The sequence below is a fragment of the Lycorma delicatula genome, chromosome 10 (assembly GCF_047948215.1).
Source record: "Lycorma delicatula isolate Av1 chromosome 10, ASM4794821v1, whole genome shotgun sequence".
Classification (NCBI taxonomy): Eukaryota; Metazoa; Arthropoda; class Insecta; order Hemiptera; family Fulgoridae; genus Lycorma; species Lycorma delicatula.
This window is the reverse complement of record NC_134464.1, coordinates 23,524,159-23,644,170: the sequence shown is the minus strand read 5'-3', so window position 1 is coordinate 23,644,170 and position 120,012 is coordinate 23,524,159. Positions and strand designations below refer to the sequence as shown.

The 120,012-nt window shown below is 31.3% G+C and overlaps 1 long non-coding RNA gene across 1 annotated transcript; it reads right to left on the bottom strand.

Annotated features, from left to right (window-relative positions):
* Positions 1-39,071: 39,071 nt before the first annotated feature.
* On the bottom strand, positions 39,072-109,321 carry LOC142331719 (uncharacterized). The gene is made up of 3 exons (XR_012758067.1): positions 108,610-109,321; positions 40,745-40,927; positions 39,072-39,209 (listed from the first exon to the last, which is right to left on the bottom strand). It is a non-coding gene; the product is annotated as an uncharacterized LOC142331719 (long non-coding RNA).
* Between the last annotated feature and the right edge of the window lie 10,691 nt (positions 109,322-120,012).

Genomic DNA, 120,012 nt, shown 5'->3' with positions numbered 1-120,012 from the left:
TACAGTTTTCCCATAACAGTAATGCTATTCATAACAGATTTAAGTCTCCAGATGTTCAGAACTAATTTGAATAAACAACTGCATAATACTCACAAAGATGTGGGTATTAAAAATATTCACCAAGGTGTTGTGACTAATTCTTAGAGAGCCGTTGCTTATTTTCTCTGAGAATCTGATATTATCCAATTCATTACGTAATGGCCTCCTACAATTCTCAACAGAAGTTGGCAAAATAAAAGGTCCAGCCAATAATATTGGTTTAGTTATATATTGCAGGTAAGTAACACAGAGAACAGAAAAAACATACGTGAAAAGAATAATCTAATTTTTTCTAATTGAGAAAAATAACATTTTCTAATTGGTCTCAATTTTTTAATAAAATACCTCAAAATTCAATACGTGGTTCAGCTATAATTACATTAGTCAGCACAAAATTTATATCTAACATGTTACAATACTTTACTCACTGTAATTTGGGTGCTGATTTCAAATATGCTATTGAGGTTGTGTTATCACAAAAAGATTTCATGTAAATCATAAATTTGTAAAGTTTTTTATAATAAATTAATTTTGATCAACTACTGGTTACAATATATTTTGTATTTTTATTTTTAAACAATATGCATATCAGTCTAATAAAGAAAAAAAATATATATATACACTGTAGATCATGAGAAGTAGACACGTACAAACATGTCTGTATGATGACATCATATAGACATCTATCGTTACCAACTATAGAGTTTAAAACCTTATTCAGTCTAGCTTCACTTGTCTATACTTTGTGTTGTGTTACATGCAGTTATTAAAAATTAAAATTTTAGAAACTGTTGTTTTAAAATTGAGTTAATATATTTCAATTTATCTGTGTTTGAATAAATAAAAATTTGTTTGCTTTAAAAAAATTTTAGATGAATATTCATAAATAATAATTTATTCAAAATACTGATTTCACCAATAAATATTATGTATTTATTGGTAAATAAATCATATGTATCTAAAAAAGTGACATATTACACAAATTCTGATAACAGTTTTGAATTCAGCACCCCAAAATTAGTTCAAATCACCATGTACAATTTCAGATACACAAATAATTTTTATTTTTTTATTTTTGTTGACTAGTGTTATTATTTAACATCAACGATTAAAAAATATGAGACAATAATAATACAATCCACATCAAATACAAATACATAAGAGATAATTATCTCTACTGATATTCATATAACTATTTAACTTTATTCTATTCAACTCAGTGAAATTTGGTAATAAATGAAACAGAGGCAACTTTATAAGTTAAAAAAAAAGTCAAGTCAAAATAAGCTATATTATATAACAAATAAATAAATAAATATTTTTTTCTAATCAGTGCACAATAAAACATTATATAATTTTATTTATACTATGTTAGGAATCAGTAGATTTATCACTTTATGGATTTAAAGAAAAGGAACTGCTCCAGAATTGACCTGAATGGATCAAGTAAAACATTGATCGGAGTGCATAAAAAAATACACAATTATAAAATAAAAATACATTTGATGAAAGTTCATAATTATTATTTAAAATGTAAACACACAAAATAATGTTAAGATAAATACATAAAGATACCAATTATAAAAAATAATTCTGGATTGTGAATTGTGATGTAATGGAAATTACTTGAAAAAACAGACAGAATGCAGAAAATTCAAAAATGGTTTAAATGTTTAATTAGCATTATTCAAAAATTCATTGACTGAATAATATTGTTTCTGGAAGAAAAAATCTTTTAGCTGTATTTTAAATACACTTATGGGTAAATTTTTTAAATGGTTCATAATTCATTAAAAATGGCAATGAAGCAAAACAAGTCTGTTATTGTAAGCCAAAGTGTCGTGTTGGATTATACAGAAACAACTCTTAAGGTCTGGTAAAAGTAGATATTGTTTTTATTTTTTAAGAGTAAATGAGTATTCTTTTAACAAAGATTGAATGTTCATAAACATAAACACATGAATAAGTTAACATTTTTAATTTTCTAAACAGATGTCAACATGATTCATATTTGTTAAGTGCTATACAATGATCTGTCACATGATCTTTATACCTTGAAACTCATTGTAACTTTTTGTGGGAGACCCAAGAGATGATATATGTCAGATGGGAGTATATGTAAACACAATAAATAAATTAATGACGATGACAAACTTACTGTATTGTTAAGAAGCTTCAAAATAATCAACATTAGTGAACATCTGATGTATTATGGCTATAATCTTTCTTAATAATTACAGTCCTAATGACCATATGGATTTCCATTGAAATAAAAGTTATAAATAAACAAACAATTTAAAGTAAACATAACTAGCCATACATGATTACAAAATGGTAAAAAATCAAACTTGTAAATTTCTACAAGATTTTTCGCTTGAATAGACAGACGTTCTAAAATTGTTTTATATTATATTTTATCTAACTTTAATATTTTTTTATTTTATCAATTTATCAATTTTTGAATTTCATCTTTTTTCTTTTTTACTGCAGTTCATGCAATTCAGAAACACTAACACTTATTCATATACAATCTACAATAAATTATATAATTAAAAAACTATGAAGCTAATGTTTTCTATCAATTTTTACCTAATTACATTCACTCAATGTAATTCTTTACATTGTGGTATATGTTAGTCAAATGATTATACTTTATAGAGTACCTTAACAGCATTATCAATAGCAAATTGTTATCTCTAAATCACAGAAAATTTTAATTTTCACAAGCATTTTCCCAAGTTTTACAACAGAAACTAATTAAAGCAATAAATAAATGATTCATTAAAACTATTAAAAAGTAAAATTAAATATTATGGGTTATATAATATTAAGTAATTTTTTAAATTCAGTATACTGTTTTGTTATTTTTTTAAAAACCAACTGAAGGCTAACAATACAATTACAGAAACCTATGAAAAGTGAAGTTTGAAGCACATAAAAAATGCCAGGCCCAACCAGAATTTGAATCCAGAAGTTTCTCAATGAAACGCGTTGATAATACCGTCACCATGTACTTCGGCATGAAAATAATATTAAAGATACTAGTTTAATAAAATGTATTAGGATTAACAAAAATACTTTATATTAAATTAAATTCTATAAATTATGCTTTTAAACAGATACATTTTCATTAAAGTTATGTATTTCAATCATGCACGAAAAGTACAGTAAAACAAACACAATCAGCTGACAAATGATGAGAATGGTATAGTAAAATGAGCTTGGACTGGGTTTGTTTGAAGCAGTGCAAGCAAAAACTGTTAAACTGATTACAGGTGACCTAGAAATTGAGTGTTAAAGAAGGTTTATCAATGCAAAGAAGAATAAACATGAAAAAATGATCAAGTGATGTTTCTGAAAATAGGAGAAAATATCATGTAATAAACAATTTAATATTACTGAAATGTAGCAAACAAAAATTCTTTAGGAGTTCAACGTGAGAAATCTTGTACTGGTGTTGTCAATATAAAGAATATTTCTAATTTTCTGACAGTTGGTTTGTTGTTCAGGTCATTTCTTAAGAGGGCATTGGGTTTAAAAATTTAATAAAATTAAAATATTCTTTTATTTGAAATTTAAACTTTTGTATGGACACACCAAATTGTTTAAAACTTCTACAAACACTTAGTTTTTGCAACCATCCTCAGCAACTGGTGCTGCTATTTTCAAGTGAACATCAGCTGATATTACTGCTGGCAGTTTATTTGGATTACTCTGACAAATATTTAGAATGTGATCGAAAAGAGAGGACAATTTGGATTTTGTCTGTTCCTTTAGTATATTATTGCTTGTTCTTATATGTTTATTTATTAATGGTGGTTTATGTTTAATTGTGTAAAGATGCAACCCATTTTGTGTATGTGTAGAATACCAAGGTTGTTATCAAAGTTGATGGATTTGTAATTTGTGTCTACGAAGTGAGGCAGAGCGATTTTATGAAAATAGATGCTTTCACCAGGATGTCAATTACAGGTTACATCTTGCTAGTAATTCAATCCTTGGTTGTTTGTTATGATAATAGCCTTAATATAATACCTTATCTCTAAATCTTTGTAGTAAGCAAATTTTAACATTTTGATAACTTCTCATCTGTCTACTGGTAAATTCAGTAAAATCCAATTTGATTTTTTGAAGAGCTAAGAAGAGGTTTCACTTTATTTTATTACAGACCGCTTCCAATAATACTATTATAAGATAAAATATCCTATCAATTCTATAATTAAAAAGGAAACTTATATCTAGATTTTAAAGAATAATTTGAATAAAATGTTCGAATAATGAATTGCATTATACTGACTACAGTATGACTTGACCTATAACATTAACTAAGAATCATTAAAAAATATAATTAATTAATAATTATATTCTTAAATTTAAATTTTAGTATTATAAAATACTACAGTATTTATATATTCTACACCTACAGATGTTGACTCACTGTGATGTGTGACTCATTGTATGGGTTATAGTAATTTTTAAACTTATTTAAATTCACTATAAAAAAATTAGCACCCAAATAAATTAGCCGATCTTTGAATTATAGTAAGTTATGTTGTAGCTATAATTGTTTTTGTAATACAGAATGGAAATTATTCAAGAGTTTTCTAGCATTCGGTTGAGGAATGATAATGAAATATTATGTAATAAATTCTGATAAGATATAAAATTAATAATTTTGTAATGAAAAATTTCAGATATTACGTTTCTCCTATTTTGTAACATTAGAAAAAGGGAATTTCTCATGAAGTTTGCTGTAATTGAAATATTGTGATGGAATGTACACTTGATTCTTGTAATTTATAAGTTGTTCTTATTCTTAAAAACCTATTTTGAATAGTCTAGAGTCTTTAAACATTATAGATGGGTAGGAAAACTTCCAAAAGCTACCAGCTGCTTCTAGTTATTCTATGCCAAGTTTATTAAGGAAGAAGACTGAAGTAATTCAGTTGCCTTTTTCGGTGAGTTGATTATATTGTTGCATATCAGCATGCTAAGCCAATATTCAAAAGAAATGCAAGCAATATTCAGGCTTACAAGGGCCACTACGTTCATCCCATAGGATTTGGAAACATCATTACTGTAAGAGAAAGTATCTGTGATACCTGTTACTTCCACTTTAGGTTCTTTTCATGTCATAAATCATTAGAAATACTCAAGCAAAATTCTGTAAAGCAACAAATAAATTACCTTTCTATGGGGAACAATATACACTGTCTTTACTTAAGGTAGAGGTAGTTTAGATTGAAAATACTTACAAATTAAAAATTAGCGCACAACTCTTAATGTTTTGTGTTTCTAATTAGATACAAAAAAAAACTTCTTACAAGCCTTACATACAATAAATGAAACATGTGCGGAAAATTGTCTCAGTTTACATTAAGGAATTAAAGAAATGCTTTACAATATTTGCTTTATAATAATAATAATAGTGTTTATTTATAACTAAAAAAATACATTCAATTTAAAAAAAGGAGCACAACATAATACATGTACTACTATAATATTCATGAGTAATAATATATGAGTAACATAATACTCATTACTAATAACAACAATAAAAAAACTGAAAACATTTTCTTCCACACGTGGACATGACCATAAGGTAAACTATCCGGTTGGAAACGAAATTAGTTATTACTAAATTACTCATTATTATTTATTATAGAATTATTTATAGTTTGTATTTTTTTACAAACAACACAAAATAAAAGGAACCCCTCCTTTTCCCCCCCTCATCTTCAACCATTTTATGCAATATTCATACAATGGGCATTCAGTGGTAATAGAAGAAAAAAAAAATAATTTTACAAAAAATTAGTTAAAAGTTGAATTAAGTTATTAAACTTTTCCTACCCTTTCCCTCTAGTCATAATTTTCTGATTTCTAATAAAATAGGGCAGTTACCTACGAAATGAACATTTTCCTAATCAGTGGGATTACATAATGAGCATATCCTGTCATTCAATTCCCTACTGGAATTAGAATTGAGAGGAGGAATACCAGTTCTTACTTTAAAAATGATACATATTTGCTTTATACAGACCATATATAAGCCTGTCACAGAGTAAAGTTATAATGTAAATTACACATTCAAATATTGTTGTGTTACATTAAAAACAAGCGGTAATAATAAACAAATATTTTATTCAGATTGGTACATAATTTAGATTGTTCAGATATGGTGTGTATACAGTTAAAAAAAAATCCTGCGCAGCTTTATCCAAGAAGATCAACTTTTCATTAATTTGCTTCAATATTGCTAGCAATAGATACAACAGATAAAGAAATGTCAAGTTGCAGCATCAAAACGAACCATGATTCTAATTTGCCCCTCTCAAATTTTTTTGACCTTAAATTGAGCGTAACTTCAAATACTCAACCAATCTTCCTCAGATTTTACACGCACAACTTCAGATACACTACTACAGCCTATCTAAATTTCAATTAAATTGATGTAGTATTTTTGAGATTTTCAAGCTACATAATTGTGTACATAAACATAAAGAAGATCCCCTAAATCCACAAATCCCACTCTAAATCCGTAGTTTTTTTGTATATATAACAGGAAACCAAAATTTAAGTGAATAGCATTTTAATTTTACTCCTCATACTTCAAAGCCTAAAGAAGATTCATTTTCACTTACCTCTCCCAAATTTTTTTACTAACCCACAGCGGTAATAAAAATATACTACCCTAGAATTTCCAGCGAATAAGGAAAACCATAGAAAGCCTTGATGGGTAATGTCACAAAATAAACAATTAATTACAAAACAAACTAGAAAAAGTAAAAGTTTACTGCAATGTATAAGAATAATTATATAAAAGTAAAGAAAGTATTACAGGAAGATTTTAAATAAATTAATTAATTTAGAAAAACTCATTAGTCAAAGAAGAAAAATTCAGTATTTTTTCGTAATTAATTAGTATTAATTAATAACTCATCAACGAAGTAACATAATGACTGTATTTAATAATGACATCATTAGTATATATTTACTAACATATTTCAGTAGAAGTAAAAAAAGATTAACTTCTTAATAAAATTTGTTGATATTATTATTGTATTATATTTCTATAATAATTATAATACAAGTTACCCCAAAATTTATACGCCGTACGCAAGCGCGGAAAAACGAAGGCACTAAACGACTCGTGGAACAGGCAGTGTGTAGCCTAAAGTATCACGAAGTCGATGATAGATTTGTTCGGGATTTATTAATTGCGTAACTACGTCAGTGTAGTCCGAAGACGAGGTAGAAATGAACTCACATAACAAGGGAGTCACATTACACAATTTTAGCGACACGCGTACATCAAAATCGAAACTTTAAGAGATGGTACATTATAATCTATCAATCGTAAAAGGAAGTGAGTGGAGATATTATAGATCGCTGCACGGTATAGCGTTGTCATAAAAAGCTTAGAAAGGGCAGAATCAGTACAGCAGATGAGGCAAGACTGGACGACCGTCTATTGCTATTGTTGCCTTGGTGATAGCCACTAAGACCGTCGCATGACAGTGAGAGAAATCGAAAATGAAACTGAAATACCAAAATTTTAAAGAAAAATTTGCATAAAAGATCGCAGCGTGATGGGTCCACCAACTGAGCCAGCAGCATAAAGCGACGGGTCTCAAAATTCCACGAGAACTGCTTACTTGTTATGGAACGGAAGGTGAGCAGTTCCTGAATCAATAGTAAAATATAGATTCGTGATTTAGAACTTGAACTGAAGTCACAAAGTATTCTTGGAAGTTGCTGTTTAGTAACCACATTAGGCAAGTAGCGGCGTACGCCGTCTCTATGATGCACAAGTATAAGAGGATTGCTCGGAAGGATTACGGGCTGTCGGGCCGTCATTTGTACATGGTGTACCGAGGTGTCTTCGAGAGTATGGCATCTTATGCTGCGTCCTTTTGGGCGCATAGGTTGGACAGAAATAGAGCATTAAGAGAATTTAAGAGGTGCCCAGCGCAGAGCCTTAATAGTATGCACTGGTGTTTTTAAAACAATCTCCTACGAGGCTACCATCGTATTGGGAAAGGCTCTCCCAGTCGATTTAGTAGTGAAAGTTCGGGCGGCCATGTGGAAGTTGTGAGGAGATAGGGAGGCCGAGGTATTTGGGATGCGGATTCGAGTCGAGCCCGTACCGGAGCGGAACGATGATCTCAATGCACCGATTCCAAATTTCCAACGGTTGCCCATTTCCCGCCTGCAGAGGCTTTACAGCCTCGCGAAGGAAGCATGCCAGCAAGAATGGCACGCCACGACTAAGGGAAGGTCCTTCCACAGATTTATACAGGATCTGGGGGGACGGTACGCCTCTCCTTCGTTTTTAAGGGCAACGGAAGGCAGACTGCTCTCCAACCTTGTAAATTTAAAACCAATATTTGTTTCGGTTCCGTCTAGCAGCTGATGAGCTGTGCGCATGCAAGGTTGTTCCAGTCGAACGAACATATGATGTTTGACTGCCAAGCTCTTGGGAAGGCCAGAACTCAGGCTACCCTGGAACTTAGAGGTCAAGGGGAAAATTGGCCACTCATAAGCGGCGAGTCAATGTAGCGTGAGCCGTACTGCCGGACCGTGTGGGTGTTTCTTGATTCCGTTGCTTTGTTCAACCGGCGTCAGTAATTATTTAAGGGAAAGACTCCTACCTCGCTACTGTGAGAAGCTACCCGAGAGTTATAGCTGGCTATCAGCCGATTAAAGCTCCAAGCGTTTTAATGTTAGTGGACAGGTACTTGCTGGCATTCAGTGAACTAGGGGTGGCAGCGAATTACTGTCTTGACGAGATAAATTTAATTTATTGAATGTCATATATATTTCAGTAGTTTACGGGGTGCTCCTACCCATTTTAGAATATATGACAAGTGAGCGGTGGGACACGAAGCAAGCGATGTGTGGCACCACGATTAGTTTGCTCACGCAATTAGGTTAGCTCTAGGAAATAGTTAGGACACTAATCGCTAAACTGATTCGAGGCTCAGTAGCCGTTTGTGGCACAGACATTTGGTCTTATGCTTTAAGCTGACCGAATGGGATGGTGGCGGAGAAATGCCAAGAAAACCAAACTACGCTGTTTTCAAGTTTGCTGCTGAGGGTAGGTTATTTCTGGATTTTTCTTCTTGTAGAATCCAGGAGTACACAGATGTTCAGAGATGTTTTATGTGTGGTAGAAATTTGATCATAGGGTTAAATTCTATCAGGATGCTTCACACTGTGTGCATTGTGGTGACGGGGGTCACAAGCGTGAAGTATGTTCTAAAATGCTCCTACTTGTAAATTGCAGAAGGTTGCGCAAGGATTGCAAGCACTCGGTCAATAGTAAGGACCGTGGTTGTTACTTGGGAGCTGTTGAGTTGTAATTTAATTCATTGCATATTTAATCTTGACAGATAAATTCTGATGATCTCATTTGTTTTTAACTTCAAAACCGAATAATTTATTAAACCTAAAAAAAATTAGGTTTAATAAAATAACCTAAGTAACCTAAAAACCTAAAAAACCCGGAACTCTATTTTCCGTAGTTTTCATGATACGTTTCCATTTTCGTCAGAATGGTACTCTTCCCAGCACCCATGTTTGATCTGAACGTCAACCGGTACTTAGTGAAAGGAAAACATTCTTCAGGTGGTACAGCTTAGTTCTGCAACGAGAACGCGACGAATTTTTACACGATCAACAACCCACAAAGTTCCGTATGGAGGACATTAGATGCTCAATGATTGCGTTCTTAACATGTTCAGAAAGTTCAACACTTCCAGCATGGTGACCTTGCCATACGATTGCAGTTTTGTCAATGGGTTATCAATTTATTACCAATTAATTTAATTATTATTCCTTCAATTACCTCTTAATTCCGTTCAGACTATTTTCAGACTTAATTATTTTTACCCATTATGACATAACACGTGGAAATTACATCGATGCTCTGAAGAAAACCCGCATTCTGTAATTGAATCAGATTTCCAGCAACGATTTTCGGAGAACGTTTAGTGTGGTATGATCGACAACCAATTAATAGGCTCTTTCATGTTAGAACAATGTGTCACGGGGAGAAATTACCTTGATTTTAAACAATAAATGTCTTACAGTGCTTGAAGATTTCTCACTGACGAAACGAATTGAAATGAATTATCAAACTGATTGTGCACCAACACATTTCACGAATGAAAGAAGACAATTAATTCTTAGTTGAAAAATGTACTGGTAAATGGATTGGACGTAGAGGGCCGGTAAACTAGTCACCTAGATCATAGCACCTTACTCCCTTAGATTACTGTTTCTGAGGATGGATGAAATGCAGGGTATACAAGTTTAAATCTGTTAACAATTAGAAAACACGACTGCCGAAAAAAAAAAAGAAAAAATAGAGTTCACCACCCAGCGGTCAAAATCGGAAACTTCTGGGCACGGTTTTATACATTCGTATTTGATTTTTAAGTGAGCGCATTCTGAGTGCAGCATTAGGCGTGCGGGTAACAAACATTCCTCTTTAATATAGAATTATTAAAGAGCGTGTGGGTGAAATATTGTATATAATTTTTTCAAATTTATTTACACACACACAACCTGTGACATTCCCGGTAACGTAAGGATTCAAACACCGGGTCATACATCTTAATCGGTTCAACCGTTGAGGTGCTAGGCTGGAACAAACATACATATACCCTAAATACATTACATTGCCCTTTTTCGGTGTGTAAAATTTAGACACACGTGATGGACTGATCGCTCGCATTCTCAATGCTGCTGCCTTCATCAAGGAACGCGAAAATATCAATAAGTTGGCGACAGAAAATGTAAGGAAACGAGTTGAAAAGTGCATCGATGTCAACGGTGAAATTTTTTAGCAATTATTGTAAATAAATTCAGAATAAATCACAGTAAGTGTTTTTTAAGTAAATTAAAAGTATTTTAATTTTTCAAAAGTATAAAATTATTATTCTAAACAGCTGATTTTAATTTCTACAAATTCATTACATTTTTCTGTTCTGTCTGTTTGTTTTTAATAATAAACGTTAACGGTTTGTTTTTCGTACACTTTATTACAGCAACTGTCTCAGAATTAAATTCTCTACTGGTTTTTATTAATAAAACTTACGCATTTAATGCCATTTAACAATGTTATTTTACTACAAACCTAAAAAAATGTGTTTTTGGTAAACCTAAAAAAATGTGTTTTTGGTCACTGAATTTTTCTGTTTTACTGTGGAAACGTATAAAGAAAACTACGGAAGATAAGAGATCTAGGACCCTTTTAATTCGTTTTTTAGGTTAAAAAACAAAACAAAACCATCAAGTTTACCCCCTATATAACGCCTTAAAAATTTCATGACATTTCACTGGGCTGCTGTATTCCGGGCGAAATTTTCGCTAGCCATAATTTTATAATAAAGCGTTTTCGGACTATTATGTCCGAAAACTAGTTGCTGCATTATTATATGCAGCAACTACATCTATTCTGTTATCCGATCGACTGTGTGGTTTGTTATAATGGTTTATTCAGGGTTGACACATATTCTACTGATCCATCCTGGTAGATGCCTGGGCAGTTCCTTTTTATTTCTATAGAGTAGAAAATTCATTTTCTTCATAAAACAAGGTGGAGAGCAGTAGCAGTGACAGGACCTGCCCTAATGTCAGAACAGTACGGTTGAATGATGAAAGTATAAATTCGTACCGCCATGTCTTTCTATACTATTTGTGTAAAATATTTTACCAATGTCATGCTGCTGATCAATTTACATAAAAGGCTTTAATACCGATTTATGCGGTGACGTATTTTGTCCCGAAAGAAATGAATATATGAAAATATCAATTATTAAAATGCTAGTTATATAAAATAAACTAAAAACTGTTTGAATATGTATTAACAAATACATTCACCAAAATAAAAAATTTTAGGTAAAATTATCTTTTCAAAATTAGAACGGGTTTGAAAAAGAGTGATGGACTTTCCACTATACTCTTTAATTTACTGTTAGATAAAATAACGAATATATTTTGAAATGTTAACAAAACTGCTTTTGGAATCGAGCAGGGAAAGGAAAAATAATAGTAAATTGTTTAACTTAAGCAGATTATATGGCTTTACTGACTAATTCAGAAAAAGGGTCAATTTTTGAATTTGGGGATTTGAAAATAATTGCTGAAAATCTAGTTTACAAATTTCGAGAAAAACGAAAGACGGGTGTAAAATTAAGTCAAATAAAAAATTTAATAAATTTAAAAAAAAAGTTCAGTAACCAAAATCTGAAAATAAAGACTTTATTTCGTGGAATATATGACTCGAATGAATTGAGATAGATTGCACAAAACTTTTGATAAATTTTGGAAATATAAACTCCACCCACATACATAAAACAAACAAAAGAACGTCTAAATAAAGCAAATATAGAAATAATATTCTGTAAAGAAAGCAGAAAATTTAGAGAAAAAAATCCGACGAATAGAGGTTCTCTATTCGTCAAAAGAAAAAAGAAAATAGAGCGCATGTGTTGAAAAGAACGGAAAACGCAGCATAGTGATGGAATGAAAGAATACTGGAAGAAAAAGAAGGAAAATCAGAACAAAAAGAATTTTAAACGAAAATCCCAGTTCATAAATAGGATGAGATAAATTAAAAACAATTCGTTTCAAGAATCACTGAATAGTTCGACGCTACTAAAGTAATCTTTACAATCATCTGAAATCCTATTAAAAGGCGCAACCCGATGTGAAAATGCATTACATGGTAGAATGAGAAATTTAATTTCATATGGTTCAGGAAACTATAAAAATAAATGTAAAAAAAGCGATAAAGAGACAAAACTATTTCCCTTTACTCTAAGAGATTTAAAAGAAATGATGTTTTTTTCACTAATTAGCAAATATCTTCAATAAAACATTGAATTTGATACTAAATGTGTTAACCGATTGTTCATAAGCCAACCTTAAAATATTATTTTTGTAACGAGGTAATTGTCAGACTTTCTAAACAAAAAAATTAATTTTGCATGTTCCTATTACAGATATTTTTTGTTCGCATGAAACACATAAATAAATAGAATGTATTGTATTAACACTAGTAATACATTTCTTAGTCATCTAGATCTTTACGTAAATGAAAACTTAGGAATAAATATCATTCATGATGGGGCCTCATGTGTTATAAAAACATTTGTACACTAGTAAAATCCGTTAACCTCTTCTATACGTACACAAATAACTCCTGGAAAACAATCTAAGGCTTACCAACAGTGAATTGTTATTCAAAATGAAATCTGTATTTAAAAAAAAAAATTGTAAGAGATATTTAAGATAATACTACTACATTTATAAACCGGTTATGATTTTATGGTTAGTAAAAGAATTTTGAAAAAATGAAATCGCAGAATAATTACGAAGTATTTTACACTCTTAATATAAGCAAATTAATTTTCATAATTTACTATAACTCAGTTTCCTTAAAGAAATCCTGAATTAGCTTTAACGAATGATTCTTTATGTCCGTAGTATTCCCAGTTTTACATTGTTTTTAGTGAACATACTTCTAAGGGCCGAAGGTATTCGGATAAAAAAGCAAACGAAATGTCAAACGAATCCTTTACTTTAGCCAAGGTTATGAGATTATAAAGATAGAAGAGAAAAAACTCGCTGGGTATTTTCAGTATAATATCGATTGAATTCACTAGCATTAAATATTAAACTGTTTTTCGTGAATCGTTAAGCGATTCCATTTTTATTCTTTTTTCAAAAGATCCCTTTTTATCCACATGTTTATTCAAGGAGTAATAAAAATTTTAGTTATACTACTATTCAAGCAATGAAGGAACTCACACAAAGAAAATAGATTTTTTTAGATGATATATATATATATATACCGGTATGTATATACTTTTTTCGATCGAACTGTTGTGCATTCAAGACATAAACTAATTCTAATACCTATCCCTATCCCAGTAGTTTTTTTTTAAAGGTACAAGATAAATGTTTAAGATATATTCACGGATTATTACAACTTAGAACCTAAAGCTGCAGTTACCAAATTTACACATGCAAAATTGTCATAAGATTAACGGTAAATGTTAATCAATTATAATCGATAACTTTTCAAAAACGAGAAAAAGAGAATTTTTACAGGTAAATTTTTTGTCGCTATTTATATTATATTTTAATAAAAATATTTTATAGTCATCCTGTACACCTGTAAGTTTCTTTTCGAAATCTGGGTAGCTTTCAACTTTCAGAGTATGTAAAAGGTGTTCTTCATTGACTCCTAAAAATTAAAACATTGTAAAATTAAAAGCATCTCCATTAAAAAGTGAAGTTTTAGATTATAATCAGATTAATTTAAAACAGATTATAATCTACGGATGATAATTACGGAATGAAATTATCTTTTTTATTGCAGTGTCATTATATCATACATTATGTATATATATATATATATATATATATATGTGTATAAAACATAGAAATTGCACCAAATTGGAAAAGTCAATACACAAAAATAAAACCATTGTAAATTTCATGGAATGTTTAGGGCAGAAATAGTAATTTCTTATTTCACTTTTTATGGTTTTTATTTTTTCTGTTAAATCTTTCATTTAAAAAAAGTAATTTGATGTACGCAGTAATTCTGTTTCCTATAAATACCTTAAAAATATTTAATACTGTATGATAATTTCTCTTTAATACTCAATTAAACAGAAGATTATTAGAATGTATTTAAAACTCCTACTAACGAATTCGGGACAAGAAATTCAAGTTATAAAATACATTTTTTTATAAAATAACAATAGTATTATATAATAATTTATTAATCTGAAGTAATTCAGGCAATCAAATACTATCAAAATCGACGCCATTAAAAAATGTAGACCAAGAAAAAATTTGCGGATAAAAATTACCCGACAGACATATAATATACCGGTGTTCTTTGGTGGTTGGGTTTCAATTAACCACACATCTCAGGAATGGTCGAACTGAGAATGTACAAGACTACACTTCATTTATACTCATACATATCATCCTCTCATTCATCCTCTGAAGTATTATTTGAACGGTAGTTACCGGAAGATAACTATGTGAGAACACGTACAAAGAAAGCGAGTGGGTGCATTTTTCCATATTGTTACTTGTAGTTAGTCAGTCTCAACTGGAGAGGTTCCAGCAGACCTTTCCGCCTCCTCGCGTCGTATTGAAAATGAAAATGAAGACTAATTGTTGTAAAAATAGATTTTGTGTTGTTTTAAATAAATTATAAAAACTGCGCCACGCTTTTATTTAACTAAATATTTTAATTGTTTTTAATTTTAAAATTTAATAATTATTACATTTATTTATTGGTTATTTATATAATTTATTTTTTAATTTTCAGTGCATTTTTGTATTTGTTAATATATTATACTTTTTCGTTTAAAATTCTCAATTTGATTTAATTCTTATTTTTTACTTTTTAGAGGGTTTTTCTAATTTGTTTCCTTTTTTTATTAATGTTAATATTAATATTCGTTAAATAAAAGCTTTTATAAAAAATAATTTTTTATATGTAATCAAATATATTTTTATAATTTTTTGTGTATTTTTTTATTTTTATTTTAATTTTGGAAGTTCACTTAATTAATGACATTCGAAGCAAAGTATCACCAGAATTTGTTTATAACAAAACAATCATATAAAATGGTTCTATTCCATGTGAAAATTTTAAAAAAATTGGCTATTCTATATCTAGTCGGTAATAGGGTTCACGCATTAAAGAAGATGTGATCTTAAATTGTATTTCAATAGCTTAGACATTATGTTAATACAGTTTAAACATCGAGGCAGTTCTCAATAGAACGAATATACACCCTTGAAATTTATAAACAAACTCATTTATCTCGCTTCCAGTATTGTTCTAGATAATTATATTTACAGAAGTACTAAGTATCTTATGAAAGGAAGGTGAGTCTCAAAGCTCTTATAAGTACGCAAACACGCAAATACATTGGAAAGTATCCGGTAAAATGTTACTAATAATTACATTATGATCTCATCAGGATGAGTAGGAAGGAAAGCAATTTTCTATTCTATTGAAATATAACTGTCCTGTCCCAGCATCTACCAGGATGGATCAGTAGAAAACGTGTCAACCCTGAATAAACCATATAACAAACCACACAGACGATCAGATAACAAAATAGATGTAGTTGCTGCAATATTAGTTTATTAAGAGTTACAATGCAGAGTACTATTTCTCGAAGTAGAAATAGGTATTTTTTAAGTGCGTGAATAAAAATTGTTAATAATAACAATAAGTAGCACAATGAGTTACTATGAAGCGGGTAAAGGTAAAACGCATAATCAAACAGATAAGTGCTCTTTTGAAAAGCACAGCACGATAAGTGAAACATATTGTATTGTATGAAACCGTAGGATATTTTTAATGTTAGATATATCCGAGATTATACATGGAAGAAACTTTGGTCTCCTTACTATTTAACAACGCTTTTTTCGCACTTTTTAATGAATGGTAAGGATATCGCTAGGACTTGTCTTGAAAGTTAAAGGGGGATACTAAATAAGAGAAACATTTTTCTTTTTGACAGCCTGATCAATCGTTTAACTTCAAATGTAAAGTAAGTGGAAAAAACTAGAAATTAATTTTTTATTATTACTTTCTTTTATATTTCAGGTAAAGAAATACACACAAAATTACTATGGCGGAAATTAATTTAATAAAGCGTGTCTTATATTTATTTGGATTTAAAGAAGAAAAGACTTGTTCCAGAACAATAATTTTCAAATTAACCTCAACAATAATGATTTGTGGAACGATAATGAACATTTATAACTCGTGGAATGTTAATCTAATCAAACGATTTACTGCGATAAAAGATTTAGATTTAGTCGTAACATGCTTTATGATATATGTGGAAATGATATTAAAACCTCAAAACATGTGGTCAGTCATGAAAATAGTCGATAAAGATTTTTATAAAACAGAAATCATTTATAATAAATTAAAAATGAATTTGTCAAATGAAAAAATTAATATAATAACAGATAACAAAAACTTACAAAATTTTTATTTGAAAATTATATCATACACAGTGATATCGATTGCAATCCTGTCAATAACTCTACCGCTCTTTATAATTATTTATTTATGTTTTACAAAAAGCGATGGAGATTACATAAACTATCAAGAAATACCGTTACCGATTGAGTTTTGGATTCCGGAAAACTTCAGTCATTCCACAATTATATTTCTTACAATCCATTTTTTCACCTCATTACATTTTATATCATCTATTTGTTATGCTTTTTATTGTATTGGTGGCTTTACTGCAATGCTGCAATCAGTTATTATTGATTTAAAATTATATCACGTTGCACTAAAAGAAATTAATAAGTATTGTATGTATAACCATTTTAATAATGACAGATTTAATAGTAATGAAAATATCGTTTCGAATAATAGTGTAAGATCGCCTTATTTTAAATTAAATTTTGTTAAACGTAAGACTGATCCAAGAAAATTAAAATTATACATTAAATACTTAATAATTCAACATGACGAAATCTGCAGGTAAGTGAAATTTTTATTATAAAATTTAATTAATAGCTCCGAATTAATAACATGACCAAAGACATCCGCTAACTTGTTCTGACAATAAGAATCGAATAATTAAATACAATAAATAACTGAAGTCATTATAAGAAAATTCAATCTTTTAACAGATCAGCTTGCTTTATTATTTTTAATATTCGCATAATATCACGTATCAGGTGAATATCACATTTTTTATCTTTGATGTCTTGGAATAGGGACTTCCATTAAAATTATGTATAGTGTGTATGATTATTACAATTAGTAACATTATTATGCTACAGTTTTATTGTAAATGTATGTATATATATAAATTTATTTATTTATTTATTTAAGGAATGTGGCTAATATAAACAAATACATCCAGCTGAGCATAACAGGTGGGAACCAGTGTTATTTCTTCCTATTGTGTATCTACTTATTTTTAAGCATTAAGGTAATAAAATAAAAATATAAATGACATTTATATAACATAATTTTTAAAGTGTACTTGAGTATAATTTAAATGAGCCACAAATGTACCGGTAAAAGGGAAAGTTTTCGGTGAAAAAGAAAAATTTTAATTAAAAATGCTCATCATTACTTGGACGTAAACGGATCACGATACACTTAAGTACGTGATTCCAGAAATTATGTAATAAAATTTATTCCTTCATATTAACTTCATTTTTTCCCGTGTTACGGGTATTGACTGCTATGGTTATTAGTCCTTTTCCCAGACAAAAAAGAAAAAAGAAGAACTCTTTCTCTCGCTTGTTCAATAACCAGCGAACTTCGCAGAAAACTGTCTTATAAATTCCATTTCAATAAAACAATTTATACAATTAAACACTTCGATTTCAATAAAATAGTATCTGTTAAAACAGATGTAATAATATTGCAATTCTTAAAAGCCGCACACTTAATGATAATTCGTTCGAAAAGTTATAAAAATAATTACATTCATATTATCTATGTCATAGCTTCATCCTTACACAAACCAACTTTACTTCTTTTTTCCGTTTTCCTGATGACTTCCACCTCGAATTGCAGGGTGTCTGAGGCCTTGGAAATGGAATCTTCCTATCCTCCGCAGTATATCACAGCTGCCGGTATCAGATGATACCGGCGGGGATGGTGCTGTGAGCACTGCATCAGAGTACAGACTTGATGCGCTCCCGCTGAAGTATTTCGGCCGGCTGAAATGCTCATCCTCTCAATTAAAGGCCCCCGTGCTTTCAGAAGCTACATTGTTGGTTGTCCAATATTCTTTTCGTTAATATTTTTATCTTTGGGCTTCTCAGTTCTTTATAAAAAGTTCTCTTCCAACTTGTACTTTAACTATTATGGCTTCACTTTATTTCACCTTAGTCATCCGTGGAGAAACTCTTTTGTTTGCCCATATCGTCTTCTTTATCGGTTTTAGGTTGTCTTTTACAGTTGGTCGTTTATTAAATTCATTATTAATGACACTGATAAACATAATCTTTGTTCAATCCAATGACGACACACATTCGCCCTTTAATGTCACAATTTACACTAAATATTAACCGCTTTCAAAGATTACATCAGTAACTACACAATCAGAAGAGGAAAGCCGATAAGAATTAAACCTATGACAGCACACACTCACCCTTCAATATTCCATATTACGCTTAACATTCACTGCACTAACAGACTATTTAATAATTCTCTTTTCAGTTTAGGAAAGCCGGTAAGAACACTGATAAACATTTATGTTTCCTAACATGCGATACATGATTTTAATCTGATTTGGGATACTAACATGCTATCCAGTTACTACTGGACATTAATTCGGGATGTGCCTGAGGCTATTTATAAAAGAAAAGCATCAGCGAAATCATTCTAATATAGGTATGGCCTTGCAGAATTATAAATTTGACAGATTTTAACTATATTTTCCATAAATCTTTATTGAAGCGCAATTTATTTAAAACTAAGGGTGATAGAGAAATTGTACTTACAGATCAGTAATGTACGCAAAAAAGCAATTCAAGAAATGGTATCACGCTTAAAGAAACATTAAAAAAAGTTTTTTTTGTCTGTCACTGTAAAACACTGAACCACACTGCATGAAGCTAATGCTACTTTTGAAATTACACCTTTTGGTTTTAAAGATGTTGCAGTCGCCGCAGCAACAGTACGTAAGTCATTAACTTCGGCGATCTACATTGAACAATTTCCTTCGCTTCGAAGCAACCGGCCTTATGAATGGTCTTTACTTCTTCATTGCAAATTTTTTCCTATATGTTGGACACTCCCACGATCTTGTTAGATGACGGCCATGACAATTTACACAAACAGGTGAATCCAAACACGAGCCCTATGGATACAGGGATCACCGCAACAAGAGATCGGTTTTCTTATTAACGTGCCGCTGTATGACCAAATCTTTGATATCCAAAGCACCGAAATAAAATCGGGATAAACAGACGTACATCTAATCTGTTGAATCCAGCCTTTATTTCCTCCGGATACTTCGGTTTGTCGAAGGACATGCAATGCGGATGGTACAACTTCTCCGATTCATCATACATCGATACTTCGTGATCATTTTACATTCATGAACTCTACGCTCTGCCTTTGCTTCGATTGCGAAGGCTGCGGCTATCCATAGGAGGGTTATTATATGGACCTTCTGCCACAGAATTTATTAGAAGGAGATTCGTAAGTCGAGATGTCACAAGGTGCGAGCGCAGAGGCGGTTGGCCACACCCCGGATTACTGAACTTGCATGGGTTTTCTAGTCGGCCGCCTCCCACACATTTAAATCGGAAAGGGGAGTAAGGTACTGCCTTACCTAGTATACTGACATCCTTGGGTTCGCACGTAGCAGAAATGATTCCCATAATCTTATCCATGGTACAAACCCTGCCAAGGGCCGAAGTGACTGATGCACGTTGAACAGCGCAACATTTCGGCAGAGCAAGCTCACATCAGCTCATCCTCCACCAGGTTATCACCACCGGCGGGAAGGAAAAGCACTTCTCGTCCGCTCTCCACTCAACGTTATTATTATTGCTAACATTATTAATTTTTTTTTTATCCAAGAAAATAGTGGGCATCGACCACTATGGTCATTAGCTCTTGTCATTAATTAAAAACACGCCTTATCCCATGAAAGTAACTAGGTCAAACAGATCATACGGAAATACAGACTTGTCACAAAACAATAAAACCCCAGACAAACACTAGGTGACAAGGGTTTATAAGGCCCTTATCGCTTAAAATTTATAATCCATTTCTAAAAAAATATCGTTAAATTATCAAAGAGGGGGTGTAAAGCGCCGGCAACTATTATAACACATCCTTAAATAATTCGTCAACTACACTATAAACACCAAAACTCAAAAACTGGAGAAAGCAAAAATCGCAGTTAAGACAGAAACACAGTTAAATTGATTTCAACGAATAATTAATGATAATGAATGAATCATTGAATAATTGATTTAATAAACCGCTTCCTCTGAGAAACTCAATCATTTTCTTTTCTGTTTTCTCATTTTATGATAATATAAGCCTTTTCAGGTTAGACTGAACCTCATTCTGAGATTTCTATATAATGTGCACTACATAAAGCATTATGTGATTTCACTGTGAGATAGATTTCACAGCTTTCAGATATTGGCCTCTGTTCTCCTGATAGCATATAGGTCGAAGTAAGTTTGATGTGACCTATCCGAAGTCTTGTAAGGGTTACTTGTTCTCGAAGAGTTTTTTCTTTTTTTCTTATTGGAAGTAAGGTATTTTTAATGCAATTAAGCCTCTTAGTAAGCGCACCCCACCTCCTTATTCATTCCTTTCTTGTAATCTGTTTACTGTAATTTCTAAGATCATCTAATCGAACTAATGGAATGTCGACTTGTTTGCTGTTTTCCGCTTGCTTTGCTGCTTTATTAGCTGCTTCATTACCAGGAATACCGATGTGGCCAGGTGTCCATATCAAGATGTATTGTTTGCAGTTATAAGATTTTTAAATGTTTCCAATTTATCCTGAACAAGTGCTTCATGCGAGAAGCTATTTTTTTTTTTTTTACAGCAGTGATTGTACTTCAGGAATAGGAGCGGAGAAGTACTCTACCTACGTTGTAATATAATACGTAACGAAGAGCCTGCTGAATTGCGTATAACTCTACCGCGTAGACACTGGCTTTTGGATAAAGTGCGATTCGTCATATACGACTAATGAGCTTCCAACGCCGTTCTTAGTCTTCGACCCATCAGTTAATACATGGGTGAAATTTAACCCGGGGCACGAGTCAGGTACTGCCTGAACCATGATACCGACATCCCAGAGTTCGCACGTAGCAGTAAGGTTTCCGATACCCTTACCCAAAGAAAAATCCCAGCCAAGGACCGAAGTGACTGACACGCTAGACACCGCAAGACTTCGGCAGAGCAAGCTCACAGCAGCCCACCCTCAACTCGGCTCCATAACCGAAAAGAGGGATGATCACTCCCCGTCCGCACTCCGCCCAGCGTCGGCAAAACAGATCACGGTCATACCGCTGCCCTCACTGTTTTCAGTTAGTCGACCTAAGTAAAAGTACTGACGTACGATGTTATTGCCTGTACCGTACGTGTGCGTAGATGTTAATACACGGACGTTATTATTATAATTATGGTTCGGCTGCAAGTTGAATCCAAGTGTAAAAAAACATCTCTGACCTTGGAATTTTGCTGGATGCGAAGTTGCTCCTCAGTGACCATGTTGAGAAGATTGTTTCTAAGACGCGACGGAATTTGGGCCTCGTTAACTGGATCTCACGTCGGTTTACTGGGATAGAGACCTGTCTTCTGCTTTACAAGGTCTTGGTCAAAAACCATGTGGAGTATTGCTGTGTGATTTGGAACAGAGATAGTCCCCGTACAGATGGTTGATTGTAGGAAGGATTTGATTTCTGTTTACCTTTGTTCGTTTAATGTTTATTTATGTTTTTTTGTCTATATCTCATTGTTTTAATCTTATATTTAAATTATGTGTTTTTTTGAATTATTTGTAAATTGTTAACTGTGTAATTGTTATAGAACTGAATTATGTGTACAAGTTTTCCTGTGTTATTGTGTAATATACAAAGGATTTATATGTAGTCGTTCTGTTCCACAAATAAATAAATAACTTATTAAAAAGAAAAAAATATTATTGTTATTATTACGGTACTGCTATTTTCATTGAGAAAATACGAGTATATCAATGTTTTCCGCGTTACCATAGAACAAACACTTTCTGGAAAAAATCAAAATTCCCATGAAAACTATAAACGAAGCCACATATCAAAAACTGAAAATAATAAATGAAAAAAAAAATACATTTAAGAATGTAAGTAATTGAAATGGAATTATATAACAGACACAAAAGATTAATGTCAAATACAAAATATTAAGTAAGTTCCAGCAAACTCTTTCAGAAAAATGAGTTTTAAAATTACACTATACTAATAAACCAGTCGGCTGATGAGACTAATGGACCTAAGCAATAATCAATATCAAGATCATATTAGAAATAATAATAGTAAGAAATAACCGGAAGAAAAAAATAATATTACGAACTTTAAAACTGTAAAAAAAATAAAAACTAGCGTATTTTTAGAAATTATTTTGATTATTCAGTGTCCATGCCAAATTAAAAACCATTTGAAAAAATATGATAATTTAATTTGTGTTTGTGAGAGTGAACATTGAAGAAAATTCATGGAAATAACTAACGGAAGTGAATAATGAGATGAAGAAAATTCATGGAAATGACTAACGGAAGTGAATAATGAGACAAAACATAAGGAAGGACTTAGGAATATCTCAGATTTATTTCCTGCAAATATTTGGAAGAATTTCCTTGAACGTTTATACGAAAACGGGTATATTATCTGAATAACACACGGACGTGTTTTAAAAAATTAACCAGTAATTAATAGTGACAAAACTGTTCAAAACGTTTTTGGAGGTCTCTGAACACCTGGAAGAAACATAAATGCATCAAACAAAAAATTTATTTTTTTCCATATGAATCATAGATATCGTCCAAGAGGGAAGAAGTAACGCTTGAGTATGTAGAAAAAATATATTTTACTTTGCATTCACATAATTATTTATCTGAGAACAAAATCGAAATGAATAAACCTGGATAATGGTTTTAAAATATATGAGTGGCAGTTGGAGCTATCTGGATTTACATTTTCAGATAGTGTTCTTTTAAAGCAAACGAATTTGTGAATTTGTAAATTTTTAATATTTAAAAATTCGTAGTAATTGATTTGTAAATTTTCTTTTCAGAGTAACAATAATTTAATAAAAACTGGATGCATATGTTTAGTTTTAATCTACTGTACATTGTTATATTTTTATTGTTCCGATGGACAAAAAATAATCGAAGAAGTAAGTTTCAATATTAAAATTGTAATATTCATAGGTATATTAATTGTGGTTATAAAAAACATCTGGTTGAATTTTATTAATTTTGTTTTCCTTCTTCTTTATAAAACGTTGTAAAGATTATGAAAGATCAGAAAAGCTTAGGAATTTTAATTTCCTGTTTATTAATTAATATCCTTCTTATTTTCTTTTCACGTGCAAATTTAACCTCCGCCTCAGTTTAATGCAGTTTCAACTTTGCTACACTCGAATCAAGTTGTTTGGCAGTATCTCCACCATTACACACACTTCTCAAGTCGGATGACACTCTTTTACGAGTGCATTACGTTTACATTTATCGTTGATCTCTAAAAAGCACATGGTTTATCTAAGATGAATGACGATAAATTGCATCCTAAAAAAAAATATTTAGTTGTAGAGACAAAGTAATACTAGTCTGATCATAAAAAAAGAATATTACAAATTTAAAAGTTTCTTTGGGGTAAACGTTTCAACAACAAACACAGTAATTACACAGCCTTGTTAAAAGTATCTTTTCTGATCCACTTTATGCTTTCCCGTTTTTCGGATTTTTTAGTTTCAAAAGTCTACTTTTACAGTTATCCGGCTTTTCAGAAGTAGAATCTGTCCAATCCCGATAAAGGCCGGACAACGGTATATTCTTTTTAATTGGCCTATCAAAGAGAATGAAAATACTTTGAGAAAAAATGTCAGTGTAAATCTCATATGAACATATGAGAAGACAAACAAGGAATGTTGCTAGGTTTTTAAGAATTGTAACCAAATATAATGGGATCTGTTGTAACAATAAAACTGTTAATTAATTAGATGATTAGTGTCACCAATTTTCTTACATTTAAGGTGTAAGAGTTTTGGAATAAAATCAAAATTAAAAAACTATCCTATATAAATAATGCACATATAAAAATGACCAGGAAAAAAAAGATTAGATTAAAAGTTTAATTGATTCTAATTCAATAATTAACTACAGACACCCATCTTACTAATCCTTCAAATACATGTACGCACTTAAAGAATCAGCAGAAAATCTAAAGTTGTCTTAATATTTTGACAAAGTAACTTTCCTTGTACAGTTGTTTTCTAACTATATAATTGAGCTTTATATATAGATTTCAATGCATGTGGCTGTACCAGATTTCACAATATTCATTAAAATTACCCTTTGAATAATACAAAGAAGCCATTGAAAAATGTAAAGTATTTTTCAGTACGATGAACTGCGAAGGTGTTTGGGAGAGTCGTCTTGGATAGATAAACCGCAATGGTTTAAAAAGATTTTACTTATAATGATGATCAGATCGACTGCACCGTTTCACATAAAACCTTTTGGATTATACATAATTAATTTAGAAAACTTCGTAAATGTAAGTAAAAATTATTTGTTTTATAACGCTTTTAATGTATATAATCAAATTGTTGGAAATTTAAGAAAAAAAAAAATACAAAACTATTACAGTACATTTATCTAGATTTGTACATCTATATAATTACTATTTACCATCATATAATCAGATTAATCAATTTCTATTAGCTCAAATGAGATATACATGTTCAAATACGGGCATAAAATTAATATTAATGATATTAATATTAATATTAGTGTTACTTTGTTAAAACAAAATTTCGTGAATTTTTTAATTTCAGGTAGTTGATGTAAAAATTCATCAGCTGTTTTTATCATAAATTATTTGACTGGGTAAAAAAGAATGACTGAAAATTTTCTTTTCAAACAAAATTTTAATATTTAATTTTTTTTATTTTAACAAAAAATATTATAAAATAATAAATATACATATATTATTAAATATTATATTCAATAGATTATTATAATATTAAAATATAATAAAAATATTATTGGTGTTTAAGATACAAATTTTGTTATTTTCATCGTCTTTCCCACATTACAAAAGAGTTACGAAGAATGCAGAATTATAAAAAAGACGATTCACTTTAAGGTGGATTGGTGAATACATCACATGTTTGAATAATTATTTTTGTTATTAAAACAAGTGTGGAATGAAAATCGTTATACTGGTATTAAAATGTATGTCTGAAAATTTGGATTTTGCGCATCACCGCGTATAACCCTACTGATCGTAGAATCATGAACCATTTATTGCAGGCATTCATTAGATTGTCATCCTGTAATAAACAAAATACTATCGTGAGTAAAGTGTTATATCAGGCTTTGTCTAATAAACCTATTCGATACGACTGAAAAAAGCAGTTAAAAGATTCTATCGGATGTCAGAATTCGTAAGTGGATAATATTTATAATTTATTTTACAAATAAATTTACTTGCATAAATTTACAACCGACAACACTTAGTTTATTAAGGTTAACTCTCATGTACTGTTCGAAACAATGTGTTTGAAACTTCACGCTTAAAGAATTCTGTAAGGGATTTCTGATTTCACTGGCGTACTTTCATCGAGATTTACTCAACATTCTCAAGAATCACGGGAAACGTTATAATGAATTCCGTGTAAAGTTTAGAATAATGTTTTTTTATGGGTATAATCATCTTTAACACATCAATAAGGAAGATACATATTATACTTAGAGTGTATAAAGATCGCCCATTTGATTTATAAACATTACAAAATATGTTAAATAATATTAATTAATCAACGAATCATTTCAAAGTGGTTTGTAAACTTAACGTTGCTTTTCTCTTGGATTATTCACAAAATTATATTTTCATTATAATTGCTCTATTTCGTCAGAAATACACGTTTTCGAATGACAGTTAGAATTCTTGTTCATAGATTGTTGAGATTCTTCATCAAATATAACGGACAATTAGCACTCCTCTATTTGTTGAAAACGCATACAAAGTTATTACTCGTCGAACGGACAAAGTGTCTTACTTCTATAACGATATAAAATAAGCGGACATCAATTTCTTTAATTATGTAATAAAACTTATAGACATAAATAATTTATAATAAAAATAATGTTATGTTATTTTGTGACAGGTATTAAAGGCTTCTTATTCTTACTTCAATTTGATCCGGACTTTAAAGTAATCTAAAACATGTACATGAACATACCAAGTTGACAGATAAGTAATAAATTACAAAGAAAAGTAAAATCTGTTTTAGTTTTTTTTATTATTTATCTACTACAGTTTCTAAAAGTATTCCTAATTTTACCTAAACATCACATTTACTGATTTTTGAAGAATCCCTGTTGTAAAAGTACTATTGTAAGATACGTCTTGTTGGCTGTTGGCTACTATTCCTTTCTTTTAATTTTTAAGCATCGGTACAAAAAGCTCGCACATTTGTCTTACGTTGATCAACAATGTACATTTCTAGGATTATTTAAACGAGAAAGAATACCTTCAGGATGTAGTAAAGTGCACCTCGGATAAAAAATTAAATGTAAGTAATAAAATAATGAACTGTAAATTGTGTAATTATTTGTAACTCGTTAAAAAAATATTGAAAAATTTCGTATGTTACATAAAAAAAAAATATTACAAATATTACCCGACAATCATGTGATTACATTATCTGATTCAACTTTAACTTTTTCCCTCTCCAATTTCCGTCTCATTCTTTTTCTTTATTCCTTCCGCTGTTTCAAGTTTCATTGATTTCATTCTTAACACACGTCAGAGATCTTCTTCGAATTTCTCGAAGACGCGAAATAATTAGCCATGCATGATAATTACAATAATTTATTAACAATCCTTATGTAATTGTACATTTTACCTTCGAAACAATGTACGATATATTAAAAATTCATAAACGTATACCTTACTATATTTTCGATCGCTTTCGTTTAAAAAAAAATCTCTCTGAAAGAAATTTTTCTTTCAGAAAAAATTTATCTTTCGGTCAGGTTTTAATACGGGAATATGCACAAGTAGTACTGAGAGCATACTTTTTTCTTTATATAGAATTTTACATTTTCAAAAATTTAAGATCGGTTATATTTGATAATTCCTACAAACTGCTTTTTTAACGACATGTTGAAGAAAAGTACGGTATTATTTTTGGTCGCACGGTGTGATGGAGGGTGAAATTTCGGGATGAAAATTGGCTTAACTGTCCCCAGTTACGTTTAATTTAAGGTCAATAACGACAACTCAACTTCAATTTCAGGTATTTTTTCGGTCGCATGGTGGGTCAGAATCTCATTCTATATTGATCTATGATTACTCTTTTTCACTTCTTTTCTCATTTTCATTAAATTGTCGCTCTTAAGATTACCATCTGACTTCAGAGAGTAAAAACCGATCCCATTTTTCTGTTCTCTGTTTTACTTCTTGTTCAGTTTTACTAATTTTAAAACAAAAAGATATTTTATTTTTAAAAATTTTCAATCTTTCAACTGGTGTAAAGGCATTTTTATACATCTTATGCTTACACCATTAAAACTTTGTGTTACATCAACATAAATTAACCGTGGGTGGTTCATAAAATGAGAGTGGGGCAAAACGTTCTATTCCTTCCACAGAAATGGCGTTAGTACACTTAATTTCTCAACGGTGTCTCATAATTCCATTCCTAATTAGTTTACTTTAATAGTTTCAAGTAGCTGCATCACTTAGTATAGTACTTACAAAGTGGAGTATATGGCATTTTCTGGAAAAATTGGAAATTCATGTAGTGAATAAATACTTCTTTCTTAAAGGTTTAAGTGCAAAGAAAATTAAAGAAGAGCTTGATATAACATTGGGAGATTCTTTTCCAAAAAAATACAATAGTAAAACACTGGATTGCAGAGTTTTAAATGGGTTGAACACACTTTAGCGATGAACTATGTAGTGGATCCCATTCTCAAGTGACTATGCCAGAAATTATAGAAAAAAAGCATAAAATTGTTTTGGCAGATCAACGACTGACAGTGAACGAGTTAACAGAGTCTGTAGGCATGTCAACAGAACTCAATATTTTGCATGAATATTTGGACATGAATGTGCTGTGTGCCATATTGGTGCTGCGTTTACTCACACCTGACAAAAAACAGTGCCGAATAAACCACATCAAGCAATTGTCAGCACAATCCAGAGGATTGTCATATCAATTTGTGACAGTTGAGATACTGATCTGACTCCCAGTGACTATCACTTGTTTCCTAACTAAATTGATCAATAATAAAGTTATTGCCACCGTAGGTGGTTATTATAAGGAGTTTGATAAATCAACATACCGAACTGGCACAAGCACTCTTGTGGAATGCTGGGTTAAGTATATAGACCTTAATGGTGACTATGTTGAAAAATAAATGAAAATGTACCTAGAAATGTTGTTTTCTTATACAGGCCTGGAATTTTTCAACCCACCCAAGTAATATACATATTTATTTAGTTAATCTTTTTCTGCTGATGAATTATAAGCAAAAATTTAAGCACAAAATCTTAAAAGAATTGTAATTTATATATAAAATTTCTTTTAAATGCTATTATGTTCTAACAAGCAACTCAGATGAGGTCCAAAGTTACACAGAATAAAATCTTTTTTTTTATTACAAATCCTTTAATAATCCCTCTTTCACTCAGAGTGAACTGAATTATATAAAACTGATGTGAATTCTTTGACTAACTTTATTATGTCTTAATTATTTGATGAATACAAACTTTGGATACAATATTTATATCCACACAGTCTTTTCTTTATTACATCTGCCATTTGGAGTAGGGCAATTATCAACTACTGACCAGATTAAGAATGTAGAGAGAGAGTTGATACAAGTGAACAGAGGTTTTACAGTGCCTGGTACTTTTGAGAACTAGCACAGGTTATGAAATTAAAGTTATGAAGAAATGTGGGGTAAAAGCTTTTTAACAGTTATGTCAAAGGGGACATAACATGAACTTATAAACTGTAACCATGTGCTTAATATAGTAAATAATATCTTTTTATGTTAATCTATGTTCTACATACTGCATGTCAGATTTATATTTAATATTATATTAAATCTGAAAATGTGGAATAGAACACCGATTATGACTTCAACTACACATAAGTTAATTAAAAATTAATTCATAGATCGCAATGTTTCACGTTTATATGTATTGCATATAAAAGAAATAAGCTAAAAATGAACTCTGATAGGGAAAAAATTGGTATGGGATGACTGAAGAGAAATTTGAGTGATTGATGATGAATAAGAGCTCAAATGATGGAGTTTATCTTCATCTGAATGGAAGCTCTTTCAAAATAGGTTATGAATTAAAATATCTAGCATGATTCCATCATCAATATTGATTCTTAAAAATTTCATTTGTAAGAAAATTCAGAAAAGATGAACCTTTAGGAAAACTGACTTTTTATACCATAATTAAGCTCTTGATTACTATTAATCCGTAATCGGTCAACCTGTTAGATTCAGCCTAACGAATAAAGGTACACTGAAGAAATTTTTTTTATTTCTCATCAGACCCCAGCTATGCCTAAATAACTATTTCTGATTATTTGTCCTTATATTTGCATGATGACTCATCGGCCGGCTTCAATGTTATTCGATATGGAGGCGCACCATCATTGTGTAGTTATTAGTAATCTACACAGTTGACCGATCATGTCGCTCCTACTGTTTATTATTGATTCGATATTTGTGTTTTGTGTAACTGCTTGTATCAATGAAGTGAATAAAGTTTATTACCGCAAAAAACCTGATCATGGAATCAGAAAATGCTGAACTGCATGACAATGAAACTGATAGTGAAAGTGATCCTTATCTTAACATTCAACTCATACTCGTATACGGAACAATCAAAACAGTGAGATGAAATGAAAAATAATGACACAGCGGGCATTCGTTTTTCTTCACCAACAGGGACTGCTGTTCTTTAAAAAGACAAGTACAATCTGTGTACTACAGTATATCGGAAAGGATGGAATTACTAAATGACAAGTGCATAAATCAGTTTCTGCTAAAAAAATACAAAAATAACATATCATTACAAAACTAACGCGAGTAAAACCTCCTGCCAAAGATTATACACAGATTTCTGATTGTTAGAAAATATGTTTCTGACCAAATTATAAGTAAGATTGTCCAGTTTACAAATGAGCAACTCGTAGAAATGGGACCTAACTATTCTCGAGGAGTGTTACATAGATAACTTACAAGTGTAGAGGAAATCTGACCATTTTTTTGGAGTCCTGTACATGTTAGGCGTGATGAAAGCCAACAACTTGAAAGCAACAACAACTGAAAGCAAACATCGGACAATCCTAAACGTCCTTCTGTTCCGTGGTAGAATGATGATTGCAAGTGTCCTTTTCGGAATCGACGGCGTGCACTGCGCAAATTCAATAATAGTCCTACAACTGAACATCTAGATATGTACCGCAGGGCTAGGGCGGTGTGCCGTCGGGTCTTCTTAACCGCTAAGAGGAATTCATGGACGAAGTATGTGAACTCCATCTCACGTACTACTCCCACATCTACTGTGTGGAGAAAAATCCATGCAATTTTCAGGTCGCCAGGGCAATCTATTCTCGGTCTCGTCGATGAGGGGGAACTCCTTACATCATCTTCGGCTGTAGCAAATACTTTAGCGAAATCTTTCCGTTCGGTGTCTCTCACCTTGTCATATAGTAACGACTTTCAGAGGTACAAAGCACGGATGGAACTATTGGGGTTGAATATCGGTGTTTCGGATGGTGAATTGAACACTCCATTCCTACTTAAAGAATTATTGCACGCACTTAGGAACTCACGTGACACTTCCCCTTGACCGGACAACGTTTGCCTTTGTGTGCTTTCGTACCTTCCTGACTCAGCACTACAACATCTTTTGAGTATTTACAATGGTTTATTCTCCGGACAAGTCTTTCCGCCCGACTGGTCGGAGGTATTTATTATACCAGTACTAAAGCCTGGCAAAGAGAAAACCATCCCTTAAGCTACCGCCCTACTTCTTTAACAAGCGTGTTATGTAAAGTAATGGAGAGGATGGTGAACCGCAGGCTTGCGTGGTACTTAGAGAAACATGGCTTTCTTTCTTCGGAACAGTGTGGTTTCCGACAAAGGAAATCTTCCATTGACCATTTGGTGTCGATGGAGACAGCCATACAAAACGCCTTCCTGAACCGCCAACACCTCGTTGCTATCTTTTTCGATATAAAAAAGGCGTACGACACGGCCGGTACGACAAGGCGACGTGGCATTCGTAACACCCTTAGGAGGTGGGGGATCACTGGCAACATGTTTGCTTTTATCCGGGGATTCTTGAATCACCGGATGTTTCATGTTCGTGTAGACGATTCACTTTCAGACAGTGTCGTCTCTGAAAATGGGGTACCGCAAGGTAGTGTATTAAGTGCCACCTTGTTTTCTGTGGCCATAAACAGCATTACCAATTGTGTACAAGCTCCTGTCTCTTGTTGTCTTTTCGTTGATGATATTGATATCATCAACGTAATTGATATTTACGTTGCGAGCCGCTCTACACCCACTGCGGAGCGACTGATGCAGAACACTATATTTCGCCTTGAGACCTGGTCAGGGACTACTGGATTCACATTTTCACCCGACAAGACGAAATGTGTAGTCTTTTCTCGGCTACAGAACCCTTCTAATCTAATCTAATTTTTCTGAACAGGGAGCTTATTGCTGTCTCTACTTACGTCAGGTTTCTGGGTTTGCTTTTTGATAGCCGTCTTACTTGGGTCACACATATGAGGGATTTGAGGACAAAGTGTTCCAAACGTTTTGGATATGATGCGGGTCCTAAGTAACACCAACTGGGGGGCCGATCGGTCGTGTATGTTGCGTTTTTACTACTCCCTTGTTCGTTCCCGTTTGGATTATGGTTGTGTCGCCTATTCTTCAGCTCGTCAAACCGTACTTAAGATGCTGGACGGTGTGCATCATTCTTTTCTTCGGCTTGCCACGGGTGCGTTTAGGTCGAGCCCTATCGCAAGCTTACTTGTAGACAGTGGCGAGCCATCACTTTGGAATAGACGAGACCAGCTTTTGTTATCTTATTTTGCCCGTCTAAGCGGACAGCTGAATCACCCAGCTTTTGACCCAGTTCTTAAGAATCCTAATTTGAGGAAGTATGAGTACCATCCACGTTGTACTGCGCCTGTGGGTGTCCGTACACGACGTCTGATGCAGCGTATGAATGTTGGCACTCCCTCGTTCTTTCCATCATGTCCGTGCTCGAATCCCCCGTGGAGAATAAACTATGTAAATTTTACGTTTGATCCTACAACGTATGATAAACAACCAACGCCACCTATTGTTTACCAGCAGGTGTTCCAGTCTCCTCAGCAAGTCGAACCCAGACGTGGTGGTATACACTGATGGGTCGAAGCATGACGGTAACGTTGGTTGTGCTTTTGTTTTCAATGAACAGACTTATATGTTTGGGCTACCCGGTGTTACGAGTGTGTTCACCGCGGAACTACTCGCTGTGGATAGGGCTCTAAGTATCGTTGGCCTTAAATATAGGAACATTCTTATTTGCAGTGACTCGTACAGTGCTCTCCAGGAGTGGGAAAATCTTTATTCCGGATATCCTGTCGTCGTTGGCATTTATGATTAAATCACTGAATTAGAAAAACGAAACAATGGGGTAGGTTTTTGCTGGATCCCTAGCCACGTTGGGATTCTTGGTAATGAGAGGGCAGATTCTGCTGCGAAAGATGCGTGTATTCAGCCTCCTTTCACCACCCGAGTTACTACCTTTGATTTTATTAATCATATAAAACAATCACTGCGAGCAAGGTGGCAAAGAGGCTGGATGGCTGCCGTCGATAGTAAACTTCGACGGATTAAAGACTCAGTGTTGCCGTGGGGCTCCTCTTGCAGGAACTCTCGTCGTGAGGAAGTGGTCCTCTGCCGGTTACGGTTGGGGCATACGAGGATCACACACGAATATCTAATGTCAGGAGGAGACCCACCCCTGTGCACACGATGCAACTGCCGCATGACTGTGCACCACATTCTCGTGGACTGCGTATGTTATGCGGCGTTGCGTCGTCAGTTTAATATACCCAGCACCATTCGTGATGTCTTGGGCAATGATGGCAGGGTTTTGGAGTGAATGTTTCTCTTTTTGCGTACTGGGTTACTGCAAAGGATTTAATATACTTATATATGTTTTTCTGTAAGGAGAGTTTTTTTAAATAATTTTAACCTTTATTTTCGATTTGATTTTTTAGTTTAATTTTACTATCCGGGATGGGGATTTTTGCGCAACCCATCAGAGTTAGGTAAGTTTTTATACTTTGTTTATTCTATTATTTTATCTTTAATATTTTATCAACTTTGTCGGTGATATTAGTTTTGGGTTTTATTTTGCCTTCTTGGCTTTTTTTAGTAGATTTTTATTATACGATTAATATTACATTTACACCTTGTATAGCTTATTATTTTGGAGTTATATTACCGTTTAATAACTACCGGGCGATGATAACGCCCGGGCGTTGTTCGCCCACAAACAACCAAAAAAAAAAAAAAATTATTTCTATTTCGTTTCTTACATTAAAATTATCTTCTGGAAAAACGAAATTCCGAAACTGTTGTCAAACTATTATATAGCACGTTTACTAATTAATAATTTTTTTTTAATATATTAGAATTGTTAAAGTCCGATCACCAAGGAAGACTATATATCTACATTGTTTTGAACCTGTTTAATATTTGTGTTAAGGTAGTGATCACACAGTCGAGCACTGTTAGAGGCCCTTGAATGCCAAATTTACATTTACGTTTTTGTACTTTTCGCGGTTCTTCAGTAAAAAGTAAATACTCCTTTGTATAATTTTGTAAAATCTGCAACATTTATTATTTTGCTACACGACATCGTGCATAGACCAACTTTTCATTCCGGTGAACAATGAAAATTAAAATCCGTTATATGCCTTTACTTTATTCAAATAATAAAACAAGTAGGTGAAACGGATTATAAATACGTAAATATCATACTCATTTACGAGAAAATCCACATTCTATTCTCGCGAGTGCCATAGATATCGATGTTACGTTGAGAAATAAGTAAAAAAAATATACTAGGTTATTTTGCGTAAATACATGTTCCCTTTCGAACTTCTTAAAAAGTATAAATCTATAAAAATACATTTTTCACGTATTCAATTGAGATCTTGCATTATACGAATAAAATAGGTTTTATAAATATTGAATAATAAACGGATTTGTTCTGGGCCTAACCAATATTGTTATTATGATTTTCGGGTAAAAAACTCAAATTACCTTGCAAAACAAATACAAACAAATATTTGTATTTTATATATATGCATTTTTAATTTTATTATTAAAAATACAAAATTTGGTAAACTGTTGTGAAACAACATTCAAACAAAAAAAAATATTAATTAGGCCATTTGCCAATTAAAAGTGAGGTTATAAGTACAATAACAACAGCTTAAGAACTGTTAGATTATTTTTATACAGTTGCTCGCGGAGCTAATAGAGATTGATTAATCCCAGGTCAAACATATTAAAATTATGATTTATAAAACAATAATTTTATCAGTTGTTTTGTATTGTTGTGAGACATGGTCGATGAAGTTAGTGTATGAAAAGAAGTTTAGAATTTTTGAGAATAAAATCCTGAGAAATATATTTGGTCCTTTAATTGATGAATATACTGGGGAATAGAGAAAGTGTCACAACTTAGATTATGAACATGGCAAGATATAGTTACAATGATTTAAATTTATAGACTGTGTTAAGCAGGACACATCCTGCAAAAGAGTCGCTGCTTCGGTTTTAGCTGGTAAACTTTTCAGTAGATCCAGTCGATGTTGGGAAAATAATGAGATTTGAAATTTTCAAATTTCTATAGCCATGGAGTAAATGTGTATTATAAGTCTACATAAAAATTTTTAATTAATGCAAGTATACCAAGACTGTTCTGCTTTTATAGCTCTTTATTAGCATTTAGTAATGCTTGTTTTCCTCTTGTGTTATCTACACTACCTCAATATGGATCAGAATGGTTAGAGGGAACTTTGTCTATACTTTTGTCATAATTATTTATTATGTTATAATTTCTTTCAAAATATAAAAATATTTAACTATCAATCATTCAAATTCTTTTTAAATATTTAAAACTACCAGTCTCATTTGGATTATTTAAAAACTAGTGTGTTTGTACTGTATGCATGTGGAACTTCAAAAACTGGAAATAGTTTTTAATAATTACACTTGGGTTATTGCTCTCAAATGTTATCATTATTCACCACTTACTGGATGAAATAAAATTTTTGATAAAGGATGTGTCCCAAAATAATTTTTTTTAATGACATCAGGAGGATATTAAAGTTGTTCAAGAACTACTTTGCTCCCAGCATATCTAAGTCCAGGAGTTACACGATTCCATTTTATGACCAAATGATTATATATTTTAATCGTGTGCTATTTGAACATCTTTCAAATTCAGATATTCAATTTCAGGGTGATAATCAAAGAAGCTGATTGAGACCTCAGATATTTGTTGAAGGTTGAACTCTGTTTTGAGTCCAGCATATACATTGCACTTCAAATCTTTGAGAACACTCTGGCATAGATTCACATTGTCTGTGACCACAAATTCTAGTGGCTCGAGAAGTTCTTTCTTCTTATCTGTGACCTCACCTACCTAGATGTTATGAAAAGATTAATATCAAATTGAAAATTGAATCTATGCTAATTATGCGTGTGATATTATCAATTACCCCTTTCAGTTCAGTAAGTAGAAAACAACTGAGTCCTTTTTTGCTAACACAAAGATGAGTTTTCGTGGGTCACTGCCAGATTAGACAATGACAATAAATTTTGTAAGCAAATAATAACGTTTTGAAGAAATCTACATTGATATCAAAATTCAATATTCTTCAAACCATCAAAACAAGTTAAATATGTAAATAGCCTTCATTCCTTTTAATTTTATTATCAAAATTTTTTTCCATACATTACTAGAACAATACAAATAGATGTTTAATAGACAATGACATTAAATTTAGTAAATTGCATAATAACTTTCTGAAGAAGTCAATAATGACACTGAAAATACCATTAAATTTTGCAAAAGAAGTTCAAGATTATTTATGTATTTTTTTTTAATGATTTATGTAGTAATGAGAATGGTGAAGATTGATTCATGGTAAACATTCTAAAGGTTATAAGCAACCTAAGGTTAAAGTTTTTTAATGGTTGGTTCAGCATTTCTTTTGGTTATCAGGAACAAACAAAAAAGACGTCTTTTTATACAGAACTGAGATTTATTTCAGTTTTTTGTTTGTCAGGAAACTTATTAAATATATTTTACTTGCAACATTTTGTGCAAATTAATAAAAAGAAATTCAATAGTAAAAATGAAATTTTATCCTGGAATTATGGGAACCAGCGACCAAAGATTCTGCATTTTACAATTTGCAACGCCAATTATTGCTGTTCTGTATTATTTAAAAAATCATTTGATCTTAAGGAATTAACTTTTAAATTTTTGGTACAGTTTATTTATATTTAATAACATCAAGCTCTGCGAAATGGTTTCAAAATAAATTGGAAAACATGAAAATGCTCAAAGCCCATTTATAAAAAAAAAAAGTTGTTCGATTATTTAAATTCTGAACAATCATCATTAACAAGTACTGGGGAAAAATAAAATATATAAATAAGTAAAGATAATAAAGAGGAAACGATTAATTAATAATACTTACAAAAGAATTAAAAAACAAGTATTTCTGCTAATGTTTATAAAGCAAAGATAAAAACAAATAAGGAGTTTTAGTTTAGAAAATCCCAATTAAAAAGATAATTCTAACTTAAAAACACCCAAACACCCGAAACCTGTGACTCAGAAAGCTCATCCTGACAGAAAACGCATCTCTATGAAAATATAATTATATAAAATAATAATTTTAAAAAATTATATAAAATAAAAATTTATCACAAGAGGTAAGAAATATCATGATCTTAAACCGATCAAAAAAATATCCCCTACCACAAATAAATTTTGATGGAAGGAATAAACGTTTACACATGGCAGAAATATTGCAAATAATTTATTTAAACCTATAAGGGTCTCTGTATGTCGGTCCTCAATCCATTATCAATAATATAATTTTTGCGTCATTGTCTATAAAAGTATGTTTCTAGAATAATTATAGTTCTTGTTTATTTAAGAATTTTTTAAAACTTCCATTTTTAAACTAATTTATCTATCAATTTCCAAAGTAATCAATTTCTCTGAGCTTCTATATTTATAATTATCAAAACTGGTTTTATGACATATTTACATGAAAAAGTATATTTTATTTAGAGAAGATAAGCTATAAAGGAAAATTGCTAATTATTTAAAATTAAAAGAGTTATTTTGAAATACACATAACAAGGAAAAGAGCTTATACTGTTTTATTCCTTGAAAAAAATATTCCTTAAATTCTTCATCTGAAAAGCTAAGTTTTAATGAAAAAAATAATTCAGCTTTGTATTAAAATTTTTATAAAACTGAAAATGTAAATTCATCTTATTTCACAGATAGCGTATTTTGAGATTATTATGTCATTTCTTTTTTCTGAATTTTAATACAAATGGAGCTACAAATATATTTTTAAAATTTTATTTCTGGTACACAAACAGTTCCATGGACACTACTTAAGTTGCAGAAGTATAATCATCTCATTAAAACTTTTATCAATTTTAATTTTTAGTTTGTATCAGAATTATTATTTAACTATCATTAAACTTAAATTACTTTAGCTATATACTTGTACTTGTTTTGAAGAAAATTTAATTGTTACAAATTGCTCAAAACAAAAGTGTAGATACATTCCAACAGAGTAATACTACCTCACCATACGATTCTTTTGCAAAACAAAATAAAGTGATATATTTTACAGTACATCTTTTTGTTGTTTTTTCTTCAATGGTGACTTTATACTGACCAATCAGTAAATAATCTCTAAGCAATTTAAATGAAAACACCTTTGAGGAACATACCACAGTATTATCATTAGTTCTTTAGAACATATGATTATGCTTGAAGTACAAATTGTATACTTTACAGCAGTAAGTACAGAAGCAATTTTGTGAAGTATGCTCTCCATAATGACTAATAATAAATAAATAATTATCAGATTCTCACTTGTATTTGGTCTTTCCATCCCACGTTTCAGCTGTTATTCTTCTTTTGTTAAACCACCTACCATCCAGTAAATGTATACAAGCATCAGTCGCTTCTGGTTCCTTAAAATTAGCCTGAATTGCACCTTGTGGATGCCTCTGTAACATTGTAAAATTACAATTATAAAATCTTGATTATTGTAGTCATGATAATTTATGTAAATTAGAAATATACCAGCTGGCTTTAAAATTTTTCCAGTAACATTTTGTTTGAAAAAAGAAAAACACAAGATTATTGCATCATAAGCCAGTAGTAGCTTTGATGAAATCACAACTTAACTGTAATTTAATAGGAAGGAAGTCATGTGTTGTCCACATCAGAGTTTTTCTCTGACGATACCAATAGCTGCTTTTGTACGTAGTGAATTCCCAAATACTGCATTCAACAAGTGATAAAAATATTAATGTGTTCAAAACGATAGAAGAAAATCTGTTGAGGATATCAGTATCTGAAGTCAGAATGTCAGCCAGACAGTCAGCACAGTATTCAATACAATATAATAAAATTACATGAAAATACACTGTTTGTCAAATGACAAATGACTCATAATAGAGACCTAAATGAGACATAATAGAGATATAAAGTTTTGGGCAAAAAAGATAATTTTCTGTACCATACAATAACAGAAGACAAGCTATATCATTTTTAAATGATTAGATTTGCATTGTCTCTCAGTCATCAGAATGGAACAGAAACAGTAATTTAGTTATTTTTACATGGTTAATGTCAGCCATAAATTCATTCTATAAGGCCAAACGGTGAACAAGGGAATACATACCAATATTCTTCATCAACTGTGTAGTGCGATCAAAAGGAAATATCCTGAAAAGTGACATGCAAACAATTAACTTTTTCTCATGTCATATACCAGGATATTTATCCATGCCAGTCAAGGGACTACCTTACACAGCTCAATTTATTTCCCCTGAAACACTCACTACACTCTTTGATTTGATATCAATTAATTTCTACTTCTTTCCTTGCTTGAAACTGACTTTGAAAGTTATGTGTTTTAAGGATGCCAACGGTGGGATCACTAATGTGACAAAGCAATGAAAGGAAGCTTCTCAGAGTCAAAGAATATGTCAACAAATTTTGAAATGCTGGCAAAAGTCAAAAACTTCCAAATTAGACTGATAAGCATATTTATTCATACAGAATTCTTTTGTAAAACAAAAATATTTTATAAAGTTTTTGAAGCTACCTCATACATATTTAAAATTAGGGTGGCAAAAGAAAATATGGAGTGGTGATTTTGACCTAGTTACACAATAAAGCCTACACATTTCTTTAAGTGTAGCATCAAACCAGCAGTTCATTCATCATATAGTCTAATCAGGATTTTACCAATCTGACTTAATTTTAAGGTATAGTATTCCTACCTATTTATACCATGTTATATAAAAGAAAGGGCACAAATTGTTAAATCAATACTAAAATGCAGAAAATACAAATAAATTAAGCAAGGTAAATAAAATAATATGAGTTAAGATACTTAAATTTCTATCAGACTTATATTTTGTTTATAACATACACTAATTTCGTAGCTGAAAAAAAAACACAGAAGAAAGTTTTACAATATTCTAAAATAGCTGAAAATTATCTTATAAATTACCAGTTGTACAATACATACATCATATATTATGACACATTTAACTACACCACACTATGCATTCATCGCGTAATTCCTGCTGGAACTCCTGTATAAGTTTAACATCTCTCCTGAATATGACTGGATCAAACAGATTTTTAACAATTATGTCAGATTCAATTCTTGATCTCACCCCTCTGTTTATCAGGACGCCAATCAAACAATCTAAATACAAAAGAATTTAACATTATAATAATTAAAAACACACGCAGAGATTTGTACCTTTCAGAAAAAAATAAAAATAATTAAAGAGGAAAGTTTTTATGAATGGATACAACATTCTAATTATTAGAAGCTTCTAACATACAAATCATTATACTTCCAATCAACTAGCAATATTATGTCTATCTGAAAAGCACAATGTGTAAGTTTTATCAATTTCTGAAGTCAGATGATTACATTCATCCAGTGAATAAGTTTTTGAATTGTTAATGTAGAATTTTCAATTTAAAAAAAAAAGCACTTGAAAAGAATTAAAAAAAGAACTCCAACTCCACGAGAAAGACTGAAATATATAAAACAGGTAACTGAGGTTGCAGGAAATATAAATGTGTTGAGGTTAAAAGATTATCAAAAATTAGAAAATGAGAATAACAATAAAAACTCAAATAAAGACTCAAAAAAATTGTAAGATTGCGATAATAACAATATACTCATTTCTTAAGGAAAAATTTAACAAGGAACAGCTTTACATTATTACAAAGATAGGTGATGTAGATCATTCAGCAAATCATACATTCATAGGCTTTTGTTTATTCACATTCAGGATAGATTTTACTTTGTTTAAAACTGTAGAATTTTTATAAAAGAATAAACGAGTCACTTTCAGACATTATCTACGCTCTCATAATACCCTACACTCCAAAACACTGACATTTAATAAATAAATTGATGAATAGCACTCCAGAGAGTTTTTATACTATTTTTCGTTATTTTTTTGTAAAATTCTTAAATACATAAATCTTTTATCCTGATCAGTACATACACGTAATAATATTACATAAATCACAACAGAAAATGGGTAGATTTGCTATGCTACAGGCAATGAAAGAAACTATCCGAGCATTCACCCTGGACAGATCAAAGGAGACCGTTACAAGAAATTCATATAAGTGGCAATAACCAGTCCAGATTAACCATTAGTCTGAAAAAATAATATTCAATCAGATCTAGCAACATAATTAATGATTTATCATTTTATTTATTTTCATTATTATTTATTTATTTTCAGTTGTCATTCACTGAACCCAGATTTTTATCTGTATATCAGTCATAACCATCGGCAAATGATAACCAGGTCATGCACAGTTACTATCAAATTTACAAAACATAAAAGAAATAATAAAAATAAAGCTAGTTGTATAACTGAATGTGGACTTTAATCATACTTGTATTTTCATACTTAAATACGCGTATTTACATTAGTCATTTTGATCAATGTAAAATATTTCCATGAGGATAACTGTTGGGTGGTTAAAACATACAAAATTAAATATTTTTTGTTTATTTTATTGTAATCATTAGCATCCACAATACTATTCTGGTAAACGAACACTTCAAAAGAAAAAAAAAAATTCTGTTCATAAATTATTTCAAATCATATACTTGGTATAAATCATTTTACAACTGACTCTTGTAATAAATACTGCAGTAGAGAGATTGTTTACTAATGAATCTGTATTTACTCTGATTAACTTGGATCAGGTGAAGAGTTAAGCTCCATGTACTGGATTGGTCTTATTGTTTATTTTACCACAGATCCTCAGTTAAATACAGCTCTGGCAGAGTAAATAAAATATATAATCCATACACAGTACAGTATGTATCCAGATGGATTGATATACACCCAGAAAACCAAGGTGATTCAATCTGCTATGCATTCATAATTTATTACAGATCTAAATGTTAATTCATTACATTAATATAACAATTGCTATTGAGGTTTACATCATACAAAGTTACGAATCTAAACGTCATTACAAATAAACAGTACCATATTCTTATCTCTTTGATTTACTGACCACACCATCTAATCTTTGTTTAATATACTAATAGCCCGATATGAAAATTTTAATGTACACTTTTTCACAGTTCAAAAACTACAAAACACATTTACATTTTTGGATGGGTTCCTATATACACACACACACACACACACACACACACACACACACACACACACACACACACACACACACACACACACACACACACACACACACACACACACACACACACACACACACACACACACACACACACACACACACACACACACACACACACACACACACACACACACACACACACACACACACACACACACACACACACACACACACACACACACACACACACACACACACATATATATATATATATATATAATAATATAATACAACAAAATATTGCATTCAGCTTTATTTTTAAGTTTGGGTTGAAGATGATGATGATGACAGGTGTTACAAAAAGGGCTCTTGATTGTTGTACATAAATACTCTGAGATTTTAATCATATACTTGTAATATTATCATGAAAAAAACATCTTTATTATCACTACAATCATTTTTTAAATATTGACATTGACTAACGCCGCCCCGTGTTGCAGGTGCTGTGCGACAGCTGACACAGCCGAACACACCTGGTTCGACTGTGTCAGGTGGGAGAACGAGAGACGTCAGATTCCGGCGGCCGTAACACCAGATAACGTTGTCAGAGACATGCTCCAGAGTGAAAATGTATGGAGGGAGGTGGAGAGAATGGCTCGTCTCGTACTAACAGCGAAGAAGGAGGAGGAACCCCCTTGACGTGGACACGGCCCTCGATGTCATCAGAGGCGTCGAAATGTGTTTTATTTATGTAGTTGTTAATGTACTATGTTAGGTTAGGAATTTATATTATGTGTCTTTGCTCATGTTGTTGTTGGAATATGCTATGCCGGATATACCGATGGACATGGAGTAGGGGGATATTGTGTGCGGTGCTCTGACGCCGAGGGGGACATGGCGCAACAAGTATTGAGGGGTCATGGGAATGCGTGGGGGATCGAGGACAGGTACGAGTCCTTCTTGATGCGTGTAGGGGCCAGGGAGGCAGCCTCTATGCCTAGGATGTTTGGGCCTACTCACGCGCAATAGTGGGTGGGTCGGAGCTCCCCGATGATGGCATGGGGGGACACGAAACTGGGAAGGGCAAGCGAAATGCGTGTCTGATCAGGTAAAACAGGGTCGGGAAGGGTAGCTCTCCTGCGAAGAAACATTCTGATCACCGGAAGAGGTGATTAGTATGTTTTCGAGGAGGCACGGGAGACCCCGATACAATGTCCGAGTTCGGACGGAGCTAGGGCGGGCAGACTGCGCAGCCATGACACCCTGAAGCGACTGTGTTAAGCTTTTTAGCGTGGGCTGGTCGTCTTGGATTGAGTTTAAAAAAAAAATAAATAAAAAAATAAAATTGACATTGATTAAATATTAATTAATTGACATTGTAGTATTGCAATTAATTGTGTCTAATTCCAACAACCAAATATTAAAGATTATATTTGTATTGAATAGCACTTAGCGTCACTTAAGCTTGAATGATTTATAAGATCCAGCTTATTAAAAACGACTTTAGCTGTTTGCGGATTTCATCATGCTCATCAACAACTTGCTGTATATAACATTTAAAATTACTTTTTCCTTAATATTAATAAAACCTAAACTAAAATTGAATTCACTCACAGTACTACTGTAAGGATTACTGGCGTATTAATATAACATTTTTATACTACTCATGTGATCTGTCTGGCAAAAGTTTCAATTTATATTAACAAAACTGCTTTTGGAATCCGTAGAATTCGTGCTTGTGAATGCAAAAAAGAAATTACAGCAAATGTCCTGAACAAAAGAACGAAAAATACTCTATAGTGAAAGAATGTAAACATTTTTGAGGAGAAAAGAGGAAAATCAGAACAGAAGGAATTTAAATTATATTTGCGTGAATCTTTGCAGAACCGTTCGAAAAAAAATTGAAAAATAATAATAAAGGCACCTCATTTAATTTAAAATCCCAGTTCATAAAACTACTTCTTTTTTTTTATCCTTTTTTAAACACTATGAGTACGACCGGTAATCGCCTAAACAGACGTTGCCTCGATCGGGTAATTAGTTCTAAACTAAAAATAATTAATTTAGGGATCACTGAATAGATGGAGGCTATTACAGAAATTATAACAATCACCTGAATCCTATTGAAAGCCGCCTCTAATATAAAAATACGTTTAATGGTAGAAAGAGAAATTAAATTCCATTTGGTCTACGAAACTATAAAAATAAACATAAAAAAATTATAAAAATTATGTATTTAGTGATGAGGTTATTTCTTAGCCAAAATAAATATTATTTTGTGTAACGAGTTAATTGTCAGATTGTTTCTAAATCAAAAAGTTAATATTCCAAATTTCTATTATAGATATTTTTTATTCCCTTAAAAACATAATAAACAGGAATGTTCTGTATTAAAACTAGTAATAAATTTCTTCTTAGCCATCTAGATCTTTTGTTAAATGAAAATTTAGGAATAAGTAGTATTCCAAATAATAGAATAATAATAATTAAGATTTTATATTTAGTAAAAGTATTTTGAAAAATTTAAATCGTAAAATAATTATTTACAATTTAATATTCTCAGATGTTTGACACTTCATTTTCTTATTTAAAAAGAATTAATGCAGAACTGGAGATATTTCTACATAGATGCATTCGTTGAAGATAATTCGCGATTACTTTAAGGAATATTTGCGTTACAGTAAATTATAAAAATTAATCTGTATAATATTCTCAAATAATTAATAATAATAATCAAATAAATAATAATTAATAAATATTAATTTATATATATATATATATTAATATTTAATAATTTCAGATATATACAAATTAATTTTTATAATTGACTGTAACGCAAAGACTCCTTAAAGTAATCGCGAATGATGTTCAACGAATGCGTCTTTATGTGAGAAATATCCCCAGTTTTTCATTAATTCTTTTTAGAGAACATACTTCAAAGGAGGTAATCGGACAAATAAAGAAAATGAAGTGTCTATCTTAATGGTTATGAAGCCATTAAGATAAAAGAGAAAAAATCTCGCTGTATTTTCAGTATGATATCGATTGAATTCACTGGCATTAAATATTAAACTCTTTTACGTATTTCTATTCTATTCTATTTTTCTCCTTTCCATCGACTTTTTTTAGAAACATGTGTATTCGGACTCATGTAAATTTTATGTATTGACGACTATCTCTTTTTTATTCCAACAATAGAGCAACAACTGAAATGTAGAAAATACATTTTTTAATACATATATTTTGAGTATATATATATATGAGATGGTGCGATATAAAACTGTTTTGTAACTCTCGCACGATCAAGAGAATAATAGTACAGGTATGTGTTTTTTTCTAAATGTACAAGAATTACGTACTATTTAAGTTTAAGATGTATTCACGTTCTAAGTACAACTTCTTTAATAAATATATTGTTTAGAAACAATCAAAATAATAGTTGAGAAAAATAATATATAATATTGCATGTTTTTTCTATAATATAACACTTTCTTCGATCAAAAGTTTTATTCTCAGCCCGACATTACAGTGACTAAATGTTTTTAAACAAGTAGAATGTAAAGCTGAAACTACCAAGGTTGTTGTCAACATGCGATTAAGTAAAAAATGTTAACCGATAACTTAAACAAGAAAAAAATAGAATTATTACAGGAAGATTTTTTATCGATATTTACATTGCATTTTCACAGAAATATTCTATAATCATTCTGTAAACGTGTAACGTTTCTTTAAGAAATCTAGGAAACTTTCAACTTGCAAATCATGCAAATTATGTTCTTCATCTAAAACTAAAAAGTAAAACATTGTAAAATAAAAAGCATTACCGTTTAAAGGTGAAGCACTAAAAGATCGGCTATTAAAAGGAGTTAGAATTTTCGAATGATAATTACCGGAATGAAGTTATTATTTTTTTATTCCAGTTATTTTATACATTATTTATAAATAAAGAGATTGTAGGAAAATCAAAAAGGTAGTACACAAAATAATATCCTACACTGTTATAAATTTTATTTTATCGAATATTTTGGGCATAATCAGAAATAGAAACTCTTCTTATTTAGAGTTTTTATGGGTTTAACATTTCGTTACTATATTTCATTAAAAAAAGTAATTCGATGTATAGTAATTTTGTTTCTTATAAATGCTTTAATAATCTAATACAATATAATATCTTTATTTAATAATCAATTAAACGGGAGGTGATAAGAATTTATTTAAAATAATTATTAATGGGAATACGAATAATAATTGATGCAAATTATAAAATTTATTTTTTTATAAAATAGTAACATTAAATTAAATTAAAAAATATATAATAATCTATTAATGTAAAATAATTCTAATAATCAATCAGAATATTGAAAGATTGACAATTTAAGAACGTTTTGTGATTACTGTGATTATAATTTGTTTATTATTGATATTTATTATTATTACTTTTTATTGTTATTATTCTGATTATTATTGTGTGTCGTTTATAATTACTATTATTATTATTATTACTGTTGTCATTATTACATTATTACTATTATTGATTTGTCTTGTTCTGTATTATATTCTTAAACTAATAAATTGTAATTACATAAAACTTTCTTAAATAAAACAACCACAACAATTATAACATAGTGATTACATGCAAAATAGAATTTAAAATAATCGTCAGGACTTATTCACAGGTAGTTAAATAATGAAAACCAGAATTCAGTCCCACTGACAAAATACATTAGCATGACCGGGGTAATCTTAACACTTTTAACAACTAGTCTAGTATTAACAACAATAGTACAACAGATAAGACAAGTATAAAGTACCTAAAGTATGTATAAAGAGCACCTTTGCTGTTCACAAACAAAACTATCCTAACAATTTATGAATGAAATTTAGTACATTATCTCTTTCACTTATAATCTAACAGTAACTCACCGAACCACTTCTTTTTTCATGTACTGGAATTACTTGTGACGTCACCTTAATCGCGTCGAAATTAATTCACTAGAAATTCGCTCTTCACTGCTGACCTCCTCGCATAACACTCTCACTTCAAACTCGCATAATTACTCCTCGCTTAGAACTCTATCGTAGCATTCTCCAGCCCGGGCGATGATAACGTACAGACGTCTTTCGCCCTCCAAAAAAAAAAGAAAGAAGAAATTCTTCTCCAAAAATTTCATTCTCCAGCAGACTCTCCCCGCGGACTTCATTTCGCAGATTGATTATTATCTGGTCTTCGCCGGAGTATTTATATTCCTAGAACGATCGAACGAGCCCTTTTAGTTTCTCTTGCTTTCCTGACGTGGGTCCGGTAACACTTTTCATAGAACAACATCTGTTTAGGCACACCTAAACAAATACTGTAATACTGCCCGCTGACACATCAGCGGGCAGAACAATTGTTAAACGGACAAAGAACAAAGAACAATTACAAAGAACAATTGTTAAACGGACTTGTTAGCTTTACTTAAAGGTTTCGTTTTAGCCTCTTTCTGGATTCCTCTCATTATTATATTTTCTTTTACTTTCTTTTTAATCGGCAGGAATCCGTTACTCAGCTCCGTTATACCTGTCTTGTTGCAATACATATAGTTACGTATTAATTGTAAACGTTTTGAAACCTAAATAGAAATAAGAACTATTTCAATTACGGTTGAATAAAACGTAAAACGAAGTGGTTTATTCATTAATGAAATATTAATGAATGCGATTTCTTCCAGGAAAAAGAACACAATCGGTCTCCATTTCTCATTAGAATGTGCAGTTTGAATTAATCTGTATTTAATATTTTAGAAAATAGTTTGCAGTATTTTCAAGATTAGCAGGCATTTAGTAGTTAAGTTAAAATATATAAACCTTAATATTTTATTACGAGTTACAATGCAGTTAAAATACAGAGATTGTAATATTTTTCGAATTATCAATGTGTGAAAAATGTTTCTAATAATAACAAAACATAGTACAATGAGTTACTATGAACCCGAAAAACGTAAAATATACTATAAAATAGAAAAGTGCTCTTTTGAAAAGCAAAGAACAACAGGTGAAACACAACATGGTTGGATGAATATGTGTTCGAAAACGTAGGATATTTTTAATTTGAAATATATCTGAAATTTTATATTGAAACTTTTCCCCTTTACTGTTTAATCACGCTTTTCTCGTACTTCTAATAAAAGATCAGATTTATCGTTGGGATAAGTTTATCTAATCGAAGCCCCGTCCTAAATAAGATAAAAACGTTTGTCAAAAAATTGGTCAAGCTTTTCGCTTTAAATGTAAAGTAAGTGGAAAAAAAATATGAATTTAATTAAATTATTATTTTCTACAGGTAAACAAAGAACAAACTAAATTATTATGACGAAATCTAATTTATTAAAGCACGTCTTATATGGACTTGGATTTAACGAAGAAAAAACTTATTCCAGAATAATAATTCTTAGAATTACGTCAATGATAATTTTATTTGGAATTACAATGAAAATTTATAGAATCTGGAATGTTGATTTATTCAAACGATTTACTGCGATAAAAGATTTCAATTTTGTTATATCAATTATAGTTGTACACTTAGAAATGATATTAAAACCAAAACTCAAATGGTCATCGATGAAAATAATCGACGAAGATTTTTATAAAACGGAAATTATTGAAAACAGCTTAAAAATAAATTTGTCAAGAGATAAAATTGAAGTAATTAAAGATAACAAATGTTTACAAAAATTTAATTTGAAAGTTATGCTGTACACATTTGCATCGATTGCAATTTTATCAATAGTTCTACCGCTCTTTATAATTATTTATTTATGTTTAGTAAAAAGAGATGAAGATTACGTAAATTATCAAGAGGTACCGTTACCGATTGAATTTTGGATTCCGGAAAAGTTCAGTCATTCCTTAATTATATTTCTTACGATCCATTGTCTCACTTCATTAAATTTTACATTAGCAGCTGGTTATGGTTTTACTGTTGTCGGTACGTTTAATGCTGCAACGAGATCGATTATTACCCGTTTAAAATTGTATTGTATATCATTAAAAGAAATTAACAAATATTTAATAATGAACCGATTATTCAGTGATGACAGATTTAATAGTGATGAAAATATTAGTTCGAATCAAGTTGAAACATCTACTTATAGTAAATTAAATTTTATTAAAAGTAAGATTGATTCCAGGAAATTAAAATTATATATTAAATACTTAATAATTCAACATGACCAAATTTGCAAGTAAGTGAAACATTAACTCTTAGTACAGTCAATTTGTATTTTTATTAGAAAATCCTTACCTACCGATTGATGTTTTTTTCCATATCTTAGGGGTGATAAAGGAAGCTTAACTCCAGATTTTTAACATCCCCCTCCAATAGATTTTTGAAAAACTCAAAAAGTTTTTGAAATACGTTTTTCTCTGAATCTATGCATTTTAGAGAAACGTTTTACAAACAAAAAATTTAGTGGACATTCTTCTCTACAATTAATGTTTTTGCCGTATAAGTTATGCCGTATAATTTGAAATTGAAATATAGCTGGCGCTGAAGTTGTAAAAAACATGTTTTTTCGGTTTTTCACACGAAAAAAATTGTTTTTCATCTGTATTGCATTTGGAAAAGTTGTTATCTGAAAAAAAACAGACAACTTTTATTTAAAAAATTTTCTTGTACGACTTACAGTTTTGGAGCTGTAACTTGTGAAAGTGTGAAAATGTTGTGAATTGGACACGTGTTCGAAACCGGTCTAGTCGTTTACTCCTTCGTTTACAACGTTTTCCATAAAGGAAAAGGGTATTTCCTTTTTGAAACACCCATTAGTTTAACAATACTAAAATACTTTTACTAAATTTCAGTGTTACATCTTAATTTTTTTAATCTTGATTTTATACAAAAATTATTGCTTTACGTACAATTTAGCTAGATTTTTTTTAATGGAACATCAGAAAAAATATTTCACCTTAAAAATGTTCAAAACTTTTTAAATTTAAAAAATTTATATAAAATAAAAAAATTGCTGTGAAATTCAATATTATTTGTTCTGAAATATTGAAAATTATTTAGGAATGTAAATATTTTATTAAATTATATTCATTTTAAGTAACAAGTTTTTAAAATTGAAATTTATACTTCATTCAACACGTATTTAAGTATAATGGAAAGAATAAAATTAAATCGTAAGACACAGATGGTAGTAAAGAAAAATAACAAGAGATAATACATAAGTATGAGCTGTATTTTTGGTGTAAAGAAAAACTTTAAACGAAAATTACCAGCCAATAATTGTTTAATCATTGATATGTTTAGTATACAAAGCGCCTTAAAAAATTACTGAAAAATTATTTCATTTTTTATTGACGAGCAATAGCATTACAAATCTTTATGAAAACATTGCATTTTTAAAAAATCAGTATTACATGTTGTAAAGAAATAACTTGTTAAGAGGAAAAAACACAATTTAACCCGCCGATTTATTATACAGATAAACATAAATTAATCTTTTTTAAAAATCAAGAATTTATTTCAGACAGAGAAATGAGGGACAATTTTTTTGGCTTGTATAATATATATACCTCAAAATAATATGAGACGGTTTACAAAATATATTCAGTTTCAGTGTAATAATAAACAGAGTATTATAAATGGTATATAGCGAGTATAAGTTTCTAAAACAATTTTCATATATTAACTGAAAATTTCTCACCATTATGACATACGACGTTTTTGGTTACAGTAAAACTTTGCATTTAAGATAATATGAATATTCAATTCAGGAGAGAAACAGATTTCTTTTTACAGTTGAAAAAGTTAACCGAGTTTACTTTTAGTAGACTTCAAATAGTTTTATCTACTACTCTTCCTTTAGCTTTTTGAGGTAAAAATATTTAGCATTATTAAGTAATTGGGTAAATTATACATCAGGTAAATAAACAATTTTTTATCTTTGATATCCTGTAACGGGGACTTCTATTAACTTTCTGCAGGGTATGTATATTTATTAGAATTAGTAAGACTATTATGCTGTAATTTTATTTTTAAAATCGATCAGTTTTATTATATTTTTCTGTTTTATTCAAGGAATATGACAAATGTAAATAAATGTAACCAGCTGGGTATAACAATTGCGAACCAGTGCGTGCTCTTTCAAGTGTGTATCTTCTTATATTTAAGCATTGAGGTAATACATTTAAAAATATCAATAACATTTTATAATATAATTTTTCAAATATGTATAACACTATAAAGGGTACTGGTGTATTATTTAGTTAGAGACAAATTGACTATAATTACCGGTAAAAGGGACGGCTTTCGTTGATAAACCCAAAATATAAATTCACGATACTTAAATGTAAATGGATCACAATATAATTCGTATGTACTCCCAGTAATTATATAATAAAATGCATTGTTTTGTGTTGACTTTATTATTATCATTATTACGGGACTGAATTAAAGAAGTACAGTGAGGAAATTTTCATTCTGAAAATATAAAAGTTTGCGTAACAACACAACAAGATCTTTCTGGAAAATTTCAAGTTATAATGAACAATATTAAACTAGCCACATACGAAAAATTGAAAACAATAAATTAAAAAAATATTTAAAAAAATAGAAGTAGAAGACTGGGGATACGCCGGACACAAATTACGAATGTCAAATACAAAACATTAATAAAGTCCGAGTGAATCCTTGTGAAAAGTGAGATTTAAAATTTCTGTCAATTTCGCCATAAAAGCTACTTAGAGTTCATTAACGCATTAGATTTATTTCATACTACATGAGTGAAAGAAAGGATTTTCTTCTGTTCAAAATTTTAATAGAACCTTTCTTTTACAACACCATAAGTTCTACACATCATATTAAATACGTATATAACTAGAGACCGGATTATTTGCATTTGCATATTAAGCCCATTCTAACCGGTTATCGAATATTTTCCTTAAAATCTAGTGATGACGCATATTTTCGCCATATTTACAGTATTTTTAGGTAGAGAACATACCGAAAAAAATGAAGTCTTACGTTGTAGTCGGCCAAACCTATTAGCCGCACCGTTCTTACAGCGCACTTAGCAGCCACGCGTCTATTGTTTTGGCAGGATAATATCATTATGAGGCCAAATAAAACAACTCACGTGAGACAAGAACGGACGATACTTTACCTCCCCAACCAGTGATAACTCGATGGGGAACGCGGATTGAAGCTGTGCTGTTTTACGATGAACATTTTGAGGCCATCAAAGATTGTAGTAAACGACTTCGATAGTGTAGAGGTTATGGCAGTTTGTCAATCCAAGGAAGCATTTAACAATTCTAGTATATCAAAAAAACGTAGCTGTGATTAGGATTTATTTTTCCCACATACCTGCGAGTATTAAAAAGCTTGAGACTAAAGATTTGACGTTGAATGAATCTATTCAGTTAATGAATAAAATCTACTAAATGAACTCCGCATTGCCAGAGGTATTCCCGTGTAATCTTAAAGAAAAATTTGAAAGCATTTTGAACAATAACCCAGGCTTTGAACCTTTGTATCAAATTGATAGTTTTTTTAATGGAACGGGTGAACTTTTACCAGAAACAATAAGTGCTAACATAGCTCCGAAATTCAGATACTGCCCAGTTACCTCCGTGGATGTGGAGCGATCCTTTTCCACTTATAAAAATATCTTGACTGATCAAAGACGCAATCTTACTACCGAACATTTGGAACAGTACCTGATTGTTTACGTTTACAAAAGTAACAAAATGTTAAATAATTGTTAATTATCGAAATTATCGATTTGTTATTCAACTACTTACCAACTTTATGCTGATTTTGAAATAAAAAACTAAAAATTACTATATTTTTATTATTTAAATTTGCATATTTTGACACTTTTTCATATTTTACATGCAGATTTTAAGCATTTTTCATGCATATTTCCAGCTTTTTATGTTGCATATAATCCGGTCTCTAAATATAAAACCAACAAAACTAGTATTAGAATTGTAATAGAAAAATTACACTATGCTAATAAACCAGTCGGCTGATAAGAGTAACGGACCTAAACAAAAATTAGTTTCCATAATTTCATTTATAAATATAATCAAAAATGTTAAACTTTAAAATGTAAAAAAACCACAACGCAAAGAAAAGAATAATGCATTTCTGAATTTATTTCATTAAAAACTTGATATTCATATATTTTTTTTTGTTATTGAATATTATTCATTGTAAAAACGTTTTTACAATAAGAAGTTAATAATTATTAATAAATCAAAATATTTAAACTAAAAAAAAGTTAAAAAAATAAAGGAGATCAAGTCTGATTCGAACCGCCTTCCCCTAAGATCAAAGTATTTCATTATTTAGAATTTTATTTGACACATTAATCAAATAAAATTGGGAATATATCAGAGGTTAATAATTATGAATCAGCATATTTAAATTAAAAAAAAAAAAATTGAAAAAAGGAATTAAGTCTGATTCGAACCGATGTACCTTTTTCGCGATCACAGTACTTCCTTTACTTCGTACAAGGAAATAAAATACATTTAAAAAAATATCATAATTTTATTCGTGTTTGTGAGAGTATTTTAAATTAGTATTATCTCTATTAAAAATACGAAACGCTTACAAAAAAATACGTGAGTAGGTTATTTGAAATGGCAAAGCAAGTGATAATAGTTTTTATAATTAAATTAAAGCAAATGATAAGAAACAAACTCAGGGAAATTATGTAAGGGAAGTGAATATTTCAGGAATATGTGGCATTTATTTCCTGTAAATCTTTCTAAGAATTGAAAATTCAAGGAAATATAAAACGGACGTATTATCAGAATAGCACATGAACCAGTGTTTTCAAATTTTAACATGAAACATTAACATCATAATTAATAGTAATAAAAAACACATTCAAAACTTTTAAAGAGGAAAGGAAATTTTTGATCAATAAATCTCTGAATACCTAGAAGAAATATTTACGCTCAAACAAAAAATACTTTCCTCCATACTGAATCATAGATGGCGGTCCAAGAGGAGAGGAGTAACGCTTAAATATATACAAGTATATTTTACGTTACATTCATAAATTTTTTTATCCGAGAACAAAATCGAAAAAATCAAACCTCGAAGAATGGTTTTAAAATATATGAGTGGCAGCTGGAGCTATCTGGGCTAGAATTTTCAGGTAGTATTCTTTTAAGTAAATGAATTTGTTAACTTTTTTAATATTTTGAAATTTGTAGAAATTGACTTGTAAATTTTCTTTTCAGAGTAACAGCAATTCAATAAAAATTGGATACATATGTCTAGCTTTAATGGACTGTTTTGTGTTATATTTTTATTGTTCCGATGGACAAAAAATAATCGATGAGGTAATTTTTAATATTAAGATTGCCTAATATTACGATTATTAATGTAAGATTGTTTTTGATGTTAAGATTGTTGTTTTCATCAATTACCAAAGGAAAGATAAGGAATTTTAATTTCCTATTTGTTAATTAATATATTAATATTTAGTTATTACCTTCTTTTCATATCAAAATTTAACTACAGTTTCATTTTAAACAGTATAAACTCTGCTATGCTCAGATCAAGCTGTCTGGCAGTAGCTGTGACATTACAAAAGCCTTGACAATTTGGTAAATAACCTTTTATGAGAACATTACATTCACATTGAGCGTTGTTTTCACCTTTTACACCTTTATTCGTAAAAAAATACTGAACGTATTTATAGATTTCTTTGAAATAAAAATCCCACGTTATGATTTTATATTTTTCGGATTCATTATTTTCAAAAATCTAGTTGAACAGTAATCCGGGTTTTCAGTAGAATTCTATGAAATCCTAATAAAAGCCGGATAGCCTTACGTTCGTTTAACTGGCCTATGAAAGAGAATGAATTCAGTGTGAGAAAAAATGTTAGTATAAAACTAGTACGAACATACGAGGAATATTATTAACTTTTTTACTTTCTTCGTAGCCTAATACAATGAATTCTTTTGTAACAGTAAAAAGTTTAGCAATTAGATAATTAATATCAACAACCTTGCTACAATTAATGTGTAAGAGTTTTTACACCTTAATATTTTTACAAAATAACATCTCCGGTTGAGTTATTTACGATCGTATATTGTATGTTATTTACGATTGGGCTTTGTATGTAAATTTCAATGTATAAGAGCTGTACAAGATTTTAAAATATTCATTAAAATTACACTATGAATAACAAAAAGATGCCCTATTTTTCAGTACGATGAACTTCGAAGGTGTTTGGCAGAGTGTTCTTGGGCGGATAAACCGCAATGGTTTAAAAAGATGTTACTTACAATGATGATCAGATCGACTGCACCGTTTCACGTAAAACCTTTTGGATTATACGTAGTTAATTTAGAGACCTTTGTAAACGTAAGTAAAGACTATTTAGTTTATAAGGTTCTAAATTTATATTATCAGGTTGTGAAAGCAGTAAGTAAATAAGAAATAAATTATACAAATATTACATTTACTTAGATTTTTACACCTAAACAACAACTGCTTACTATCATCAAATTAAGCACTTTGTATTAGTTCATATCAAACCGCGAATACGGACATAGCATTAATGGATTTTGTCCATTAATATACTGGAGATATTTTATAAAAACCGAACTATCTAAAATTTTAATCTCAGGTAGTTTGAATGTGAAAATTCATCATCTATTTTTATCATTAAACGATCGGACTGAAAAGAAAAAAGAATGAAAGGAAATAGAAAGGACAGAAAATCTTATTTCAATCATCATTTTTATATTCTTGTTATTTATTGTCGTAATTTTATTTCTTTGCACATTACAAAAAAGATAATATTAAAAAATTTCATTACATTAATTTGATTAATGTAATTTTTTTTTATGAATTTTTTATCATTAGTGAAAATATATATTATCCTTAAGGTATTAAATCTATAAAAAAATATTTCCCAAGTGATTTTTAGATGGTTATGAATAATTGTAATTAAATATAAATTAATCAGAAAATAATGTGAACAGTTATTGCAAACTTTACTTTTCACTTTTATTACTTACAAGATTATATTTTCATTGTTATAGCTTTGTTTCGTCAGAAATACTTATTTTCGAATAATAGTGTAAAATTCTGTGTTACGGATTACTGAAATTCATTATCAAAGATAACGAAAAAAATACGCGTAGATACTTATTAGACTTAGTCCATACTCGTAGTAATGGACCAAGACTGTTACTTCTATAACATTATAAATTAAGTATTTATCAATTTATTAAATTACTAGCAGATCCAGCAGTGCTTCGCTATTGCTAAATTTGAGTGTATATATATATATATATATATATATATATATATAGATTAAATGAACGCAATTAAAAGTTTGATAAAACATTACAAAATGAACATTACGAAACTTCACAAAAGTTGACCTTTCCCTTTTACCCTTTCTCCTTTGAACCGTTTTACTTTCCCCCTTTTCCTTTTACTCCATTTCCCCATTTTCATTTTTACCATATTATCTTTCCCACGTTTCCCCATTTCCTTTCCAAATTCCCCTTTTCCAACCATATCCCAATTTATCTTCCTTTATTTCTCTTACCATGTATGTTTCCCCCTTTCCGTTTCCTTTTCCCTGTTTCCCCCTCTTTTTCCAATTTCCCCTTCTTCCTCATTACTTTAACAGTTTTTCCCTTTTCCAGTTTTTCCCTTTCTCCATTTTTCCCCGCGCGTAAATCGGTTCATTAGTATTTTAGTCTATAGCGGACACACAAATCGGAAACTGAAATGGAATACCGTATTAATTCGAGTACCCCCGCACTTATTTTCTTGGAATTGGAGTGAAAAAATAAGGCTGCGGAGCTTACTTGAAACAATGCCTTTATCTAGGATAAGTTATGTAAAGTAAATGTTTTCTTAAAAGTACCTAAATTTAAACGCATAAATATAGTTACATTAGGCTTCCGATTATCAATACTGTATGCCGCTTCTACAGAATATATCCTTAATTATTAACATCCTCTTCTTATTATCGATAGGAACGAAGTTACAGTAGTTTTATAAAACTGATTCATTCTGTATAGGCTGCATCCGGTTCTAATGGCACTACAGTTACACTATCAGTTACTCATCGTCGTCTTGTCTATTCGCCATAGTCATTGTACTGTTTGTATATGTGGACGGTTACGTGCATTTTATCTGTTTAGTTTATCTTGTTTATCTTTATTTCAATTACGGCATTAAAATGAGTACAAAAGGACAGCGTCTACGATCTTTTACAGTAAATGAAAAACTTATAAAAGAGGCTGAAAAAATTGGATATCAGGCGGCAGGAAGAAAATTTGACGTAGATGATAGCTGCATTCGAGATATGCGTAAAAAGAAACAACTTCTATGAAAGCTACTGGTAATAAAAAGGCTTTTCGTGGCTTAAAACCAAAATACACAGACAAAAAAAATTGCATGACTTTGTGATGGAAAAAAGGAAATGCGTTTATGCCGTCACGAAAGGAATGTGTCAATCATATGCTCGTGAAATCGCTAAATCATTGCTTAAAGTTGATTTTAAAGCACGCCGTGGATGGACAACACGATTTTTTGCAGGAAATGATTTTCAATAAGACGAAAAATGACCATTTCTCAACGACTTCCAGACTCTTATGAACAAGAAATATTACATTTTCACAAACACATAATAAATCTAAGAAATAATAAAGGCTATTTGCCTTCTTAAATAGAAAACGCTAATCAAACCCCCGTATATTTTGAAATGCCATTTGGCAAAACCGTAAGCAAAAAAGGTGAAAAAAGTGTTACGATTCGCACTGGTGGTAATGAAAAACAAAAGTGTAGTGTTTTGCTTTGCATTAATTCTGATGGATCAAAATTCTTCCGTACATTGCATTTAAAAGAAAAAGTCTTCCTACCGTACAGGTTAATGGAGTTATTATTAGAGCACAGGAATCAGGTTGGATAGAAGAAATCTTAATTTTAGATTGGATCAGGTTTGTAAGGCAATAGCGATCAGAAAAAAATGCAGAATATCTAATGAACTTGATGGTAGTGAAGACGATAAACTTTGACAGAACGACGTGGGGACAACCGGTAAATTTTCTACAGACACTCACAATGACAGTGATTAATTAAAAATAAAATCCCACAATAAAAACAGTTGAAAAGGATTACTTCAAATCCTTTTCAACATGATAATTTCTTTCCGTTTTACGGCCTAGTAAAACTAGTAATACGGTAATTCGTTATTAATTTAACATTAATATTAAAATTTAAATGTAGAATTAAATGCTTTATTTTCTGAATATTTTCGTATTTACGTATTTTTTATCATATCTGTTGTACTTAAAAATATCGGTATATACTCCACTTTTTTTTTTATATTATCGGTCCGGATAATCGATTTTTTTTTTTTTTTTTTTTTTTGGTTGTTTGTGGGCGAAAAACACCTGGGCGTTATCATCGCCCGGTAGTTATTATTAAAAGGGTAATATAACTCCAAAATAATAAGCTATACATGGTGTAAATGTAATATTAATCATATCATATATAATTCTTATAATATATAAGTCTGTTCATCGAAAACAAAAGCACAACCAACGTTACCGTCATGCTTCGACCCATCAGAGTGTACCACCACGTCTGGATTCGACTTGGTGAGGAGAAACTGGAACACCTGTTGGTAAACAATAGGTGGCGTTGATTGTTTATCATACGTTGTAAGATCAAACGTAAAATTTACATAGTTTATTCTCCACGGGGGATTCGAGCACGGACATGATGGAAAGAACGAGGGAGTGCCAACATTCATACGCTGCATCAGACGTCGTGTACGGACACCCACAGGCGCAGTACAACGTGGACGGTCCTCATACTTCCTCAAATTAGGATTCTTAAGAACTAGGTCAAAAGTTGGGTGATTCGGCTGCCCGCTGGGACGGGCAAAATAAGATAACAAAAGCTGGTCTCGTCTATCCCAAAGTGATGGCTCGCCACTGTCTACAAGTAAGCTTGCGATAGGGCTCAATCTAAACGCACCCGTGGCAAGCCGAAGAAAAGTATGATGCACACTGTCCAGCATCTTAAGTACGGTTTGACGATATGAAGAATAGGCGACACAACCATAATCCAAACGGGAACGAACAAGGGAGTAGTAAAAACGTAACATACACGACCGATCGGCCCCCCAGTTACTTAGGACCCGCATCATATCCAAAAGTTTGGAACACGTTGTCCTCAAATCCCTCATATATGTGACCAAAGTAAGACGGTTATCAAAAAGCAAACCCAGAAACCTGACGTAAGTAGAGACAGCAATAAGCTCCCTGTTCAGAAAAACCCGCGGATTAGAAGGGTTCCGTAGCCTAGAAAAGACTACATATTTCGTCTTGTCGGGTGAAAATGTGAATCCAGTAGTCCCTGACCAAGCTTCAAGGCGAAATATAGTGTTCTGCATCAGTCGCTACGCAGTGGGTGTAGAGCGGCTTGCAACGTAAATAACAATATCATCAACGAAAAGACAACAAGAGACAGGAGCCTGTACACAATTGGTAATGCTGTTTATGGCCACAGAAAACAAGGTGGCACTTAATACACTACCTTGCGGTACCCCATTTTCTGAGACGACACTGTCTGAAAGTGAATCGTCTACACGGACACGAAACGTCCGGTGATTCAAGAATCCCCGGATAAAAGCAAGCACGTTGCCAGTGATCCCCCACCTCCTAAGGGTGTTAAGAATGCCACGTCACCAGGCCGTGTCGTACGCCTTTTTTATATCGAAAAAGATACCAATGAGGTGTTGGCGGTTCAGGAAGGCGTTTTGTATGGCTGTCTCCATCGACACCAAATGGTCAACGGAAGATCTCCATGTCGGAAACCACACTGATCCGAAGAAAGAAAGCCATGTTTCTCTAAGTACCACGCAAGCCTGCGGTTCACCATCCTCTCCATTACTTTACATAACACGCTTGTTAAAGAAATAGGGCGGTAGCTTAAGGGATGGTTTTCTCTTTGCCAGGCTTTAGTACTGGTATAATAAATGCCTCCGACCAGTCGGGCGGAAAGACTTGTCCGGAGAATAAACCATTGTAAATACTCAAAAGATGTTGTAGTGCTGAGTCAGGAAGGTACGAAAGCATACAAAGGCGAACGTTGTCCGGTCAAGGGGAAGTGTCACATGAGTTCCTATGTGCGTGCAACAATTCTTTAAGTAAGAATGGAGTGTTCAATTCACCATCCGAAACACCAATATTCAACCCCAATACTTCCATCCGTGCTTTGTACCTCTGAAAGTCGTTACTATATGACGAGGTGAGAGACACTGAACGGAAAGACTTCGCTAAAGTATTTGGTATAGCCGAAAATGATGTAAGAAGTTCCCCCTCATCGACGAGACCGAGAATAGATTGCCCTGACGACCTGAAAATTGCATGGATTTTTCTCCACACAGATGTGGAAGTATTACGTGAGATGGAGTTCACATACTTCGTCCATGAATTCCTCTTAGCGGTCAAGGAGACCCTGCGGTACATAACTAGATGTTCAGTTGTAGGTCTATTATTGAATTTGCGCAGTGCACGCCGTCGATTCCGAATAGCACACTTGCAATCATCATTCTACCACGGAACAGAAGGACGTTTAGGATTGCCCGATGTTTGCGGGACATATCTGCTGGCAGTTTCAAGTTTTTGGACGTAAGAGAGGAAAGTTGCTCAAGGGTGCTCGCACCGACGTCATACTGCGATTGGAAGGCCGTACGATATCCATCCCAATCCGCCTCTTCAACAATCCACCTCCTTGGCCTTCTCCGAATCTCGTGGTCCACACCGAAACGAAGAACAATTGGTTTATGGTCGCTGCCATGAAAATCGTCACAAACAGACCAACCAAAACGAGGGAGTAAAGCCGGCGAGCGTATGGGAGATCGATATTAGACATAGTACCAGATGATAAAAACATTAATGTATGAGATCCATCATTCAGCAAACAAAGGTCCTAATCCTGTCTTACATTGTGTACTATATTTCTCCGAGTGGAGCAGAAAGTTGAGCCCCAAGAAACATGGCGGGCATTGAAGTCACCTACTATTAATGATGGAGACGGTATTTGTGCAAGGAGGTTTGAGATATCCAGAGCACTGAACTCAGTGTTCGGCGAGAGATATAGATTGCAGATATGCAGCTTGAAGGGGACAGAGATCTTCACTGCAACAGCAGGAACCAGAGTAGTCAGCTGAATCCTTGTAGCTGATACCTCATCCCTCATGAAAATAGCTACTCCACCACTCTCTCTACCGTCCACCACACAATCGAATCTCTCACAAAAGTATCCCCTGAGTGCGATTGGATCATGTCGCAGAAGATGAGTCTCCTGGAAACACATGAAATCGGATCATGTTGCTGCGCCATTACTCCAATTACTCCAATGTCTGCAATGCGGAACCGTACACCCCGAATATTCCACTGAATAATGTTCATAAAATTAAAATAAAGTAAAAAATACAAGTATAATAACAATAAATAATAATAAATATACTCAGGAAACCATATAGAATTCAGTTGTACGTGATTCTATTCTTCTTTTTTGTGTTCTTCAACTTAGATAACTCCGACGTGTTTGGGTCGGGAGGTTCCTCAAAACCATATCCTCCAGTATATGGGGTGACGGCGGAGGAGATTTATGAGAACGGGACGTCGCTATTGACATCCCAGAGGAGGCGGTCATGCGGGTTATTTTCGTGGGGACCTTGTTAGTCGGCTTACCGCCGTCTGTGGTAGCCTCTGCCCTTACCGGCAGCTCTCTGGGAGCAGGAACTGTTGTATGGACGACATTGTTGGATTCAGCTATTGCGACACAGGACTTTTCACTCACCCTCGTCAGCCCGGAAATAGTGGCTGTCGGCAGCAGTTTGGGAGAAGGGACTTTTGTACGGACCACACTGCTGGGTTCAGTTGTTGCAACGCAGGACTTTTCACTCATCCTTGTCAGCCCGGAAATAGTGGTCGTAAGCGAAGAAACCTGATCAGAAAGCATCTGAACGAGTTTCTTAAGCTCCGTGCAGGATCCGCACTGCGGAGTATGAACAGGTGAAGCAGTCTGTTTCGACGCAGCAGTGGCGAAGGACACATCAGGTTGAACGAGGTTCCGTGAGCTAACTATCTTCCTATACTCCTGCGTGCAGCCGGGAAAGATAGTTTCTGCTCAGTACAGATCTTGAGAATCGCCTTTTCTTCCTTAAAGGTTGGGCAATCTCGGGAGCGAGCCGTATGCGAACCATTGCAGTTCGCACATTTTTCTCTTTCCTCGCAGTTAGCGTCACTGTGGCCTTCGGTAGCACATCGAGCACAGACCTCCGACCTCGAGCAAGATGTTGTAGTGTGACCGTACTTTTGGCACCTGAAACACCGCCGTGGGTTGGGAATGAACTGGCGCACCCGAACGGAGAGGTAACCCACTCTAATCCTCTCTGGAGAAACAGAAAGACTGAACGTCAAAATAAGGGACGGCGTCGGTTCTTCTGTCCCGTTCTGCCGTTTCATCATACGTTTCACCTCTACAACACCTTGAGTACTAAGTTCATCAGCAATTTCCCTCAAATTCATTTCTAGAAGGTCACGACAAAAAATCACTCCTCGGCTGGTATTCAGCGTCTTGTGGCATGCCGTACTTACGATTACGCCACCCACATTGGTCAGACGTAACACAGATTGACTCTGCTCGTCGTTATATGTCTCTACCAGTATTGTCCCGTCACGCAATTTTTTAATGATCTTCGGAGAACCAATACATCCCGTGATGCATTTACTAATCAAGAAAGGTGAGACCTTTTGAAGGGAGCCACCCTCCTGATTATTCTTAACAACAACAAAGCAAACATTATTGCACTTAACACCACTTGTATCGGCTGTAGCAAAACTATCCTCGTCAGACGAAGCTGACCAAGGCCTTTTCACCAGACTTAAAGTAGTGGTTTTTTCAGATGGACCACCAACCATCATAGAATTGCTTGTAGGAACTGAAATTTTGGTCCCACGAGAACCGGCGATAAAATATACCACTCCAGCAGAGCGCACGCGTACTGGAGCTAGAGCTAAATACAACTGGGGTGCCCACAGGACATCCTTCGAAACTCACTACGTAGAGCCATTCACCCATCGGCACGATAGTTCCCACCTTGGGTTACGGTTGCATTTCGTACGATGTCGCAACACCACCAAATGTAAGTGAAAGAGAAAAATGTGTCGGATGTTGATGTGTAGTCGTGTAAATGTATGTTGTCATTCATGTAGTGTACCTGGTGTAGTATAGTATACGTGTATAGTGAAAGGTATTCTGCAGCTAAGTGTGTAGTGGGAAGAAAAGCTGCAGAGGCTAGGCCCGTGGGGACGCCAACCCCCAAAGTCTTAAAGAATAAGACTCCCCTTCGGGGAGAATCGAGTTGCGCGGCTTATTCGTGGGCGGGGTACTCGAATAAATAGGGTATTTAGTATAGCGTGTGTTGCTTTTACGTCTAACATATAGCGTTTTTTCAAAAAAATCTCCTTTTACCTGTCACAATTGAGAACTTATTAGGTATATAAATAGCAGGTATATAAAAATACGCGCGTATTCGAATGCAACGTTGTGTCAAAATTCAAAGCAATCGGTGAAGACCTTTTTAAGATTTAAGATATTGAATAAATGAACATTTACATCTTTATTTATATAGAGGTGATTAACTTATAGTCATCGATAACTTAATAATAATGTTCTCTTATTTTCTGACAGGTATTAAATACATCCTACACTTACTTCAATTTGATCCGAACTTTAAAGTAAGCTACAAACATGGACATGAAGATTTCAAGTTGATAATAAGTAATTAAAAGTTGATAAAGTAATACTAGCTTTATTTTGTTTTTTATTTTTAACCTAATAGAGTCTAACCGAAAAAAATGTATTTATATAAAAATAATTTATATAAAAAAATTCGTAGTTATTAATTTAGTTAATAGTTATTAATTATATTTCTTCACATTAAAAATACATTTAAAAAAAAAAATAATTTTGTCTATAGTTTTTCCATTCTATCAACTGCTTTTTTAACATTATTTAAATTGCGTTACCTTCGGTCGTACGTTATGAATGGAGTGTGCTAATGTAGATTAGTTGAGTTACGAAGACAATTAACAATTCTACGACATTTAATAATTCTACTAGAGTCAGAATACTCGTACATTGCATATTATTAGCCAACAAGTAAATCTTTTTCCCATATCTAAATAACTTTATGCTTGTTGATTTTGGGGATTGGTCGTTATTACATTACTTTTTATTACTATTATTTAATGATTTTACTTTTGAAATGAAAAGAATTAAGAGAATATAATTTACAACATATTCCGGTACAATGATACTTTTAACACTACTAAAATGCAAAATGTCAGCTTGCAATTAATGATGGGTTCCCAAAAATTAACTTGTTTTGTGTTATAAAACGTTGTTCCAAAATCTTTTTTTAAATTACTTGGGAGTCAGAGATATAGAAGTGATAAAAATTTCTGTAATTATAAGAAAAAATATATATAAAACTACGATTTTTTTAAAAATTATAACTCGTTTGGACATTTTTTATTATTTCAGAAAACAAATCAAAGATCAAAATAATATTGGAGTATTTCTTGAGATATTTTCATAAGGAGTTAAATTTTATAAAGAAACCTAATAGAAATGACATCTCTATTAGGTATTACAATACAAGTTTCGTTTGTTTCTGCGAGTCTTCTAACTTTACCGGCTTCATATAGTTTACAGTTTTAATTTTTGTTTGTGGTTTAGAATACGTTAAGTTTTCTTATTATTCATTTGCATAACATTTTTAAATTGAGTGTCATGTAGTGCGGGCACCTATTTTATTTTATATATACATTATACGTTTATTATACTTACCTGTTCCTTTTCGGAACCACCACTGTTACTTTACATACACTGTATATAAAGTACTAATGACTTCTAGCGAGCCATGAGGAATTTATACATCGTACAATGCCTAAAAGTAATACAAAATCTGCTGGGCATATAACTGATTTTAACCATAGTATCGTTTTAACAAATAAAATTTCAATTTTTACTAAGTCTTTTGTAATGATTCAATATATTAAAAATGATAAAATATTTCTTTCTTTCTTAGAGGCGGTAAAATGGTGCATCTATTCCAATCGCAAAAGTCAGCGGAACAAGGAACGTGCTAACTTTGTGCTAGTGTATGTGAGAAGCTTATTGTGTACATGTGAATTTAAATTTGCTAATTTTGAGCATATTGAAATTATTTTTCGAAGCATTTGGTATTATATATAGTGAAAAGAGTTTTATATAATTTTTAGTTTTATTATTATACAAATATTCAAATATTATTGGTTCATGTTTCAGTTGCTGTTTTTCTTTTTATTAATTTTAATTTAATTTTTATAATTTATAACATCTTTCTAAAACATCCTACTAAAGAATGTAATTTAAGATGTAACAATGTATTTACTTATAATGGTAATTTTTTCGAATTTAGAGAATAAATATTTATTATTACAACTTTTTTTAGTTAGTATTACTAACCTATTAAAAATTTTCAAAAAAAATATTTTGTATAATATACCTTCGATTTTTTTTCACATAAAATTCAGAATATTTAAGTCAATATTGCTGTAATTATTAGTATTAAGATATTTTTTACGCCTCTCCCACTCGACTAGCTTTAGTTCGCTCATAAATATAGCGTTCGATTCTTTAAAATATTCCAACTCTCAAAAATCGTATATCTTCAACTTTAAATAAATAGTGTAAATTTCTTTAAAGAAAGAACAAGCAAAGGATAGAACAAGGTGGAGAGCTGCAGACGTGATAGTATCTGCTCTGATGGTAGAACTCTATGAATGATGAATGAATGAATGTAAGTGTAAATGCGTACCGCCATGTCCATAGTGTTCTTCTGGATGATCTAGTGGTATCTATTTAAAATTTAGTGTTGTAAAAAGAGTCATGTCGGTTATTATTGCTTTCTCTTATCGGGTAACTATGCGTGCAAAGCCTAGCACAGATGTTTGCGTACCCTGATTGACGATTAATTACTTCTAGTTTTATTGGTACGAGAAAGGAATATCAGGTAATACAACTGTTGGTACTTGTTATGTAAAGGTTTTCACCTGTACACTTTACTGAAGCGATAAATGAAATCAATCGTAATTAACATCGGGTGTCTGTTGATTCATCGTTATCGATGTACAATATTTTCAATTTGCATTAAAATTTTTACTCCGCTGTCATACTGCTGATTCATTTACATGATCAAATAAATGTTTTAATGCCGATTTATGCGGTGACGCATTTTCTCCCGAAAGTAATAAAATAATATACGAAATATCAATGACCAAAAGGCTAGTTATATAAAATAAACTAAAACATATATGAATATTATCAAAAATAAAATTAAATAACAATAATACAAGAATAACTACATGAAAATGTATAGCATGGAAATGACTTCTCGCATAATATATTATCTCGAAAACAAAACCGAGCAATCGGATTTTGCGGTGCTCAAAAATAAAACTTTTAAGCGTAATCAGCGACTCTTTCGAAATTAAAACATGTCTGTGACAGGGTGATAACTTTCCCCTACTTAGATAAAATAATGATACCCCTTTAAAATCTTAAGAAAACTGCTTTTGTAATCGTGGCAGGGAAAGGCAAAATAAGAGTAAATTATTAATAAGCTTTCGCATGATAAGGCTTTACTGGGCAATTCGGGAAAAGAGGAAACTTTTCAAGTTGAGGATTTGAATACAACTGCAGAAAAGCTGGCTTAAAAATCTCACAAAAACAAAAGAAGGATATACAATGAAGTCAAATAAAGAAATTTAAATAGATTAAAGAAAAAAAAAAAGAAAAAAGAGTTAAAGATTTACAAAGTTTGAAACCACAATCCGAAAAAGATGACTAAATTTTGTGGAACATATGACTGGAATGGATTCAGATCGATTGAACAAAATACTTTTTGACAAATTTTGGAAATTTAAAACTGCCTCCTCATACATAAAAAAAGTAAAATAATTAAATAAAGAAAATATAGAAATAATTGATAATCGACTAAGCCAAAAGGGTCCAAAAAAGCTTAAAATCAAAAGAAAACTGAATTTTGGACTTTATCTTAACTGCAGTAATAAGCCAAATAAAATTTTAATTAATGAAATATTTGGATCTTACAAGGGGAAGGTACATCGGTTCGAATCAGACTTAATTCTTTTTTTTCAATTTTTTTTTTTTTTTAAATTTAAATATACTGATTTATTAATAATTATTAACCTCCGATTGTAAAAAAAATTACGATAAACAATAATTCAATAATAATAAAAAAATATGAAAAAAATTCATAAGTTATTAATGAAATAAAATTTTACGTTCTTTTCACTTTAAAAAAAATGTGCATATGTAATTTAGTAGGCGTACAAGGAAGTCATGTGGTTTCCACAACAGATTTTATTATACTTTAATAGAAATATTTATTGTCATTCTGTAAATGTGTAACGTTTCTTTTCAAAATCTGGGAAGCTTTCAACTTGCAAAGCCTGTAAACGATGTTCTTCATTGACATATAAAAATTAAAACGTTGTAAAATTAAAAGTATTACCATTAAAATGTAAAGTTTTAGATTGGATATTAAAAGCAGTTATTTGGTTTGCTTGGCATTTCTCCCGCCACCACCCCATTCGGTCGCCCTAATGTATAAGACCGAATGTCTGTGCCACAAATGGCTACTGAGTCTAGAGAAAGTTTAGCGATCCGTGTTCTAAATAGCTTCTAGAGCTTACCTAACAGCGTGAGCGGACTAAGTGCGGTGCCATACACCACCGGCTTACGTGTCCCAACCCATCATTTGTCATATATTTACTAAAATGGGTAGGCGCACCCAGTCAACTACTAAAAATATATATGACATCCATAAATTAAAATTTATTTCGTCTAGACAGCAATTCGCTGCCACGCCTAGGTCGCTGAATGCCAGCAAGTACCTGTCCACCATATTAAAGCACTTGGAGCCTTAAAAGTCGTGACGGTTATCATTCCTTTCTTTTTTCGGTCTAACTATGCGGGCTAAGCTACAGCAAAAGCTATGTTTGCGTACCCTGATAAAAGATTACTTATAGGATTATTGGTATGAGACTGGAATATCAGATAATACAATTAACTGTTGGTATCGTTAGTGATGTGAAGTTTATATCGCCTGTAAACTTCTTTGAAGCGATAAATGGAATCAATCGCGATTAATATTGGATGTCTGTTGATTCATCGTTATTGAAGTATTGTCAATTTGTATTAAAATTTCTATACCACTGTCACACTGCTGAATCACTTACATGAAAGTCTTTAATACCGATGAATTCGGTAACGTGTTTTGTTCCGAAAGAAATGAATATATGAAAATATCATTTTTTAAAAGGCTAATTATAGAAACCTAAAAAATCTTTGAATATATATTCAAGATAAAATCAAATAACAATAATAAAAAAATAACTACATGAAAATTTATATCATGAAAATTACTTCTCGCGTTATAATTTATCCCGAAAAAAACAGGGCAAACGGATCCAGAGGTGTTAAAAAATAAAACGTTTCTGTGTAGTCAGTGATCCTTTCGAAATTAAAACATGTGTGAGACAGAGTGATAGCTTTCCTGTATACTCTTTAAACTAGAATTACAAAAAATAATGAAAATGCTTTGAAATCTGCTTTGAAGAAAACTGCTTTTGGAATCGGGGCAGGAGTGTATATTGTCTAGCTTTCGCAGATGATATGGCTTTACTGAGGAATTCAGGAAAAGAAGAAATTTTCAAGTTGAGGATTTGAATATAATTGTCGAAAAAGCTGGTTTACATATCTCGAAAAAACAAAAGACGTATATAGAATAAAGTCAAATAAAGAAGTTAACAAAACAGCCAATCCGAAATTGAAGAGTATATTTTGTGACCGGGAAACACTTTTTGATAAGATGAAAGAATATGGAGTCGATCAGATAACTATAGATTTAATAAAATTTACTCTGACAAATACAATCACAAAAATAAAATTTTGGGCAAAGTTATAGTTTCGAAATTAAAACGGGGCTGAGAAAGACTGATGGCTTTTCCACTATTCTCTTTAATCTACTATTAAATAAAATAACAAATATATTTTGAAATGTTAACAAAATTGCTTAAATGAAATAACAAATATATTTTGAAATGTTAACAAAATTGCTTTTGGAATCGGCCGGGGAAAGGAAAAATAATATTAAATTGATTACACAGATGATATGGCTTTACTGGAATTCAGAGAAAGAGGAATTTTTAAATTTGGGGATTTGAAAATAATTGCCGAAAAAGCTGGTATACGAATTACGAGAAAAACAAAAGACGATTATCGAATAATGTAAAATAAAGAAGTTACAAAAACTAAAGAAAAAAGGTTTGGAAAACAAAATTCGAAAAAGAAGACTATATTTTGTGGAACATATATCTCAAATGGATTCAGATACACTGAGAAAAAAATATTTTTTGATAAATTTTGGAAATATAAAACTCCGCCCACGTACATAAAACAAGTGGAAGAAGACCTAAATAAAGCAAATATAGAAATAAAAAATCTGTGAAGAAAGAAGAAAATTTAGAGAAACAATCTTGTAAATGCAAAAAAGAAATAGAGCGCATGTGCTGAAGAGAAGAACGGAAAACACAGCATAGTGATAGATAAATATATTTTGTTAGCTTGAAAATCTAAATAAACAGAATATTTTTTTTTAACAATAGTAATACTTTTCTTAGCCATCTAGATCGTTTGTTAAATGAAAATTTCGGAATAGAATTCATGATGGGGCCTGATGTGTTATAAACAAATTTGTACACTCATAAAATCCGTTAACCTCTTTTATACGTAAGCAAATAACACGTGGAAAATAATTTAAGGCTTACCAACAGTGAATTGTTCAAAATTAAATCGGTATTTAAAAAAAATTGTTAAAAGATATTTAAGTTAATGTTACTACATTTATAAACCGGTTAAGATTTTATAATTAGTAAAAGTATTTTGAAAAATTTAAATGACAGAATAATTACAAAGTATTTTATACTCTTTAATATATACAAATTAATTTTTATAATTTATTGTAACTCAAAGAGATCCTTAACTATTTTCAACGAATGATTTTATATAAGCAATATTCCCAGAACATACTTCAAAAGGTCAAAGGTAATCGAATAAAGAAAGAAAACGAAATGTCAAACGAATCCTTTACTTTATGGAAGGTGATGAAGGTATAAAGATAGAAGGGAAAAACTCGCTGGGTATTTTCAGTATGATATCGATTGAATTCACTAGCTATAAATACTAAACTGTTTTTCTTGAATCGTCAAGAGATTCTATTTTTCTCTTCTTTTCAGTAGATTCCTTTTTACCAACATGTTTATTCGTGGAGTAATAAAAATTTTATATATTGACGACTATTTCTTTTTATTCCAGCAAAGCAGGAAATCACGTACAGAAAAAAGACTTCTATAGATGATTTATATATATAAATGTTATATACTCGTATGTATATATAGTGATGTAAAATACAAGGTTAAATTTTTTCGATCGTACTGTTGTACGTTCAAGACATGAAATAATTCCAGTACGTACCCCATTTATTTTTTTTAAAGGTATAAGACAAAAGTTTAAGATATAATCACGGACTATTACACCGTAAAATTTAAAGCTGCAGTTACCAAAGTTACACATACAAAATTGTCATGCGATTAGCAGAAAACGTTAACCAATTACAATTGATAACTTTTCAAAAACGAGAATTTTTACAGGTATCTTTGTCGCTATTTATTAAATATTTTAATAAAAAGATTTTATAGTTATCCTGTAAACATGTAACGTTTCTTTTCGAAATCTGGATAGCTTTCAACTTTCACAATACATAAAAGGTGTTTTTCGTAGACTCCACAAAAATTAAAAACAACTCCATTAAAAAGGAAGGTTTTAGATTAGCTATTAAAAGAGATTATAATCTACAGATGATAATTACGGACGAAATTATTTTTATTGCAGTCTCATTTCATACATTATTTAATTATAACGTAGAAATTGTGGTAAAATGACATAGGCAATACACAAAATAATATACTATCATTAAGAAATTTTATCGAATGTTTAGAGCATAATCAACAATAGTAATCTCTTATTTAGACATTTTATGGTTTTAAAATTTCTGTTATACCTTTCATTTAAAAAAAGTAATTAGTTGTACAGTAATTCTGATTCTTATAACAGAATTACTGTACAACATATATATATATATATATATATATATATATATATATATAAAACTGTAAATCATATTATTAAGGACTAATAATATCAAATACTGTATGTTTGTATATTGTACCTTTTTAATACTCAGTTAAAAGGAAAGTTATTAAAATGTATTTAAATTATTATTAATACGAATTCGGGATAAAAAACGCACGTTATAAAATTTATGTTTTTATAAAATAATAATAGTATTATAATAAAGAAGGTATATATGATAATCAATTAATCTGAAATAATTCAGGTAATCAATTACTATCAAAAATTCATGCAATTAAAAAAAGCAGCACAAGAAAAAAGTGCAGGTAATAAATTACCCCGAAAGACACATAATTTTTTAAATGATGTTCCATCAACTCCCACTAACAATTGTACAAAGATTAAAAATCTAAAAAAAAACGTAATTTCTAAGTAAATATATTTATGGAATTTTTTTGAATGGAATTACACGGTTAATTATGTCTAAAACGAAAAAATATATTTACGGACTACTCGTTAAAGTAATTTAAATACAAAAATATTTTTCCATTGCAACAGGAATTAAAGATTTTTATTTAAAAAAATGAAAGTTCGCTTAGTTAATGACTTTCTGAGCAAAGTACTATTAGGCTATTTCTTCTCATTGCTGTATCACCAGAAATTGTTTTTAACGAAAAGCCATTAATATAAAATGGTCCTGTACAAAATGAAATTTAAAAAAAAATGGCTCGTCTATATCGGTAACTCTAACCCTGTTACGTAATGTAATTATTGTTATTTTTGATTTTCTGTCACAATATATCATACATTTGTACAGCACAGAAATCACACAAAGTAATATACTACACCATTACAAATTTTATAAAACATTTAGGGCATAATCAGAAATAGTAATCCCTTATTTAGATTTTTTATGATTTTTACATTTCTGATATTATATCTTTCATTTTAAAAAAGTAATTCGTTGTACAGTAATTCTGTTTCTTAAAAATACTTTAATAATATCTAATACTGAATAATAATAATATTATAATAAAGGAGAAATATACGATAATATATTCATCTGAAATAATTCAGGTAATCAAATACAATCAAAATAGAAGCGATTAAAAAAAAAAAATAGCTCAAAAAATATGTGTGGATAATAAATAACTGGACAAACATATTATTAGATTAATGATGATGAATTACACAATGATTTAAAATCTAAAAATAACGTAATTTTCTAAATAAAAATATTTATAAAATTTCTTTTGCATGGTAAATTATTTCTAAAACGCATAAAGATATTTATTTATTAATTACTCGTCATAATAATGTAAATATAAAATATTCTTCCATTGCAACAAGAATTAAACATTTTCGTTTAAAATTTGGAAAATTCATTTTATTAATTAAGTTCGGGGAAAAGTACGTGGTAGCCTATTTCTATTTCTTTACACAACTGTATCTCCAAAAATTGTGTTTTACAAAAATCCCGTATATTTTTTTTTTATTTTCCATGTGAAAATTAAAAAAGAAATTGGCTATTCTATATATCTACGTTCGGTAATAGGGTTCAAGCATTAAAGAACGTATGACATAAAATTGAAGTTAAATAGTTCAGACATTATATTAATTCCGTTTAAATGTAAGCTTAAAAGTCCAGGCACTTCCAGATAAAACGATATATACACCGTTCAAACTCATCAATTCCGCTTCTAGTACTTACAGCATTACTAAGTATCTTATGAAACGAAAATGAGTTTCAAAGTTCGTATGATAAGTACTCACAAAAATACAATTGAGAGTTCCAGATATAAAGCTACTAATAATACATTATATCAGGACGTGTAGGAAGGAAAGGAATTTTCTACTCTATAGAAATAAAAAGAAACTGCTCCGGCATCTATTAGTAGAATACGTGTCAACCGTGGATAAAACATTATAATCCACCCACACAGTTGATCAGATAACAAAATAGATGTAGTTGCTGCATTATTAATATATTAAGAGTTACAATGCAGAGATAGTACTATTTCTAGAAGAAGAAACAAGTTTTTTTCTAAGTGCTTGAATAAAAATTGATAATAATAACAAAAAGTAGTACAAAGAGTTATTATAAAGTAGTAGTTAAGATAAAGGTAAAACGGTAAACAAACAGAAAAGTGCTCTTTTGAAAACCACAGCACGGTAAGTGAAACACCAGGTATTATATGAAACCGTAGGCTATTTTTACTTTTAGATGAATCAAAGTTTATTCATGAAAAAATTTTGGTCTCTTTACTATTTAACCGTGATTTTGTCGCACTAATTAATGAATGGTAAGATTATTGCTGGGAGTTTTCTTGTTAAAGAACGATCCTAAGAAATACAAACATTTTTTTTGACAGCCTGGTCAATCGCTCAAATGTAGAGTAAGTAAAAAAGTATAAATTAATTTTCAATTATTATTCTGTTTTATATTTCAGGTAAACAAAAAACAAACAAAATTACTATGGCGGAAATTAATTTATTAAAGCGCGTCTTATATTTATTTGGATTTAAAGAAGAAAAAACTTGTTCTAGAACAATAATTTTCAAAATAACTTCCACAATATTGATCTGTGGAACTGTAATGAAAATTTATAAATCGTGGAATGATAATCTAATCAAACGATTTACTGCGATAAAAGATTTAGATTTTGTCGTATCATGTCTTTTGTTACATTTAGAAATGGTATTAAAACATCAAAACATATGGTCAATCGTGAAAATAGTCGATAAAGATTTTTGTAAAACAGAAATCATTGGTAATAGATTAAAAATGAATTTGTCAAATGAAAAAATTAATATAATAACAGATAACAAAAACTTACAAAATTTTTATTTGAAAATTATATCATACACAGTGATATCGATTGCAATCCTGTCAATAACTCTACCGCTCTTTATAATTATTTATTTATGTTTTACAAAAAGCGATGGAGATTACATAAACTATCAAGAAGTTCCGTTACCGATTGAGTTTTGGATTCCGGAAAACTTCAGTCATTCCAAATTTGTATTTCTTACAATCCATTGTTTCACTTCATTACATTTTACATTAACAGCCGGTTACGGTTTTATTTGTATCGGTGGTTGTAATGCAACGACGCGGTCAGTTATTATAGATTTAAAATTATATTGCGTTTCCTTGAAAGAAATTAATAAATATTGTACGTATAAGCATTTTAATAATGACAGATTTTATAGTGATGAAAATATCGGCTCGGTTAATGGTGAAAGATGGCCTTATTTTAAATTAAATTTCGTTAAAACTAAGACTGATTCAAGAAAACTAAAGTTATATAGCAAATACTTAATAGTTCAACACGACCAAATATGCAGGTATGTAAAATTTTTATTGTAAAATTTAATTAATAGGACCAAATTAATCATTTGAGCAACAACTCGTTTAGGTAATAAGAATTGAATAATTAAATAGTAAATTAAATTAAAATAATAAAAATTTAAATTTTAAATAATAATTAAATAGAATTACTGAAGTCATTATATGAAAATTCATTGTTTAACAGATCAGCATGCTTTATTACCTTTAATATTCACATAATATCACAAATCAGGTACATATATATATATTTTTTTAAGTTCAGTAATGGGGACTTATTCACTTCCAGCAGAGTGTGTTTAATTGAATTATTAGAAATAATAACATTATTATGCTTGACGTTTTTGTTAAAATTGAATTTTGTTTTTTTTTTTTTTGTTTTATTCAAGGAATATGGTAAATGTAAATAAATATATCCAGCTGAGCATAACAAATGCGAACCAGTGCTTGTTCTTTCAATTGTGTATCTTCTTATATTTAAGCATTGAGGTAATAAATTTAAAAATATCATTGATATTGTTATATGAATTTAAAATATCATTTTTCAGACCGGGCGTAGGCGGACTTATCAACCACAGAGAGCTGGATGGACATGCAAACTTTAAAGATTTCTGTGCCCAAGTTGAAGTTTATGCTACTCAAGGGTGCGAACAAATTATCGTACAGTCGTATACACGATATTAAATATAAATTCTGTGTAATCAGCCGAGTTAGAGTTCATAAGTACCTAGGTGTTTTGTTTGATGAAAAGTAGCTGTTTAGCAACCACATTAGGCATTTGGCGGCGGACGCCGTCACAGTAATGCACAGACTTAGGAAGATTACTCGGAAAGACTAAGATTTTTCCGGCCGTCAAATGTAAAAGGTGTACCGAAGTGTCTTCCAAAGCATAACCACTACTTACGCGGCGTCCGTTTGAGCGCATAGATTGAATATGAATAGAGCAAATTTAAGGACTGCCCAGCCAAATTGCCCAGGTAAATTGTATGTACTGATGTTTTTAAAACAACCTCATACGAGGTTACCTCCGTATTGGGAAAGACTCTCCCAATCGATTTAGTGGTGAAAGTTCGGGCAGTCATGTGGAGATTGCGAAGAGGCCGGAAGGCTGAGGTATTTGGGATTCGGTTTCGAGCCGGGCCAGTACCGGAGCGAAACGGTGATTATAATGCACCGGATCTAAATTTCGTTCAGTTGTTCATCTCCGGCCTGCGGAAGAGGCTGCAGAGCCTCGCGATGGAAGAATGGCAGCTGGAATGAGACACCACGACTAAGGTAAGATTCTTGTATACGTTTATACAGAATGTGGAGGGGTGGTATGCCTCGAGCTCATTTTTAAAGGCAACGGGTGCCCGGAGGTTCTCCAACCACGCTAACTTGAACCAATAACTGTTTCGGTTCCGCCAGGCAGCTGATGATTTATACGTCTGCGGGGAGTCCAGACAAAAGAACAACTAATATTTGACTACCCTGATCTTGGGGGAGCCAGAGATCCTGCCACCTTGGAACTTGGAGGTCAAGGGGAAAATTGGCCACTCAAAAGCGGCGAGTCAATGTAGCGAGAGCCGCATTTTTCGGACCGCGTGAGAGTTCCTAGATGCGGTTGCTTTGTTCAACCGGCATCCGTAGTTTGCTTAAGGGAAAGACACTTACCCCATTGCCGTGGGAAGCTAATCCTGATTATAGCTGACCACCAGCCAATTATTATAGCTCCAAGCGCTATAAAATATGGTCATCAGCCAAAACAATTTAGAAAAGTAAAGAATTCTTTCCCTACCTGGTACAAAAACTAACGAACTAGCCAGAAGATTTTGTTTGTCCACATCTGTTTTCTTCCTTGCCGGTTTTTGGCTGCTGTCTATTGTTGGTCGTTTATTAAATTTATCATTAATAATACGCTGAATCACACTGTTCTAAAATCACATTTTCCGATTTGAAAAAAAATTTAGGAGTCGAACCAATGTGTACGTAAGTCATTACCTTCAGCGATCTACTTTAAACGATTTCCGTCGCTTTGAAGCAGCTGATATTATAAATGTTTTTACCTCTTAAATTGCTACTTCTTCCATATATATTGGACCATTCCACGATCCTGCAAGGTGATGACCATGACAATTTCCACAAACAGGTCAACACTACATGTATCTTACGGTCACAAGGGAACACCACAACTAAATATCTGTTTTCTTGTACAATCTCTACCTAATGTCCACCAAATTTTTGAAATCCAAAGTACCGAAATGAAGTCGGGGTAAACGAACGTACATCCAATCTGCGGAATCCAGCTTATTTTCTCCGGACCGTTCGGTATATTGAAGTTCAGGACAGGGTACGACTTCTCCGCTTCGTTATATATTTAATCTACGACATGCAACAAATCCTTTTTCTCGTAGCTCTTCGACTATTTCCTCTTTGCTGCCATCTTTCTAACTTTCTTTAACGGTCCTCCAGCAGCTTCGATGTTGACTTGAGCTTTCGTGAATGAAATTAGCTCTGCCAAAATCTCCTTCTTTCGTTTTGAAAACCAAATATTTTGGTATCGCTGCGCGGCCTTTCAGTTGAAACTTTGTACAATTCGTATTTTTTATACTCGTGAACTCTACACTCATTCTTTGTTTCGCTTACTAGAGAGAGGCTATCCAACCGGGGATCATTATATGGGCCCTCTACCATAGAATGTGTAGAAGTAAAAATATCCGTCCAAAAGATTCGTAAGTCATGATATCACAAGTAAATCCAAGCAAATCCTTACAGAAAAAATAAAACTTAAGATGCCTGTCAATTTCGGCACAGAAGCATCTTAATGTAAAGAATTAAATTATTATTAAATGAATCCTTAATAAATAAACAAGCATCACTTAATTTTCACATATCCAGAATTTAAATTATTTTAAATAATATCAAGAATGAAGTTTCTTATTTATTTAACGCAATTTGTTCCTACATTATATTAAAAAAGATTGATGTAAATTTTATGTAAATACATATATATATATGTGTGTGTGTGTGTCTATATTTCCATGAGTCATGTGAGAGTATGTTAGATGCTACTTTTATAAAAAAATAAAAAAATAGTAAAAAGATTGTTCACATATTTATTTATGTTTGTCGTTTTCTCCAAGGTTCTTGAAGTTTAGTATATTCGTTATTAGTATACAATAAACTAAATACAAAACCATTCAATAGATTCATTTCACAAAAATTTCACTGAGAGAAGCTTCTTGTTTTTATGTAAAATAAAACTGTTCAAGTTATAAAGGATACTCTTTCTTTTACACCATAAGTATTTCACACACATTAACTATGTACATAACCGGTAATCTTAACTAGTGTTTAACGAAGAAAATATAGCGCAGTTTTTTAATCTATTCTGATACAATTCAAGTATTAATCAATTATATAAGAAAAATATTATTTCCATTTTTCAATACAGGTATATGTGACATTTATTTTCTGAAAATTTTTGGAAGAATTTCCTTGAACTTTTAAAAGAAGAAAAGTAAATTATCAGAACAACACATGAACGGACGTTTAAAACGTTTACAACAGCAATAATGATAAAAATTATAGTCAAAACTTTTATGAAGGAAAGGGAATTTTTGATCAATAATTCTCTGAATAAGCTGGAAGAAACATACAACGAAACTAACAAAAAATACTTTTCTCGATGTTAAATAATTAACATTGGTCCCGGTGGGAAGGAATAACGCTTAAATGTACAGAAGAAACGTATTATACTTTGAATTCCTACATATTTTTATGTAAGATAAAGATAGAGTAGATTAGGCCGGGAAGAATTGTTTTAATACATATGATTGGCAACTTGCAGCTGTCTGAGTTTGAATTTTTAGATAGTGTTCTTTTTCGCAAAATAATTTGTTCACTTATTTATTATTTTTAAAATAGTAGTAATTGATTTGTAAATTTTATTTTCAGGGAAATAATAATTTAATAAAAATTGGATGCGTATGTCTAGCTTTAATCTTCTCTATTATGTTATATTTTTATTGTGCTGATGGACAAAAAATAATTGATGAGGTAAGTTTCAATATTATTATTCTGATACGTATGGGTTATTTATTGCGGTTATAAGAAAACGTTGGTTGAATTTTATTAATTTTCCTTTAATTCTTTTTTATAATACGTTGTTTTCATCTATTACCAAAATAAAATTAAGAATTTAAGTTTTCATTTCGTAAATAATCTCTATCATAACTTCTTTTGTTATCCAGATTAAACTACACTCTCCTATTAATGCAGTGCAATCTATGCTAAGCACGAAGTTTTCAGGCAGTAGCTCCAACATTACCCTAGCCTTATCAATTTGAAAAATACCTTTTATGAGTACATTACCTTTAGATTTATTATTCATTTCTGAAAAGAGTACGGCTTAAATAAGCTGGATTAAGATAAATTACATTTTTAGAAAAATAATCTTCTATTTATTTCACTAGTTTGTTGATAAAAAAATATATAACGCATTTAAAAAAGTCTTTGAAGGACAAATTTCAACACCATACATAGTAATTTCAGTTTTAAAAGAATATCTTAGATTCACTTTTGGTTCTTTATTTTCAAAAATCTACTTATACAGCTATCCGGTTTTTCAGAAGCAGGATCTGCCGAATCGCAATAAAAGCCGGATCGCAGTAGATTAATTTTAATTAGCCTATCAGAAAATGAAAATAGGTGTGACAAAAAATGGTAGTATAAATTTAATATGAAGGTATGAGTCAAACGAGATATACGTATTGTTAACTGTTTAATATGTTGTAGACAAATTTAATGTGATCTGTTGTTAACAGTAAAAAAATTAAATTTTTCTTTAGCGAAAAACGCTTTAGCGATATCATCGCACAGACACGGAATTTAAAATTTGGAAATTTAAAATTAAATAAAATAAAATAAAAAAAATTAAACCAAGCAATTTAAAAATACATCTTAAAAGGAAAAAACTTGTATCCCATTTAAAACAATAAAATTACCATCTGATTTAAGCAAATGGCATAAATAGCTGCAACGCACTGCAGTAATTCAAACACTGAATTAAACGAAGGAACAAAAAAATCGTAAAACTTAACATAACAATAATTTATTATCCCGTAGAATAGTTCTCATGTTATCTCGTAGTTTATACTTGCGACGCAATGCCACGTTACAGATACAATCCACAAGGATACGGTGCACTGTTAGTTGGCGATCGCAGTGTCCACTAACGTGTGCATCTGTTTACATGATCAGATATCCATGAATGAGTCGAGTCAAGTGTGCTCTATTCGAAAACGACAAATAAATAAAACGGTTATTTCTGCATGAGGAGCTCCACGGTGGCACAGTATACTTAAGTGGATGAAGTTTATTTTTAATATCAGCATGCCATTAACTTTGGCACTCATCATGAACAGCCCTCATTAGAAAACAGATAAACTCGTTCGAGGCGACGCGATTGGTGAAAGGAGGCTAGAAAAATCCTTTTTTACCGCACTATCAGCGCGCTGATTGCCTTAAATTACAATATGGCAGGGGATCCGGCAGAAGGTTGTATTACGGCGATTCATTTGCCAAATAATACACTGAATCTCACAGGGAACAGAGTGTCTGAAGTATACGTCACTATTAACCTGTAAGGCGGATCCTCTTGTTGATCCCTCACATTCCTCATGGAATCTGAGCAAATAAGTACATGTCGAAATGTTGGGCTAATTATATGTAAAGCCTTATTAAATGCAAAACACTCCGCAACGAAAATACTGGTGATGCTGGAATACAAAACATTATGTTCAATTGCTATCCAGAAGAGAACGATTAAAGAAATAACGTTTCTCGAGTCAGCCGTATAAAATAAAGCATCAGGATTCCCGATATTTATAATATTATATATTCGTTTCTTAAGATAACCGGATTTGTATTATTTTTATGATTCTGACAAAGACCAAAGCAGTTAATAACAAGATAAGGCCACTAAGGACAGTGATAACATGGAGAACAGTAAGGATTGGAGGTAACTGTTTATTCAGACCATAGAAACGGCGCTGAGCTCTGATGTCTTGCGTAGCCGTATATCTCGGCTGTTCCTAGTATCGATCAACATGCTGTTTGGAGAATACCTCATCAAGTTGGTTGATTTCATTACAGTTTTAATGCGAACCAAATAGAAGCATATAATTTTCATTCTTCTACTCCAAAGATATGGCTCACCGCTGTTCCATCAGCACACTTACCACGAGGCTTGAGTGAAACGCAACTGTGGAAAGTCAGATTAATGAATGATGAACTGCATTAAGCATCTTTAGAGGGTTGGTCTGTGCCGACGAGTATGTTACGCAGTCGTATTCTAACCGGGAACGGACCAGAGCTTGGTAGAAGCGTAACATGCATATACAATCAGTTCCCAATGATCTCCGAATTTTTTAAATTAATTTAAAAGTGATTAAAACTGTTGACCGAGTGGTAAAAAACATTTTTTTCATTTTATTTAAGCACCAATTTCATAAAATGTTGTGAAAAGAGCGTATCTCGAGAACGGCTGAACTTAGACGGATTGAACTACAGGCTATCGATTTTAAATCGACTTTAATCGTAAAGTACCCTCTCAATAAGCATTTCAAAAATCGCGTTAAAAATGGCCTAGGACGCACCGTTTTCGAATTACGCCCTATTTTTAAAACTCGGCAGAATCTTTTTTAATGTATGTTTTTAATTTACTCGTATACTGGATCAATCTTCTTTAATGTGTTGAATAAGTTACGCACATTCACTGCCACTTTATTGAAATCGATTAGTGAAGAAAACAGAGTCGTGTATTGGTATGCTTTTTTTAGTAGAGAGACGCTTTCGTGATGAGAATTTAAGTGAAAAGTGGCATTCGATGTTTTGAAAAGAGACCTCATATATTGCATCAATCGTTCTTCAATGTATTTACCGGCCTTCAATGTGCGGTTTTCATACTACTAAGGGAGCCTTCTGTTCAGTACAGATTTCCAAAACAGCTTTCTCTTCTTTGTAAATCGAACATGCTCGACATCGTAAATGGAACATGCATGTGGTGTCACCGTGTCCCGTACAGTTGCATATCCTTTTGTACAACCATCCTTGTGAAACCTTTTGTAAAACCCTGACAGTGTAAGCAGCGTCTGAGGTTAGTTGTATATGGTCATTTAAGGATTCTAAGGTAACCTACTTTTATCTTATTAATTCTCAGCACGAATGTAACTGGCTTTGCTGACAACTTTAATGTAATTTCACGTAACTCAACGTCAGCAAAGTCACGGCAAAAGATAACCTCCTTGCTGCAATTCAGCGTCTTATGGGGCTCCGCTACTCTATCCATTATCTATTACATATTGGGTCCTTTCCCTATAAATTTGAGGGCTAGCAATTTTCAGTTTGTTTGTCACTATTTACTATATAATAATAAGTAGGCCACAAGTCCTGAGCTTTTTAACGGAATTCGGAAATCCACAAGCAATTACAATAGACTTATTTATCAGGCAGAGAGAAACCATGTCAAGAAATTTACCTTCCTCACTGTACCCCACCACAAGAAACCTTAAAAAGGAAAATTTCACATCCTCTGCAACGTTTCTTGTTTCCTGAGTGCTAGCTAAATCTTCAGCTGAGAATGTCGGCCAAAGTTTCTTGTAACTCCCCGGTTATTTGGTTTTATCAGGTGGATCAACTACCACAGAAGAATGTTTTGTAGGATGTTGTTGTGTAAGGGTATATAGTGAAATTTGTGTAGTGTGTGTGTGTGTGTGTGTGTGTATATAGTGTAAAGTGCTCTGCAGCACAGTGTCCAGTAAGAAGTAAAGGTGCAGTGGCTAAGGCCGTCGGAGCGCCAACCCCCAAAGTTTTAAAGAATAAAACTCCCCATCAGGGAGGATAACAATTAGATTATTAGTGTCAGCAAACCCCTTACATTTAAGGTGTAAGAGTTTTGAAATGAAACCCGTATTAAAAACAACTACCCTTTATAAATAATGCACGAATAAAATTTACGAGAAAGATAAAAAAAAATTAAATTGGAAGTTACGTAAATTGTAATACAGTAATGAACTACATTCCCGCATCGGGCTAACCTGCAAATACGTGTTCAAACTTAAATAATCAGTAGAAAATCTAAAGCTGTATTCATTTTTTGACAATATAAATTTGTTAGTAGGATTGTTTTCTAACCATATAATTGGGCTTTATCTACAAATTTCAGTGCATATGGCTGTACATTATTTCACAATATTCATAAAAATTATACTAAGAATAATACAAAGATAGCCTTGAAAATTTCAAAGTATTTTTCAGTACGATGAACTGCGAAGGTGTTTGGCAGAGTGTTGTTGGATAGATAAACCGCAATGGTTTAAAAAGATGTTACTTACAATGATGATAAGGTCAACTGCACCGTTTTATATAAAACCTTACGGATTATACATAGTTAATTTAGAAAACTTCGTAAAAGTAAGTAAACACTATTTGTTTTATAACATTCTAAATTTATATAACCAGGTTGTTGAAAAATTAAGAAAATAAAATATAATTTATAAAAGGATTACATTTTTATAAATTTGTACATCGATATAATTACTACTTACAATCATATAGTCAGATTAAACAGTTTAGTTAAAATCAGTTCACGAATACGGGCATAGAATTAATGGAAACTGTCCATTAATACACCAGTGAAATTTTTAATCTCAGGTAGTAGATGAAAAATTCATCAGCTCTTTTAAATATAAAATAATCTGACTGGGTAAAAAAGAAAAGACAGAACATTTTTCAAACATTATTTTTATATTTTTATTATTTATTTGTGTCGTTCTATTTCCCTGTTCATTACAAAATAGATAATAAGAATGTGGAATTATAAAAAAGAGGATACACGGGACGAGGATTGGTGAGTACATCCGAGGTTTGAGAATTATTTTTGTTATTAAAACACGTGTGCAATGAAAATCGTTATACTGGTATTTAAATTTACGTTTGAAAATTTGGATTTTGCGAATCACCGCGTTTAATCCTACTGACCACACAATCACGAACCATTTTTTGCAGGAATTCATAAACTAATGATCCTACATAATAAACAGAATAATATCATGAGTAAAATGTAAAATCACGCTTTGTCTATTCGCCTAATAAGCTTCTTCGATACGAGTAGAAAAAGAGGTTAAATAATTTGATGTCAGAATTCGTAAGTGTATTATTTTTATATATTATTTTACATGCATTAACTTACTTTTACTCATAAATACTTATTTTATTATGTGTAAAAACATTTGAAGTTGTTCAATATGTTTAACACTTCAATCTTGAAGAATTGCGTGGTGTGATCTCTGATCTCAGTGGTTTACTTGCATAGAGAATTACTCAAAATTCTCAAGAATCACGGGGAACGTTATAATAAACAGCCTGTTTTGTTTAGATTTTTTTTAGATATAATGATCTTTTCAACAAAAATATTGAAAATATATATAATTCTCAGGGCACTAAATCTTATAATCAGATCACCCACATGATATGTAAACGGTTGTAAATTACGTAAAATAGTATTAAATAATCAAGGAATCATTTGAGCAGGAATTTTAAATTTAACTTTGCTTTTCTCTTGCATTATTTAAAAAATTATTGTTTCATTATTACTGCTTTATTTCGTCAGTAATACATATTTTTGTGCTACAGATTAAAATCCTGTATTAAGTAATCTGAGATTCTTTATCAAAGTTAATGGACATTAATATTAATTCGAACTCGTGAACTAAACCACTATAAATTAAGAATACATGCCTTGGTTATTTAAATAATTATGTGATAAGATTTATAGTCATAGCTAACTGATAATAATAATAATAATGTTCTCTTCTTCCTTAACAGGTATTAAAGGCATCTTATTCTTATTTCAATGTGATCCGAACGTTAAAGTAAGCTACAAACATGGAAATGAATATTTCAGGTTGATAAAAGTAATCAGTTATTAAGGAAAGTAACTTCAGTGTTTTTTTTTGTTTTTTTTAATTAACCTAATACAGTTTCTGAAAAATTTTTTAATTTTGCACATAAACTTAACACTGGATACCGGATTCTTAAAGAATTTTTATCGCAAAATTTGTAAGAAACGTCACGTTGTCCACTATTGCTTTGTGATAATTGTTATTAATGGGTGGAATAAGCTCGCATAACTTTCGTGTTACATTGATTAACAGTGTAGTGCATTTATAGGAATATCTGACCAAAAAAAACATTATTTAATTTCAGGATCTGGTAATGTGCGCATCAGATAATAAATTAAATGTAATTAATAAAATAACGAACTGTAAATTATAAAATTATTAATAACTCAATGTGAAAAAAAATTATGTAAAATTTTGTATGATACATAAAAAAAAATTATATCATACAACAAATGCATGTGTTATATTATCTGATAATTCTTCCTGTATAATTACTATCTCATTCTATTTCATTATTGCTTCCGCTGTTTCACGTTTCACTGGCTACACTCTATCCGTCATAAATCTTCGAATTTGTCGAAGACGCGAAACAGTCAACCACGTTCGATAATTAACAATAATTTCCGAAAAATCTCTTAAGATAATTTTACGTTCAGAAAATCATTTATAAACTCTAATTTCTTTTAATTAAAAAATAAAATAGTATCTGTATATATTGTATCTGTATGTATTGTATCTGCGTATATTGTACCTGAAATGTATATGTATATATTGTTAATCTCGGAATAAAATCATTGTGCACAACAAAACTGGTTTTTTTTTTATTTTGTTTTCGTTGTACCTCTATCATATTGTACTCAACAGTAATTTCTTTAATTTTAGTTTTCATTTGTCCGAAACCAGAAGTCCAGTATGCGAGTTAAACTACTTTATGTTACGTTATATTGTACTAATTCCGATCATTTCCGAATTTATGAATTCAAATTAATTTTTACCAAAGTATAAACGTAAAATGCAAAACGCAGAAATTGACCACGTTAGGGAAGAAACCGAACATCTGGCAGTTGCGGTCGCCACCCCCATCCCCGCCGTACCTAGCCCTTATGGGATTATCAGAGTTCCTCTTGAAAACCTCGGCAAAAGGTAACTCTTTGCCTTGATTGTGTCTCAGTAGGGATGCCATCGATGCGAATACTACATGTGACATTCCCATCGGCGTACTACTATCCGTGAAAAACAACGAAACTAAAAATAAAAAACATCTTACTTTAGTTTCAAACAAGACAAAGTAAACTAATCTCTACCGAAAATAGCGGATTAATATTTCTCACGAATACTTTACACAGACTCTAGTAAATGTAAAAATATAATATAACAATTTTCTGGCTTGAAAATTTCCAAAACTACCGAATCAATTTAATTAAAATTTAGATACGCTCTTGTACGGTATTTAAAGTTATGTATTTGAGAGTTTAATGAAGATTGGTCCAGTCGTGGTTGAGTTACACTCAATATAAAGTAAAAAAAGACAACATAACCTCATTCTGATGTTATATTGTCTGTGTTGAGAGGTATTTTCATACAGGCTTATGTAGTAAGTCACAGTGGTAAGGAAGTTTACACTTGATGGCCTCAACAAATAATCTTGTATGTACAAAACAATCTTTGTTCCTGGAAGCTAAGATGAGGGAATAATTTACGTGAAATTCGTTGTAGGCAAATTTAATAACTTAGTCACGTACAAATTAACTTATTTCATGTCTAAAATTAGTGGTAAAACATCGAAAAATAAATCCAAACCTTTGTGGAAAATGAATTTAAGACAGAAACCTACTCAGATATTGTCAATAAATCAAGTTTTACTTTTAATTTTATTTATAATTATTTTTTAACTGTATTGATGATATTAGCAATATTAAAAACTTGCTAATACTATAATTTATTGTCACAGTTTTGTAAGTTTATGTGGTTTACTAGAATAAAAAAATTTATTTAGAATAAAAAAAAGAATCATTTCTCAAATTCCGTTTATCATCTTTTAGGGAAGTATACAAACACGATGGAAAGCTCATAATTTATCACAAAAAGATAGACCAAGAGACGTAATAATAAATGCTGGAAACTATTTATATGGGGAAAAAATTAATACACCGAAATTTTCGTTAGGTACTGCAGAAATTTCGTCTTCCTAAGTGCAAAAATATATCGAATGTTAATATTCTGCCCATTGAGCATTGGAAATTCACACAAAACGTAATAAACTGGCCAAATAGAATAAATTATTACGTGAAGAACTTCAAAGAAATATTCAATTTAAAAGTTCTAGAACTACACTAACAGATTACGGATAAAATACAGATTCAAGCACTAGAAGATTTTTTAATATAACATACATCAAAATTAAAATTTTTGTTTTTTATTTATTGAATTATTAATACTAATAAAATAAGAAAACGGTAAAAAATTAAACGTGCGTAAATAAAAGTTGAATGTTTTTTATTGTTGTCGTATTAGATGAGTGTAAATGATTTCAGGTTCGTAGTAATTCCGTCTCGACCTTCTTCTAAACAAGCTTTTATTTTATTGTATGAAGAATACTACATCTCGCTATAAACACAACTCAATTTTCTAAGTCCCTAATGGATAATGTAGTCGTCTACAAACAAATCACGAGTCAGTTAGTCGACAGTATCTCATCCCGTTTTTTTACTGTAATTCATACGTAATGAGCGATTCCTTATTTTACTTAGTTAACAGAGTTAATCGAATACAAATTTCGTTTGGTTCTAAGTCTAGTTTACATTATCGGTTTTTCGTGTTCTGGTTTAAATTTTTTTGTTTTTGGTACAGGTTAAGTTTTTTGTTTCATGTATTACTTTGTAGCACAATATTTTTAAATTGTAGTGTTACACAGCGGGCGCCTGTTATATTTTAAATTCACCTAATACATATACCTGTTCCCTGTTGCAACCATCTGTTTCAATCAATAGACACTGTAACTAAAGTAATAATAACTAATCCTGAGGAACTTCCTATAAAATTTCAAGACGTAGTATAAAGTCTGCTGGGCATATAATTGGATTTAACCAATTTCAAATTTAATAAATAAAATTTTGATTTTTATTAGATATTTTGCAACGATTTAATTAAAAATTAAATATGAGAATCTTTCTCTCACAGAGGCGGAAAATGGTGCACCTATTCCATCGCAAATGTAACTGGAATAGCCGGTAGGTGCGGAGGCCCAAAAGACACTCCCCTGGGTGGCGTAATACCAACAAGTCGGTTGGCCCAGGGGAGTTGAGAGGAGAAAAAAAAAATGTGACCGGAATAATGAGCGTGCTAAATTTTGTGCTAGTACGTGTGACAATGTTTTGTGTAAAAGTGAGTTTAAATCTGCTAATTTTGAGCATATTCAATTCATTCTTAAAAGAATTTGATATAATATATGCCTATTATTTTAATTTTTATTATTGTTATTGATATTTTAAAATAATATTGGTTTTTGTTTCAAACATTGTTTTATATATATATTTTTTTTTATTAATTGTTATATTTAATTTTATATTATTATATTTTATATTTAAATTATTTTTATTATATTTAATTTTTATAATTTTGGGCATATTGGATTTATTCTTGAAAGAATTTGGTATTATATAAGCCTATTATTTGTTTTTTTATTATTATTATTCATTTTTTCCAATAATATTGGTTCTTGTTTCAAATATTGTTATATATATTTTCATTTCTTAGTTGTTATTTGTGCTTAATTTATAATGTTTACTAAAACACTAAGAAATGAATGTATTAAGATGTAAAAATGTATTATGTACTTTCCATTGTAATTTTTTCGAATTTGGATAATAAATTTTTATTATTGCTAGTTCTTTGTTCATTTTAATACAGTAACCTATTAGAAATTCTCAAAAGGTCTTTTGCATAATACAGCTTGAATTAATTTTCCACGTAAAATTAATAATATTTAAGTTAATATTTCTGCCACCATGTGCATTAAGTTATTGTTTACGCTTCTTTCAATCGACTAGCGTCACTTCATTCATAAATATAACGTTCCATTCTTTAAAATATTCGAAACTCTCGAACCGTGTATCTCAGTTGTTCACCTTCAATAAATAGTGTAAATTTCTTTAAAGAAAGAAAAAGTAAAGGATAGAACAAGGTGGAGAGCAGCAGCTGTAACAGGACCTGCCCTAATTTCAGAACACTATGAATGAATGAAAGTGTAAATGCGTATCGCCACGTCCGTATTCTTCTCTGGATGGCCTGATATCTATTTAAAATTTAGCGTTGTAAATAATGTCGTGTCAGTTACCATTTTTTTTCTCTTTTTGGGTAAACTATGCGGGCAAAACCTAGCAAATATGTTTGCATACCCTGATAAAAGATTATAGGATTATTAGTACGAGACTGAAATATCAGGGAATATAACTGTTGATATCGTTAGTGATCAAGTCTAAGCCGCCTGTAACCTTCATTGAAGCAATAAATGGAATCCATCGCGATTAATATCGGATGTCTGTTGATTCATCGTTATTGAAGTATTGTCAATTTTTATTAATATTTCTATACCACTGTCACACTGCTGAATCACTAACATGAAAGTCTTTAATACCGATGAATGCGGTAACGTGTTTTGTTCCGAAAGAAATGAATATATGAAAATATCATTTTTTAAAAGGATAATTATAGAAACCTAAAAAACGTTTAAATATATATTCAAGATAAAATCAAATAACAATAATAAAAAAATAACTACATGAAAATTTATATCATGAAAATTACTTCTCGCGTTATAATTTATCCCGAAAAAAACAGGGCAATCGGATCCAGAGGTGTTAAAAAATAAAACGTTTCTGTGTAGTCAGTGATCCTTTCGAAATTAAAACATGTGTGAGACAGAGTGATAGCTTTCCTCTATACTACTTAAACTAGAATTACAAAAAATAATGAAAACGCTTTGAAATCTGCTTTGAAGAAAACTGCTTTTGGAATCGGGGCAGGAGTGTATATTATCTAGCTTTCGCAGATGATATGGATTTACTGAGGAATTCTGGAAAAGAGGAACTTTTCAAGTTGCGGATTTGAATATAATTGACGAAAAAGCTAGTTTAAAAATTTCGAAAAACAAAAGACGGATATAGAATAAATTCAAATAAAGAAGTTAACAAAACCACAATCCGAAATTGAAGAGTGTATTTTGTGACCGGGAAACACTTTTTGATAAGATGAAAGAATATGGTATCGATCAGAAAACTATAGATTTAATAAAATTTAGTCTGACAAAATACATTCGCAAAAATAAAATTTTTGATGAAATGGAAGACTGTATTTTGTGGAACATATGACTCAAATAGATTTAGATAAATTGAAAAAAATATTTTTTGACAAATTTTGGAAATATAACAACTCCACCCACATACATAAAACAATTAAAAGAAGACTTAAATTAAATATAGAAATTGTGAAAATTAGGCGATGAAGTGTTTTTTCGGAAACAGTAGAAGGTTTTGAAAAAATTAGGCAGGATGAAAAAAATTTCTGAAAATTGAAGAACTGCAATCATCCATTCTCTGAACAAAAAGAAAGATAAGAAGATACGACTAATTACAGAGGACTCTCCCTCTTACAAGTATATTTGATAAAATTTTCTTTAAATTACTATTAAACAGAATACAAATTCAAATGGATCTAAAGGGATTTCAGTTTCAAGGAGGCTTAAGAAGGGGTAGGTTATGCTCGGAAGAGATTTTGTTTGAAATTAAATTTTAAAAACCATATTTTAAGATCAAAACCGATGTTTATAACATTATTTGTTGGTTTTCTAAAGGTCTATGATTCTATAGACAGGGAAACACTTTTTGATACGTTGAAAGAACATGGAGTCGATCAGAAAACTATAGATTTAATAAAAATTACCTGTAACAAATGCATTAACAAAAATAAATTTTAGGCAAAATCTTCGTTTCGAAATTAAAACGCGGCTGAGAAAGGCCGATGGCTTTTCTCCTACATTATTTAATCTACTATTAGATAAAATAACGAATATATTTTGAAATGTTATCAAAACTAAATTTTGGAATCGGGCGGGGAAAGGAAAAATAATATTAAATCGATTACACAGATGATATGGCTTTACTGCGGAATTCAGTGAAAGAGGCATTTTTGAATTTCGGGATTTGTAAATAATTGCCGAAAAAGGTGGTTTACAAATTTCCAGAAAAACACAAGACGATTATCGAATAATGTCAAATAAAGAAGTTAAAAAAATTAAAGAAAAAAACGTTTAGCAAACAAAATTCGAAAAAGAACAATGTATTTGTTGGGAGATACGATTCAAATGGATTCAGATATATTAACGAAATATTTCTTTATATTGAATAATAAAACTCCGCTCACGTACATAAAACAAGCAGAAGAAGAAATAAAAGCAAATATAGAAATAAAAAATCTGTGAAGAAAGAAAACAATATAGAGAAACAATCCGCCGAATAGAGGTACTTGTAAATGAAAAAAGAAATAGAGCGCACGTGCTGAAGAGAAGAACGGAAAACACAGCAAAGTGGTGGAGTGAAAGAATACTGGAAGTAAACAGGAATGTATTGCATTAACACTAGTAATACATTTATTAACCATCTAGTAGGTAAATGAAAATTTCGGAATAAATAGTATTCATGATGGAACCTATGATATAAAAAAAATTGTACACTCGTAAAATCCGTTAACCTTTTCTATACGTAAACAAATAACATGTGGAAAAAATTCTAAGTCTTATCAAAAGTTGACTGTTCAAAATCAAACTGTATTTAAAAAAAAAAGTTGTAGGAGATATATTTAAGTTATGCTACTACATTTTTAAACCGCTTAAGATTTTATAATTAGTAAAATTATTTAAAAAAATTTAAATCACAAAATAATTACGAAGTATTTTATACTCTTAATATACGTAAATTAATTTTTATAATTTACTGTAACTCAAAGATTAGTTAAAAAAAATCCTAAATTAATTTCAACGCATGATTTTTTATGTAAGCAATATTTCCAGTTTTACTTTAATTTTTTTAGAGAACATACTTCAAAGGATCAAAGGTAATCGGATAAAGAAAGAAAACGGAATGTCAAACGAATGCTTTACAGGAAGGTTATGAAGGCTTGATAGAAGGAAAAAACTCGCTGCTTATTTTCAGTATGATATCGATTGACTCACTAGCATTAAATATTAAACTGGTTTTTTTTTGTATCGTCACGCGTTCTGTTTTCCTCCTTTGGCTTTTTGTAAACATGTTTATTCGTGGATACAAATAAATTTTATTTCTGGATACAAACAAATTTTATTTATTGACTATCTCTTTTTAAATCCAACAATACAACTTATATTTAGAAAATAAATTTTTTAAAGATTTGTTGTATACAAATAAATAAATATGTAATAAATATGTACATATGTATATATATACTTGTGTCTGATAAAACGATGTAAAGTTGTCTTTTAACCGTCGTACGTTCAAGAGAGTAAAGAATTTAACTAAGTATCCGTTTGTTCTCTTTTAAAGGTACATAAAAGGAAATATGTATTACATGTATTTAATATACACTTTTTCGGACTAAGTACAATTTCTTTCATGGCTATATCGCTTTGGAAACATTAGAAATAATAATTTTAGTTTCCATTCTTCTTTCAAGGTATGAAATTCCATGTTTTCTCGATATGATAATATTATCTTCCATTAACAATTTTATTCCAGGCCGGCATTACAGATGTCTAAACGTATTGAGCCAAATAGAAATCTAAAACTGCGATTACCATAGCCGATACATACAAAATTTTTATGCGATTAACAGAAAATATTAAACGATTACTTCGGATAAATTTTCAAAAATCAGAAAAAGGAGAATTTTTAGAGGTAAATTTCATATCTCATTTTAATTAATATTTTAATATAAATATTTTATAGTCATTTTATAAACGTGTAACGTTTCTTTTCGAAATCTTGAAAGCTTTCAACCCGCAAAACATGAAAACTTTGTTGTTCATTGACACCTAAGAATTAAAACATTATTAAATTAAAAGCATTCACATTACAAGTACAGTTTTAGATTAGCCTTTAAAAGAAATTATAATCTGCGGAAGAACGAAATTATTATTTTTATTCTAGTTACAATTTATCACAAATTATTTATAAGATAACATAGAAATTGTATCAAAATGTAAACGACAATACACAAATAACATACTACGACATTACAAATTTTCTTGAATGTTTGGGCATAATCAGAATTATTATTCTCTTATTTGGACTTTTTATGATTTTAACATTTCTTTTTTATTATTCATTAAAAAAAAGTAATTCGATATACAGTAATGCTGTTTCCTATAAGTATCATAATAATATCTAATTTTGTATAATAATACCTCTTTAATACTCAATTAAACGGGAGGCTATAACAATGTATTTAAAATTAATATTAATGTGAATAAGAAATAAGAAATGCATGTTATAAACTTATTTTTTTATAAAATAATATTAGTAATATAATAAAGGAGAAATATATGATAATCTATTAATCTGAAATAATTAAGTTAATCAAATACTATCAAAATAGATGGGATAAAAAAAAAAAGTAGCACGACAAAAAATCTGTCGATAATAACTTATCCGACCCACTGGCTTGGTCTTGGCTTGGTCTAGTGATGAACACGTCTAGTAAAACAGCGTTCAAGTCGTAGTAAAGTCAGTTATTTTTACACGGATTTGAATACTAGATCGTGGATACCGGTGTTCTTTGGTGGTTGGGTTTCAATTAACCACACATCTCAGGAATGGTGGAACTGAGACTGTACAAGACTACACTTCATTTACACTCATACATATCATCCTCTGAAGTATTATCTGAAAGGTAATTACCGGAGGCTAAACAGGGAAAAGAAAGAAAGAAAAGATAGATAATAAATTACCCGACAAACATAAAATAAAATGTACTCATTTCTTAAATGATATTCCATGGCCTCCCACTAACAATTTTACAAAGATTTAAACTCTAAAAAAACTTAATTCTTTAAACTAACATATTTATGACTTTTTTTTCTGGGATTACTTGGTAATTTATTTCTAAAACGCATAAAGATATTTACGGAATACTTGTTATAACAACTTAAATACAAAAATATTCCTGTATTGCAACAGGAATTAAAGGTCTTTGTTTAAAATTGTGAAATTTCACTTAATTAATGACGTTCTAGGCAAAGTAAGTGTAGGCTATTTCTTCACACTGCTGTATCACCTGAACTTGTGTTTTACAAAAATCCCTTATAAAATGGTTCTGTTTCATGTTAAAAATAAAAAATGTCAATTCTATATATTTACGTTTGGTAATAAGGTTCACGCATTAAAGAGCGTATGTGATTAAATTGTAGTTAAATAGTTTAGACATTATGTTAATGTAGTTTAAACGTAAGCTTAAACGTCGAGGCAGTTCCCTATAGAACGATATAAACACCGTTGAAATGTATGAACAAACCCATTATTCCCGCTTCCAGTACTATGTATCTTATGAAACAAAGATGAGTCCCAAAAATCGTATGATAAGTACTCACAAAAATACAATTGAGGGTTTCACGTATAAAGCTACTAATAATACATTATGTAAATCACAGAAATAAAAAGAAACTGCCCCAGCATCTACCATGATGGATTAGTAGAAGATGTGTCAACCCTGAATAAACCATTATAACAAACCACACAGTTGATCAGATAACAAAATAGATGTAGTTGCTGCATTATAAGTAGACGTTTATTAGTTACAATAAAGAAATGGCACTATTTCTGAATAAAAATTGTTAATAATAACAATAATTAGTACAATGAGTTACTATGAAGCGGATAAAAGTGAATTATCCGTGAATTATAATATAAGTGAATTATAAGTAAACTTATTATAAAATAGTAAAGTGCTCTTTTGAAAAGCAAAGGAAAAAAGTCAAACAACACGTACTCCGGTAAATACGTGAATGAAATCGTAGAATATTTTCAATTTAGATATATCAGAGATTACACATGGAAGACACTTTCGTCTCCTTGCTAAACCACGCTTTTCTCACACCGCTTTTAATGAATTGTCATGTTATCGCTAGGACTTGTCTTGTTAAAGGTGCATCCTAAATAAAAGAAACATTTTTTTGACAGCCTGGTCAATCGTATAACTTCAAATGTAAAGTAAGCGGAACAAACAATAATTTAATTTTTAATTATTTTTTCTTTTATATTTCAGGTAAACAGAAAGCAAACAAAATTACTATGGCGAAAATTAATTTATTAAAGCGTGTCTTATATTTATTTGGATTTAAAGAAGAAAAAACTTGTTCCAGAACAATCATTTTCAAATTAACCTCAACAATAATGATTTGCGGAACGGTAATGAAAATTTATAAATCGTGGAATGATAATCTAATCAAACGATTTACTGCGATTAAAGATTTAGATTTTGTCGTATCAACTCTTTTGTTACATTTAGAAATGGTATTAAAACCTCAAAACCTGTGGTCGATCATGAAAATAGTCGATAAAGATTTTTATAAAACAGAAATTATTGATAATAGATTAAAAATAAATTTGTCAAATGAAAAAATTAATATAATAAGACATAACAAAAACTTACAAAATTTTTATTTGCAAATTATATTTTTCACGGTGTTATCGATGATAATCTTGTCAATAATTCTACCGTTCTTTGTAATTATTTATTTATGTTTCTCAAAAAGGGATGGAGATTACATAAACTATCAAGAAGTACCGTTACCCATGGAGTTTTGGATTCCGGAAAACTTCAGTCATTCCATATATGTATTTCTTACGATCCATTGTTTTACCTCATTACATTTTATATCAACATTTGCTTATGGTTTTAATTTAATCGGTGGATTTAATGCAACGACGCGATCGGTTATTGTAGATTTAAAATTATATCACGTTTCATTAAAAGAAATTAATAAATATTGCATATATAACCATATTAATAATGTCCGATTTAATAGTGATGAAAATATTGGCTCGGATAATGGTGAAAGATCGCCTTATATTAAATTAAATTTTGTTAAAAGTAAGACTGATTCAAGAAAGTTAAAATTATATATTAAATACTTAATAGTTCAACACGACCAAATATGCAGGTAAGTGAAATTTTTATTGTAAAATTTAATTAATAGGACCGAATAATCATATAAGTAAAGATGTTAACTAATTCTTCTGGCAATGCGAAATGAATAATTAAATTCATAATATAATGGAAGTCATTATATGAAAATTTAATTGTTTAACATATCAGTATGCTTTATTACCTTTAATGATATCACATATCAAAAAATACAATATTTATTATCTTTGAAGTTCTGTAATGGGGACTTCAGTTAACGTCTTACGTGTGTTTATTTATTAGAATTATTAAAATTATTATTCTTGAGTTTTTTTGTAATTTATATAATAATTTTTTTTTGTTTTATTCAAGGAATATGATAAATGTAAATAAATATATCCAGATGAGCATAACAAATGCGAACCAGGGCTTGTTCTTTCAATTGTGTATCTTCTTATATTTAAGCGTTGAGGTAATAAATTTAAAAATATCTATGATATTATATAACATAATTTTTAAAGTGTACTGTTGTATAATTTAAATGGGCTTCATGTACCGGCAAGAGGGAAAGCTTTCGTTGAAAAAGCAAAATTTTAATTCACAATACTTATCATTACGTGGACGATACATTTAAATATGCGATTCCAGAAATTATTATAAATTTTATCCCTTCATATTAACCTCATTATAATAATTTTTTCCTCGTGTTACGGGTATTCACTGCTGTCCTTTAATTTTTGTCCCTTTCCCAAACAAGAAAGAAAAAAGAAGAATTCTCTCTCTCGCGTGTACAATAGCTAGCGAACTAGCCAGAACACTATCTTCTCAGACAGATCATCAAGAAATAGACCTGTCATTTTAGGACATTGAAAACCCAATTTTGGTATCGCTGCGCGGTCATTCGGTCGAAACTTTTTTCAATCCGTCTTTTCTACATTCGTGAACCCTACGCCCTTCCTTCGCATCGCTTGCGAAGACAGAGGCTATCCAAACGAGGGTTATTATATGGACCAACTGCCACGGAATTTGTGGCAGTAACATTTCCGTAAAAGAAGATACGTAAGTCGAGATGTCGCAAGGTGCGGGCGTAGAAGCAGTTGGCCATGCCCGGATCAGTGATCCTGACTGGGTTTCCTAGTCGGCCGCCTTCCACACATTTAACTCGGACAGGGGAGTAAGGTGCAGTATTACCCAGTACATTGAATCCTTGGATTCGCACGTAGCAGAAATGATTCCGATACTCTTACTCATGGCACAAATCCTGCCAAGGTTCTAAGTGACTGACGGTCGTTGAACGACGCAAGACTTCGGCAGAACAAGCTCACATCTGCTCATCCACCACCCGGTTTTCACCACATAAGCACTCCTCGTACGCTTACTACTCAACGTTATTATTATTATGGTACTTGTATATTCATTCAAGATATACGAGTATGTTAATGTTTTACGCGTGACAATAGAATAAATCTTTTTCCGGAAAAAATCAAAGTTCCCATGATCACTATCAACAAAGTTACGTACGTTAAATTGAAAATAATAAATGAATAAAAAATACTTATAAAAATGTAAGTGGAATGGAATTAAATAACAATCACAAAAAACGAGACAAACATAAAATATTAAGTAAGTTCGAACGAACCCTTTCAGAAAATGAAATTTAACATGCCTGTCAATTTTGGTATTAAAAATTATCATTAAAGAAATTCTTAATGGATATTTATGCATTCACTAAATTTACAAATATTCAGTAATTTAAAACTATTTAAAATAAATTTAAGAATATAATCTCACATTTATGTAGAAACAATCTTTTTTATTTTTAAACATTTGCAACGCTAATTAAGTTTAACTTCGTGAGATTATATATATTTTTTTTAAATTGTAATTGAAAAAAAAAGTAAATTCTAAATAAATGTATATATTTCTTCATATATTTTTGTAACATGCGATAGTATATTAGAAACTAATTTTTGAAAAGATTGTAAACAAACTGTTTAATTACTTATTTTTAGTCTTCGCTTGCTAAGGTTATTGAAATTTACTATATCCGTTATTAGTGTTCAGTAAAATAAATACAAAATCATACATTTCATACAACATGAATAAATGAAGACAGTTCTTGTTTTTATATAACATACCACTGTTAAAATTTTAAAGTAGCCTTCCTTTAACAACAACAACATAAGTTCTCCACATCACATTAGTATATAACCAAGAAACTTAACAAGTGTTAGTTCTGTAATACAAAAATTACACTATACTAATAAACCAGTCAGCTGATGAAAATGGACTAACAATAATAATTTGTATTTGTGAGAAGGAGTATTTTAAATAAGTACTATTTCTATTAAAAATATGGATACACCTACAAAAAACCAAACGTATAATTTAGTTGATATGGCAAGGCGAGAACTATTCGTTTTCATAATACACTTAAAGCAAATAATAAGGAGAAATTCAGAACAATGATGTATCCGTGACTCCTTAAATCCGTGACAGTCACGTACCTCGTGAGAGATAAGAGAATGAAGAACTTACGAATATACGACATTTATTTCCTTAAAAGTTTTGGCAGAATTTCCTTGAAAGTTTATGAGAAAACGGGTTATTATCAGAATAACACACGAACGCGTTTTAAAAATTCAAACGGTATTTAATAGGGACAAAAAAAACTTTCATAACGTTTTTGGCGGAAAGGAAATTATTGATCAATAAATGTCTAGATAACTGAAAGGTAAATAAACGCATCAAAGTAAAAATATTCTTCTCCATACTTAATCATAGATATCGGTCCAAGAGGGTAGAAGTAATGCTTGTGTATGTAGAAAAAAAAAATTTTTCTTTGCATTCGCACAATTATTTATCTAAGAACAATATGAAAAAGATTAAACCTGGATAACGGTTATAAAATATATAATTGACAGCTGGAGCTATCTGGGTTTGAATTTTCTGATAGTGTTCTTTTAAAGTAAACAAATTTATAAATTTTTAATATTTTGAAATTCATATTAATTGATTTGTAAATTTTCTTTTCAGGGTGACAATAATTTAATAAAAATTGGATGCATATGTCTAGCTTTAATCTTCTGTACTGTGTTATATTTTTATTGTTCCGATGGACAAAAAATAATCGACGAAGTAAGTTTCAGTATTAAAATTGTAATATTAATTAATTGTAAGTCTATTAATTGTGGTTATCAAAAAAAATTTGGTTGAATTTTATTAATTTTGTTTTCATTCTTCTTTATAAGAAGTTGCAAAGATTAGAAAAGATCAGCAAAAACTAGGAATTTTAATTTCCCATATAGTAATTACTATCCTTCTTAATATCTTTTCACATGCAAATTTAACCTCAGCGTCAGTTTAATGCAGCTTAAAATCTTCTATACTCGAATAAAATTGTATGGCAGTAGCTCCACCATTACACACGTCTTGTCAATTCGGAAAACACTCTTTTTCGAGTGCATTACGTTTACATTTATCGTTGATCTCTGAAAAGCATGTGGTTTTAAATAACAAGGATAAATTACATTCTTAAAAAAATATTTAGTTGTAAAGACAAACTAATCCTAATTTGATCATAAAAATATGACGAATTTAAAAGTTTCTTTGGGGTAAACACTTCAATAACATTACCTACATAGTAAATACAGTGTTAGAAGAATCTCTTTTGACCCACTTCTTTGTTGTAGGCCTTCCTGTTTTTCAGATTCTTTAGTTTCAAAAATCTACTTGTACAGTTATCCGGCTTTTCAGAAGTAGAATCTGCCCAATCTCTACAAAGGCCGGATAGCGGTACGTTCATTTTAATTGGCCTATCAAAGAAAATGAAAATAGTGTGAGAAAAGATGTCAGAATAAGTCTAATATGAACATAAGAGAAGACAAACAAGAAATGTTACTAGGTTTTTAAGAATTACTTGTAACCAGATATAATGGGATCTGTTGTAACAGTAAAAGTGTTAACAATTAGACGATTAGTGTCACCAATTTCTTACAATTAAGGTGTAAGAGTTTTGGAATAAAATTGAAATTAAAAAAGCTATCCTATATAAATAATGCAATTAGAAAAATTACAAGGAAAGTAAAAAAAAAAGATTAGATTGGAAGTTCAATTGATTCTAATTCAATAATTAACTACGGTCGCCCATCTTAATAAACCTTCAAATACATGTATACACTTAAAGATTCAGTAGAAAATCTAAAGTCGTATTAATATTTTGACAAAGTAAACTTTGTAGTAGAGTTGTTTTCTAACCATATAATTGAGTTTTATATATATATTTCAATTCATGTGGCTGTACCTGATTTCACAATATTCATTAAAATTACCCTTTGAATAACAGAAAGAAGCCCTTGAAAAAATAAAGTATTTTTCAGTACGATGAACTGCGAAGGTGTTTAGCAGAGTGTTCATGGGTGGATAAACCGCAATGGTTTAAAAAGATGTTACTTACAATGATGATAAGGTCAACTGCACCGTTTCACATAAAACCTTACGGATTATACATAGTTAATTTAGAAAACTTCGTAAAAGTAAGTAAACACTATTTGTTTTATAACATTCTAATTTTATTAATGAAGTTGTCAAAAAATAAAAATATAAAAATACAAACGATTACAGTACATTTATCTAGATTTGTAAATCTATATAATTACTGCTTAATATAATATCATCAGATTAAGCAGTATTATTAGTTCATAACAGGTCGCGAATACGGGCATAGAATTAATGGAAACTGTCTATTAATATACCGGTTATATTTTTTTAAAACCAAATTGATCAACATTTTTAATTTCAGGTAGTTGATGCAAAAATAAATCAGCTCTTTTTGTCATAAAAAAAATTTACTGGATAAAAAAAAAAAGAGTAAAAATTTTATCTAAAACAAAATTTTGTAATTTATTGGTATTTTCCTATACCGATTTTGGTGTTTTCATTCTATTTTCCTGCACAATTTAAACGAGATAAGAAGAATGTAAAATTATAGAAAAAGAGAATTCACCTTAAGGAGAATTGGTGAATACATCAGAGGTTTGAATAATTATTTTTTTTATTAGAACTCGCGTATAATATAAATCGTTATACTGGTATTAAAATGTATGTCTGAAAATTTGAAATTTACGCATCAACGCGTATAATCCTACTGATCGTAGAATCCTGAACCATTTATTGCAGGCATTCAAAAGATTGTCATCCTGTAATAAACAAAATACTATCGTGAGTAAAATGTTATATCGTGCTTTGTCTAATAAGCCTATCCGATACGACTGAAAAAAGCAGAAGTTCAACGATTCTGTCGGATGTCAGAATTCGAAAAAGAATAATCTTTATGAATTATTTTACAAATTAGTTTAGTTGCATAAATCTACAACCGATAACAATTAATTTAAGGTTAATTCTCATTTAGTGTTATACAATGTGTTTGAAACTTCAGTCTTAAAGAATTCTGTAAGGGATTTCTGATTTCATTGGCGTACTTCCATCGAGATTTACTCAATATATTGTCAAGAATCACGGGAACCATAATAATAAATTCCGTGTAAAGTTTAGAATAATGTATTTTTTTTTAAGGGTATAATAATCTTTTTCACATCAATAGTGAAGATACATATTACCCTTAGGGTGTATAAAGATCGTTACAAAATACGTTAAATAATATTAATTAATCAAGGAATCATTTCGAAATGATTTTTAAACTTAACGTTGCTTTTCTCTTGAATTATTCACAAAATTTTCTTTTCATTATAATCGTTTTATTTCGCAAGAAATACACGTTTTCGAATGACAGTTATAATCCTGGATCACGGATTGCTGAGATTCTTTACCAAATTTAACGGACAATTAGCACTTCTCGTTTTGTTGAATACTCATACAAAGTTATTACTCGTCGTACGGACAAAGTGTTTTACTTCTATAACGATATAAAATACGCGTACATCAATTTATTTAATTATGTGATAAAACTTAGAGAAATAAATAACTTATAATAAAAATAATATTATGTTATTTTGTGACAGGTATTAAAGGCATCTTATTCTTACTTCAATTTGATCCGGACTTTAAAGTAATCTAAAACATGAACACGAATACTCCAAGTTGATAATAAGTAATTAATTATTAAGAAAGAGCATCTGTTTTTTTTAAATTATTAACTTAATACAGTTTTTGAAAAATTTCTTAATTTTACATAAACATAACATTTACTGGATTTTTAGAGAATTTCTGTTGTAAAAGTAGTATTGTAAGATACGTTTTGTTGGCTACTATTGCTTTCTTTTAATTAATTGTTAAGCATCGGTACAAAAAGCTGGCACAACGTTTGTCTTACGTTGATCAACAGTGTACATTTCTAGGTTTATTTAAACGAGAAAGAATTATTTAACTTCAGGATGTGGTAATGTGCGCCTCGGATTATAAATTAAATGTAAGTAATAAAATAGTGAACTGTAAATTATGTAATTATCTGTAATTAATTTTTAAAAAATATTGTAAAATTTTGTAATGTATAAAAAAAAAGAATATAAAAAATATTGCTCGACAATCATGTGGTTGAATTATCTGATTCATGTTTAAATGTTTCTTCCTCTATAATTACTGTCTCATTCTATTTCTTTATTCCTCCCGCTGTTTCACGTTTCACAGATTTCACTCGTAACACACTTCAGAGATGTTCTTCGAATTTCTTGAAGACGCGAAATAATCATCCATGTATGATAATTATATATGATATAAATGTATATTTCACCTCTTAAACAATGTAAGATATTGTAAAAACTTAGAAGCGTATGCTCTAATATATTTTCCACCGCTTTAGTTTAAGAAAAATATCTTTAGAAATTTTTACTTTCAGAAAAAATTAATAAACTGTTTTTTCTTTTAATTGAGGAAATGCATATGTGTATATACTGTTAATCACGGGGTCAAATCAATACGCGCAAAGAAAGCAGTTTCATTTTGTTATGTCTTCTATTCGTTGTACCTGTTACATTTTACGATAAAATACCGGATTAAAAACTAAAAAGAAGACATCTACACTAAACCAAACTCTAAAATGCAAATGCGTGATTACCTTTACCTGATCGTAATATTTAAACTAAATGCTTCTGTTTATTTTCCGGTCAGGTTTTAATACAATAGTATGCGCAAATAATACTGAGAGTGTAAACTTTTTTCATTACATAGAATTATACGTTTTCACATTAGAAATACAATTTAAAAAAAATTAGGATTGGTTATATTTGATAATTTCTACAAACTGCTTTTTTTACCATGTTGAAGAAAAGTACGTTATTATATTCGGTCGGATGGTATGATGGACGGTTAAAATTGGTTGAATTATGCATCAGATACGTTTAAGGTCAATAACGACTGCATAACTTCAATTGCAGGTATTTTTTCGGTCGCATGGTGGGAATTGAAAATAAATTTTCTTTACGTTGTGAGATAAGACGATTACGAAAATAAAATTCATGAATAAAATTTGAAGATTAGTCGAGACGTTCTTGAGTTACGCTCAAAATAAGGTCGATAACAGACTACATAACCTAAATTTAGGTTATAATAACTGTGTAGTGGGGATATTTTTCTCTCTTTATATTCATCATCATCTCTTAATCTTTTTATTCTTTCCATGGTCTTAACGATTACTTCCTCTTTATATTTATCATCTTCTCGTAATGTCTTTATTCTTCCCTTGTTGTTAACATTTTGTTCCTCTTCATATTTATCTTCTTCGCCGCGGTCATACTTTTTAAGACACCCCGATACACCACGTATAAATGACGGCCCGACTGCCCGTAATCCCTCCGAGCAATCCTCCTAAGTATGTGCATCACAGAGACGGCGTCCGCCGCTACTTGCTTAATGTGGTTGCTAAACAGCAACTTCTTAAACAATACACCTAGGTACTTATGAACTCTGACTCGGCTGATTACACAACCTTTATACGTAATATGGGATTACAGCTGTACGATAATTTGTCTGCACCCTTGAAAAGCATACACTTCATCTTGGGTACACAAATCTTTAAAATTTGAATGTCCATTCAGCCCTCTGCGGTTGACAAGGCCGGCTACGCTCGTTCTTCTAACTGCGGCCGTTAATTACCACGAACTAACAGGAAGTAATTCAGTAGTGAAAAACGTACGTCTCCTCTACTCTAGCTTTTATTATCATTGAACATCATACATTCATTCTGTCTAGAAACCATCGCACAAACTATAAAACAAATTTAAATTCCCTCACTTAATTCATATTCAAAACAGCACATTTTAAATATTTTAATACACACATCATTTGTACTCTGCGTGAAGGTAAAATTACAATTTATTTATCTGCTTTTAAAACACGACTATAATTTAGCATGTTAATTATACGAACTTAAATAATATATCCTACTAATCTACGTATAGGATTTTGACTACCCGCCTCCGGTGGGGGGAAAGAAATTGGTTTACTTCAATTGTAATGTAGGTGGATATAATATATTAATTAATTTCTAATTATTATTTTCTATTAAATTTAGGTAAACATAAAATTATAAATATAATTAAGTTAAAAATTTACATTATCTTGTAACACCTACGCTACTATTACGCAAACTATCTTATTAAAACATGTCTTATATTTATTTGCATTTAATAAAGAAAAACATTCGTCCAGAAGGAATTTTTTAAAATAAGTCAACAATAATGTTTTGTAGGGCCGATATGAGAATTTATAATTTATTGAATATTAATATAATCAAACGGTTGACTACAATAAAAGATTTAAATTTTCGTATGAAAACTTTTTTACACTTAGAAATAGTAATAAAACCGCAAAGCATGTGTAAATTGATGAAAATAATTGAAATTTATCTTTACGAAAATAAAACTAACTTAACCTAAAATTAAGTTTATCAAATGCAAAAATTACCATTAATACTATTAACAACTAAATTTTGAACTCCGGAAAAGTTCAGACATTCCATAATTACATTTTTTTTTTTTATGAATGACTTATATATCTTCAATAAGCTTCTTTAAAATTCGGTTTAGCTGTTACTGCGTTAGCCACAAAAATGCAGGATTCGAAGTGGGGGGGGGGGGGAATTAATTTTTTATTTTGTTTAACGTGAAGTTATAATGAAAAGATGATTTAAAAAATTTCATTCAAAAAACAATGTGTTTTTTTAGATGATTCTTTAATTATTACAGAATAAAATTTATACAACAGTTTAAAAGTAAGTAAAAGTAACGTTAAGAATTTATAAAATAATTTTGAATAAATAACAAATTCTTACCAGCTCTTAAAGTATATTATAATAATATCATAAGTAACTATTACATCTTGGAATCAAAAAACTTCAAAAAGTTCGCGGGTGTACCGTGATATTGCAAAAAACGTTTTAGAAACAAAAAATTGGTCTAAAAACTGAAAAAAAAAAAAAAAAAAAAATCTTTTAATTATCCAGCGGGTAGGTAGAGACACTGGGAATCCCGATATTCTGTATGTGTTCGTCACGTTAGATGATGTTATACGGTGTTCTATAGAGTAAGTAACGTAAGTTTTTGCACAAGATATGTAGCGCCGTTAATAAAATTATCAAAATCGAGATATCTCATCTTAAACCTTTCAGACCCAATATATTATATATAATATACAGCATCAGCAGGGACAATGGGACTCTTATAATTCTATAAACGTGCATTACATTACACGGTCTTGATGTCGGTTCCATTATTTAAAAAGATAATTTATTTATTTTGTTACAAACATTTTATTACAAAAAGCATTGATATGTCGGCACTTACGTATTAACGCCACCGCAGCTACAGCTTTATTTAAAAACAAAGTAGTCAATCGGATTTCGGTGGAAAATGAGCCGATATAGAGTTTAACATTCAAAACAGTCTCTATAATAATTTTAATAAATGGTTATTTATATTTATTTATTTTATAAATATAATTTAACCAAACTTAACCTACGCTCGCTAACCTTGACTAATTAACAGGAGTGTTTTGATTATTTAAATAATAAATAATTGCAATAATTACTGAATTTATTAAATAAATACTCAAAAAGTTACGGTGTTAATTAGTCAAGGTTAGCGAGCGTAGGTTAAGTTTGGTTAAATTATATTTATAAAATAAATAAATATAAATAACCATTTATTAAAATTAATAAAGAGATTGTTCATTTTCCACCGAAATCCGATTGACTACTTTGTTTTCAAATAAAGCTGTAGCTTTGGTGGCGTTAATACGTAAGTACCGATATGTCTATGAAAATAAAATATATATATGTATTAATAATAGTACTTATTAAACATTTCCTACAACGTTAATCATTTCCATATAATATTGTACCTTATATTGTATCATATTATTTCGATATTTTATCTTATGTGAAGATACAATATCGAAATAAAATTTACTACAAAATAATTTACGATTTAGAACGGGTGAAGAAACATTATGAGCACATATTCATGTACATGTTAAACGGGATGCAGAAAATTATTTTTTAAATAACAATAATTAAAGATACATCGACGGAATAGCATTGTTTTAATTAAAAATTAAATCTTATTAATTGCTGGGAGAATTTTTTAAATTGTTCATAATCTATTAAAAATGACAATAGAATCATAGTAAGGTATTTTATCGTAACTGAAATATTACGTCTAATTAAAAAAAAAATCGGTTAAACTCCGTTATATGCTTGACAGACATTGCACTATGTCTAGAGCACATCTCAGTTTTCTAAGTCTTTAAAAAGTGGCATTAGTCGTCTGGTTACAATTTACGATTCGCTTATCGAACCAGCCTTTATCTCGTTACAGTATTATCACGTGCAGTCTATCATACAATTGTGTAAATAATTTGACGAGGTTATCAAAATAAGCAAGCGTTAGGTTTAGTTTGATTATCTGCCGGCCTCCGTGGCGCGAGTGGTAGCGTCTCGGCCTTTCATCCGGAGGTTCTGGTGAGGCATGGGATTTCCACACACGCTACAAATCATTCAACACATTCTCTGAAGCAATACCTAACGGTGGTCCCGGAGGTTAAACAAAAAAAAAAAAAGTTTTGTTATCTTATGTAGATACGTAAACGCCGGTAAGTTTGTTAATAACGTTAAGTTCTGTTAACGAAAACGATGTTACCTTTATTTGTCCTCCGGGACCGTAATATTTTGTTAATACTTTTGTTTATTCACAGTCCATCAATACTCATCTTTATATCTTAGGCTTACATCTGAGAAATATTAATTAAGAATTTTATGACATAAACTGCAGATTCGTGTTATTCCTGCAATAACATGTACAACAAATGTACTTAGTAAATAGTTTCCACTTATCGAAAATGGTACTAGTTTGTTATCTCACCGCCATTTTTTTCATTCATTTTTTATGCAACTTCGTCAAAAAGCAACGTATTAAAAGTGTTTTACAATGCATTAAACAATAAAAAGTCTTGTTAGCGAGCGAGGCGAGAGTAGATTGTTTGTTTAAATTATGTTAACTTCGTGTATTGACTAATCGTCTAATTTATTAATTAGACTAAGTTAGCAAGCGTAATTATGTCTGGTTAGGTTATATTGACGTAAGTACGATTCCTACTTACATAAAAAAATAAAAAATAAACTACGATTCGTCAGTACACGGAATCTACATAATCTAAAGTGCTTTGTAATTTTTATTTTTCATTAAAAAATATTAAAAAGTATCATTAAAAAATGTACTTTTTCCACCTTAAATGATCGTTATTACTCATTGTTTCATGAAATCTAAAGAAAATGAATAAAAAAAAGTGAAAAATTGGCGTACCTCAATATCTCATTGTTTCTGATGTTACATGATCTGATGTTATTTTGATCTACTTTTGTTATTTAAATATTAATATCCCCTCATATAGTTAAATAAGTGGTAAAATTCAATCAATGTACAAGCAAAACACATTCATTTTGAAAAAAATTTCAAACCTACCTTTTTAATGTGGTATGTAGCAATCCATTCGTTTGAGATCGTTAGAATTCTTTAGAAATTTCATATTAATTTTTACATATAATAAAATACATTATCATATAATTAACCTAAAATTAAAAGTTTATGGCGGTGTAGAAAATTTTGAAGCAAGCAACACACTGTCCCATTCTGTGCACTGATATTTTAAAGTCCGGCGTAATTTTTTTCTCAAACACCGTTATTATTTTTTTTTTACAGGAAAAAACACACCGACAAGGTTCACTGTCCTTCTTTCGTTTTGTTCTTACGTACTCAGAAAAGTGGCTTTCTTTGAGTCTAAGAGGGTCACTATCAAGTGATGGCCTACCTTTTTTCGGATTGTCAGTATAAAGCGACATTAAATCGTTTGTTGCAGATACCATATTATTTTATTTTAAAAAGGTTTCACCCGTTCACTAACTATCCCGTCTAATAAAATTTCCAGACACACATAAACCCGTTAAATAAAATTAGTAAATTAGCAAGTTATAGTCCTTTTGATAAATACACTTTTAAAAAAATGTTAGGTTACATAAAAGAAGAAAATAAAATTAACTTTTCAGCTAGACCAGACGCACAAATGAATACTAAAAATATTCACTCAAAATAACACATATTTCAAATTCACTTATAAAAACAACATTTAAACACAACATAAGATAACCTGTAAAAAAAAATCAAGCAACATCACGAAAAAGCGCACTACACGCACAACCATAAAGACGCAACAAAACACTCATAACCTCGTTGCTATGAATCGCAGTCTGTTTTAAAATTAACAACTAGCGCTGCTGTTGGTAGAAAAAGTACCAAAAGGGATTTTAATAAATAATACGTTACATCACGTACTACGAGTGGCTGTTTTGTTTCTATTTTTGTTTTTAATAAAACATCAGGGCTTATTCATTAATGAATGCTTGCGTCTGTGAGTGCGTGCGTGCGTGCTTGCTTATAAATGAAGATGCATAGTTTCATTTATACAAACTCGAAAATGACGTGTTGTTTATTAATTAAATTTCAACATAAAATAATTATAATTATCACAACTATTTCAGTCAATTTTTAATAGTATAGCTTTTTAAAATTACCTATGCACAGGAATTGCTTTTAATAAATATTTTACTAAATCAGTGATTTCATATTATATTTAAAACTTTTTTCTTATTTAAAAGAAATAAATGTGGACGTAATACAATAGCAGTTAATCATTGTTTTCTTTAGTACGAATTATTCATACTAATGGCCTATTATAGACCATTAACTAAAAATATTATCCATTTCGTCAGACACTAATATGGAATATGTGGCTATAAAAATATAAGAGAAAATCTCGCTGGTTAGGTACAGTATGATATCGATTAAATTCACTAACATTAAATATTAAACTCTTTTACGGGAATCATCACGCGATTCTATTTTTTCCATCTACTATTTTACTATAAAATCGCGCTAATCATTTTGGGATGTGGATGCCTGCGATTCGGAAAACCTGTTTTATATTCTACTGTAGCAGCTGTAGATTATCATTATACACACATAAAATGAATATCATATCAGTGTATTCCTCTGTTGTAAATAAGTACGGCATTACTTCAATGGCAAACCAATCACTTTCAAACTAAAATTCACTGGAAACTTTCGTTAACTATAGCACAGTTCACAGTACTAAAGTACTTTTAATGTACTTCACAGAATGATTTAAACACTAATACTTTATTGTTTATTGTTCATCAGCTGTTAATTTATTGCCAACTATGAAAAAGTAATTTTTCAAATAATTTTTATATTTCTGTGAATATAAATCCAAGTAATATTTGTTTTACAATTGTGTAATTTCCAGTTTTTTTTTTTTTTTAATTTTTTAATAGTAAATTTTGTTTTTATAAATGTACTGTTTCTAAATAAGATTCGGATTTTTCTAACTTTTTCTTTGTTTTAATCACTTTTTATTGCACAATTTTGTTCAGAATTACATTTTCTGCAAATTTAGAAGTTTTATGTGTTTATTACTCATTTAAAAAAGTTATTGGACGTCAAACATAAAAACTTAAAAACCAATTTATAGGTTTTCACAGAGATTACACAAAAAATACTGCGGATATGGTCCTGGGATTTATTTCATTTTATTATTCAAGTCAATAGTCATAAGTGATCAATAATTTTGTCTCTTGATTAATGTCCTAAAATTTTCAGTACCACCTTATTTCACCGTGACAGCTGAAATCCGAACGAAATATTTCAATAGCCGTAACTCGAAAACGAAGCATTTTAGGACATACGCTTATATAATTTTTTCCGTTATTTTCATAAGTAAAATAGATTATTAATGTCCGGGGAAAACTTTGTGATACACTCTGTCTATATGCATAATATATAAGTTAAACACCATATAAAATTCTATTTTAATTGTATACGACCAAAGGATAAAAAATGTGTTGTCCGAGTAATGGATTGAATATAATTCAGCCAAGATTTTCGTTTAGCACACCGAAACTCTCGATGGCAAACAGCCCTCGCGCAGCGGAAGGCGCAGTGCCATTCAGTCGTTGGTTTTACGATTGAAATTACGTAAAGCCCCACACCGATCTCTTAGTGTGCGCCTGCAATCTTCATCCTATCAAAGAACACTAGGCCGTCTGGTTTTCCAGAAGTTAAGGGGATGAATTCATTAGCGCTATCGAGAGTTTGGTGCGTAAACTTGGCAAGTTGGTGGATCGCGCTTTTGTCATATTGGCCAAAAGAAACCTTCGACCTTGAACCACCATTGTGCGTGGCTGACTCTGAGGTAAACTACTATTATCAACTGAGATTAGAATCCATCTATGATCACTTCTAAGTTCGAAAGAAGTTATTAGAAACGCCCAAAATAAAACGTGGGAGAAGAGTTGCTGAAGATAAGGTCAGATCGATGCACGAACATGTACATGATAAACATGATACAAACGTGCACAATCAATCGTCCAATAAGCAGAGATCTATGTTCTGTCTCGGTCGATCAACTATAGTATCCCAGGATGAACACGACGTTGAGCCCTAAATGTAGTGATTTCCATTGAATAGTTTTTGTAGCTATAAAAAAATACTTTTTCCTGTCTTATATATAAAAAAAAATCTGCGCGCAATTTCTAATTAAATAAGTTTTTTTCTATTTATAACTTTTAAAAAGTGCTTCGCTTCTTAAGACACTTCATCGGCTTCCATATCTCGAAGTGTTCTCTAGATGGCAATGGGATTTTGGTAGCCTCGGAGGCCAACGATGCAATACCAAGCGATAAGTTTGCAGTAAATTCCTTAATAGATATCTTTGTAGTTGGTTGCTTGTTTGTGTTGGTGCAGCGGGAATTTTCTTTGGTGTTGGATTGATTGAAGTGGTATTCTGTAAATCATTTTCGGACTTTCTAGCAGAAGTTACCTTTATGCTATTACTTAATGCTCTAATAGTAGACGTGAGGGACTGTACTTGGTCTGACAATGCTTCTACCAGTTTAGTCAGTTCTTCTCTTTTTGTACATAGTTTGATGAGAGAGCCTGAAAATAAAGTTACACCAAGTTGTACAGGATTACTTATGCTTACGGATTTTCTATATTTCCGTTGAGCCACAGGAAAGGAAAATTTCTGTTCAGTACAAATTTTCAAAACAGTTTTCTCTTCTTTGTAAATGGAACATGCTCGACATCTTGCTGGGTGTGGACCTTTACAATTTGCACATTTTTATACCTCATTGCACGTAGTGTCATCCTGTCCCGTAAAGTTACATTTCCTTTTGTGCAACCATCTTTGTTGTGGCTAAAACCCTGACATTGAAAGCAGCGTTTGGGGTTAGGTGTATATAGTCGTTTACGGATTCTGAGGTAACCTACTTTTATCTTGTCAGGAACAGTCGGACTTGAAAAGGTTAGAATTAGTGAGAATGTTGGTACGTAAACTTTATTCTCCCTTCGCGTAATCTGACTTCAGTGACTACTAATCTGTAATTTCAGATAACTCAACCGCAGCCAAGTCACGGCAAAAGATAACCTCCTTGCTGAAATTCGGCGTCTTATGGGGCTCTATTACCACTCCGTCATTCCCTATAAATTGTTTCCCTCTTTAATATTGTTTCTCATTATTTACTTTAATAAGAAGGACACCAGTCCTGTGCTTTTTAACAAATTTTGGATATCCGCAAAATGTTACAACAGGCTTATTTGTCAGACAGAGAGAAACTATAACACAAGATTTACCTTCCTCGCTGTCTTTCACTACAAGAAACCTTACAAAGGAAAATTTCACTTCTTCTGCAACGCTTCTTGTCTCTTGATAGTTAGCTAAATCTACAGCTGATAATGTCGGCCAAAGTTTCTTGTAACTACTCGGTTTGTTGGTTTTGTCAGGTGGACCAAGAACCACTGAAGAATTTTTTAGTGGAACTGACACTTAGTTCCCACGAGTACCAGCGATATAAAAGACCACTCCAGCAGAGGGCGGGCGTACTGTTGCTAGAACTAAATACAACTGAGTTCGCCCAGGTGCCAAGAGGATGTCGCTCAAGACTCACTACGTAGAGCCATCCACCCATTGCCATGAGAGTTCTCGCATGAGTTACAATTGCGTTCCGTAATGTGCCGCGGAGTGGCACGTTAAGGAACCCAAAAACACAACGCTTCTTCTTACAGTGTAAGTGTAAGAAGAAGTAGTATAAGGTATATCCTTGTAACTTTTTGAGGTTATATAGTGAAATTTATGTAGTGTATGTGTCCAGTGTAAAGTGTTCTGTAGCTCTGTGTATAGTGGGAAGAAAAGCTGCAGTGGCTAGGGCCGTGGGACGCCAATTCCAAAAGTCTTAAAGAAGAAGATTTCACATCGGGGAGGTCAACAATCAGATGATTAGTGTAAGAAAATTTCTTACATGTAAGAAGTAAAATTTTGGAATAAAACCCAAATTAAAAAAAAAAAAAAAAATAATCGTATATAAATAATGCACGAATAAAATTTACAGGGAAAATGAAAAAATATTAAAATGGAAGATTAATTTATTATAATTCGGTGTTAAACTACAGTCGCCCATCGTAAATCTTCAAATTTTCAAATTTAAAAGTTTAAATGAAATAGTTTTTATTTACGTTTACGAAATTTTCTAAATTAACTATGTATAATCCATAAACCTTCAAATACTTTTACACACTTAAAGAATCAGTAAAAAATTTAAAGTTGTATTAATATTTTGACAAAGTAATTTTGCTAGTAGAATTGCTTTCTAACAATGTAATTGGGCTTAATAGATTTTAATGAATGGACCAGATTTCACAATTTTCATTAAAATTACACTTTCAATAATACAAAGGTGCCCGTGAAAATTTCAAAGTATTTTTCAGTACGATGAATTGCAGAGTGTTCTTAGGTGGATAGACCCCAATGATTTAAAATAATGTTACTTACAATGGTGATAAAGTCGACTGCACCGTTATACATAAAACCATACGGATTGTACACAGATAATTTAGAAAAATTCGTAAACGTAAGTAAATCATTTAAACGTTCTGAATTTATATAAGCAAGTTGTTGAAAAATTAGGAAAATAAAAAATAAATTATAACAGGATTACATTTTTCTAGATTTGTACATATATAGAATTGTTGCTTACTAACATATAATAAGATTAAACAGTTTATACTAGTTCATTTCAAGTCGCGAATAAAAATGCATAGAATTAATGAAATCTGTCCATTAATATGCCAGTCTTACCCTCTTAAGACCAAAGTCCTGAAATTTTTAGTCTCAGCTAGTTGATGTAAAAATTCATCAGCTCTTTTTAATGTAAAACGATCAGACTGGGTAAAAAAGAGAAGACTGAAAATTTTATTTCAAACTTCATTTTTATATTTTTGTTATTTATTGGTGTCGTTCTATTTCCCTGTATATTACGAAAGAGATAATAAGAATGTAGATATATACAAAAAGATGATTCACTTTGGCAAGGATTGATGAATACATCAGAGGTTTGAGTAATTATTTTTTTTTATTAAAACACGTGTGCAATGAAAATCGTTATACTGGTATTTAAATTTACATGTCTGAAAATTTGGATTTTGCGCATCACGCGTATAATCCTACAGATTTTATACAAGGGTAAGTGAATTATTATCCTCAATTTAGATATATATTTGTTTACATCGCTGTACTGTCGTGTTGCGTAGATGACGCATGCGTGTTACGTCTGTGCAGGTTTGATGCTTTTAAGTTAGTTCCATTATCACTACTCTACCGTTAACTACGGCTTCTCCGCTTTCGCTTTGCACCAAAGAAGAGCAACGTTCAGCGATCCGTTTTTTGTAACCGGAAGTTGTATCAGGGGCCGAAATTCATCGAAGACTTTCGGTACAGAACAGGAACAGTGTGTTTTTTTTTGTTTTTTTTTTTTTGTGGGCGAAAAACGCTTGTGCGTTATCATCGCCCGGATCCTTTTTTTATATAGAAAATTAAATGTTTTAAAACTATTCTAAAAGATGAATAAAACTTACAACTAATATCAAAGGTAAAAACTAATATAAGATCAAAGTAAATAGAATTTTACTAAGTCCAAGATGGGTGTAAAGGGCCCATTCTTGGATAACAAAAGACTAAAAAAAATTAAAAACCATAAAAGATCTAATATAAAACTTAAAACTAAAATAACAAAATGAAATAAAACTTAAAACTAACACAAATTATATAATTAAAACTAGGTTAAAAATAAAAATTAAAAAGTTGAAATAAAACATAAAACTAACATTACTAAAATCTTACAACTAATATCAGAGACAGTCTTTAAAATATTAAAAATAAAAAATAACTATATAAAATTTAACAAATTCCGATAAGGAGTGTGTAAGGCTCCTAATCGGATAAAAAAAAAAATCAAAAACTCAGAAAAAAGAAACTTATTAAAAACTCTTCCAGCATTAAAAAATATACGCAACGATATTAAATTTTTTGCATTAACCCAGCACTTCGAAGAAATAAAAACAACCGGGTTAAAATTTCATTATCATTGCACAAGACACTACGGATGTTTCTGGGTAGATTAAATTTACGACGCAACGCCGCATAACATATGCAATCCACGAGTATATGGTGCACAGTCATGGGGCAGTTGCATCGTGCGCATAGGGGTGCTTGTCCTCTTATCATAAGGTAATCGTGTGTGATCCTCGTGTGTCCTATCCGCAATCGACAAAGGACTACTTCCTCACGCCGAGTTTTTCTGTATGAGGTGTCCCATGGTAACACAGAATCTTTAATCTGTCGGAGTTTATTATCAACGGTAGCCGTCCAGTCACCTTGCCACCACGCTCTCAGTGATTGTTTTACACAATTAATAAAATCAGAGGTAGCAATTCGGTTGGTGAAAGGAGGCTGATTACATGCTTCTTTGGCAGCAGAATCTGCACGTTCATTACCTGGAATCCCTACGTGGCTAGGGACCCAGCAAAAACTTAATTCTGTGTTGCGATTATTCAACTCAGTGATTGCGTTATAAATTTCAATGACGATAGGATGTTTAGAATAAAAATTTTTTAAGGCATGGAGAGCACTACACGAGTCACTGCAAATAAGAATTTTTCTATATTTAGGGTTAATGATGTTTAGAGCCTTATTTATAGCGTATAGTTCAGCGGTAAACACACTCGTAATACCGGGGAGACCAAACATATAAGTTCTCTCATTGACAACAAAAGCACACCCAACTGTATCGTTTTGTTTAGATCCATCAGTGTATACAACCGCGTCTGGTTTCATCTTGGAGAGAACACACTGAAACATCTGCTGAAAGACGATAGATGGTGTTGATTGTTTATTGTATGTAGTCAGGTCAAAATTAAAATTTATGAGGTTTATTCTCCATGGAGGATATGAGCAAGGGTACATAGGAAAGAATGACGGTGTGTCAACATTTATATGCTGCAGCAGACGCCAGGTACGGACACCTACAGGTGCAGTACGACGTGGATGATCCTCATACTTTCCTAGATTAGGATTTCTAAAGACTGACTCAAGAACGGGGTGATTTGGCTGTCCTCTGAGACGAGCAAAATAAGATAATAAGAGCTGGTCTCGTCTATCCCAAAGTGATGGTTCACCACAGTCTACAAGTAAGCTTGCGACAGGACTTGATCTAAACGCGCCTGTGGCAAGCCGAAGGAAAGCATGATGTACACTATCCAGCATTTTAAGCACGGTTTGACGAGCTGAAGAGTAGGCCACACAACCGTAATCTAAACGGGAGCGAACAAAGGAATAGTAAAAACGTATCATACATGATCTATCGGCTCCCCAGTTGGTGTTAGTAAGGACTCGCATCATATCTAGAATTTTGGAACATTTTGTTTTCAATTCTTTTAAATGTTTGACCCAAGTAAGACGGCTATCAAAAAATAAACCTAAAAACTTGATGTAAGTAGAGATAGTAATAGTCTCACCGTTCAGAAAAATTTGCGGAATAGAATGGTTTCATAGCCGAGAAAAAACTACACATTTTGTTTTTTCGGATGAAAATGTGAAACCAGTAATCCTGGACCAAGCTTCAAGGTGAGATATAGTGTTCTGCAGTAGTCTCTCTGCTGTAGGTGCCGAACGGCTTGCAATGTAGATAGCAAAGTCGTCAGCAAATAGAGAGCATGAGACAGGAGCCTGAACACATTTGGTAATATCGTTTATGGCTACAGAAAATAAGGTGGCACTTAATACACTACCTTGGGGCACTCCATTCTCCAAGATGACAATATCTGAGAGCGAATATCATCCACACGAACACGAGCCGTTCGGTGATTTAAGAATCCCCGGATAAAAGCAAGCATATTGCCCTTGATTCCCCATTTTTTGAGAGTGTTAAGAATACCACGTCGCCTTTTTTATATCGAAGAAGATAGCGACGAGGTGCTGCCGATTTAGGAAAGCGTTTTGTATGGCTGTTTCCAGTGACACTAAATGGTCAATAGAAGATCGTCCTTGTCAAAAACCACACTATTCTGGAGATAGAAAGCCATGTTTCTCCAAGTACCATGTAAGTCTGCGATTTACCATTCTCTCCATTATTTTACACAAAACGCTTGTTAATGAAATAGGGCGATAGCTTGAGGGGTTCGTCTGGTCTTTACCAGGTTTTAGTACTGGTATAATAAATGCTTCTGACCAGCCGGGTGGGAAGACTTGTTCGGAGAATAAACCGTTGAAAATATTCAAAAGTTGTTGTAGTGCCGAATTAGGAAGGTGTGAAAGCATGGAAAGGCGAATGTTGTCCGGTCCAGGGGAAGTGTCCCGTGAATTTTTAAGTGCATGTAACAATTCTTTAAATACGAATGGACTGTTTAATTTACCAACCGAATCACCAATGTTTAACGATAATACTTCTATTTGTATCTTGTACCGTTGAAAATCGTTATTATATGATGAGGTGAGAGACACCGAGCGGAAAGATTTTGCTAGACTATTTGCCACTTCCGAGGATGATGAAAGGAGTTCTCCTTCATCAATAAGACCAAAAATAGATTGTTTCGGTGATCCGAAGATTGCACGAATTTTCTTCCATACAGTAGACGTGGAAGTAGTGCGTGAGATAGTGCTCACGTATTTCGTCCATGAATTCCTCTTAGCGTCCAAGAATACTCGACGGCACACCGCTCTAGCCCTGCGGTATAAATTTAGATGTTCTGTTGTAGGCCTACGATTAAATTTACGTAGTGCCTGCGTCGATTTACGTCGATTCCTAATAGCATTTTTGCAATCATCGTTCCACCATGGAACGAAAGGACGTCTAGGATTACCCGATGTTTGTGGGATATATCTGTTGGCATTCTCAAGTATCATGGACGTAAAAGAAGAATACTGGTCGAGGATGTTCGCTCCATCGTCATACTGAGATTGGAATGCTTTATGGTATCCGTTCCAATCTGCCTTTTCAACAATCCATCTTCGTGGCCTTCTTTTAATCTCGCAGTCTACACCGAAACTATTAATAATTGGTCTATGATCACTGCCGTGAAAGTCATCACAAACGACCAATTAAAATGAGGGAGCACATTCGGTGAGCATATGGAAAGATCAAGGTTAGATACAGTACCAGTTGATAAGGACATGAATGTGTGTGATCCATTATTCAGTAGGCAAAGGTCAAAATCTTGTCTCAATCTGTTTATCATATTTCCTCGAGTGAAGTAGAAGGTTGAGCCCCAGGAAATATGATGGGCATTGAAGTCTCCTATTATTAACGATGGAGATGGAAATAATTTGTGTGAGGAGATTTGAGACATCTAAAGCACTGAACTCAGTGTTCGGTGAGAGATACAGGTTGCAGATATGCAATTTGAAGGGAATAGAGACCTTTACTGCAATAGCAGGAATGACAGTGGTTAGTTGAATTCTTGTAGCTGACACCCCATTCTTCATGAAAATCGCTACTCCACCACTCTCCCTACTGTCTACTAGGCAGTCGTATCTCTCGCAGAAGTATCCTCTAAGTGTAATTCGTTCATGTTGTAGAAGGTGAGTTTCTTGGAAACACATGATTAGTGGATCATGTGTGTGCGCTAGTACTCTAATATCTTCAATGTGGGACCGAATACCCCTAACATTCCACTGAATAATGTTCATAAGTGTAAAAAATAAATTTCGGAAATTATATAAAAATTAGTTGTACGTGATTCGGTTTTTCTTTTTTGTATTTTTTATTTTAAAGAACTCCGATGCCCTAGGGTCGGGTGGTTCTTCAACCATATCCTCCAGTATATGAGGTGATGGTGGAGGAGATTTATTTGAATGGGATGCTGTAGTTGACATCCCAGAGGAGATAGTTATGTGGGTTCCCTTTATGGGGAGCTTATTAGGTGGTTTACTGCCAGCTGTGATAATCGCTATTCGTGGCGGTACGACTTTGGGAATAGGAACTTTCGTATGTATCATACTGTTTGATTCACTAGCTGCGACGGAGGACTTTTTATTCATTTTTGTCAGCTCTGAGATAGTGGCTGTAAGTGAAGCTACTTGATCAGATAGCATCTGAACAAGTTTTTTAAGCTCATTGCAGGAGCCGCACTGCTGATTATTAACATTGGTAGGAATTTGTTTAGATGTAGCGGTGGCAAAAGATACGTCTGGTTTAACCAGGTTCCGTGAATTGTTTATGTTTTTATATTCTCTACGTGCAGCCGGAAAAGATAGTTTTTGCTCCGTACAGATTTTGAGAATTGCCTTTTCTTCTTTAAAGGTTGGGCAATCTCGGGAGCGGGCTGTATGTGGACCACTGCAGTTTGCGCATTTTTCACTTTCTTCGCAGTTAGTGTCATTGTGATCTTCTTTAGCACATCGAGCACAGATCTCAGTTTTTGTACAAGATGTTGTAGTATGACCAAAACCTTGGCATCTGAAAC